Raw genomic sequence first — 108000 nt, forward strand, 5'->3', positions numbered from 1 at the left:
CATCACATTTTAACCCTTATTACGCGATTCGGATTCGGACATATACTAACCAGGTACTATTATTACCTCACTTTATATAAAGGTCATCAGGTCTTTTACACTTTAATGAAAATCTGAAAATTATCTAAGTACAATCAAACTGTAAATGCCGGTCTTAGAAAAGAAAAAGTCAAGACGAAAGTTACATTTGTTATGTGTTGGACGTATTGCAAAATGAGCGTCTCGAGCCAGGTACAACTTTGTTTAAATACCTCGTATTGACAGAATATGTAGCAGAGGAAAAGGGAATGACCAGTCAACCTGAAGTATACATGTTCTACGCATGAGAAAAGATCATTTGATATTAATACTATATATCACATTTAATCGATGGATGACACATAAAAGAAACAATAAATACTTAATATATTTTAGTAGTTAACTTTTAAGTTTCATCAGTTTTCGTTTGGCGGGAATTCTATGATGGGCAAAAGTATTTTACAATACAATATCAAGATGAGTTTTAATGACTGAGGATATAACTAATTCATGACTTTCTTTGAAATTTATATTTTCTGTCCTGGAATTATGGCAAGTGTTGCTGCTACTAGTGCAGCGATACGCTACATGTAAATTTTCTTGTGGAATAGTATGTTGATTAATTAATAAATCACTATGATAAGTAAGTGCAGGAGTTTTCATTTGCAATCGCATTATTAGGCTTGGTTAATCTGTGGCTGACTGGCGGGTGTTTGACAAAGTTTGAAATAACCAGTTTGACATAACGTATTTCTGGTTGTTGTCATCTTTGAGAGTGTTTGGATGTTTGTAGTCAGGGATATATATAGTCTTTGTATTTAGCACATCGGTTACTGTTCAAGTACGTTCTATAAAACATTGCGAGTTTTATCTTTCCTGTAGCTGAATAAATTTTCAATTAGCTTCATTAATTGTAGTTAAAAGTACTTAATACTTTTCACAAGAAGTATCCAATACGAATTAAGTACTTTTAATTTCATTTCGTCATGCTAACATGAAAATGTACTGAGTTACATATAGGATAAAATTCACCATGCAATGTAGAACGAAATACAATTTCTAGCATAATATCGGATAGCTCGACCTCGTGTGCACATGTTTTGTACGGTGTGTTATCATTGTTGGAGAGACCTTAAGTTGCTTTATGACATGAATAATTTCTTTATATATATATATATATATATATATATATATATATATATATATATATATATATATATATATATATATATATATATATATATATATATATATAATATTTATTTGCGCTCACATACATTTGCATCAAATAACAGATGTCATTATGGCTTATCGATTTATAGGTCAATGTAAGTATTTTCTTGTCTATGTTTAGTATTTGCCTTTGAAAAAGACTCATTAAAGAATCGAAAGCGCTCAGGCTAGTTAAATAATAGTTTCGCACTGTTCGTTGTCAGTTTATTGCATATATATATATATATATATATATATATATATATATATATATATATGAGTGTGTGTCTTCTTGCTTTTGATTTTATAACAACTCCGTCAGGCCCAGCAGAAGATAACAAGGGTTTCTTCTTTGTAAAAGAAGTTCCTAGCGCTTGGACAACATGACCGAGACGACCTGACGAATGAAAAAATTAAATGAAGGTTATCCACAGGAGGTCGAATTTTCTGTCGCAAGGATGATACATAAATGGGTAGTGGATAAGGTATGTTTTAGTCAAAAGAAATTACTTACAAGTCCCATAATCCCGAATCTATCAGTACGGCGACCTTGACATGATATTCTTTCTTTTGTTGCCTGCGGGATATATCTGTGGATGTAATGTAGTCTAAGTTTAATGTAGACTACGTCTATGTAATTGAGTTCTCAAAAGATTTCATGAGACATGCTATTTTCCTCTTTAATAATCGATCTTTTCAAAAGACATGTAATCCAGTAAAACAATGAATGTATATAATCTGATTAAATGGAATTTAAAATATTCATTCTGAGATATCCAATCATTTTCATATGTGACTTATCTGAATCTAACCATCTTTATATGTGTTATTATTGAATTATCTCTTTTGTTTCTTTTACTATGGCGGATCTCACCTGCTGACGTTCGGTTACGTAAAGCTGCTACATTTCGGGATGATAAAGTAGCGTCGGACAGAGGAATGTGATTTTCTGTGTATTTTCCATCAAAACGTCGGAGAAGAGCAATAAGTTCTTCTTCTACCTTTTTCTCAGTCACGTGTGCTGCATCTACAGGACAGATATAAGGAAAACAAAATCGACTAGGAATTTAAACGAAATATATAGAAATCTGGCTTGTAATCATATTAATATTGGTTGCAATTTCCTTCGATCCTGTTCTAATTTGAAGTCAATGGACAAGATGAATGTAATTAAACTGACACAATTATATGAACTGACAATTACGTCAATAATAGAGAACATAATTCACCAGATGAAGAATGGCCATATGTATATTATATGCTCATTTTTTCCCCCTTTAACTTTACATTGTCAGAATCATGCAGTTTTACCCGATACTGAACCCTCGCGCTAATACACATATAGCATTCACGTGCATAAAGGAACTACTTTCTATTGTAAACAAACAATAGACGCAGACGCCAGCACTTTTGATTTATTTTATTTGTCCGTGGATGAAGTAAACCAGTTGTTTGAGTCATTTGAAAGTAGAGATGTCAAAGTTGAAAATGTGGATGAATTCATAGAATCACAAAAGAAACTTTCAACAAAGCAGGCGACTGAACGTGATATCAGAAATGTGCAGCGATGGCTGTATGATAACAAACGTGAGATATGCTGCATTGAAAATGTCATTCCGGATCATTTAAACGCGTATTTAGCCGAGATGTTTATAACGATTCGCAAAGTCAATGGTTCTGAGTATGAGCCATGCTCTTTAGATTCCATAAGAAACAGCATAGAACGACATCGTAAGGCTTTAGGGTGTCCCGTCTCTCTTAGAGACCGTCAATTTCAGAAATCAACCGAAGCATTAAATTCTAAAAAAAAATGCAACTGAAGAAAGCTGGTTTTGGAAGAAAAACAAGAGCATCAGAGCTGATAAGCCACAATGACGAAGAAGCTTTATTTTCAGCCGGTGAAATGGGCTCTCTCACGCCAGCTGCATTGCAATTTTCCCTATTCTACTTTTTTGGAAAAATGTTTGGATTTAGAGGCCGAGACGAGCACAGAAAATTAAAGTTTGGAGATGTATCAGTTTTCACAGATTCAACCGGTACAAAATATCTTCAATATGCTGAGAGGGACAGCAAAACCTTTGACGGTACTGGGAAGGATGACTACAGAATAACAATACCTCGCATTGTTTCTACTGGAACAACTTCGGAGCGAGACCCAGTTTATCTTTACCTGCAATATTTGAAACTAAGGCCCTTGGAAATGATGGATGCCGACAGCCCCTTTTATTTAACACCAATTCCAATTCAGAAACTGACAGAAATTTCCCAGATATGGTAATTATATTTCTAAAGATTCAATTAATGCCCTTATTTAAAATAAAAATATAAATAAAGAAAATAATATTCGTAAAAACATTTCTGACAACAAAATGAATAAATGAAAATAAAATTATATCAAAGTAAACAAAAAATATGTGAAAAATATGGAATAAATTTTGTACTCTGTGAATACCAAACCTTGCGAAATATAAGAAAACAGATTTTTATGAACGTGTAAATTTAATAAATATAAAAAAAATATATTTTACTGGACAAAATATTACAAATTGCAGGTATTGTCCGAGACCAATGGGGGGTTAATCAACTGGGAACTCTGATGAAACGAGCCGCAGAAAGGGCAGAAATCCAGGGGAGAATTACCAACCATTCAGTAAGGAAGACTACTGTAACAACCATGTCACCATGTCGAAAGCTGGTGTCCCTCCAACAAAGATCATGCAAGTGACTGGGCATAAAAATATGTCATCTATAACTGGTAATAATAATGAGAATAAATCTACTTGCCTTTTTGCATCTTTATTCTCCTCAAAATGTATTTTGTGGTCTCTTTCTGGTAATAATAATTAAATTGTTTTCCAAATACTGATCCACATCGCGGAAATGTACTGTAATCTGTAGGCCTATAATCCAGACTACATTTTTGAAATCGAAATCACATTACAAAGTCGACTGTACTGCACTCCAAAACGAAAAGAATTTGTTGTTCTCTAAAAAACAATGTTGAATCCAGCATCTTATTGAGAATTTAGATTTAAAACCTTTCATATTTTTCCAGCTTACGATTCCAAATTATCCATGGCAGAACAGAAACAGCTGTGCAGCTTGTTGTCAACGCCAGTTCCTCAAGTCACATGTACCAGTCCATGGTGCGGAAAACACACAAAAGGAGATAATCAGAATTTAGCTGGATTGACAGAACAACTCAGTTCCTCCATTCCTGACCAGCTGGGAACTTTGTTCAATGGCGCAGTCATTCATAATATGACTTTAAATTTTAATTTCAGATAGAGCAAAATGGGATTTATTTTTCAAATGAGTGACTGAGCGCACGGTACCCTATGAAGTTAAAAGGTCGGTGGGCGGATCTATGTGCGCATGAATACTGTTATTGATTGAAGAATCTACGGTTGTGAATTTATTTTGTAATAAAGAATAAATCAAATACACTGTTTCTTGTAATGTATTGTATTATTAAGCCTTAGGTAGTTAAAAACAAATGAGCATATAATAAAAATGAGAATATAATAAAAAGTTTATTGCTTTTGTATGGGAAAATATGAACTCGTTTTTTCGGAAGGACATACTGCACTTCCAAGGTCGTGCAGTATTCCAGCCAAACAAAACTCGTTCATATTTTCCCATACAAATGCAGTCACCCATAAATATGTGTGTGTGTGTGTGTGTGTGTGTGTGTGTGTGTGTGTGTGTTTCTTCTACTGCAGTAAAATAATTAACTTTCGAAATCAAAACCCACGCATTCGCAGTACTGTTTTAACATTAACACGCATAGGATGTTTCTGCATATGTTATGCTCCAAAATGTAACAAAAATTATGCAAACCTTTCGTTTCGGCTAAAATATCTCTTTGGATAAGTGTTTCTTCCCTTAGAACATATTGCTTGCCAAGATGACCTGGAACTTCCAACAAGTTTCTTGACTTGATATCATTCTCCGCTGGTCGAAGATCGTACGTACTGTCTCCTATGCGTATATTCCCATTCTAAAACATACATTTGTTTGTATATATTCAAAAAGGTCAGTGGGATTGTGTTCTTAGTAGTTTTCGAACATGCAATTGTGTGTGTGTGTGTGTGTGTGTTTTATATAATGCGGTATTATCATATCTAGATACAGGGGTACGTACTACATACTGAAATTGAGAATATATTAATGGTTTATTTGTCTATAGTACAGTTTTCTACTCCATATTCAAGTTTATACTCTTTGTGCTCTCTGTTTATTCATCTGAATACCTAATGTAGTATATCAACCGGTATTTGAGAAAGAAAAAGCTCTTCGATACAAATGGATACGCTATAAGAGACAGAAGACAATAATACTTACATGGTGACTGAAATCCGATATATATGACTAACTGAGAAAGAGTATATTATTTAATTATGATGGCTAATGTATAAATTTAAATACCTTTTAAAGCTAGTACGTTGTGACATTACGTCTGCAGCAACGGTTTTCACGAAACATATACTGTAAAGGCCAGACTAGCTCTGGCGGGATTAATCACATTAACGTGGGACAGTTGTGCATGGAGCCGCTGGTCCTATAGATGGTGATGTAGTCATTGGTGACCAACACCAAATCTAAGGTGGTCTTAACCTTTAAAGGTATACACAGAGCGCGAGTGGGATAAATTTTAATACCGCACTTTTGCATCTTAATTAAACATCCGTATGTTGTTTTAATTAATGTGAATGATAGCAAAATGAGCCCCAAAGGAAAGAAAATTCGTGGAGTTTGATCCCACCTGTCATTCCGATGACTTCGATGATCTTTATCCCGTGGAACATTTACTTACGCACGATTGGGATGATATCTGTGAAGAATCACCGTTGTGTGATTCACTCCTGATGTCAAATGCTTATATCAAATTAGTTTTGGAGCTGTAATAGCTGGCGGAGCGGTATCATAGCCTACGAATGATTGATTCTTATTTAGCGGAAGGTACTAGGAAGTTAGATGTACAAACAAGGGAAGATACATTTTTAAAGGCTAGTGATATTAATACAGTTCAGCTGCATGCCATTCCTTACAATGCTTTGAATGAATGTGTGTTGATTACTAGAGATGCTATGAGTGCACTGCAGCACAGGAGCAAAAACATAATACATGCACGGATAATATCGACTGTGGTACAATTTCAGAGGAGTAGATATATAAATGTAGTTGGAACCTGGCATTTCCACTAGAAACTGTTTTGCACCACCTAAAGAACAGCTTCTATTCCTTCTGATGCAGCAGCCCCCATGAATGCAGAGGATTTGGACAAGGTGTATGACGAAACGTCTAGTCTTATAAACAAGTTTTTGAAAGAAACGCATGTGGCTGCCACAAATGATCTTCGCAAGATCATGATATTAAAAAGGACTTCATAAACATCGAAACGAAAGGGGAGTTGAGTCTGATGAGACTTTGCGTAAACAATGTAGCAATCGCATGCAAAATGAAGATCAACGACATCGGCTACAGGCTGAGTTGACCGCGATCGGGGAAACATTTGCCCATATCAGGGTGTCAAAGCCAAACTGTGGTAGATTGACTGCGGATTTTGGAAGTTCCCGATCTTTCTCTACTGAACACGCAGGTTTACTAGTTTCATGATCATGCGTATTGTCACTGCAAGAAGGATAACATCAATCGCACAAGCGCCATCCGCCCCATACGCCGTAGCAGCACCCGCCTTCGCATTTAGCCTGTTACTGGAGTGTTCAACGAACGGATGGAAAAACGTTTTGACATACTTGAACATATATTCTCTTCAGCAGCTTTGGCACTTGCTGGTGCTATAGGAGCATCGGGATGAGCACCATCGCAAGTGTCTGCCTGTATGATTACCGTACTGTAAAATGTGACCTCGGTTCTTGTTTTTCTCTCTGCACGAGCTTATGTCACCATCAAGTAATCCACCTTGTTTCTTGGTAGAGGGAAGTTGTCAACCGAACTATTTAAGCGTTTGACTTTCGGCAGTGTAGTGCATATCAATCGTCACATATATGTGTGTTTTGATTCTCAGTAGGCCAGTCGTCAAACGCAAACACTGTCCAGCTTGCATCTTGGGTTGCATGATGGGTAAAATCAATATAAGTGCAGCCCTACCACAACCTCATTAAGCTGTATGATTTCGTAACAGGCCATGTCTATCGCGAATATTACTTGCTGCACATGCTTATTTTCGCAGTCTTAGGTGTGAGTCCGGAACTGTATATCATTTTGAGACGATATTATTAAAATGTCTTTAGATCAGTTACAGTTGCAGACATCTTCGTCGATTTCACGAAACCAAATTGAAAGACCAGAATAAAAAGACTGCTTATGTTTGAACTTAGGAAGTAGAGTGTTGTTCTTATATCTTCATGCTACTGTGCATACAATTTGACTATCTCGCCTTGAAAATGGGATCTTCAGAAGTTAAGTTGGTAACGCTTTTGACAGGTAATCCATGAGTCATGAGTTCAATACCAGTCCATGCCTCGCAATTGGACTGCCTCAGTGCAACCTTGGGAAATGCATTCATTAATAATTTCCTTGACTTAATTGTGTTATACATTGTTGTTCAAAATAATCATCTGTTTGTAGTTTGTTCCCTTCATCCCTTGCAATCCTAAGAAACACTTACGCAAACAAACTTGTCTCCATTATTCCGATAAAATCTTTGCACCCAGTGCGACCACTATAATTGTTATTTACCAAGGGTATTCGAATACATCGACCAATAACGAACCCATTATTGCATTACAACCAAAGTTGTAACTGATGAGTTATCATGTTAAGAAATGCAGCCTCCATAGATAACTTTACATTTCGCTTAAAGGTTGTCTCCTAACATCAAGTAACCGCTTGTAAATAATATTATGGAAACGACGATCTTTCTCCAGTCACAGTTTGCTCATATACTTCTCGAGGCTCTAGCTGCAGATTTTGAAATGGAATCCATGTCTCTATGAATACTACTCCATCTATTTCACACGGCGTGTAGTCTCATATATTTAGCCGAAGCACACACGAAACACATGTCTCGACGTTAAAAGACATGATATAGAACTGAACCAAAATTAGATCATTTGCTGGAAGTCTAGCTGACCATGTGCCAGAATTTGATATTATGATACTAAGTGTGTGTGTGTGTTGTGATGTGATTTGGATTTTTAACGTAGCTTCAACAATATTTCAGTCATATCGCTACGATGTCTGCATTGTGGCAGTTTATAGTGATGTCTAGCACTGGGGCATCATGCCGCAGACATGTAGCATGATGTCCCACCCAGTCACATTATCCTGACACCGGGCCGACCAGTCCTAACACTAACCTCTTAATGCTGAGCGCCAAGCGAGGCAGCTGTTAGTACCGTTTTTGTAAGTATTTGGCATGACTCGGCCGGGGATCGAACCCACGACCTCCCGCATCCGAGGCGGACGCTCTAACCACTAGGCCACCGGAGCGGTCATGATACTAAGTGACCTCTGACTGCATCATATGAACGTTAAAACAATGCATCTTTGGGAATGTCACAAAAAGCAAAGTCATGCTGAAGGATAAAAGTCTAATAATTCATTCCAGGGAAAACCCTATAACTTATAATTGGAAGACACTGTAAAAATGTTCACTAGGAACTATCATTATAACCTTTACTGTGTGGGAGGCATTTTGAACTCACATCGGTCTGCTGCTTTAGATGAAAATGTTTATGTGGACATCGACAAAGTTGTTTTCATTTGTCTAGTTCGATGTTCGTCTCTGAAGCTACATGTGCTGTGCGCTTCAACGACACACATCATTTGTTTCGTTAGGTTAAGTACTACCAATAATGTCTCAGCATACTATTGATTCATACTGATTGACTGAATGTTATATATGACCAATATTTTTACAATACTAAGACTTCACAATCAAATGAATATATCTGAACAATGAGATATCAAAAACTCACACACTCGTGGTGTTGCTATAACTTACAAATATTTAAGCGCATCAGGAGCTTCAAATGGAGATCCAAGAAGGAATCGTTCTTTGAAATGTTATGTACACAGAGAAAAATAAATTTCCCTCATGTAAAACCAGGGTTTTAAAAGCAAATAATGACCTAATACATGAGAATAATGGTTACCAGCTTACAGGTCTGACATTACATTCTGTAGAGTAGATATTTGTAACTTTGGCCACAGGTGATAACACTTTCATTACGTTTAAATATATTAATATACTTACGATAACTCTGTCACAATGTTTATTTGATTTTGTGACACATCTGACCGTCATGAATGCACCGTGCTCCTTGTCCTGGTAGTAAGCTATCTCCTGTTTAAATAAATATGCTTAAAGTAAGATGCAAAGATACTAAAAGCCGGTAGGTATGCATTTTTTAAAGATGTGTATGTTTCGATAAGTATGTATGTGTATAAATACCTACTTCGCACGTAGTTTGCTATTTAAGAAGCTGTCTGCTTTGATACGATTCTACATAAATAATTCGACGGTAAAAGTGAATCTCTATGATCATGTATGCGGAAGGATGATTATATATGTGGAAGAATGATTATGCATGTGGAAGATATGTGGAAGAATGATTATGTATGCGGAAGAATGATTATGTATGGGGATGTATGATTATGTATGCGGAATATTGATTATGTTGTTGTTGTTGTTGTTGTTGGGTTTAACGCCATTTTTCAGCACACGATAGGCTATACATGGCGGCCAGTATTAACGGTGGAGGAAGAACCCGGGAAAACCTCGGAAAGAACCACCGACCCACGAGAAGCTACTGGCAAGCTTTCTCACGTACCCACGTTGGCTGAATCCGAGACTCGAACAGTGCAGACAGAGGTGAGATGGCAGTGATCGTAACGGAGAGCGCTAATGATTATATATGTGTAAGAATGAGTATGTATGTAGAAGAATGATTATGTATGTGGAGGAATGATTATGTATGTGGAGGAATGATTATGTATGTAGAAGAATGATTATGTATGTGTAAGAATGAGTATGTATGTAGAAGAATGATTATGTATGTGGAGGAATGATTATGTATGTGGAGGAATGATTATGTATGTGTAAGAATGATTATGTATGTGGAGGAATGATTATGTATGTGGAGGAATGATTATGTATGTGGAGGGAAGAATGATTATGTATGTGGAGGAATGATTATGTATGTGGAGGAATGATTATGTATGTGGAGGAATGATTATGGTTGTGGAAGAATGATTATGTATGTGGAGGAATGATTATGGTTGTGGAAGAATGATTATGTATGTGGAGGAATGATTATGGTTGTGGAAGAATGATTATGTATGTGGAGGAATGATTATGGTTGTGGAAGAATGATTATGTATGTGGAGGAATGATTATGGTTGTGGAAGAATGATTATGTATGTGGAGGAATGATTATGGTTGTGGAAGAATGATTATGTATGTGGAGGAATGATTATGGTTGTGGAAGAATGATTATGTATGTGGAGGAATGATTATGGTTGTAGAAGAATGATTATGTATGTGGAGGAATGATTATGGTTGTGGAAGAATGATTATGTATGTGGAGGAATGATTATGGTTGTGGAAGGAAGAATGATTATGTATGTGGAAGGAAGAATGATTATGTATGTGGAGGAATGATTATGGTTGTGGAAGAATGATTATGTATGTGGAAGAATGATTATGTATGTGGAGGAATGATTATGGTTGTGGAAGAATGATTATGTATGTGGAGGAATGATTATGGTTGTGGAAGAATGATTATGTATGTGGAAGGAAGAATGATTATGTATGTGGAGGAATGATTATGGTTGTGGAAGAATGATTATGTATGTGGAGGAATGATTATGGTTGTGGAAGAATGATTATATATGTGGAAGAATGATTATGTATGTGGAGGAATGATTATGGTTGTGGAAGAATGATTATGTATGTGGAGGAATGATTATGGTTGTGGAAGAATGATTATGTATGTGGAAGGAAGAATGATTATGTATGTGGAGGAATGATTATGGTTGTGGAAGAATGATTATGTATGTGGAGGAATGATTATGGTTGTGGAAGAATGATTATGGTTGTGGAAGGAAGAATGATTATGTATGTGGAGGAATGATTATGGTTGTGGAAGAATGATTATGTATGTGGAAGGAAGAATGATTATGTATGTGGAAGGAAGAATGATTATGTATGTGGAAGGAAGATTGAGTATGTATGTGGAAGAATGATTATGTATGTGGAAAATTATTTTATTATGTACAGGGTATTTAACAAATAGGTTGGTATACAAACATGTGAATTTGATCCTAAGCTGCTGTTGTAAGTATGTAGGTTTAAAGTTTGTTAATGGTTCAGTTGTGAGTATATGTTTTGAAAAATATTAGGACATGAAACAATCGATTATATATCTCAATTAGTAAGTGCTATACGTTTGACCTAATTTATACAAGCCTTGAGGGTAAACACCGATGACCAAGATTTTAGTGTCAGAATCAACCAGGCAAGAACACAAGAAAAGAAAACGAAAACCTATTTACTTTATGACTGCTACTTGATGTTTTACTGTCTGTATTTCCCCCGTTCCAGAGAAAGCAACAAAATATAATGAATAACGTGAGCAAGCATGTATAGAGCTACTTGTCAGTATTCATTTGAAATTACACTGGTGAGGTGGAAATTCACTGTAACGAAATAATCTAATTGATGACGGAAGGGAGCAAGCCAGAAATAAAATTTTGTGCCGTCAATATGGTTTCTGTTTACTGTGCAATAATATATTTTCGATTGAAGTATTGTCTTGATCTGAAGATAAAACTTTTTGAAGATTTTTTATAAGATGGTAATAGAATAAGTAAGTTGAAAGCATGTTTCTTCATATGAGTTATTTATATGTCTAACAAAAGAGTAATGAAAGCTAATTAAAGCTATTAACATTTGAATAAGATGACTTGGAAATGTATTTTTCTCGTTTACTGGCAAAGTGTCAGCATAAAGTAGAATGATATCAGAGTCTGCGCAATTGCAGCCGAAATATAAATAGGTTTCTGTGGATTTACAGTGTTGGTGCTCGAGTTCTAGTTACGCAACGAGGCTGAAGTGTGTGAATGAAAATGTGACCTGAATAACAAAATTGCTCCACCACTGTGATTCTTTACATGTTTTTTTCTAGCCTGCCATTTATACAGAATCATTGTAATATTTAATTTCTTTGCTTCTTGAATATATTGGACGTTGCATAATTTGTAATTAAGTTCCTTATATTTTTTGAGTTGCATCTTATTGTCAGGCCGTGAATGCCTAACGTGTCAATGGAAGCTCTATTGTAAAATGTTTATTTTGCATGATATTTATTGTCTTGCATTTCTTGTTTCCTCGTGGTTATATTTCTCCAGCTATTCTTTGATTTGAAAGTGGTTTTAACTTTGCCCTGACTAAGATGCATCTCAATATTTTGGGTCTAGTGAATGCTTCAACTATTTTGTAAGGAATGATCATTGTAAGCGGTGGACACAGCTCAATGCATGGCCAGATTGTTTAAATGATTCAAGCTAGTTTTAGCTATGGAACGTGGAAATGAAAAGTATTCGATCCACGTTGAGGCTTGTTTGTATTTTTTTTTTTGAGTATTTATCGATGTGTAAATTTTACCTAATCAAGCATAAAGTTAATAAAGTCCGAAGGTCTTAAATTTACAAATCCATAAACACCCAACCATGATCATTTAATCCTTATAATTCCAATTTACTTCTCTGCTGTCATCAGATCAGCAGATATCATCAACAAAACGTTCACTTTTATTTAGATCGAAGTTTCTTTCATTAACTTCTAAACTGCGACAGAATACATAACCCGATCATCACTAGCAAGAGTCGTCGATTCTTAATTCAGTAAAAGAGGGTAGAATATATAAAGGGTAGAGTGTCATAGCGGGTCATGCCAGTAATATATTGTTATGATCATTATTTAATACATAAAAATGCTTTATGCTGTTTACACCAGGCTATTCCTTTTTATTTCTAGAATTACGCTTGTGTATGGCACGTTTTGTTATAGCATTTTGTTGTTATTACTTTCTACTCATTTTGATCTTTCTAATGCAAAATCATGTCCATGTTTAGTGAGATCCCTTGCTTGACATATGACACTGACCTTTAATAACGGCTGATGGAACATATTGTCGAGGCGACATGCGATAATTTCTGAAGATTGGCTACTACTAAAGCCTGTCATATGCCTATTTCGGCAAAAGGGGTGACTTTTGGAGTGCAAGAAGGTCTGTGTAATTACATAGTTTTAACTTCTAATGGTCGATTTTAATCTGGGGTGTGCAAATTTTGATCACAAGTCACATGAGTGTGTGGGTGGGGGATTGTTGTTATTATTAGGGTGTAAGGCGTTGATATTAATAAAACATCCCATCAAATGACCTGGAAACATGGAACCAAAATAGTCCGCAGAATGTATAGATGTGTAAAAAAATTCCAGATCAGTATCACGTGACTGTTTACATCCAATCAAAACTTAGAAAACGCAATATATATATATATATATATATATATATATATATATATATATATATATATATATATATATATATATATATATATATGGAAACTGGCAAACCTTCACACTAAGACTTTAGTTCCTACCTCTGTAAACCTTAAAAAGTCCTAAATGTAATATCACAAGTCCGAATAATCGGGTACTGCAATATAAAATATTTCCAATAGTGTTCTGAATTAAGCTCAATCTATTGTGATGATGTGCCAATAGTCTGTAATTATTTTTTGATGTGTTAACAATCGTGATATACATCAACCAAATAATTCCGTATATCTTTAAGTAAATACAGCAATTTCAAAATCAGTAGTCCTAAAGGTTATTAGTATCTTAAATTTTTGCAGTGAATGATTAAAATAAATAAGCTGCCTCAAATAATAACTGAACACAACTAAAATAACTTATGCTTCATTAGATATTAAGCATGGAATAACTAATTCTCAGGTAATCTTATGTAAAAACTAAAACGCAATTTCACAATTGGAATGACGGCCCAATAATCATTTCGAAACCACTCTAACTTGTCAACAAAATTAAATACGTTACAAAGCCAGCCAATGAAACATTATTTCAACAGAATTACTTGTGGAGATAATCAAGACCTAAACTCAGTTCCTATCAATTTCGTCCGCAAGGTTTCTTCTACTTTCCACTGTCGAAAGGCCACAGTAACACTTTTGTTCCAAAGAAATAACCTTATCGCAAACCTTAAAAACACCATCGTGAAAATGTATTTGTTTAATATCATTTACTAACTTAACCTTACAATCTATATTCATAAATATTAATACATGTATTGAAATACACAAAAGGCAAAAGGTATTTGTCAGCAGATGTGGATGCATTAGAAAGTGTAAACAAGTGTAATCAAGTGTCGTTTTGTTAAAAACACCAGATTTGAAATTTTTCTTGACTTAAAGTATTAACTATAATTACCTGCATTAATTGAACAGGTACAAAGATTAATAAAACAAAATGATGTCTGTTGACCATTACAATAGGAGTCTTCATTGAGTCAGCAAAAGGAGACAAATGATTCCAAAGTCCAAATAAACAGAATATGGCGGCACATAAAATCTAATATTTGTTTAAGCATCAGCCGATTTAAGTTTTCACTAGATGGATTTGTCTCAGGAAAATTGCCAGAAGGTATATAAAGAGAAATTCCCGAAACATTTGAAAGCTCAGTTGCTTGCAGAAATATAAATGACTCTCGGAAAGACATTAAACATGGAAACAAGAAAACAAGATATGCTGATTTGAAAGACAGAATTTTCTGTCGATAATGACTAGGAACGACAATTTGTAGCTCACTGACCACTGGTCACCAGCGGGCACCTCGCATGGTCTCCATATTCTCATGCGTAACCCTATTTCATAAGGAAACTATGTGGGACTTACTCGGTTTCAGTTTCGCTAATATTCCTCTGAAACTAACAGGAGATATTATCATCCTTTTGATACAATGGATTATATGGTAGGTATCATCTGATAACGAAAGTAAACATAGTTGCCATTCCAAAGTCAAGTGGACAGAAAAGGACATTCTTATACTAGCCAAATAAGTTCAGTTTACTGTCATTAGTGACAGATGACGATAACACTTATCACAGGATCTTGTTTTCATTTCTGTAGACCGAAAATTAAAAGTGATATTTCTAAATCCTATGTCTTGTCACGCTTGTCACATTGTAGGAAAACCAAATCAGATAATACAAGAGATCTGAGTACAAGATTTGCTGTTGACGATAAATTAGTAATATAATGGTAGACTATGTAGGTCGCTTAACTACGATCATACCTTACAACCAATAAGTGTTGACCATACTGTGTGTGTTCATAAGACTTCCAGCTGCAGTGACTTTCATGCATATTTAAATTAACAATGTAAAAGCTTTGTTCAGTTCTATTTTACACATGGAGGACTTCCCACATCTGGCCACATCCTGATGAAGGTTTAAATTTTATATCTGACTTTTCCAATAAGTTCTGCATGAATTAAGCGGACAGCATCTCAAATGTTCTTCCTTTCACCGTGAAAGTCAAGGGGTCGTTTGCTCCTAGTAAATCATTTAAAAACTCGTTAAGATTTAGTCTTTTTGAATGTTATAATGGATCCACCGTCGGATGACCATTTCAGCTGTTAATCGAGAAAAGAGAAGCTTTTCCCAGCGAATATTGACTATGTCTCTAATTTCATATTTAATTTGTCAAAGCATCTTGACGTTGCAGTAGCTAATCTTCACAATACTGTATAAAATGAATTTATATTTCTGCCTGCTCTTACAGTTCTGATCATCTTGTCCATTCATCGAAATCATGTTCGGGCTACGTTGTAGAGTCCTATACGATTGAACAGAAATTACATGATTTCAATTACATCTATACACTGCTGAGGCTGACAAAAAAGAAGTTGCTTTGTGATATAAACATGCTTAGAAAGTGCTTTGATGGAAATATCCGGTTAATGATTCAATCAACTTAGTTTTACCTGCCTACACAGTGAAGATGTAAGCAATGGAACCAGGTTAAATCAATATATGACACCAGCGAATTTACAGGTACATTATTGACTGAGGTTTGTCGCATTTTGTTTAACAATGGGTAGGTACAAATCATCGTCATTACTTGTTACCATTATACACCATTTTGTCCTTTTGTAAATTCCTTTTTGTCTATACATTTAGCCAGTAGTCCCTACTCTGACATTTTCCATCCGTTTCTGGAATATAAAGTTATTCATTAGCTTGATGTAGTTGTTTAGATTCTTTGGTTACATTAGTGTCCAACTCATACTCAGTTTGATGTATAATTTTAGCAAATGTTGATGCTTAAGAAAGACTTCCCTGTGCAGGATAGCTAAACAAAACCATAATGATATTTATGAATTTCGGTCTATTTAAAATGTAACTATCTTTCAGTGTGGTCAGGAACTTTGAGACAAATGGTATTGTGCACTTGTAGTGAATTATCGGGCTCTCTCTGAATGGAGATGAATCGTTTTCAAAAGGTACATTATTTTTGTGTTGTATTGTTCTTTGAAGATACAAGTAAAATAATCGTGTAGAATGACATTTAAAACGTATGCTGCCAGCATTTTCATTATTAGGTATATGGAACACGTGTGTTTTAAAGTTTCTTATTTGTCTATCATTTTACCATCTGCTTTGTTTAAGTGTAAATGTAAGCACGTCGCTCAAACATAGAAGTCATATATATATATATATATATATATATATATATATATATATATATATATATATATATATATATATATATATTGGATTACTTAGGTGTCGTCTTATCAAATTCATTATCATCTGTAAAGGAATCGTTTTCATCTGCATACAATTCGTGATTTGCCTATCTTCACTGGTTGTAAAGGCTTTATCCATTACATTATGATCCTTATTTTAATTGCTATACCTCTTCAAACAACAGTTTAGTAAGAAGTCAGATCATCATGACTAGGTGTGTTTTAACAAAACCAAAATGTTCAATTTTCTGAAATATTGTTCTCCTTTAAGTGTAGCTCGATTCTACGAAAATATCGGTGTTTTTATTACTACCATCGTACAAGTTGTATCCATGTGCACCTCTTTTCAATGAATCTTGGTCTTCGTTAACCATGTGTTATTTCTTGACATATGAATATGTCAAATCTCTGTTTTAGATTGGAGCTTGAAATATCTTCTCACATGCTTCAAACTGAATATATCATGTAATGTTGTGATAAACATTGCCAAAAATAACTATACTTTCCATGCATACTTCACTTTTATCTTTTTCAACATCACGTATGGTTTCAATTGATATTTTTATTTAACTTTTTTAAGTTTCTAATTTGCATTAAGCTTTAAACTATTTTAATCCACAAAGTTTTGTCTTTGAATTACCTTTCAATTTTTGAATTTATTTTAAATATATAATTATTTTATTTATTATATTTGATAACTTAATCAGATTTTTAAAACATTTAAACAGTTTGCAAAGCGCCTACCTCATTCTTTATTGTTTGCTATTGTTCCTATTCCCTTCTTAATGATGACATTACTTACACCGGATTTTGTGACTCAAAAGTTCAGTTTAAAACGTCAGGAACATATTTGTTCGTACATTCACTACTTGCGTTATAGAAATGTTCATTTATGACCTCCAATGCCATTAAAAAAAAATTTCGTTAAGATTTTATGGACCAGTAAAAGTAAACGATTTTTCTGTAATACGTTGTAAGCTTACCTCCCTTTCCAGATCTTGCGATTTCGCCAGAGCGAATCGACCGTCTTTCAATCTTTGTGCAAAATAGAAGTCAGCATTAGGATTTATATCGTAGTTCCTTCTCAGATTTAGGGTCAATGTTTCTGAACCGCGCCTGAGATGAAATGACAACTCATTAAGGAGGTCCTTCTCACTGAGTGAACGTCTGTCGGCCTGGATTAGTGTAGTTACATCCTTCAGCCAAACAGTTTCCATGTTTGTGGATGATGCTAAAATGGATATAAGGAAATGTTTTAGAAACATTGTAACCAAACGTGTAAACACGTTTCTAAAATGATTTTATTAAGACCTTTATGATAACTACAAAAAAGAAGCGTTACAAAAATTCACTATTTTCGGTTACAAGAAACAAGACTATAACCTGCTCTCATTTATGGTCTTAATGCATCAAAGAGGTGTTAAATGAGGATAGATGCGTACATATACAACTAATAACCTAATAGCAAACATACATTCAAATGTCTCCTCAATGTGGCGTAAAATGTGGTATCGCCACTGTGGCAACATAGATTATCTCCATCTTGCTCCTTGCACTGGAACTTGTTCGTTGACCATAGATGCATGTTCACACATTTTTTGAAAACGTTTAACAAAGTACTATCAAAACCTATACAAGTAAACAGTTATAAATCAAAACAGCAAACAAACTAGTGGGGTTAAGTGTGTGAACTATTTTGCTAAACCCTCAGTTTCTTATATATGCTCATCGAGATTGTCAACTTTACGATGTTACGTAGCGGATACGGTTCAGTGTCGCTACACCTTTACCATTTTACGGTGCATATTAAATTGGCTTTATAAAGTTTAAAACTCTTTTAATATAAATAAATATTACATTCCTTTATTTGCGTCAGTAAAATAGTGTATGTCAACCGCTTTTAAAAGCAAAGGTTTTTTCTCTGCATTTTATCAGTAATGTAAATCATGCCATAATTGGTCACACATCCAAGGGTAAACTCACAGTAACAGCAATAAATAACCATGCAGTTTCACCACGCACATTAACGTGTTTTAGCACTGGATAAATGGTATAAATAATGAATAAATACACATGTATCTAAAGATATTTGTTTGATTTTGATGATTACTGCTGCTGGTGCAATTTCTACTACTGTTATTTTGCATGAACACTACGTTTTAAAGTGTATCTGGAATGTATTCATTCATACAAGTAGTAAGCATATTCAATAGAAAGACATAACAATATATATTATTACATATAATCTATTCATGTTGTATAGTATATTCATAATAATAATCCATATAATGGTCATTTAATTTATGACACTGAAATCGATAATGTTTTATGAATGAGTCTGCATTTTAGAGAAGAATCATGTTTACCTGTTGAATGGTTTTATACACAACCTCTTACACAATCCAGGCAAACATCAAAGTGATCCAACGTAGACATTGATACTGATAGAAAGGTCATACTGTCCTAGCTCCTGATTCGCCTGAACTGGAACTATTTACTTTTTTTACTGAACAGTATTTTGACATCACGGAGAATGATTAATTCAAAGCCAAGTATTTCCATTCTGGCTAGTGCGTGTGAATTTCATATACAAGTGAACTTTTGCATTAAATCGTTCATTCTTAATAGTTTTTCTAACCGTAGAAGAGTTAGTAATGGGACTGATCTAACTGTTTGCTATCATTTGGTGGAAGTACAGTGCAGTAGCATTTATTCAAAGACAACTGGATACATTAGCTGAACCAAACTGTTGTGCTCTAACATTTATTCAGATGCATTTTAATACAGTAGCTGAATATAATAGTCACAAAACATTAAAAGACACTTTGTATTTACAACAATGGATTGGATTTTACCGTAAATTGATTTACATTATGTCTGCCGAGAAAGTTATATATGCCCCACTCAAGGTTTAATCCTTTAGACGTGATCCTTGAACACTGACTAAATAAGCAATTGTAAATATTTTTACTACCGTGCTGAAAATCCGGATTATTGCTTCAAGCCTACTTTCCAAACTTTGTTTGCCACGAATTTTTGTATAAAATCTAGAGCTATTCTAAATTTGCGCCTTATGTACCTAAGTAAACATTTGGTCATCAGGTGTTCACATATTTGCATAGAGATAAATATAGCATTATGCAAGTCTCTAATTGACAGCAATGGGACGGATCAAGTCTGTCAAATAATATAGTTTTACGCTAAATGTTGTATAATATGAAGAAGTGAAATTCATACGTAATGTTGTATTCTAGATTATACTCCATCAGCATTTCAAGAAAGTCACGATCTTCATGCTAAATATAGAAGTAAAACGTGTGCTTAGTTACCTGACAACACAACGATACCAATTTTATAACAATGATGCGAATATATTATCTGTTCATCTAGGGCTTGCTGGATAATCAGAAAGCATATGCTTTCGTAAACCACCCACCACCCCGCCACCACGATATCCCATTTTTGTATTATAACTATCAAAAACCATCATCTTTATGGACATATTGTAATAATCTAGTACTGACCAAATCTATATCAAAAAGCCTTGGAATTCATTGGGTCGAATCGTCAACCATTCACAACTTTCCCATAATATGTTTTCCTCCTATGAAAGGTTAGCGTTCTTTGCCCAAATTTTGGAACGGATTAATAGGGTTTAATATTTGACGACAACGGTAATATATTTCCCTACTTAGCGAAAAATCACTGTCTGCAATAATGTACGGAATGGTCTACACAGTAAAGCAGTAGTGAGTTTAAAATGATGTTGTGCTAATAACAATTTGTTTGTCGTTTTGTTATTAATCACATCAGTCATTCCCAGTTCGTAAAGTAATTTATAAAAAAAATATGGCTGATCGAACGGGAACTGAAGTAAAACCGGGTCCAATTTGTATAATAGATAAACGCACCAAGGATGTAAAAAAGCCACAAGAGTAACAGCAGCAAACTATTGAACGGTTCCCAGGTCATCCTGTAGGTCAATAGTCCAAGAATAGACGCTGTAGTGTCGGCATCACACAAGCACAAGTCACAAATACCACCAACTGGAATATTTAACGAACGTATCCTTCAAGAAATTGGAATGGACCTTCCAACATTTTCAACTAATTTTCCAAACGATTGGATCAACCATGTAACCACTTACGACTATATGGTCACAAACTAAATAACATAAAGAAGCAAAACCAAAACGTCCTGTAAAACTTAGCAAACAATTTAATTATCAATGATATACGTGCAAATGTCATATACATTTACAGCGCTATGAAGTGAATCCAGAAATGATCCTTAAAAAGTTGTATTAAAGTCCAAAAGAATGAAAGGTTCTGCATAAATTTCATAATCGAAAATATACTGGTGCACCAAGAATCTCGCCGTTGTCAAAATGGCGTTGTCGTGAACATATCTGAATAATTCACAATAGTTCCAAAACAATATTATATTTCCAAATGCGCAATTTCAATCTCCACTAAACAATTAGAACATATATGTTTTTTCTCAATTGTCTAAACATAACATGAAACACATATGCACACTGATTTCAACATATAAATTAAAAATATCAAAAGGGAATGAATCTAAACTAACTCATCCAATACGAACTAACTTAATTCTTCTACGATACCACCTGTCCAACGGGGAAAATGGCCGAATCTTGTCAACATATTTAATAATAATTGTATTATTAGTAACTATCAACACATTCGTAAGAATCTGTTTATAGATCCTACTGTATTTTACGTTCTTTACTTCTTAAGATGGACACTATTTGCGTCTGCAAGATCGAACAATAGAAAATCACCACAATTTATCTTTAACAAATTACACAAATTAGACAAAATCATGTACGAGGAGTTAGAAAAATGCAAAACTAGATCTACATAATACCTCCCCTCATACTGTGATCTAACATTTATTCAAAGGAATTAGGTTATAATAGCTGAACAGAATTAGTGTGAAACATTCAATGCCACTTATGAGTTACACCTCTATTGGATTTACAGTAAATTAGCTAAAGTGCATTTGCATTTAAAACCATAGTGGTTCTTTTGTGGCGTTGATACATAAGGACATCACAGGTTTTAGTCGGAGGACTTATGGAACGTATTCGGATAACTTGCATCCACTGGAACTGATATACCTCAAAGGATGTTTCAGGAATTCATTAACTACTGTACGATTTTCAAAAATTCTTTCTCTTTGTATTCTTGGGGAAATATAGTTATATTTTCAATTATATAAACTTATTTTTCTCTCTTCATTGTGTTATAGTTTATGCCCGTGTCGAAACAACATAGTAAAGTTTGTTTCTTCCATATGTTTCAAACTTCCCCTTGATAAAATATCAGATTAGTACAACGTGAAGATACTATTCGCTAGAAAGAGTTGTCGTACATTACAACTTGCAAAATAAAAACTAGAACTTGCTGAACCTTTTAAATGGTAAGTCTGAATATTCTTAATATTTGGTAAAACTTGAAGGTATAAATAATTATAATAGAAGAGTGGGTATTGGTGTTAGCAAGTATGAGTCCACTACGGGATAATTTGTTTTTAATGGTGTGTATCAATGCGAGTATATGTGCGATTCTATCACTTCTTCTAATTCACTTTCATCGTGAACTCTGTTGCACACTGACCTTGGTAGTTATGGCCATCTCAAGATTTTACAAACGCAGGTAAACATTACCTCATCGTAGCATTACCTATACATCTTAGCTTGCCTAGAATCTCAATGCTATTTGCAAGTGTTCACACCATGCAAGCTCATAACACCAACATATCTTGAGTCTAAGGATAGTACGTGAGCAAAGTAACAACATTTAGTTACAAATAAGAAAGATGCATAGTGATGTCGTTACAGAAATTGCGTTTGTTACTATCCTATACATTAAGAATATATATATATATATATATATATATATATATATATATATATATATATATATTTGGTGTGCGTGCTTAGGGTCTATCGTACGATGCTTAGAAAGAAACACTGCGTGGTATGATCCATAAATTGATGTATACGTATGTATTGACAGTAACTAATAGCAGAAATAATCAGTAAATTTGTTGCGAAGATTCGGCCTTTTCCCATTTGAAGACTAAGTTAATTCCAATTGAAAGAGTCAGGTCACACGAATAGGTATTTTGAAATAGATTGATTAGTAAGAGCTGTCACTTGGGGTATATTGTGGCATGTAGCCGTAATAGACTCTTGAAGATTCGTACAAGGAGAGAATTGAGCAATAATATTTCATTTCTATTTTGGATTAATTACTCTTTTATATTTTATATGTTATATGTTGCAATCGGTCTGCAGATGCGTTTAATACCGTGTTTCGATTATTTCAGGTGAAAAACATTTGTTTGGATTATTCAGTGGAAATAGAAGGTGCTTATTGGACTATAACATTATCCTGGAACTATTGTGAATTATTCAAAGAAATTCTAGACCAAACCCATTTTGAAACGTAAAGATTCTTGGTGGACCAGTACATTTCCGGTTCTGAAGCTTATACGGAACTTTTCATTTTTTATACTTCAATATAACTTTTTTAGGATTATTTTGGTTTCACTTCGTAAATGTGTAAGTTCCTCTCACATTTTCATTTATAATTTTTGATAATTAAACTATTTGGTAAATTTATAAAACGTTTTCACTTTGCTTCTTTCTGTTACTTTGCTTATGATAATATAATCGTAACAACATATATACGTTATATATACATCGATATATTCACAGCCAAATGTACCATTACATATGTATTTGATATTCCTATGGGCATCATCAAATCGATGCGGACATCATCGATTAATCATGGTCCACATCAACTTGACAGGAAAAACCTTTAATTATATTTCCAATTCTAGAATTATCCTATTAAAACATATGAACCTTTTGCTCAGCTTCACTAGTGCATTAAAACACAATTTTAAGCATATAGACGCGGTATTCAGTTTTTATTGTAAAGCGTACAGTCGCAAGATTTTTTGAAGGATAAACTACCGCCAAAAAAAATACACGAAATGACGGAACGTACAGTGATATAAAGATAAAAATACGAAGAAGCGTTAGTAATATATTTTGTTGTATTAATAGATAGTTGCAGATTAGATGGTAAAAAAGAAGATAATTAAAGGAACGTCATGTCTCACCAGCCTAACTTTCAAAGTAATAAAATACCCTCATTACATTTCAGATTCCGTTCTCGTAAACTGTTGGTGAATAATTGCAGTCTGTAAACAGATGATTCTTTACAAATGCAAACCTGCAGAAAGGATATATATATATATATATATATATATATATATATATATATATATATATATATATATATATATATATATATATATATATATACGTACCTGACTGAATAAGTGCCAGGAGACCAACGGCAACTATGTACACACATTTAATCACTGGCATGATTATCAGACGACTACGGGAGTACCAATGTGTGTATCCACAAGCGTCTAACTAATATATAATAATCTCTGCGCGCGATATCTGAAGGTGAGAATTAAGCTGCTACTGCCACGTTTCAGCTTTGGTATCAAAGCCATTGGTCGAAACTTAAGTCAAACAGACAATAGCCACGTTGCAAACATAGCAGAGTTCTCGGGTTTTTTTATTTTTGGGGGGTTGGGGGTTCAGTATAGCAAAGTCTGTGAAAAGGGGAGCATAGAAGAACCGAAGTCCAGCATTATATACATTTCCTTAATAGGAAAACATATATGTGTATGAGTTTGTATGTGTGTGCGTACGTGCGTATGTATGTATGTATGTATTCATCAGTGCATGCACGTAACTATGCATGTATGTTTTTATGTATGTATGTATGCATGCATGCATGTATGCATGTAAGTATGTATGTATCTATGTGCGTGCGTGAGTGTGTGTGTGTGTGTTTGTGTGTCTGAAATTAAAGGACGATTCATTTGCCTCAATTTGTATTATTTCGGAGTGGAAAGTTATAAATATTTCAAGATAAGGTCTAATCCCTTAGATGTGATCCTTAAGCAATTAGAAAATAAGTAATTATAATATTACTAAGCTCCTGAAAATCCGAATTATTACTTCTGGTCCATTTACAATCTTTCCTTGCCACGAATTGTATTAAATCCAGGGCTGTTCTAAATTGGTGCCTAAGGCATCTAAGCAAACATATACTCATCAGGTGTTCAAATATTTGCATAGAGATAAATATAGAGTTATGCAAGTCTCAAACTGAATACAATGGCAAGGATCAAGTCCGTCGAATAATATAAGCTAAATGTTGTATAACATCAACTAATGTAATTAATATGTAAATGTTGCATTCTACATTATATTCCATCAGCATTACAAAAACGTCATGATCTTCATGCTAAATATAGAAGAAAAGCGACAATTTTATAACACAGATACGAATCTATTATCAGTTTCTCGACAGCATGCTGGATAAACAGAAAATATTTGCTTTTGTGAACCACCCACCAACCCAGCTCCCCGATATCCTAATTTTGTATTACGGTTCTCAACAACCATCATCTTTCTGGGCACATTATAATACATGGTACTGTCCAAATCTGTGTCAAAAAGCGTTCGATTTCAAAGGGATAAATCTGCAGCCATTAATCACAATCTTCGCATAATAGTTTTCCTTCAACGAAAAGCATAGCGTTCTTTGTACAAATTTCGGAAATAGCTAATACGGTTTAACATCGGATGACTACTGTAATATCTTTCCCTGCTTAGCCCCAAAAAAGTCACAGTCTGCAATAATGTACAGAATTGTCTACACAGTAAAAGTAGAAGTGAGTTTTAAGTAATTTTGTGAAAAATAAACATTTGTTCGTCGTTTGTTATAAATAAATTCAGTCATTTGTCTCTAAATGGCAAAACGCAATGTTTCCAAATTGTGTTCACAGTTCGGAAAATAATTTATACAGCTGGACGCTCGAAAAACAGTGAAAAGGCCAAAAGTGTTAACGAGACTCTTGTAAAAGAGATTGTATGGAACGACATGCACGTGAAATGTTTTCGAGACCAAAGTGGATTCGTGCGCACTGAAAATGTGAGAAGTGTGGGAAATAACACATGAGTAGATATCGATGTACCAAAATGCTAACTTTTCCACAGCGGTTTCACCTTTCCAACATCCACGCGGACTGTAGAATATTGTTGATAATCACCGATATTTTGTATCCATCTTTGTTTGAATCAGTATACCTTGCTTTTAATGGTTACTTCTCAAACCAGTCTTGGCTTTCATTCCGCCTTGGATGACCCATCATGAGATTCATTATCTAAGTGTATGAGTATTCGCATTCAAGTCACTATGTACCAGGTCCATTTTAAGCGTAACCATGGATGTGTTTTCCATCAGGGTATTTACATCATGGTGTCCCAAGTAGCTTTGTTAATGAAATCGCACACTAAATGAAACATGTTTTTTTTAGATAATAGTCTGTTTTGTCGACGGCATCTCAAAGAAACAAATTCGCAGATGCTTTCAGAAAAATCTAAGAGTTTTCCGTCATTGACTTTTCCGTTAAGGCAACATATAAACCATCCAAGCATGGTGATATATTTGTGCACTGATGTTGTTTTTATTGTAGGGTTTAACGCCATTTTTCAGCACAAGATAGGCTATACATGGCGGCCAGTATAACTGGTGGAGGAAGAACCCTGGAAAACCCCGGGAAGAACCACCGACCCACGAAAAGCTACTGGCAGGCTTTCTCACGTACCAACGTTAGCCGAGCCTGAGACTCGAACTCACGCAGACAGAGGTGAGATGGCAGTGATCCGTAAAGGTGAGCGCTTTAGACCACTCGGCCACTAAGGGCCCATTGTGCACTGATCATTAGTCCTTTTGTATCTGGAAAAACAGCTGTACTGAATATGATTGTACGCTATTTGAGATGTACGTGCGCCGTCGGCTGATGCTCAACCGTGTTATAATGTTTTAAAATATTTTCAAAAAGCACATGTTAAAGATACCACTGCATGCAATATTTAACGAACTTAGCCTTTAAGAAATTGGAATTGACCTTGTATATTTTCAGCTACTTTTCCAAACAACTGGACAAATTTTGTAAACGTAGGTTATAAGCTTCATCCCAATACTGCAACAGCTCGCAATTGGGCCACGTGGGTAAGGCAACAGGTGGAGAGTATTAGGAATTTAAATGTGAAATGGAGAAAAATATAAAAAAACACCAAGTTTGAAGTAAATTCACAGAGATAAAAGATCAGGAAGAATGTGCATCCCAAAGTGAAGAGTTATCTATGCCTCCACAGGCACAACTTGTATCACCTGCGGAACGAAGAGAAGAAGAATACACAGATAAAAGAAGGCGAATTGCACAACAACCTAGACCAGAATTCCTCACACTGGAAGAACTTAGAGGAAAGTAGTTAGAGCAACAACTAAAATATGGGGAAGGCTTTAATGGACTATGTGACCCTAGCGACCTCAAGGGTCGATTGGAAACACTTGTGGGATTCGTGCGCTACAAAGCATCTGAAGTCATTAACGAAACTAAATCCATTTGTCCACGGCTGCACACCAATAACATCACCGAGAGAATAAAATAACGTGCTTGCGAGCATGAATACATCAACGATGCATATTAAGACACAGTTCGGGGGCAATTTTGTTGCAAATCCAACCCAAATCGTTGCCTCGATGATCACAATCTCATGTACGTAACAAGAATTTAGTGTGACATTTGCTACACCTGTTACCGCTGGGTAATCATGCAAACGTTAGATAGCACTTTGCGTCGCTGCGAATTTATTACAGTGGGTCTAATATCCGATCACCATCCGCGAACTTAGGTTGGGGAACTATCCTATGGTCACCTTACAATCTTACATAATCTAGGGATAATAAATGTAGCATAGGAAAAAAATTTGACACATGCCGCGATCATGATTCGTTTTGCAAAGTACGCCTAAAACAAACTTCTCTGTGCGCAGATACATTGGGCCGCATTTCATCATGTGTAAAACACCGAAGGCATAGCTATCAGGTACATTATTTTATATACAGTCAGAAATGTTGATATTTTCATCATTTTACAAGAAAAATCCATTTTGAAATATAGTATCAGTCAGTCAGATGATCAGTGTACCTCCTTGCATATCTTACAACCTTGAACGTGCTGACTGTTTTGTCGATGGGGACGGAATGGGGTAACTGTACTTTTAACACATGATTGGCAATACCATGCTATGGAAGAAGAAGTTAAGTGCCTTTCCCAAGGACAAACGGATCCAGCCGATCCAGGTTGGCCTGAGTTGGTATCTATCCTGTGACCATTGGTTTACGAGTCCGACTTGATACCAACTGAGCTACTGCAGCTCCCTACATACTGACATACCAAGCAACCTACATGTCTCTCTGTCTCTCTGTCTCTCTCTCTCTGTCTCTCTCTCTCTCTCTCTCTCTCTCTCTCTATCTATATATATATATATATATATATATATATATATATATATATATATATATATATATATATACCTACTTGCCTACCAACTCTCCTCTGTTCTACTCTGCATTTAGTAAGGAACCCGATATGTACGAAAGATTGCCAGTAGGTCCTGTGTATCCTTGGTTCTTCCCTGGGTCTTCCCGGGTTCTTACTTTACCAAATATAATGACTTCAATGTATATTCTGCCATGTGCTACACAAAATGACGTTAAGCCCACATAATAAAACAAAGGCACAGCTGGATAGCTTACTAGTTGACTATCTGATTAACTAAATAACTAATTACACTAGAAAAGCATTGTAACTTTATTATATATAAAAACACCAGAGAGGACACGAGCGAAATTACATAAAACGGTTGTTCTTCAATTTCCCAGCATTGAAATCGTTCCAAATTAAAGATATTCCTCTTCATTCACTCTTGTAATTCATAGCAATTTGCAGCGTTGTTCTAAAAATGAACCTGCAGGAAATAATTTAAGAATGATATGTATTGCCCACAGTTTCAGTATTTCATCCATAAGCTTCATCCAATTCAACAAGAAAGGTAGGTCTACGTTATTACAATCTCAATTTAATTTAACGTGCGCGAACGTAAGAAAGCTGAAAAATGCTATAAGAAAGATGACAAAAACAAGAATTCAATGGAGTGTTAAAATAACATGACACTTCTACCTACATGTACGTTCAGCAAATGGTGAAGGCGCAGGTCTTCAAACTTTAGTAGATATATTTTAAAGCATTGAAATATTTGAGAAAAATAGAAAAGGAATCAAATCTATATAAACTGTATATCAGTCAAATGATCAGTATACTTCCTTGCAGACCTTACAACCTTGAACGTGCTGACTTTTTGTCTATGGGGACGCAATGGGGTAACTGTACTGCACAGTTACTGTAACTGTAACTGTACCCAGAGAAAAACCAAGGACACACGGGACCTACTGACAATCTTTTGTATATATCGGGGCCCTTACTAAAGGCAGAGTAGAATAAAAGAGAGTCGGTAGGCAATAGGAAATTGAAAAACTATATAATGACTGGAAGCCATTTTCGTGCCCCTGTGCTGGGGCCTCAGGGAAGGCAAATTACAAAATGAAATGCAATTACAGTGACATTAATGAATATTTTTTAAAGAAACTTTGCACATGCATTATAGGTGTAACAGCTTTGGGTTACATGCCCTTAATCATGGTCCTAAGAAGGCGGAGTTCTGAATTGGAGAAGAACATGTAATGAAACACATGAAGATTTGACAATACCCCGCCATGAGAGCATCTTCGCTAGCCAAGGTTCCGATAACCCTATCTACACCTTGGCGGATCAAAAAGATATATTGATGTTTTGTAATAGCGACATCTAATGGATTTCATGTATTGCCTCCCTTACTATGATATGCCAACTAGCCAAAAGCTTTGTGCATTGTACATCGGCTGAAAAACCGTTGAGGCAATTGTCATACTAGTCATCGAAAGTATGGCTATATACCAGACGGAAGCAATTACAGATGTATTTGAGTGACAGGTATTTGTGCAAACACTGACCGGCAGTGGAAAATTGTTTATTTATCAGTCCATTCGAGTTGTGTGCTCCCCTTGATTCGATCACGTAGGAATAGTGTTCAAATTTGAACAACTTAATTTTGATTGGATGTCGTGGCTTGCCGCCGCATCCAGTGAAATTCACAGACCCGAAGCACAAAAATTCGATGATACGCCAAGGTGTTGATAGAGTTATCGGAACTTTGGCTAGCGAAGATACCATGAGAGTAGCTCTGTTGTTTTATTATCTTTTGAAGACTTTAAATAGGGGAAAGGGGTCTTTCAAACTATTTAGCAAAATTTCCAAACAAGTGAAGTGGAACTTCCTCGCCATTACTCAGCATATCCGGATTTAGACCAACTTTCATCACATAAATTGTTGCTGATTCATTGATCACCCTGAAATTGATACTTGTTTGAAGAACTATATTACTCGAGAAAACACCGACTGATACACCACAGTTTTAGAAGAATTAAAAAACGTTTCTAATAATGGCATCCAACGTATATTCAAATGAATATTGCTTTCGTTCGTTGTTATTTAAATAATCGATTTTGCTCGGGGGCGGGGGGGAATCGAAAAAGGATATAACCAAAAAGGGATATTTATACATTTTAATCTGCTTGAGAATTTAGACTATAATGAGTTCTACTTACCTTTTATCATTTTTTAAAAATTATTTCAACTTTGAATGAATATCGCACAATACTCCATTGTATTGGTATTTTTCACACATTTTTGTTTATTCTTTATGCTCTTTGTTTAAATTCAAATCTAGTATTCTAATGATTTCAGCTATATGATGACATTTTAAAATAGCAGATTAATCAATTAAATTCGTAAATACATTAAAAATTCTAAATTTTGCTCTGGGTAATATGGTCCTCAGCAAAATGACATCTTTTTTCATATCCGTTCAAGCGGGATACTTTTGACAAACCTCATCTTGTTCTTAGCTTTATATAATGTTAAATTTATATAAAATTTGATGTTTTCGAAAATCTGAGTTCTCTGATGTGTTGCCATAGAGACCGAGCTGTGTTCCAACCCGCCGTGGCGTAATATAATCTCCTTCCCATGTAAAGTCATCAACTTTTTCAAGCAGTGTGTCTTCAACCATAATCTCAAGTAGATAAGGGGAGGTAACTCTAAATCGAACTTTTGAGTCCGCCTCAAGGTCTCTATGTGTAGGTTCTAGCAGACAACACTGGTAGGTTTGGGCGGCAGTATAGGAGATTGGAAAATTCTTCACCAAATTGTTCATATCAGTACACTTCAGAATGTATTTCACAAGACCAGGGTTCGCGTTAGTTGTGTCCCCCTCCCGTTTCCCGTACACCTTTAAGATATAGACCCCTGGGGACGGCGGCCGTACAAGAACTTTAAACTGATCTTCTCTGTCCTTGAAAACAGCGACATAAGCGTCCATGTTGATTTTGTCAGAGGTGTCCAGCGTGGCGGTAATAGCCACTAGAGGAATGATTGTTGTGTGAATGAGAATGTGGATTTCCTTTCTGAAGACGATGATTGGTTCCTTGTGGGACAGCTCGACTCCCCAATCCTTTGTGGCCGTCTCAGTCTAAAACATCAGACGAGTGGCTAAATCAATTTTGTATTAATGTTTCTACTATTTCAAATAATCATTAAAATTCATCGACAACCGCTTAACGTTGTGATAATTTATGCATTTCGATAAGGAAAGATGCATACTGAATAGAAAACAGTGCAAAATGTTCTTTAACTATTGCAAATCTATGTTAGCTAATAGTAAATCAAAAACAACTTTTAGCAATCTGATTAAAATCAGATATCCACTGTCCTACTTGAAGATGTGACAGCGACCATTTAGGGGTCATGTTATGGTGACCTATGCTAATCAGATGAATTCATGTCTTCGCGTTTGGGTGACTGAGCAGTATAGTTGAAGAGCATCAGTGTGTGCTTATCTATTTGATTCACTTTCATATTTCTGAAAGCTGAATTTCCATTGGCTAATTCAGGCGGTCGCTGTCAGATCTTCACCCAGGACAGTGGAGATCTGATTTTAATCAGATTGAACTTTTGGTACATATACATTTCAGGAGACAGCTTGATACCCCAATACCACAAACCTGAAAAAAACAATCGTTTTCCTAGAGGATGTGTATAGCTTTTAAACAAGAATATATATTCAGTGGAAAAAAGAAATCATTAAAAAAAATTAATGACTTGTAATCAATTTAACTATTCTCACCCTTTTGGAATAAATCGTTAATTCAGAAATGATCGTGTCATTGTGGCCATTTTAGGAATCTTTCATTATCTTATTTTGAAATTTCTTTTCAAGGTACTCTTTGGCGACTGATAGACTTTTGAAAAATATAATACACAAGGGTTATGCGAATCTTGCAGAGCAAATTTACCTTACCTTGACCGTTCGATTGTATTGCTCAAGCGAAATTGGCTTCTTTAAAAGTTGCCACATTTCAGTTGTTCTTGGGTCGTTTTTCAGGTACGGAAAATGATCGTTGATGAAATTTTCTGGATCTGTCAGAAACCAAAATTCTTCGTATTGTTTGTGAAACTGGCCTATGTCGTCTGTATAGCCGCTTCCCCATGCGGTGTCTACGAACCGCCAATCGTTGTTGACATAGACAGCGTTCCACGCATGCTCGGGGTCGTCTTCGCCAGAGAAGGGGTGCTCTGGGTCGTAGTCCTCTCCTTTAGCAAACCCCTTGAGCTTTTTCACGGGAACATTGGCTGATCTGTGAATTTAGGTTAATTTCATTTCGTTTATAGAGTTAAAAATTAACTTTTGCAGGTTGTAAGTAATAGGTATTAGATATACTGGTTCAGCAAAATAAATTATTCAACAAAATATTTAGGAACTACATGCCAGATCCCAGATCTCCTTATGACCAATAATTTAGCAAATATTGCATGGTACCACGAAACTAATCGTTTCCCCATAGACTATAGTGTTAACGTTTTCTTAAATAATTATAATTTCAGCACTGCTCTAGTAGGCAAATCATATACCGTCCAAAAGATCCATCCTTGAAGTCTCAAAAGCATTGTACCACGCACCAGTATAAGGAAAATAACTCCACAAGACTTGGACCGGTGTAACGAACTATCATTATGAATAAATAAGCATTCACTTTCGCATAGAGTATGACAAATCACACAAAAAACACAATATTAGGAAAAAATTACTAGATGTTGATTTTTAAGTCGTTAAGAGACTCATCTTTCTTCAAATAAAAACAAACAGCTGAAACTCTTACATAATAAACTGATCGCATATAGTCATATAATTCTCTTCTGATTATAATCTTACCTCCACAATAAGACGCACCAGCTTCTCGTAGCTAATTAGTCCTTTACAATTATCCCTTTCTCTAATTCCGTATAGCAAAGACATCACTCTCACCCTCCAATGTCACAAGCCTTTTAGCGGTGACTATGATTACCAGCCAATCGCAAAAAATCAAAGTGTTTAAAGAAATGAGAACCACCAAAACATCCAAGATAAATCGGTAGTAATCCAGTGTCTTCTTTGAGCTACATTGTTTTCGCGAAATATGAACAACTCGTCGAGGTCATTTTTGCATTTAATTTTACCAGAAGGATTGGTTTGTCAACAAGATGTAACAAATTAGAGGCATTAAGGTAGAATATATTGATTTAAGTTGGTTTTCTTTTCTGTGCGACTTTGCAATTTTTAAGCATTGGCCAAATGTTTAATCGGCTGAAATTTGAAACTAACTCAGAAAAGTCCCAAGTTTTCCAGATGTCCGTGATGAAATATGGTGGAACTGGACATGTGATCAAAGACAATAATTAAAACTTAATAGCGTATCTCCTGTCAACCAAAATCCTGTCTTCAAAAGTTTTAAATCAATCTCCATAACTTCAATAGTAATAATACTACACAGGATTGGGATCTCCCGCATTTCATGCACGATTTACACCAAACTGCATTAAGTTTTATTTGCATCTAAAAGTAGCCAAGAAATAAATCTAGAGGTTCAGAATTAAACAAATAAGAGATGTGCAGTTGGTTATGCGACCATACTCACCTGCACATTGCGGATAATAAGTTAGCATATCCTTCAGATGCGTTAGCAACCCGATGCCTCAAAACTGTCATGGGGTCATTTGGAGTCTCCTTCCGCCCATAGGCATAGTTCTTATCATAACTTGAAAAACAAAAACAAAATTATGTCAGTGTTAACGGCAATAAATCTGTAAATGCAAGAATCTCTCTCTCTCTCTCTCTCTCTCTCTCTCTCTCTCTCTCCCGAGTGTGTATCAATGTAAATACGTTAGTTGAGTACTAAGTATAAAAATGTCATAACTTGGTGGCGTCTTAATGACATATCAGCACATAAAAGACTATATGTTACCGAGGTTATTAATGTAAGACATGCTTCAAAAGTCGACTCGTGTTGGACTGGGCAGTATTACCCCATTATTATAAATGATAAACAGACAGACAGATTATTTCTTTTACATTTAAGAAAAACATTGACAGAAAAAGAGGTGTATCCATTGGATGTATGTTAGTCGGACTGCATACCTAATATGATTGGCGATCCATACATAAAAAGATCTGACTTTTTCCAGGTCCGAATGACAAGGCTGAATCAGGTACGCCACTAAGGCCTTGATAGATTGTGTCACTTCTTCCGGTGCCTGAAAATCAAATAAGAAAAGCAAATAAATAGCTTTTAAATTCCTCATTTAAATCCTCATTATCTGGTCTATTACACCTCAGAATTTAGAACTTAAACAGCCGCCTTTTAATTCCACCCTTCTCGGCGCTATCTATCTTTCATATCCCTAGAATAAAAGGTGCGTGAGTGTTTAGCATGTCGGATTCGTGACAAGAAAGGATCTGGTTCGAATCCTGAACGGATGTGGCCGGGTCGGCCTGATATCGTTTGTTTTTTAGCAAGGCATATTGCTCCAAACGCCTCGAAACGACGTCAGCTTTGTCATGTTGATGTGCCGTTAATCACTAATCATTCAATCCGTCTTTCATGATATATTTGAATTAATTTACATCCCAGCTATAAAACAACGACACGAAGAAAGGTGATACAAAAGACTGTAATATGTGTATTCAGGTTAGCACTTGATGTACCTACCCACTTATTAACGTATGATATGTAAATTAATTCAGTCATTGTGTACGTTTCTGCCTCACATGAAACCCATGTACACCAGTGATTCTTTCTTATGACATTTCAATAGTATCATGAGCATAAAGACAACCTATATATGGGTTTTTCGAGATGTAATCAGCCACAATTTGTTGTCTCTTTTACTTTTCATTTGATACGTGAATTACTCGGTCTTTTTCGCTATATTTAATATAATCGAATTTATTTATTATGCTCAAAGATCTACATAATTGCATTAGGTTCTTTCAAAGTATGATGATTTAGTGGAAGATAAATAGATTTCATTTCAGTCGAATCAGCGATCATGTCAAATTACCCGGATTTAAAACTGTCCTAGTGTTGCTAAATAGATTTTAATTATCCAAAGTACATGTAACCAAGCTGCGGAAAGACGGACAATGGAGAGCGGCTGCCATACTGAACTTTGTTTCAAACTCTTTGCTAAGGAGATCTTTCATTTGCACTGTGTTATTAATGGAAACAGCTACGATTTTACCATGGCGCAGATTAAAACCAACGAGTTCTTAATTTAACCCTACAGGATATGTATTCACTCAAGGATAATACATTCACAGCGGGATTGCCCGAGAACGATAACTGTTTAGTTTACGTAGATTACCTTAATATATGGCCAGATGGTTCATTTATTTAATTTATTTATTTATTTATTTATTTATTTACTTATTTATTTAGTTGTTTGTTTGTTTGTTTGTTTGTTTGTTGTTTGTTTATTTATTTATTTATTTATTACGCCAATTTCAGCACTTTATTTGGCTACATCATGCACAGGAAAATTTGGACTAGCCTGTGAATATATCGAATCTGCGACATTTTCGATTACGTGTCATACACCTTGCCATGTTAACTATCACCCCTCCCCCATTAAACAAGCAAGAAAATAATAATAATAATAATAATAATAATAATAATAATAATAATAATGATAATAATAATAATAATGATAATAGTAATAATAGTATTTTTGAGGAATTCATATGTGTGTTCTTTTTCATATTTATGACACTCAGTACTCAGAGACGTGCTTACTTATTGTTTTATATTTGCCAATACTTGTAAATAAAAAAAGAGAACCGAAAAAGCAAATCACTCTTAATTTGTAAGTGTGAAACTTGTCAGTGATCGATTTCCGACACTTACTAATTGAGAGAGCGAGAGACCGAGGCAGAGAGGAGGAAGAGGAGGATGGTGGGCATGAAGTAAGTAAATAAACGGACAGTAGACTAATGTCAAACACACGTATAGAAAAATAAACACGTACTAAGAGACCCTGAGACGAGAAAAGACATTGGGAGAAAGTTAAAGACACAATGCCATTATATACATACACAGACGCAGAAACAAGTTGCCATACAAGCAGACATGATAAATATACAAACAGACATTAATATACAAACATGTATATATATAGAAGGCGGAATTAAGCAGCAGATGTACAGAAAAGCACAGCGAAACAGAAAAAAAAAACTCATCCATTCAGCGTTACTAAACAGGCTCTCTCACATTGTTCAGTACACGTTCTTGTATGTACAGGACATAAAAGAGTATGTCTCAACAAAGGATAACCAAACATTTTAGTCATCTCTAATCACCCGCCCAATTTCTCTCCATGCCCTGCTCATGTGGCGAGTTTTGTTTCTAAATATGTATGCGTTTTCTATACCCATTTTCTTTTTTAGGGGTGGTGGGTTGTATTTATACTCATTCCCAATTCATACCATGAAGATGTCTGAAGCATATAGTCTTTTCTGTATCAGCTGCATAGAGAGTGTAACTGATCCTGGCTGCAGCCTTTCTTTATGTATATATTTATTGGATCAGCTGTGACGTCTATCTTTTGGAGCTTGGGCATAACTTACCCGCGCATTTAAAGAATTATTAGGACTTTTTGATTCTTTCCACGCCCGCTTAGCTTTAATTTCCAGCGCAAGCTCATATGCGTTTAGAAAGTTATTTCCTGTTTCAAAACTTCAACTCTTTAATTGAATTGTTTGCAATATACTAATATGGTTTGTATAAAGTCGTATGAAAGCAGACGATGTCCCCGTAGAAATTATGCCTGGTACATTAATTACTTATATGTCTAGAAACTATACATCTATCAAATATATAGACTACAGAAACACTGAATGAGAAAAATAAGGATTTATTCAAATCATTTTCATGATATAGTTGCAAATAAATAACTTAATGTAAACAAATTTATATTTTATCTTATTATTCTCACTGTATTTAATTATATGTCATACTAACCAACAGTCTCAACAACTTGCATTAAACAACAATAGTGATAACAAACAACTCAGTGGTAAAAGTCATAAATATTCATGGGAGTAACATTAAAATCCTGCTAACAAAAGAAAATCACAAATAAAATTATCATGCGAAATCAATGACCATTTCTTTGTAACAAGATGACTGATTCATTCAAAATTAATGAAATAGCTCAAGTTTTAGGGAAGCCAAGTACCGCACAATAAAAATAAATAGTTAATGATATAATATCTCTGAGCTTAGGTTTCTTTCGTACAGACATTTACTAAATATTAATATTACATAGATGAATTTATACTTCCAAATATGATGATAACACTCTTTACCACTTTTGGTATCAGATTTGCTCTATAATAATTGGATTAAGATGACCGAAAGTATAACGGTGGCTTGAAACTTATCCTATGCACAACACCACCTAAAACTCTACCCTAAAAACTGAGTGTTTCAAATAGGGATGTAGTACACAATACATATCTACTACAACTAAAATATTGCCATTCAAGGCAAGTATTGAATACTAAATTATATTATTCCAACTTTAATAAAAAAATTTACGGCAAAAGTACCAAACTCTTTGTACAGGACCAATACCAGTGAACAGTGGCCTACAACTGAGATTTGTGATTCGCGGGAAAATTATAACTATGTATGTATGTATGTATGTATGTATGTATGTATGTATGTATGTATGTATGTGTGTGGACGTACGTACGTATATGTGTGTGTGTGTGTGTGTGTGTGACTACATATATATGGGCATATGTGTATAATTATATGTGTGAATATATATGTACATGTAGAAAATGGTTACAACAAATGCTCTCTCTCTCTCTCTCTCTCTCTCACTTGATCGACCGATCGATCGATAGATCGAATAACCAATATTAAAATCTGTATTGGGTTTATAATTAGAATATAATACTATGTAATGGTGTTAACGATTATTTATGTAATGTAATGTGCAGCTATACAGAATTATGAGGTAATAAGTGGCGTGGTTCCCTGACCTTCTGATACATGCATCCGGAGAATATTAAACATGGAGAAAAACTATATAGAACAGACATAGGTCTAAACATAGTCTGATAATATCTATCTTCACATGAATTTGCCAGAGTAAATATTATATGTGTAATTATCAACATTGAAAAAATGTAAACAAACGGTGTGAAAATAAGTGCTGACTATTGTTTACAAGAGAATGGTACAGTTCAATAAATTAATACAACCCATGTATACATACATACATACATACATACATACATACATACATACATACATGCATGCATGCATCATACATACATAAATACATACATACATATGTATTATTATAAGCATATGGTATCATACCGAGCGAATCAATCTCTGCATGAGCATGGTTTGATTGTCCGTATCTTGCCCCATTTCCAGGTTCTCAAACAACATTCGTTGTCAACCGAAAGCTTTTTAAACATGCAACCACTACAAGTATTTTTTCTCTGATAAGCAAACACACAGCATAACTCTAACTTCACACGTGCACGGTTTTTCTTGCTTCAGATTTGTATGATTCACAAGTAAGCCTTTTTTAACCGTATATGAATACATCACAGCATGCAATGAAAAACATATCCCAAACACCCATTACAAAGAAATATTTATACCTCTATACAGGTATACCTAAAAATATCCAGAGGATCCGCTATATCAAGAAATCATTTTACAAAACAATACATGCTGTCATAAAGTCTCCCGAATAATGTATAGTATGTCACTTGTTCCTTGAAACAAGCTAAATTGTTCGGATTCATAAACATCCTCCCAACTCCGACTCCACGTAATCAACAAATAATTACAAAACTCTAACAACCTATAAACGGAGACGTAAATACAAATATCAAATGCCACATGAGAGGGAGAGAGTTGTTGTTGTTCTATGGTTTAACGCCATTTTTCAGCACAAGATAGGCTATACATGGCGGCCAGTATAACTGGTGGAGGAGGAACCCTGTAAAACCCAGGCAAGAACCACCGACCCACGAGAAGCTACTGACAGGATTTCCCACGTACCCACGCTAGCCGAGTCTGAGACTCGAACCCACGCAGACAGAGGTGAGATGGCAGTGATCCAGAACGGTGAGCGCTTTAGACTACTCGACCACTCGGGACCCCCAGAGGGAGAGAGAGTTACACAGATACATAAAGGCATGTACTTCATTTTCTTTGTATTTTATTTTTCTGCAAAGATAACTAGTACATATCATTAAATAACAGTTCAAGAAAGAATTTCTATTTCATAAAAATATGCATATTCGCTATCCAAGGTTCCGAAATGTTAACCCTCTCTCCACCTTGAGGGCGTACAGGTGTACTTGAGTGAAAGGAATTTGTACAAACACGGACCGACAGTGGAAACTTGCTTAGGTGTGAGTCTATTCAAGTTGTGTTCTCCCCTTGTCTCGATCGTGTAGGAACAGTGTTCAAATTGGAACAACTTACTTTTTGATTTGATGTGGTGGCTTGCAGCCACAGCCAATGAAATTCACAGACCTGAAGCACAGAAATATCTGCTCGATCAGCCAGTGTGTAGATGGTATCAGCATATCGGGAACATGGCTAGCGAAGATGAAAAGATGACACCAAATTGCTAATAAATAAAAAAAAATGTCTTGAAGTAAATTGACTAGAAACGATCCCACTAAATCTCACATCAGCCAGAGTTAGCAACGCAAATCTAAAATAGCCTTTCTTTTAAAAGTTGTTGAAATTCCAAATCATTTGACGCGCTGTCATCCTCCTCCTCATCATCGCTTGGTCTAACAGGCGCCTTCACTTTTCGGAATCGGTTGTAGCCTATGATTACCGTCCTCTTAGCTGATACTACTTTTAACTTACTCGCTGTAGCATATACCGTTTTCAGTTTGTTAATTGGTTTAGCAATCACTTTCCGACTGAATTTCTTTACAGTTTTCTTAACCATTGGCTGTTTCCTTTGGTCCGAATTCCTAGCATGACTTTCACCCTGTAACAAAAATTAAATTACACGAAGATTATGTGTTCTTTGTTGTATCGCTATGTCAGCAACACTATTTCTCTTTTCTAATATACCTAGCAACTGAGTGAGTGAGTGAAAGCTCTATCAGTTAATAAAACTGATGTAAAGTAAGTGCAACTGCTAATAGAAATCTTCATTACCTAATCAATTTTCAATTATTTATATTAAATTTGCCCTTCGATTGCTGCGGAAAACCAGCTGAAGATTTCCTTTACAGAGATGTATACTTATTGATATATAACAGTTTTCCTAATCGCTCAAAGAACTGAAGTGAAATTCGCAAATTTAAATAATACTACTAAGTACCTATCTAAAACATACCAACCTTTGGCAGAGAGACTTTATCAGAGTTGCGTTCGCGGAATATCTTCGCCGATAAATTACTTCTTCTTCCGCTGATGATTCGGACTCTCTCAGACCATGTGACCCTCCTCGCGTACCCATCGTAGTTAGGTCCTTTCGCATCTAATTTCTGTGTAAGGAAATTGTTCTCATGTCGGGGAGAAAAAAAAAAGAAGCGGTGAAGCATATGCGTGTAGGGTTAGGAAGCACGTATTTATTACTATGCATATACCCCTGACATATATACTTCACATTGCTGTATTGCCATGGAAATATATATTTACAATGGCACAAACGCAGAGATTTATTTTGCATTCAAATCTAAAATTATTTGAAAACTTCTTCGGTCTGTAGAAAATATACATGCAAGCACATATTAGTGAATCTCGCAGATTTGTTTCTCACATGCATTTGCATACAGATCTCACTCTCTAGCCATAAGAAACAACTTTGACACCCACTTAATCGCTGCATGAAGTTTGTGTCTATGCGACGAGCTACGAAACAACATAAAAGTTACCACGCCATCCCAACCCACCCACCCAACCCCACCCCACCTCACCCCAACCCCACCTCACCTCCATCTTAACAATCTTGGCACGGAATTATAACAGATAAAGGGAGTCATCAAAATTAATGACCCGGAAATAAAAGTTGTCCCCCTCGGTCTAAGACTCGATTCCAAATTTCGAAAACGGACCGGTTTAGTAATTGGACATAAATGTTAGGATTCTGACGTCTGATTGGTCAGTGATTGCACATGAGCGGGAAATTTTGTTCTAATTTCGAGCCTGGTTTTGTTTCTAAGCAGCAGATCTTTCTTTCATTCTCTTGCTCTTTATCTTTTCTGACCTCCATATATGCCCATCTACAGTATAATCTCGTCCGTCACATTTTGTTATTATCTGACATTACTGGCCGTGGCATATAACAATTCACACAGCAGCAAATTCATTCATGAACAGTCTTTAATGTAGTTACTATGAATTTAGTGCTGTGCGCAACTAGTGAACCCGATTATATGTCCTCACTTCTGTACACGGACAGCAAATTGAATCCCACTTGTATCGATTCGTTGCACCAAATCCGTCATAAATCGCTAAATACATTTCCGAATTGACCATCTGTCACTCTAGCAAACTATCCAGCGCATACATGCATAGTTTAGTCCACTAAACATGTCGATGTATTAGTGTTCTCCTCCATGGCCAGTAATGTAAGAAATTAAATTACAAATGACGGTTATGTTTGGTATTTTTGTTTTAAGGCACAGCAGCTCAGGTAGGTTATTTAGTGACGAAGTAATTATCGTAAAGTAATTATCATAAAATGCTTTACCCATAGACACATTACGGTATCCGACCCAAGCTGATTTTATAATAGAGTTTAAATCCGCACCCGATTGGTCGCGAATCCAGCACGCTCAACAACAGTGAGCCACCTCGGTTTCTGCCTCCATCAGTCTCCTTCAGGAGGACGCATCGGACCAATACACCCGCAAGACAATATGGTAGGTAGAGGGAGGGGAAATGCTGTTGGTCTACTTTATGACAGCCAAATACAATACATGGCAATTATTCAAGACAACCCAATTCTACAATTCATCAATTGCAATGTTTCCGGAAATTAGTAGTACTTTGGATAAAAATGCACTTACGAGTCGAGCGTGTTCATCAATGTCATGGAACATGAAGGGAGATTGAACTAACATCTTTTTGTTTTCTCCCGGTGGCTTTATGAGTGGTATGGTGTGATGTCGAAGTTTACCGAAAGCGCAGCAACCCACGAAGCAGCCACCCACCCCCGTGCTGTTCGTGTTGTCATTACTACTGACGTACACATCCACAGAAACGCCGCAACCCATGTTAGTCTCAGAAGTGTGCTGAGATTGGCGTGTGCGCTTTGATTACCTGAAATAGAAACTGCATGCGTATATGCATATACATAGGTAGGTTGGTAAATATGTATTTAGGTAGTAGGCCAGTAGGGAAGTAGGTAGGTATGCTGATAAAGGTAAGTTGATAGGAAAGTGAAACGAAGTTTCTTGCTTATTTACAGTCTTGTTTTATTCTGTCTCTGTTAGCATCTATCTATCTGTCTATCTATCTATCTATCTATCTATCTATCTCTGTCTTGTCTGTCTGTCTGGTTGTCTGTCTGTCAACCCACCTACCTAGCTAATTGTCTGTCTGATTGGCTGGCTGTTCCTCCGACCGTCCATTCATCGATCCATTCACCCACCCACCCATCCATCCATTCATCCATCCATCCATCCATCCATTCATCCATCCATTCATCCATCAATCCATCCATCTATCCATCTACCTACCTACCTATCTACCTACCTGTCTGGTTGGTTGGCTGTCCCTCCTTCCATCCATCCATCCACCCACCCACCCACCCATCCATCCATATATATATATATATATATATACATATATATATATATATATATATATATATATATATATATATATATATATATATATATATATATATATATATATATATATATATATATACTGTAGCTATATCACTGCTCATCTGGTGATATAAAAGAATGTCGTTTAAATGCAGTATGATATCTAGTCATTAATGAAGTCCGATTATTTACATATTCATGGTTGAATTTCTACGAACTCTTTAGTATATGTTTTACACCAAAGCTGGAAATCAGCGGAAGATCAGCACGTGGAGCGAAGGACTCATAATCCTAGATTCGATACCCGCCCAGCCCAGCCCTGGTCTGCTGCCTTAATGTACCCTTGGGAAAGTCGCTTAGTTCTAATTTATCGGCATGAAATAGCAAATAATGTATACCCTCCTCCGAGCCGAAAATAAAATAAAATAAAATAAAATAAATAAAAATATCCTCTCACGAAGGTATCATTTGCTCCTTGTCGGATAGTATAGCAAACAATACTTACACAAGGGGCTCTACCAGCATTTAGACATTGCTGTCATCATGATACAAGAATACATTTATAAGTTTTCATACTTGATATGTTATCCTGGACTATGTATTAATATTTTATTAAACGTGATTTATGAAATTAATATTTAAATTTAAGTAAAAGCAGAAAGTTTATACTTTCTCTTAAAACACATATCCTGTCCAAACTTAGACAAATACATTTTTATAAATCAAGCAAAATCATTTCCTAAAAATTCTGTTCAATTCCATATTCTTCGAACTGTACATTGAATAATTACGTGTGGGTCCTCGTTATCCTCTACTCATACTATTACATAATGAGTATCCTTCTTTACCCCCTCAATGATTTTATTCCACTGTATTCAGGTTGTAATTAGCTGAGCTATAGAATTGGTTCATTCGTGTCATATTTATCGTCCAATTCCTTTCCCTTCTGAACTTTATTAAAATATGTAATGAAATTCAAGCGATAGTAACAGTTTCAAAAACGACTTTACTTTTGTTGCTAGATTAAATTCATTCCTTTCTTTTCAGCAAATTAAATACAAATTCCATTCAGACTTTCATTCTGTCGTCAAGCGAATAGTATTAGACAATCATCTAACGGTTTTCTAAGATTGATAATTAATTCATTGTTTTAAAACACCTACCTCCAAAAGAAATCCATATTTCCAAAATTCATTTTCACTGATTGATTGTGGACGTGAAGAGCGTTCTCCTTGGTTTCGCTACACATGTAGAAGTCGCAATGCATGCTAGTTAACTTTTTGAAATACAAGAGGACGAGTGCATATCCGGATGGACAGTTTTCTATAGTCATTGATTTACTTAGTGCTGAAGTATATTAAAATAGTATTATGTTTTGAACTTCATTTGTTCCTGCCCAACATTTCTTTTGAATTAACTATAGCATGCTATAAAGTTTCAACCAAAGACGAAGATAGCGAGTCCGATTTTAGATCTATTGTTTTTGCCTATATTACGTATGACGGTACGGAGGTCGGTGTGTGGCGCAGATGAAAAATATGACTTACTCATAAGTAAGACACAAGATGTCTCAGACACAAGATATATTATATTATATTATATTGTATCATATTATATTATATTATGTTATATTATATTATATTATAGTATATTATATTATATTATATTATATTATATCACATCACATCACATCACATTATATTATATTATATTATATTATATTATATTATATTATATTATATTATATTATATTATATCACATCACATAACATTTTATTATATTATATTATATTATATTATATTATATTATGTTATATTATATTATATTATATTGTATTATATTATATTATATTATATTATAGTATAGTATATTAAATGGATAGATAGATAGATAGATAGATAGATAGATATAGTATATGACGTTATTAGAACGACGCAAAGGATAAAGTACAAGACATATGTATACATATATATATATATATATATATATATATATATATATATATATATATATATATATATAAAGAGAGAGAGAGAGAGAGAGACATACATACATACATACATACATACATACATACATACATACATAGTGTTAGGGTGTCCAAGCTCGAATTTATCGGTACACGTATGAAATGATAGGACCAGAGGATAATATGCTGTGCTCATGAAAATAATGTTTCGCACCAGTGAATCAGTCATCTGTCACGAAAATATTTTAAACTCTTACTCACAGCTCCGGTGGTCTAGTGGTTGGAGCGTCCGCCTCGGATGCGTTAGGTCTTGGCCGAGTTATACCAAAGATTTTAAATATCTGGTACTAACAGCTACCTCGCTAGGCGCTCAGTATTAAGAGTTTAGTGTTAGGACTGGTCAGCCTAGTGTCAGGATAATGTGACTGGGTGGGACATCATGATACATGTCTGCGGCATGATGTCCCAGTGGTAAACATCAATATAAACTGTCACACTGCAGACATCGTAGCGATATGACTGAAAAATGGTATAGCTACGTTAAAAACGTAAATCACACACTCATCCATAAACTCGTACTCACGATCGAATTTTTCGCATAAGTCCCTAATGTGCTACCATAGAGCACTGTCCATTTTAGGTAGAACGTGTTCATACACATAATTACCTTGGCAATTATTCGGAAAATTGGAAAACAATATGTATCGGTTTTGTGTGTACTATTCCATATATGACCATTCAATACTTGAAAACTGAGCCCATAGTTTGAATGATAAAATCTAATAATGCTATTGCAATTGTCTTCTTTTGTTGAGTTAAGCTAGTTTCGACCTGGACTTTGAAAAGTGGTTTTAAGCTGTGTTGGAAAGTATGTACTTGTAGCTGAGTGAAAAGACTGTAAATAGTTTTGCATAGACACCTTGCATTCATCTATTTTCATCCATTTTTCTAACTTTCTGGATTTTACAAGATTATATATTTAAAACAACATAAAGTAGTGAACTCGATGAGACTTGCTTTTGGGGGGACAGGAGGACTCCAGCTGGGGTGAGTAAAACAATTACTGCAGTGTGCGCTATTAGTCTAGTGATCATTACGCATGCAAATTTTATTTCGTGTTACTATATCATTCGCTGCTAAGAAACATGCGATATATAGCATGATTCAACTTTTTTACATAAGCAATAAAGATGTTGACCTCTGCGCTCTTTATGTGAAATTCTTTATGTTTCTAAACAATACATTGATACTGTAGGAGAGGATTGGCCGTATTTCTTAGCTGCAAAGTAGACTTTCATTTTATTCTCGATTTCTTCATGGTCATATAAATTGAAGCGAAGGGAACATGCATAGTCCTTCTTCCGTCTTTCCTTCCTTTTATATATATTCTTTCCTTTACAACTGTTTTCTCTTTAGTTTTTTTTAATTATGCAATACCCAATATACTAAACCCATGAGTGTGCTGATTATCTTTTATGAATAAGGACAATTCATTTATTTTTTTTATTTTCTTGCTAAATGTTCGAGAAAATTAATTATTATATAATTTTTCAAAGTATCTTGGCATGCTCATACTCATGGAGCACGTGTTATTGCAATTTAAATATGAAGACTGGTTATGGCCTACCCTTTGCATGTTTTGAATATATGGATATGCCCCCGTTTACACATCCATATTACCTTAATTACGCCACTAATATAGTTGTAGTAAGAAATAGTATCAATGCTAATTTTACATCCTAGGGTGAATTTTTATCATATAACATTAAGTTATGAACAGGAACTCTTAAGAGCGTTCACGCTTCGAGTTATTTTATTCTTTCTGAAATACTGTATTTTAAAAACTTAGGCTGCTAGATTCCGTGGAACGTGGTGCAAAAACGTAGTTGTTTCCCCTGAGTAGACCGCACGCTCAAGACAACGCGGAGCAGACTTTCGCCTCACATGAATAAATAACTTATATTCTATCTTTTAAAAATGTGCATATATTTCTTATGTGACATGCGTGTCACTTGGACAAATTATTGTATTGTATACTACTTTTTTCTCCGTTACCTTTACTTTGACAGAATCGTGTTGTATTTTACGCTACTGAACATATTGATATTGAACGCACGCGTGCCTAAAAATAATATAGTGTACTAGTAACTACTTTATAAACAAACCATGTACTCTCATGTAGTACACGCTTTAGGTTTTAGTTTTTTAAATTTGTGTGTCGATGAACTAAAGCAGGCTTTTAGTATATTTGAAAATAGAGATGATAAAATGAATAATGTGGATGAGTTTACTGAGTTACAAATAAAACATTCAAGCAAACAAATGAAAGAACGTGATGGTATTCGCAATATCCACAAAAATTGAGAGGCGCAGTATTGAAAATAACATTCTGATCATTTAAGCAGTTATTTAGGACAAATTTTCGTAACTTTTCGTAAAGGAATGGTTCAGAATCTGACAAGTGCTTTGTGGGGTATGTAAAAATAGCATAGAAACACATAATGAGGGCAAGGGCTATCGCATATATATCAGATTCGTACCATTTTATAAGTCAAAGTACTAAATTCGTGGGGGAAAATGCTCCTGAAGGTTTTGGTCGAAACGTAAGGGCCTCGGACCAAATAAGCCAAGATGTGTGTGTGCGTGTGTGTGTGTGTGTGTGTGTGTGTGTGTGATTTGGATTTTTAACGTAGCTATAACAATGTTTCAGTCATATCGCTACGATGTCTTAATGCTGAGCGACAAGAGAGGCAGCTGTTAGTACCATTTTTGTAAGTCTTTGGTGTGCCTCGGCTGGGGATCGAACCCCCGACCTCCCGCATCCCAGGCGGACGCTCTAACCACTAGGCCACCGGAGCGGTAAGCCAAGATGAAGAAGAATTATTATTTCCGCTGGCTGAATGGAATGTCACACATCCACTGCTTTACAATTTTCCGCGTTAATTTGATTGATGAAGTGTTTCGGATTTAAGCTAACGATAGATGCCATTCAGGTCATAACATAGCCGGGGTCCCAACAAAGAGCATGCAAGTGATAAGGCATAAACGTATCTTGTTTAGCTGGTAATAAGAACGGCAACAATATATTTATATTTTTGCATCTCGATTTGTACTTACTTAGTTCTGCAAATCCGAATTACATGAGCTATTTCGTGGGTTCTAAAACTTGATTACACAGTTCAAAATTATTCAGTAATTTCGACAACATTTCCAACCGCAGTAACATTCTCCTTACTGCTCTCAAAATGAAAAGAATGCGATATTCCATAGCGTCCTTTTGATTATTACAACTGAAAGAGTACATGTCATACAGTATTAATCTGAAGAAAAAAGAAACTCATTCATATTTTCGCATACAAATAAGTAACCTTTAAGTATCATTATCAGTGTCACCATGCCAGATCCGCGAACAAATCCTAAACTTTTACAGTTTGAGGTTAACCCCCCCCCCCCTCCGCAGTCTCACTAACAAGGAGGAAGAAAACGTTACCTATATAATATTTACGAACAACTAAAAGTATTGGTCTTATTTGAATCACATGCATGTAAACAACTGAGAGTGTTACCTTTTCAATTTGCGAGAAGTCTTATACAGGTAAGGTCTGTGGTAGAGAGTAATATCCTCTTAGTCAAACCAGGTCGTGTAGTGTGTAAGGATTGAGATACTCGAAGACAGCAGTGGCTGTGGGTTATCCCTTTGATCAAGGTTTCTTTCGTTCTTTACATACTTATCTATCCTGATTCAACATACTTTTCACGTTCCTTGAAAACCGTGTCACAACCCCACTCATCCCAAATCGAACATCTGCTCTAGGTAAAATTTGAACTGGTTGTCTTCCTTCTATTTTGGGCAGAACACTATGACCGATAACTTAACTCTTTGCAATCACCAATTCTTAAGTATGGTAAAATTTCTTTGAGTAATTACAATTGTTAGTTGAGCAAGGGTGTATGTTTTGCTTATTAAAAACGAACAAGGTCTTGTCCACCGTCATCAAGTTAGAACAAATTTAGATATTTCCTGGTATGTTGTACGTCAGTATATAAACTTCTTCTCCTTCTTCTTCCAATAATGTGCAGGGTTCCTACGTGAAGTGAACTATGTACTTGTGATGGGAGGTCCATGTGCAGCTAAAAACAGGTTAAAAACATTCCTGGTCTGAAGCTAAGCGATCCCCATACCAGCCCCTCTTCTAAAAGAATTAATGGAATTTACGTTCACTAGGGATGCTGGTAAGGAGTTCCACATGCGTTTTCCTGATGTAAAGAAGGAGTCTTTATATGCGTTGATTCTGGCGAAGGGGATGAGAAATCTGCATAAATGTCCTCTGGTGTTAGATCCTGTCTGTTGGATGTATGGTTCTGCTGGGATGTCAAGTAGCTGGTGTACAATCCGGTACATCATTACAGCTTTAGCTAATTGGCGTCTAGCTTGAAGCTCTTCCCATCCCAAATGTTGGAGCATGGTGGAAACGCTGCTGGTTATTCGATAATCCCAAGTAGTAAACCGTGCTGCCCTTCGTTGTACTGCTTCAAGTTTGGCCATATTTGCTTTGGTATATGGGTGCCAAACGGCCCACGCATAATCCAACTGTGGGCGCACAAGAGATTTATAACACGTAGCCTTTACTTCTTCGGGGCATGTAGACAGATTTCTACGAAGGAATTCTATGGTGTTGTTTGCCTTCTTTGTAACAGTCATTGTGTCTGTTCCATGATAAGGTGCTATTAATGGTGACCCCAGATATTTAGCATTGGATGTCATCGTCATTTTTTGGCCATGGATGGTATATATAGCTGGGACGATCCGTCTCTAGTTGATGATTCGGATGACCTCACATTTGTCAGGATTGAACTCCTTTTGCCAATCATGTTAACATCTTTGTAGTCGGTCTAGATCTGCTTGTAACTGCACTGCATCCTGGTCTGTGTCAATTACTCTGTATAGCAAGCTGTCTTCGGCAAAAATACTAACATTGGAATCGACTCCCAACGGCAAATCATTGATGTATATCAGGAACAACAGAGGGCCCATGCCCACTCCTTGGGGTACGCATGAATTGATGGGGGCTGATGAAGATGGCTGGCATTCTAGCACAACCTGTTGGTTTCTGCCAGCTAAAAAATGTTTATCCACTCAATGGTCTTGCCCCGGACACCATAGTGATGAAGCTTGGCTGCAAGGTGCTTTAGAGGGTCTTTATCCAATGCTTTGCTGTAGTCGAGCAGATATATACGGTGGTTCCATGCACCTACCATCTGAATCGAGGGTAAGCATTGGTTTCACTTCCTTTGGACCAAGCAAATTAAACGATCACAGTCATGGTTGCAAAACCACCAAATAGACAATCTCGGTTATTTCTGCTTAAAAAATACGCATTGGATATGATCTGAAGAATTGATATTTAAGTTACAAGTGAAAATACTTGATCAAGGATCAAAGTGTTCCTGACACAAATAAACCAAAACAGGACTCGGATGTGTCTGTGCTGGACATATGTACCTATCGGTAAACTTGAAAAATGAAACCACGGCTCTATTGAAATTGTCCTCAATAGCTCAGAGAATCATATGGAGGATTCACCTGACTTTGGGACTAAAGTACTATCATTATTTTCATTGCAAATGGACCGCTCCAGTGGCCTAAGTGGTTACAGCATCCGCCTCAGATGCGTAAAGTTGCGTGTTCGAACCCCGGCCGAGTCATATCAAAGACATAAAAATGGTACAAGCAGCTGCCTCGCATGGCGCTAAGTGTTAAGTGGTTAGTGTTAGAATAGGTCAGCCTGGTATCTGGATAATGTGACTGGGTGAGACATGATGCTACACGTCCACGGCATAATGCCCCAGTCCTAGACATCACTATAAACTGCCTCACTGCAGACATCGTAGCGATATGACTGAAAAAGTTTTAAAGCTACGTCAGAAATCCAAAAACTCACATAGCGACTGGTGTCTGCAAAGGCATTTATAAAATGCCTGACAAAATTGGTAGAAAATGTTCAATGGGCTACAATAAATCCATACCATTCGTGCTTCTATTAACGATATCATGCATTCAGATCATTCTCTATTAGTGAATGGTCTCGTAATGTTAGAACTGCCGCCAGGTTGTCTTATGGGTTCTTCTTGTGCATAGACTACATCATTCAAGATATGTCTTGTCACTTACTCATGCACCTAAGCATTCTATTTGGTCTTATAAATAGTCCTTCCTTGTCCAAAATAATCTTTTCATAATTATTTTGAAGAAAAATATGATAACTGACAATGTCGACGCAGACGACATCAGCATGGTAGTGTTCAAGTGACTACTCCACTGTGGTCATGCCAACTTCTAGATGCTCTTTTGGGGTGCTGAAATTTATATTACTAGAGCATTCCAATTTCACAGGAAAATCGTAATCCTACCGTTTGCGAAAACAAAGATACGAAATAATGGAAGTCTCTATGAAGAAAAGAAAAAGCTTTCTATATCCATGTATGTATTAATATATTCTTGCTTCCAGTACCAGGTAACATTCGCGATGTCATATGATACCAACTATATGTTAATTAGTTCCAACTTGATTGGAAGTTTAAAAAATAATTGTGTTTCCTATTTAGAGACTTGCAATAACATCCATAGATTCCTTTATTAATGTTCTATATCGATAGTTATTTATGATGGACGAATTTTGTACCACACGGTGAATATATCCGGTATTTACGTGGGAAAAGAAAATATTCACTATGTAGTGATTGTCGTTGTGACGAGAGTTCAGTGCATTTAGTAAATATCACAATGTAGTGATTGTCGTTGTTACGAGGGTGTACGTACTATGTAAATATCAGAGGGTTTCATTTATGTCCCAATGACAGATTTAAATAGCCTCCATAAATTGAGTTATTATTATTATTATTGATGATGATGACGATGATGATGATGATGCTCGCTGTTGTCATCGTCGTCTTTTTCATTCTTTTTTGTGAGTCTTTTTTGTTTATTTTTTTTTTTTTTTGGGGGGGGGTCAACAATCGCAGAATTTATATCACTGATACAATAGCCGAAATATAGCACAGACTTGTACCTAAAATGCTGGACTCGCGATGAAAGGACGAGGGCTCGAATCCCACAATAGGACCACTTTTTGTCGACTATGAGAATGCGTCCTTGGGGATGGCACTTTATAATCACTAAAATTGCTTTAGAACTAAAACCTACTCATGTTGTTGTGTAGTAAAACACCAATCAGAACCATGCCATGTGAGCGCATTGCTGGTTTTCAATTACATATTAGTGTAAAATTACATATGTGCAAGATATACATACTGCGTGCAACGTTTGTGCATGGTAAAGGGGTTAAAGCCAAAAGAAATCATATTATTGATCTCTTCTCTAAATGCCACTCAAGTAGTGCCTATTTGGCATTTAACAATTGGGAAAGGGGTAGTGTTTCTGTGTTTCGTAACAGAAACATTTCGACAGGAGATGAGCTTAAGCCATGAAAGGATAAAAAATTAATAACCTGTCTGATTCCAAAACAATAACGACATGGTAAAATGTTGATGATATTAATAGTTGTTACAATGTGTAAAAGACTATTAAAATAAATTTCTACAAGAAATCACAAAAATAGGACGATCCTTGTTCCAGTTGGGGTGGGAGGGTGAGTTAAAATAATTAAGATATTCCATGCTGGCAACATTTTTACATTTATTTGGAAGGGGTTATCTGGCTTATATTTTTGTGATAGTCCCTATCTTTAAATCTGTAGGATTTGACTTTTAATGGGCACCATATATCCAAGCCACACGTTCTTTCATTCATTAAAGAAATTTATTTCATCCTTGAAAAACAGAAATATCGTGGCACTTATTTCGAAGTATGTGCTATTAAATGGGGGGTGGGGTGGAGACAATCTCATCACCGTATAGCATAGCCTTGCGTCATGAGTTAAATGATATTTTATCAATAGGAAATTAAATACACAATATGAAACTAAAAGCGATTATGTTGTTGTCAACTATAGTATACAGATCGAAGTTTGTGCAATTAATTGTGGAAACAGTTCAATCCATTTACATGCCAATTAGTGCATCTCAAAATATTTAGTACTCTATATTTTATTCCACACCCCACACCCAACCACCACTACCAGTAGACTACTTCATTGGCTAAAAAATATTTAGTGCTCGGGCATCGATAAATATTAGACCCAAAATATTAGACCCAATTGGCACTCGAACAAAAATATCTTAATACAACTGTGAGTGTTAAACCTGTGTTAGTGAAACATTCAACGCGTGACTAATTTTGTCAATAGTTCAACGAGCTTAATAACTCAAATGAAAATATTGTCCTACATTTGGTACTCTTGACACCAATTTGTCAATAACGACCACCTGTTATGCATACCTGGGACAAGGTATGCAGGGATTCGTATGTGGTATATACATGTGCCAAATAACAATGACCCCAGCTTTCGACAGTGAAAGGACCTATTTTAATGACCAGAGTTTGCAAAAACTGCGGGTCATAGACGACCAAATGTCTTATTAGTTGAACTATATCAGAACTTAGATGCACCTTGGATTCACCTACGGTCTAAGCATTGGCATCCGATAGACTGCATCTTAGTCCGTAGGAATGACAGGCAGGATGTCCGTGTGACCAAGGCCATGTGTGGTGCTGTCTGCTGGACAGACCACAGGCTACTGATTTCCAAGATGAATCTAAGAATTCAAACTCCCAGACGTCTACAGGGAATTTAAGTCCCAAAACGACTCAATGTTTCCAGGCTGAAAGTCTGCAACACTGAGCAAGCTCTGTCTGAAGCTCTGACAAGCCAGTTAGAAACCACAGAATCTGATACCAACGACGTAGAGAAATGCTGGACGGCCTTCAATCATCTGGTGTACTCTACTGCATCTGAAACCCTTGGTGTCACTGCACAAAAATACCAAGAATGGATCGACTAGAACTGTGAAGAAATACAGTCCCTGCTGAGGAGAAGCATCGTCTCCATCGTGCATACAACATCGACCCCAAGTCCGCTGCAAAGAAAGATGCCTTCAGCAGAGTCCTCCAAGCGGTGCAGAAGAAACTGCGCGAGATGCAGGACACATGGTTGAGCCTAAAGGCCGATGGTATTCAGTCTTTTGCCGACAGACACGATGTGAAGAATTTCTATAATGCTCTTCGTGATGTTTATGGCACAGTAACATCAGGCACAGCCCTACTCTTGAGCTCTGATGGCAGCACTATCATAACCGAGAAGGAGAAGATACTGGATCCCTGGGCGGAACACTTTGAAGGTATCCTCAAAGACCCTCTTCCATCAACCATGAAGCGAACAACCGTCTACCCCAGGTGGAGATCAACGATAGATTGGCTGACCCTCCAACAGTGCTGGAAACTCATAAGGCCATTGAGCTCCTGTCTAATGGGAAAGCTCCTGGAGCAGACGCCATCCCAGCTGAGATCTACAAGTCTGTTGGGCCTGAGCTAGTGGAAAGACTAACAAAGATGTTCTGTGGGATGTGGAAGATGAAACGCATACCCCAGGAATTCAAAGATGCATCCATCAACCACATTTACAAACGCAAAGCCAGTCGCCAATCCGGCGACAACAATAGAGTAATCTAACTACTATATATCGCGGTCAAGGTCCTAGCCAGGCTAATGCTAAACAGACTCACAGAACACCTTGATCATGGCCTACTGTCAGAAAGTCAGTGTGGCTTCAGAAAGGAGAGAGGCACCATAGAAATGATGTTTGCTGCCAGGCAGATGCAAGAAAAGTGTCTTGAACAAAATGTCCAGCTATACAGCACCTTCGAGGACCTGACTAAGGCATTCGACACAGCCAGCCGGGAAGGCCTTTGTAAGATCATTGCCAAATTTGGATGTCCAGAAGTCTTCATTGAAATGGTGAGGCATGTTTCATGATGGCATGCATGCTAGAGTCCAGGACCATGGTAACTATTCCGAACCCTTTGCAGTTACGAATGGTGTGAAAAAAGGATGTGTCTTAGCCCCCACTCTCTTCAGCCTCATGTTTTCCGCAATGATGATGGATGCTTTCATGGACAGCGATGATGGAGCAGGTATCCGATAAGATCTGGATGGGAAGTTGCTCAACCTGAGGAGTCTTAAAGCCAAAACCAAAGTCCAAGTTGAGAACATTTGCGACCTCCTACTTGCAGGTGATTGTGTCCTCAACTGCAGCACGGAGGCAGGCATGCAACAGAGCATGGACCTTTTTTCTGCAGAGTGCACCAACTTCTGACTCACCATCTTTACCAGCAAGACCTAGGTTCTGCATCAGCCAGCTCCTGGAGAAGATTACGTGGAACCATCCATCACTGTCAATGACCAAAAGCTCAAAAATGTAGACAGGTTCATATACCTCGGCCGTACCCTCTTACAAGCAGTCCACATAGACGATGAGATCAACACCAGGATTGCCAAAGCAAGTGTAGCATTTAGCAGACTCCACTCAAATGTCTGGGATAGCAGAGGCATCATGCTTGCCACCATTCTCAAAGTTTACGTAGCGGTTGTTCTCCCCAATCTCCTCTTTGCTTGCGAGACATGAACTGTGTATAGCCGCCATGTTAAAACAAATGAACCACTTACATATGAGCGCCATGAGAAAACTACTGAAAATCAGATGGCAGGACACGGTACCGATCATAGAGGTGCTCACTAAGGCCGGCATGACAAGCATCCACACCATGCTGTGCAAGCACAACTCCGATGGGCTGGACACTTTGTCCGCATGCCGGTAGAACGCCTACCTAAGAAGGTCTTCTACTGAGAGCTACACCAAGGCAAAAGATTTCACGATGGTCAATAAAGAGGTACAAGGACACCCTCAAGGCTTCGCTGAAGAACCTAGGCATTGATCCTGACAGCTGGGAGAGTGTTGCTGTTAATCAATCTGCTTGACGCAGTCAAGTCAATGCTGGTGCGGCAGCCTTTGAGCAGAAAAGACTGGTGGACGCAGCTGAGAAACGTGATCTGCGCAAATCCAGGAACAGCAGTTCCGCAACTCTCGGTCAGCAACCTGTACATCCCTGTCCCCACTGCAACAGGCTCTTCCGGGCCCGGATCGGACTGATCAGCCATCTCCAGACCCACCCCCAGTGAATCGATGACATTAAATGGTCCTCATCGACACCGATGGACGAATATCATCATCATCATCATCTTGTCCATCATTCTCATTACATATCATTTGTTATTTATACGAACATGTTTTGGACTATGTAGATGTCATATGAGACGTTTGGACTGATGTCCACTCAGATGTATTAGGAAAACTAATTAGAAGCAGGACGAAGTGTGTGTGTGTGTGTGTGTGTGTGTGTGTGTGTGTGTGTGTGTGTGTGTGTGTCTGTGTGTGTGACTTAGATTTTTAGCGTAGTTTTCAGTCATAACACTATGATGCTGGCGGTTTATAGTGATGTCTAGTACTGGGGCATCATACGGCAGACATATTGTATCATGTCCCACCCAGTCGCATTATCGTTACATTCCTAAGTCTCACCTCTTAATGCTGAGCTCCAAGCGAGGCAGCTACTAGTACCATTTTTACAAGTATTTAGTATGATTCTGCCGGGGTTCGTACCAGCAACCTCCTGCATCCGAGTCGGAAACTATAACCACCTAGGCCACTGGAGTGGTATAGAAAGAATTGTTGCTTGAAGTCAAAATAGTCGTTTTCTATGTAAAATATGTCTTTCGCAAAAATATATTTGCAGTTATATAATATATATTTCTAACTTTAATTTCCTTTTTTTTTCATTTTATTAACTGGTGCATTAAACCATGTTATACTACAAGAACAACTATGCCTGATTGCCCCATTCATTTTCAATAGCTGTATTGCATTATTTATTTGTACAAAGGTCTACATAGCTTAGGTTTGTTCATAGGAAATTTGAAATTAATAAAACTGGGGGGATATCTTTTACCTTTTAGTCCTGTGGTTTTGGTGTACATGACGTGTGGGCATCCCGAGGATTTTGTTGTTATAACAACTACTTGAATGTTAGTAGGGATCGGTTGTTATAACAATTATTATGAATGTCAGTGGGGATCAGTTGCAATAACAGCTATTATGAATGTATGTAGGGATCGGTTGTTATAACAATTATTATGAATGTTAGTAGGGATCAGTTGCAATAACAGCTATTATGAATGTATGTAGGGATTAATTTTATAACTAATGTTATCAAAAAGTCAGTGGGTTCAGTTGTTATAACAGAAAATTTCAAGACAATTTGCCAATGTTTGTGTTGCTTTAAAAATTGTTTTGAAGACCAGGGACTGCGTTTTATAAATATTTGTCGAAACTTACCGGTTTCTTTTCTTCTCATAATCATTTCAGCACCACTGGCTCAGGTTAGTTTCTTACAAATTCTGGCGTCCACTGGCCTAGAGTTTGTCATAAAATTGTGAAATCCTGTGAAAATTTCTACTACCAGTGGACAAGGGTTGGGATATAGTTATAACAGTTATTGTGAAGTTCAGTGGGCTAGGTTTCCTAGTAAAGTTTTGAGGGATCAGTGGCCCGGATTTTTTTCTCACAAATTAAATTGTCGTAGTAAACGTCATTTTTAGCAGTCTTCTTATGGCACGTTATAGCCACTACAAATTGGTTTATTTAGCTATTTTTCTTGTTTCTATTTTTAAACTTAAATGGCAATATATCTTCTTCAATAATTGCTCTTTACGCAAATGAAATCTCATTTTCATGTTTCCCATATTCTTCAGCAGTACTTATTTTTCATTAGTTCTTGGAAATCTTTATATTAGCATTGCAGATCTGTTAACACTTTAAAATCTACAATTAAAAACTAGTTGCGTTTTAGAATAGTAGTGAATAGGGATAGTATAGGGTCTATGGGACTTACCATTAAAAACACCCCTGGGACAATATAGGGTCTATGTAAATTTAACATGGAGAAAAACCCGGGGACTGTATAGGGTCTATGTAAATTTAACATGGACAAAAACCCCTGGGGCTGTATAGGGTCTATGGGAATTAACATGGACAAAAACCCTGGGACTGTATAGGGTCTATGTAAATTTAACATGGGAATATAGTTTGGGCCTGTTGAGCGTCAAGGGGAATTAACATGGGAATATAGTTTGGGCCTGTGTAGCGACAAGGTAAATTAACATGGGAATATAGGGTGGGCCTGTTTAGCGACAAGGGAAATTGAACATGGTGGGACTGTCTAGGGACAATGGGGAATTTGTATAGGGCCTGTCTAGGGACAATGATGGTAGAGGGCCAAACACAACAGAGACAGAGACAGACATACACTAGTACAAGCCTGATATTTATATATAAAGCATTACCAAGACCTGAAATCTTGCTGGGGTGTTAAAAAATTTGCATAATTGTAATGATGCTATAAATAGCTATAATCAAGGAAATGCTCAACGACAAAATGGATGTGACTAAAAGTAACGCTAAAATGACGAAATTGTCCCAGAATTTAAAGGAAAATAAACATATCCCCGAAATTTAAGTTACAATGGTTTAGACTAAAATGGATAAAATTAGTAACTACTTACAATATCAACTTGTGTGACGATCGTGGATAAACACCCATGTATCTATTTATAGCTATAATCAGCTGAAATTCCTATGAAATCTCACTATCTATTTATAGCTACAACTTGTGGGTTATTCCTTTGGAAAACCCCACTATCGTTTTATAGCCTCAGCTTGAGAGACGTTCCTGTTTATGAACTCTAGTATATACGTATAGCTACAACCTGTGGAAAACCCCAAGTCCATATTTATAGTCTCAAAATTTTCAGCGTCAGTGACGTCACTGTACTGGAAACTAGGGGATAAATGGCAAAAGTGTTGCAAGTGGCTGACCTGAATACCCGCTACTGTAGCTAGGCAGAATGTATTTGATAGGAATAAAGGAAGTTTTATAGGGACAAACAGAGACCAATACACATACACACACACACACTCACACACACTCACACACACACACACACACACGCACGCACACCACAGAGGGAAGATGAAAAAACAAACTCAAAATATACTATTCACACAGGGAAGAGGAACAAAACAGCAAAATATACTATCTAGACGATCTTACACTAACACACACACACACACACAGACACACACAGATCGAAGAATAAAACCAAAATTAAAATATACTATCCATACAAACGTACGCTAACGCGTAAAAACCCCAAATCTACTATCCACACAAACGTACGCGAACGCATACAAACCCCAAATATAATATCAACACAAACGTACGCGAACGCATACAAACCCAAAATATACTATCCACACAAACTTACGCGAACGCATACAAACCCAAAATATACAATCATACAAACGTACGCGAACGCATACAAATCCCAAATATACTATCCACACAAACGTACGCGAACGCATACAAACCACAAACATACTATCCATACAACGTTGCTAACGCGTACAAACCCCAAATATACTATCCATACAAACGCACGCGAACACATACAAACCCCAAATATACTACCCATGAAAACGTACGCGAACACATAAAAACCCCAAATATACTGTCCCTACAAACGTACGCGAACACATATAAACCCCAAATATACTATCCACACAACGTCGCTAACGCGTACAAGCCCCAAATATACTATTCACACAACGTCGCTAACGCATACAAACCCAAAATATACTATCCACACGGAAGGAAGGGAAAACCAACCCCAAATATACTATCAATACAAACGTACGCTAACGAATACAAACCCCAAATATACTATCCACACAAACGTACACGAACGCATACAAACCCCAAATATACTATACACACAACGTCGCTGACGCGTACAAACCTCAAATATAATATCCACACAAACGTACGCGAACGCATAAAAACCCCAAATATACCATCCATATAAACGTACGCGAACGCATACAAACCCCAAATATACTATCCATCCAAACGTACGCGACCGCATACAAACCCCAAATATACTATCCACACAAACGCACGCGAACGCATACAAACCCCAAATATACTATCCATACAAGCGTACGCGAACGCATACAAATCCCAAATATACTATCCACACAAACGTACGCGAACGCATACAAACCCCAAACATACCATCCATACAACGTTGCTAACGCGTACAAACCCCAAATATCCTATCCGCACAAACGTACGAGAACGCATAAAAACTCCAAATATACTATCCACACTACGTCGCTAACGCATACAAACCACAAAATATACTATCCACACGGAAGGGAGGGAAAATCAACCCCAAATATACTATCCGTACAAACGTACGCGAACGCGTACAAACCCCAAATATACTATCCCTACAAACGTACGCGAACGCATACAAACCCCAAATATACTATCCATACAAACGTACGCGAAACGCATACAAACCACAAATATACTAACCATGCAAACGTACGCGAACGCATACAAATCCCAAATATACTGTCCATACAAACGTACGCGAATCCATACAAACCCCAAATATACTATCCACAATACGTCTCTAACGCATACAAACCCCAAAAGATACTATCCACACGGAAGGGAGGGAAAACGAACCCCAAATATACTATCCATACAAACGTACGCTAACGCATACAAACCCCAAATATACTATATATGCAAATGTACGCGAACGCATACAAACCCCAAATATACTTTGCACACAACGTCGCTAACGCGTACAAACCCCAAATATACTATCCACACAAACGTACGCGAACGCATACAAACCCCAAATATACTATCCATATAAACGTACGCGAACGCATACAAACCCCAAATATACTATCCATACAAACGTACGCGAACGCATAGAAACCCGAAATATACTATGCACACAACGTCGCTAGCACATAAAACCCCCAAATGTACTATCCACACAGCGTCGCTAACGCATACAAACCCAAGATATACTATCCACACGGAAGGGAGGGAAAACAAACCCCAAATATACTATCCACACGGAAGGGAGGGAAAACAAAACCAAATATACTATCCATACAAACGTACGCGAACGCATACAAACCCCAAATATACTATCCACACAACGTCGCTAACGCGTACAAACCCCAAATATACTATCCACACAACGTCGCTAACGCATAGAAACCCCAAATATACTATCCACACAACGTCGCTAACGCGTACAATCCCCAAATAAACTATCCACACTCGGGAGGAAGAAGAAAAAAGAACGAAATATACGATCTTCACAGCGTACGCGAACACACATGCATACACACACAAACACACACAGACACAGACACACACACACACACACACACAGAGGGAAGGGGAAAAAACAAACCCCAAATATACTATCAACACAGAAGGGAGATAATACAAACTCCAAATATACTATCTACACAGGGAAGAGGAAGAATACAAATCCCATACCTACTATCCACACGCAGGTGAGATGTAAAAAATAAACCCCATATCTACAATCCACGCAGAGGGAAGAAGAAATAAATAACCCAATATACACTATCCTCAAAGAGGGAAGAGGAAAAATCCATAATATACTAACCACACAGAGGGAAGAAGAAAACCATTATACACTATCCACACGAGTGAAGAAATAACCCTTTATGTATACTATCAACAGAGTGAAGAAAATAACCCATTATATTCCATCAACACAGAATGAAGAAGAACAAGGTTTTTGAAAGCACCTAAGCCCTCACCTGCAATGACCAACTCTGCCAAACACCTACACCCCACCCCCACCCCAACACTACAAAACCCATTTAACCCGTTATTTTATGGCATCAGTGTGTGATTTAGGAAACATCAAGACACAAAATGATGGATGAATAGACTGACTATTGTTTACCGACTTGCATGCCTAAAGAGCGTGCGTGAAGGAAAACATCCTTCCATTTCAATTCTAACTAAAACATGATCCAAAGGGATAGAGATATGTGAAAGAGCACAATTTCATAAAGTGTGAGTAAAAACAAAACACGCCATCCTTATTATACAATGTCAAGACCAAGAGACACTTACGTTTTCTTTCTGGTCTATTCTCTTTTAGAAGGTAGTATGAAATTTCACATCAGGGCCAATGCATCGGCTCACATTGTCAATTTTTTCCATTTCCATGTCTTCAATGGCACAAGTTCTTCCTCATCTTCAATTTCTTCTTCTTCTGAATCCGTCTTCGCTTTTTCGTCTTGTTTCTGTTTCTTCTCTTTTCTCGTAGGTCACTCTGAATCCCAGTGTCCTTTCTCCCGACAACGATATTAGGTATCTTGACTTTTGTCTCTCTTTCTTAGACGAAGCAGGTATTCTGGAGACAAATACCAATTTACCTTTGCAGATATAGCAAACTTCATTAGCACTTATACACTTTCGTATGACTCTCATCAAATCAACGACCAAAAGAGTAAGTTTTGTTGCCACTTTCGCCTGTGAATTATGCTTTCGTATGACTTTTAGCAAATATTTGACCAGCAGGTCGATCTGTGCTGACTCTTCCATCTTCTTGATCGTTTGAGAGTGGAATGAATACTCTGACGCTAAGACACTCTCCCTAAATACAGGGACTTTCTGCGTATGAAACCTAGTCAAATGTGATTTTGCAATAAGATGAAATGATTTCATTGAAAAAGTAAAAGGCAATGACGTGCCGTGTCGCCTCACACAAGACCTGAAGTGTTAGTTCAAATCCGTGTCAGCGATTTCGAAGACGACATAACTGAGCTTTAATCAATGCTCTCCATTTATGCCACAAAACCACGAGTCCTGATTCACGCCAAAAGAAATTTCTTTCGGTCCATAAAAAATAGTATCACATCTGAGAAACGCAAAAACGAACTTCCAGAAAACTGAGAACGACGGCTTAAACCTACAACGTGAAATGTATGAGTTCAAGTAGTGAGCAAAACTTAGTCAAATTAAATTTTTATAGTCAAGACGAAACGATCTCTTTTCGAAGAAGAAAACAGACACCAAGCGACAACGGCGATCCGTGTCACACAACACTTTTCAAAATATATATTATCAGAGGTTTGTTCTAGCGATTTGCACGGTTAAATTAAATGTTGATGTATTTTGCAATAAGACGGACACAATTTCCATGGGATCGCCCATGGAACCATTGTTCGTGCATTAGTTTAATTTTTTAAAATATTTTTTTATATAAGTCGCCTATGGGATAGACCCAGTAAAGCATGGCCATTCTCGTCACTGTGTGAATAGCTACTCAAGTCAATTCGAAGTGAACGCGGTAAGAAAATAAGTATAGCCAATGAAATGGCTTACAACGGGTGATGCATTGTTTTGTTCTAGGACTGTGTGGCATAATAATCCCTACGCTCTTGCGTTGTTACCATTACAGTGCAGACAGACTGAAATGTGAACTTACAAGCCCTCTTTGTGTATTGTACCATTTCTTCTTACCACATCAAAATACTGAGCGTCACAGTATTGGTTCGCGTTTTCAAGCTGACCATTTTTTTATATCTCACTTAAACATTTTAACATAAACACTCACACTCACATCGGTAGAGTCAGAACAGACGTGTTACAGTATTGAGGGGCATGTTATCTTTTTTCCTTCACTCTAATAAATTTGGGGTTTATATAATGTAAAGAATCGAAAGTACAGTGAACCTCAAGGATGATGACCCAGTCTGTATGTCTATTGATGCGTGTATGAACTTAAGAAGAAATATGACCTCTAAAACACAAAGAGTTACGGCAAGCATGATTAGAATGAACACAACGATGTTTTCCTTCACGCCCGTGTAATTTAGAGTTTCAATCCTCTTTCAAGACAAACTTGGTCTCTTTTTGTAGGGCTTGAAATAAAAAAAACTGAAAAATCTTAAGCACTTTGCTTTAAATCTTCTATCAAAAAGAAATGCATCAAAAAATTAAAGATTAACGATAACTAACCAATGAAACCGAATTTAACAAAGGCAATGACATGTGAAGAAATGTCTCTCACTTTGGAAAGGTAGGCGAATGTAATCTGTCATGCACCATCAACTTGAAAAAAATTATAAACAGAGAGAAATCTGAATTCAAAATTCAGTTGTTTTTCTTTCAAAATTGTTTCGTTTCTTTTTTCTTTTCTGGAACAAATCTAAGCACTAATATAGAATGGAAAAGGGAAAATGCACATAAAAGCTTTGATATTTCTGAAAAAATGAGGGATATTCCTAACGTTCATAACCACCTATATATGTTTGGACTTGTCTGTGACTTATTCACAAAACAAGATGCACATATTTCTGGTCAAGCTGCAAGTGTGTGCGTGTTTTGGAAAATTTTAAAAATTGGATATACAATTTTCTCGTGACACTTATAAAGTGAAGAGTCTGTGCAAGTGTCAAAAGCCAAAGTCATATAAGTTTTGTATTTTGTACGGCTTGTAAAGATTTCCACTTTAGAAAATGTGAAGTATCACAATTTATTATCACAAACAGAAGTGGAACATAGGGGCTTGCAAGAAAAAAAATAACCCAGACAGTTGGTGTCATCAAGAGTGCTAGAGACGGTACCCGAACTTGCTTGCTTACTTGAATTAAAGTGATTTTCGTTCCAAAGGAGCAAGTATCACTGGTTTAATTACTCCTGGGGAAGGAAAGAGAGCCTCATCCCCCAGGCTTTTATGTACTCACAGACTACTTTTAAATTTAGCCACTCAGGTGTAGGACTAACTAGTCCTTAAGAACCTGACTGAAAGGCTTTAAACATGAGTGGGAATTGTCTCACCACACACTCATTTTTCTTAGTTGGTTTGAAATGCCTCAGGCGTCAACCCAAGCAGTATGTAAAGCCCGCTACGATTGGTCGGCAGCGATGACGTCACATTAGGACACATGGGCGTGGGGCAGGTGGAAATCGTTCCACATTCTGCCACGTGTACGATGTCCGAGCGTGGTAAAGGAGGAAAAAGGTGCTCAGCAAGCCAGCCATGGATGTTAAGTACTCAACAAAACGCCAGCCCGTACTTATTTCAAATCAAGTCCCGTTTTTGCTAATGGACAATAAAAAGTACCAATAATGTGTTAACCACATGTGCAATTAGTTCAAATCTAACGATTCTGTTGAATTTCCTACTTCCTAACGTATCTATCTAATATTAGTACTTAGTGTACATAAAAATAGCCATACTGGTCTTATTTAAATTAATATGTCTAAGCGACATATACAAGTTTTGTCACTGTTAGGTTTAACAAGTTAAGTTTCTTGTGGTGTTCCAATGGGTCAAGTTTGTTTCGAGAATAGTTTAGTCAAGGAGGGATACCAAGCCAAATATGGTTCCCTATTTAATAAAAGGCAATCTTTTGGAGCCCTAAAAATGGCTGGTTTTTTTTCTGCTAGAAGGTACCACGTCTCTCTTTCGCCCTCACGATCTTTCCCGCACTCCTAGTCTCATGATTCTTGATATCAAGAAATGCGTACCCATGATGGGCGACACTGTAAGCAGCGGCTTCTACCAGTTGACTGACGGGGTATCCAGTGTAGGCTTGTCTGTAGAATTGGGCGGGGGGGGGGGGGGAGAACTCTGACCCCAAATCCCCATTGAGAAGGTTTTGGTTTAAAGGTGTCTAGAGATTTGTAGGCAACGTATTGTATGGCTCTTATACACTGCCTTGCTTTGTTGACGTCATACAATGCTTGATGTAGCCCCATTTCGGTGTACTTCTCAACGAGGGTCAGCGTCCCCCTCCTCCTCCTCAACCGCCTCTATTTCCTCTTCTGGTTCTGATACTAATTCTTCAGTTGAGGTATATAGTTTCAAATCCGCTCCTATGGTGTCTGTCGCTGTTACTGTTGTTGTGGTTGTTATTTCAGCTGGGACTGCCTGTAGAATCGGAGTGAGAGAAGAACGTAGTGCCTCCGATAATTGAGTCTGAGTTTGCCATACCGTTTGTCTAACATAATTGGCCCTTTGTTCTGCCACCACTCTTTCCGGGGTGGGTTGCTTGTTAGGTATAGTCGACTGTTGACTAGATGTTATTTGTGGTCTCCAGGTGGGTGGAGTGCTAACTGGCTGGGTCTGCATTTCTTGCTCCCGCTGCTGTTGCGTATATTTCTTCCCTCGACACCGAGTTCTGGGTCTAATTATTTTAATTTCGTTGTACATATCATAGGCAATAGAATGTTATTTCTTTTCAAGAGTATGGGGTAGCCCTGAAAACCAGGCGATTTATATAAAAAATATTTTAAAAAATTAAACTAATGCACGAACAATCGTACCATGGGCGATCCCATGGAAATTGTGTCCGTCTTATTGCAAAATACATCAACATTTAATTTAACCGTGCAAATCGCTAGAACAAACCTCTGATAATATATATTTTGAAAAGTGTTGTGTGACACGGATCGCCGTTGTCGCTTGGTGTCTGCTTTCTTCTTCGAAAAGAGATCGTTTCGTCTTGACTATAAAAATTTAATTTGACTAAGTTTTGCTCACTACTTGAACTCATACATTTCACGTTGTAGGTTTAAGCCGTCGTTCTCAGTTTTCTGGAAGTTCGTTTTTGCATTTCTCAGATGTGATACTATTTTTTATGGACCGAAAGAAATTTCTTTTGGCGTGAATCAGGACTCGTGGTTTTGTGGCATAAATGGAGAGCATTGATTAAAGCTCAGTTATGTCGTCTTCGAAATCGCTGGCACGGATTTGAACTAACACTTCAGGTCTTGTGTGAGGCGACACGGCACGTCATTGCCTTTTACTTTTTCAATGAAATCATTTCGTCTTATTGCAAAATCACATTTGACTAGGTTTCATACGCAGAAGGTCCCTGTATTTAGGGAGAGTGTCTTAGCGTCAGAGTATTCATTCCACTCTCAAACGATCAAGACCAGAAAGAAAACGTAAGTGTCTCTTGGTCTTGACATTGTATAATAAGGATGGCGTGTTTTGTTTTTACTCACACTTTATGAAATTGTGCTCTTTCACATATCTCTATCCCTTTGGATCATGTTTTAGTTAGAATTGAAATGGAAGGATGTTTTCCTTCACGCACGCTCTTTAGGCATGCAAGTCGGTAAACAATAGTCAGTCTATTCATCCATCATTTTGTGTCTTGATGTTTCCTAAATCACACACTGATGCCATAAAATAACGGGTTAAATGGGTTTTGTAGTGTTGGGGTGGGGGTGGGGTGTAGGTGTTTGGCAGAGTTGGTCATTGCAGGTGAGGGCTTGGTGCTTTCAAAAAACTTGTTCTTCTTCACTCTGTGTTGATGGAATATAATGGGTTATTTTCTTCACTCTCTGTTGATAGTATATATAAAGGGTTATTTCTTCACTCGTGTGGATAGTGCATAATGCTTTTCTTCTTCCCTCTGTGTGGTTAGTATATTATGGCTTTTTCCTCTTCCCTCTTTGAGAATAGTGTATATTGGGTTATTTATTTCTTCTTCCCTCTGCGTGGATTGTAGATATGGGGTTTATTTTTTACATCTCACCTGCGTGTGGATAGTAGGTATGGGATTTATATTCTTCCTCTTCCCTGTGTAGATAGTATATTTGGGGTTTGTATTATCTCCCTTCTGTGTTGATAGTATATTTGGGGTTTGTTTTTTCCTCTTCCCTGTGTGTGTGTGTGTGTGTGTGTGTGTGTCTGTGTGTGTGTGTGTGTGTGTCTTTGTGTGTGTGTGTGTGTATGCATGTGTGTTCGCGTACGCTGTGAAGATCGTATATTTGGTTCTTTTTTTCTTCTTCCTCCCGAGTGTGGATGGTATATTTGGGGTTTGTACGCGTTAGCGACGTTGTGTGGATAGTATATTTTGGGTTTTTATGAGTTAGCGACGTTGTGTGGATAGTATATTTGGGATTTGTATGCGTTCGCGTACGCTTGTATGGATAGTATATTTGGTTTTGTTTTCCCTCCCTTTCGTGTGGATAGTATATTTGGGGTTTGTTTTCCCTCTCTTCCGTGCGGATAGTATATCTTGGGTTTGTTTGCGTTAGCGACGTTGTGTGGATAGTACTTGTGGGGGTTTTATGTGCTAGCGACGTTGTGTGCATAGTATATTTCGGGTTTCTATGCCTTCGCGTACGTTTGTATGGATAGTATATTTAGGGTTTGTATGCGTTCGCGTACGTTTGTGTGGATAGTATCTTTGGGGTTTGTATGCGTTCGCGTACGTTGTATGGATAGTATATTTGGGGTTTGTATGCGTTCGCGTACGTTTGTGTGGATAGTATATTTGGGGTTTGTATGCGTTCGCGTACGTTTGTGTGGATATTATATTTGGGGTTTGTATGCGTTCGCGTACGCTTGTATGGATAATATATTTGGGATTTGTATGCGTTCGCGTACGTTTGTGTGGATAGTATATTTGGGGTTTGTACGCGTTAGCGACGATGTGTGGATAGTATGTTTGGGGTTTGTATGCGTTCGCGTACGTTTGCATGGATAGTATATTTGGGGTTTGTATGCGTTCGCGTACGTTTGCATGGATAGTATATTTGGGGTTTGTACGCGTTCGCGTACGTTTGTGTGGATAGTATATTTGAGGTTTGTGCGCGTCAGCGACGTTGTGTGTATGGTATATTTAGGTTTGTATGCGTTCGCGTACGTTTGTATGGATAGTATATTTGGGGTTTGTACGCGTTAGCGACGTTGTGTAGATAGTATGTTTGGGGTTTGTATGCGTTCGCGTACGTTTGCATGGATAGTATATTTGGGGTTTGTATGCGTTCGCGTACGTTTATATCGATAGTATATTTGGGGTTTGTACGCGTTCGCGTACGTTTGTGTGGATAGTATATTTGAGGTTTGTGCGCGTCAGCGATGTTGTGTGTATAGTATATTTGGGTTTGTATGCGTTCGCGTACGTTTGTATGGATAGTATATTTGGGGTTTGTATGCATTAGCGTACGTTTGTATTGATAGTATATTTGGGGTTTGTTTTCCCTCTCTTCCGTGTGGATAGTATATTTTGGGTTTGTATGCGTTAGCAACGTAGTGTAGATAGTATATTTGGGGTTTGTACGCGTTAGCGACGTTGAGTGGATAGTGTATTTGGGGTTTGTATGCGTTCGCGTACGTTTGTATGGACAGTATATTTGGGGTTTGTATGCGTTCGCGTACGTTTGCATGGATAGTATATTTGGGATTTGTATGCCTTCGCGTATGTTTGTATGGATTGTACATTTGTGGTTTGTATGCGTTTGCGTACGTTTGTGTGGATGGTATATTTGGTGTTTGCACGCGTTAGCGACATTGTGTGGATAGTATATTTGGGGTTTCTATGCGTTCGCGTACGTTTGTGTGGATAGTATATTTGGGGTTTGTATGCGTTCGCGTACGTTTGTATGGATAGTATATTTGGGGTTTGTACGCATTAGCGACGTTGTGTGGATAGTATATTTGGGATTTGTATGCGTTCGCGTACGTTTGTGTGGATAGTATATTTGGGGTTTGTATGCGTTCGCGTACGTTTGCATGGATAGTATATTTGGGGTTTGTATGCGTTCGCGTACGTTTGCATGGATAGTATATTTGGGGTTTGTATGCGATCGCGTACGTTTATATGGATAGTATATTTGGGGTTTGTTCGCGTTAGCGACGTTGTGTGTATAGTATATTTGGGGTTTGTATGCGTTCGCTTACGTTTGTGTTGATATTATATTTGGGGTTTGTATGCGTTAGCGTACGTTTGTATGGATAGTATATTTGGGGTTTGTTTTCCCTCCCTTCCGTGTGGATAGTATATTTTGGGTTTGTATGCGTTAGCGACGTTGTGTGGATAGTATATTTCGGGTTTGTGCGCGTTAGCGACGTTGTGTGGATAGTATATTTGTGGTTTATATGCGTACGCGTACGTTTGCATGGATAGTATATTTGGGGTTTGTATGCGTTCGCTAACGTTTGTATGGATAGTATTTTTGGGGTTTGTATGCGTTCGCGTACGTTTGTGTGTATAGTATATTTGGGGTTTGTACGCGTTCGCGTACGTTTGTATGGATAGTATATTTGGGGTTTGTATGCGTTCGCGTACGTTTGTGTGGATAGTATATTTGGGGTTTTTACGCGTTAGCGTACGTTTGTATGGATAGTATATTTTAATTTTGGTTTTATTCTTCGATCTCTGTGTGTGTGTGTGTGTGTGTTGGTGTGTGCGTGTGTGTGTGTGTGTGTTAGTGTAAGGTCGTCTGGATAGTATATTTGTTGTTTTTTTCCTCTTCCCTGTGTGAATAGTATATTTTTGGTTTGTTTTTTCATCTTCCCTCTGTGGTGTGCGTGTGTGTGTGTGTGTGTGTTTGTGTGTGTGTGTGTGTGTGTGTGTATTGGTCTCTGTTTGTCCCTATAAAACTTCCTTTATCCCTATCAAATACATTCTACCTACCTACAGTAGCGCGTATTCAGGTCAGCCACTTGCAACACTGTTGCCATTTATCCCCTAGTTTCCAGTACAGTGACGTCACTGACGCTGAAAATTTTGAGACTATAAATATGGACTTGGGTTTTTCCACAGGTTGTAGCTATACGTATGTACTAGAGTTCATAAACAGGAACGTCACTCAAGCTGAGGCTATAAAAAGATAGTGGGGTTTTCCAAAGGAATAACCCACAAGTTGTAGCTATAAATAGATAGTGAGATTTCATAGGAATTTCAGCTGATTATAGCTATATATAGATACATGGGTGTTTATCCACGATCGTCACCCAAGTTGATATTGTAAGTAGTTACTAATTTTATCCATTTTAGTCTAAACCATTGTAACTTAAATTTCGGGGATATGTTTATTTTCCTTTAAATTCTGGGACAATTTCGTCATTTTAGCGTTACTTTTAGTCACATCCATTTTGTCGTTGAGCATTTCCTTGATTATAGCTATTTATAGCATCATTACAATTATGCAAATTTTTTAACACCCCAGCAATATTTCAGGTCTTGGTAATGCTTTATATATAAATATCAGGCTTGTACTAGTGTATGTCTGTCTCTGTCTCTGTTGTGTTTGGCCCTCTACCATCAATGTCCCTAGACAGGCCTTATACAAATTCCCCATTGTCCCTAGACAGTCCCACCATGTTGAGTTTCCTTTGTCGCTAAACAGGCCCACACTATATTCCCATGTTAATTTCCCTTGTCGCTATACAGGCCCAAACTATATTCCCATGTTAATTCCCCTTGACGCTCAACAGGCCCAAACTATATTCCCATAGACCCTATACAGTCCCAGGGTTTTTGTCCATGTTAATTCCCATAGACCCTATACAGTCCCAGGGGTTTTGTCCATGTTAAATTTACATAGACCCTATACAGTCCCAGGGTTTTTGTCCATGTTAATTCCCATAGACCCTATATTGTCCCAGGGTATTTCTCCATGTTAAATTTACATAGACCCTATATTGTCCCAGGGTTGTTTTTAATGGTAAGTCCCATAGACCCTATACTATCCTTATTCACTACTTAGAATAATCGTTTCAAAACATTGCATTTTCTTCCAAAACATTTTCTTCATCTACCTGTTTAAAGTTTCAAACAGGCATTGGCCGGCACATGGGCCATTCATATTCATTTCTGGTGTCTACTTACATTAATATATGTTATTGATCTTGGTGCATCGTATTTCCATTACTTAGGACGTCAGGACTATATACGAGGTTTGGTTATTCGTAATTTCGTTATAATACTAATGATTTTCCGTAGCATATATAATAGGAATTATACTCTTTCCTCGTGTGATTCTAGACTCAGTTGTTAAAAAACATGTCAGGGACCCTGGGTATTCTACTGGTCTAACGCGCAAGCCTTTGAAGATCATTCACACATCTCACATCTGTCTGCGTTATTTCGAGTCTGGGCTGAGCAAAAGTGTATGGCACGCCATACCGTTCAAAATGGATGAACCGGAACAATCGTAGGGTGAGCTGGAGAAGGCGAACTGGAGAGATCATAAGTTGAGCTGAAGTAATCGTAACGTGAGCTGGAGTAATCGTGGGGTGAACTTGGGGAGATCTTAGGGTGAACTGAAGTAATTGTAGGGTGAAATGAAGTAATCATAGTGTGAGCTGAAGTAATCGTATGATGAGCCTGAAGAGATCGTAGGGTGAGCTGAAGTCATCGTCAGTTGAGCGGGAGTAATCGTAGGGTGAGCTTGGGGAGATTGTAGGGTGAACTGAAACAATCGAAGGATGAGCTGAAGTAATTGTTGGGTGAGACGAAGTAATTGTAGGATGAGATGAAGTAATCGTAGGGCGAGCTTGGAGATATCGTAGGATGAACTGAAGTAATCGTAGGCTGAACGGGAGTAATCGTTGGGTGAGCTTGGGGAGATCGTTGGGTGAACTGAAGTATTCGTGGGATGAGCTGAAGTAATCGTAGGATGAGCTGGAGTAATACAGTGAGCTGAATCAGTCACCTGGAAATATAAGAAAGTTACCCAACATGTATTATTGTTAATACAAATAAAATGGCCCATATTGTTGTTTATTTGCAAGGTTTTGCCCTACAGAAAGTATTTATATGAGGGGTTGTTGTTGTTGGTGTGTTTTGTTAACAACTGTAGAGTTTAATTCTAAGTTCAAAACTAACGAAAACTAATTATCACTAATGTTAAAGTTTGGCAGGCAAGTACTTGATGAAGAAAATGTAACAAATAAAAAATTACTTGATTTTCTTCATCTACACCGTCTTTTGTGGTACGAAAATGAAATAAAGCTATTTTGATGGCTCCATCATACATGCCAATGTATGCCTTTTTATTTCCTGCTTTATTTGTGAAAAAACCTGAATGTAATACAATGAGACTTTTGTTCCGCCCTTCCCTTTTCCATACTCCGTGTGAACATCATTCATTCTGCCGGTGGGTCGGCCTCACTTTCGCTTCTGCACAAACACTCTCCTTAATAACTAGATTTTCAAAAAAGGTGCGCCACTTAAAATTTATAAGATTTGGAAGAAGTGGCTTTATTTTGCATTTTATAGTGGGATTATATCATATGATAATCCCAATAATCAATTTCATTTCTGCATGATAACGATATTATTCTCCTTCACTTTTATTTGAATGAGGTCGCACATTAAAAGTTCAACAGTTCGCATCATCATTTAAGGCATTATTAGACCGTTGGTTGTATGGTTTAACTGCTGATGTTTCCAAGCAATAATTATTTATTCGTACTAGATTTTACCTAAGTTTGGCATCCCGATGAATATTGGTGAACTAGAAAGTGAGTTTGACTTTCAGCGTTCAAAAGCTGCAGTTCAGTCAGAAAACAGCTGGAACAATTATTTGACCTAATTCATCAGAATCATATGATAAGGTTTCTTGTATTTGCTCCAAGCCTAAGCTGAAGTTGCCAAGGTCATAAATATCGTCGGGGGCTTACAAATATCCGCTGTGGCGAACGATTTCCTGCCGTTCTTAATCCTTGATAATTCAACTGTCCAATAAAATCGCAAACTGTTGTGCGAATTCTGGGTAAAAAGACAGCGTGTAACGCAAAAATATGTTTCTCGTTATTGAGTATATCACGTTGTGCTCCTACATGAAATTGAACAGATCACTGTAAAACCTAGAGACGACTTTGTTATGTTCTCCCCACATTCTTCTACAGGCTGATTATGAACACTGCGACCAGCAATAGCTTTCTCTGTTGCCTCCACGTCTCATTACCATATATCAAACAATTTATATGTTCTCTCTACCCCTATTGTTTCGCAGGCGATGCGGCAGACCATACGTATTTGCAGCATTCTTAATTTTTTTTTAATGAAGTCTGTGCCTTGTTATCTGTAGCTACATGAATACTTGTAATCAGTCGGCTGTAGCCATCCACTGTTCCGTGAAAAATGATGCGCCGGTGTACTAGCTTGTGTATGGTATCGACATGCCATAGATGACTTGGCCCTTTGACATTATATACTCTCCTTTTGATACAGTTACTCCTTTCAGGGCTCTTCTCACTGGGTCAATTCTTTGAATACTTTCTCGCAAACGCCATGCCTGTATATGTATGTCATGTGCACGAAGGCTCCCTTTGAAATACGATTCGCCAACATTAGGCGTACTATGCAATATATCACGAATTTGACTGTCACGGTCATGGTCATTTTTGTCCGAAAATGTATTCGGCATATTCAGTTCTGTCCTTTTATTTTAAAGTTGAGATACTAAATGACCAACATGAATTAAGTCTGTCCCATGTCCTGCCAGTTTCACGTAATGATTGTATTTGATCAAAGGGAACACTAGAAAGTGGGCAATCAGGTCGAGTTCTCTTTTCAAAAGGGCATACATATGAAAACGATTGTTTCTGTGAAATATCTAGCAGAAATGCCAGACCTGAAAGTAATCCGCGGGTGGAATAGTCAAGTTCCTGCAAAATTTGCAACACTTTTCTTCTTGCAACAAGATGCATACAATTTCTCTGACAGCTAATAACTCGATGTAGTCCTACCGTTTTCTAATCTGGTATTCGATTTCTAAAAATTCTTGTGTCAAATAAAATCTATTAATATTTTGCAGATCGAGGTCTATCAAGAAGTCATCAGTTTCATTTCTCTCCATAATTATTCATTGAGGGAAACAGGTTCTTTCAAATCAAACACACATCACGATGATTGCAGAACAGCAAGTCACAAAGGTGGATTACTCAAAAATCCACACGCATCGTTTCCTAGGAAATTGTAATGATTTATTTGTAATTATTGAATATCAGTTAGTCAGCGTTTCTTGGCCTTAGTTCCTCATAAACACTTTCTGCAAATGATTGTAAATGTTTTTAAGATCTTATTTATACAGTCTGACCCCATGTAAAATATAGGCCCATACTCATCGTGACGAGACTTAAGTCAAGTACAAATTCAGATGGGATGTGTTTTGCAGTTTATATTGCTCATTTGGGGCGGGTATGTTGACAACTCATAGACCCGTCCCAGCATGTCTTGCTGGTTAGGACTTATGAGTGACACCGTGTGTTCTAATATGTGTTATTTTATTATCGTGTGATTCCCTGTTCTCCCTTAAGTTGTTTAATTGTTTAATTAAAAATAATAAAGTTAAGCTATATAATTTAGTCAGGTTTGTTCTTGGCTCTGTCCTGTCAAATATAGTATAGTTACATTAACTTAACCCCAAAGCTCAGTTTGAAACTGTACTCCCGTCCCTCTCTTAGGCAAAAAAGTGGGCCTGGTTTCCATATTTATCCCCTGCCTAGAACCTAGGATTGTACTCCATTCTCTTTTGACACTTAGTCTGATAGCCGATCTCCTATATCCCTAGTTTGTGATTAAAAGTTTGGCCTTTCCATTTGTGTCCTGACGATCAGCAACCTTAATATTCACTGGCTCATAGTTACTTTTGTAAGATCATAATATAAGACAAAGTGAAAAGCATTAATAATTTTTGCAGTTGTTAAATGTAACAACTGAACCCTCTTCTGGCAGTATGTGTACCGTGTTAGTTGTTTGATACACTCTTTCATGATCTTTTAATTTTAATTCTGAGACGTTTTTTTAAAAAAAAAAAACTTTTTTTTAAAGAAAAAAGGTAATTGTCATCTTTTGGTTTATTTATTTGGGATGAAACCAATTTTATCACATCCTTTATCGATGTCATCTTTAAAAATGTTTAACGATCAAATTGTTTGTCTCTTTTTATTTCCGTTACTGTAATTTATTTGGCTTTATTATCTGATTTTGGTATCTTCTCCATTCTTAACCGCTGAGGCTTCATTTTACATTTTGTAATGAGGTATTGAAATATGTCAGTGGGAGAAGAGTGATGCAGCCATAATGGTGATACCACTTTAAGCGCCACAGCGATGATATATCTTCTGTAATACGTTCTTTTCCCATTTAAGAAATATATCTGTTCTTATATAGTTTATTCAAATGTGTGTTTGTATATATATATATATATATATATATATATATATATATATATATATATATATATATATATATATATATATGTAGTGCTTAATTTTTGTCCGTAATGGAGGGTTGGAGGTTTTGCCTACCTGATATTTGGCACGCTGGTAAGAAGTATACAAGATCGGGGTATTTGGTAAAGAATTATTCAACCATGTTTCTTATCAGTCTTTTGGAATTTATGCATGGCACGTCTGTAGGTGTGTTCAGATATAATTTAAGAAGAATTATTTATTTAAATTATTCATTTTAATTACAAATTGCTCATTGACTTTTTGTACTGAAATGCAACTATGTGATTACTGAGAACTCATTCATTCTTGACAGTCTTTTGTTGAATCACATTAATATGATTCCAGGTTTGAATTCTCTATAAATTCCAGTGAATCTCTCAATCCAAGAATATTATCAGAGCACTTTTTTCTTCAAGAGAAAATAATAACTTGAATTCAATAAATTAAATAAAAATATTCAGACAAACTGGACACAACATATAATACAACCTTAAATTACTATATCTTAAAGCACAACTGAAAAGAAAAAAAAAATCCGCTCATTAACAATATTATATAGATCACCTATTGACCTCAGGTCATAATTAGCATATTTTAAAACAAACTATTACCTAATTGAAATAACCTTCTAGAATGATCCTGATGTTTACAAAATATGACCTGGATTATGTAAAATGCACTAAAGAAATTCCAAAATCTAGACCTAGACCCAAATAAACCTATTTACTTCTTTTAATAATAATACCGATTTTAATCTCATACACAAAGAGTATAATTTAGCCACGTATTAGTTGTTCACACAGAATAAAATTTAAAATAGTCAATTCTGGTCAAGCAGAAATTAACTAAGTTTTGGACAAGGTCAAGTCCAACATGCAATGTGACATTACAATAATGAAACTAAAGAAATTAAAAGAAGACTAACAAAGCAAAGCAAATATACATAACTATATATATATATATATATATATATATATATATATATATATATATATATATATATATATATATATATATATATATATATATATATATATATACACACACACATACATACATACATACATTCATTAAAAAGAACATTGCATTAACGTGTTGGTATAAAGCAAATTCATATATCATAATACTGGTATATCAAATTGTGATCCGACCATAGGGCAATAATACGAATATATAAACATTCTTTCAACTGCCGATCAATGATGAATTTCCACTCATTAATAGTTAAAGACGTAGGAAATTAACCATACAAAATATTACTGGTTCTCGTTTTCTATGAATTTAACATGGTACATAATTTCATCGCAATCCCTTCTTTCTTTCCGTTCCCCTCTTCTCTATCGTGCATAAGTGGCAACATATGTATAAATATGGAGAGAGAGAGAGAGAGAGAGAGAGAGAGAGAGAGAAAGAAAAAACAATTTTTGGTTGGATGCAAACCTTAAAACTGAACTTGTACCAAGTAACTTACAAGAATATGGTTCGTCCTAACTGTATGTTTATACTTGACTTGGGATCTATCTACAGTCTTCATAATATCATTTATATATATATATATATATATATATATATATATATATATATATATATATATATATATATATATATATATATAGCTGCAATAGCCTGTCGACACAGTAAGTTAAATTTGCAGGTTACGAGGCACACACTCTGTAACGTATTTAGTGCGTTGTTGTTGTTGTTGTTGTTCCTTAAACCTATAATAATGTTCTAAAAATCTATTATTATTAATTAAATATGAAAATGTCCAAACGACACCTCCCATCTCTCTCTCTCTCTCTCTCTCTCTCTCTGGACCATCGGAACAAGATACGGGCGACAATCCATGTAAATACGAGCGTTGGGGATTTTCGCTTATAGATTATGACGATGTCTCTGAACCTATGAATGATGGTAAAGTTAACTCAAACCGTCCAAGGAAAAGGAGATAGAGAGATATATATATATGGTCAGTAGTAATGTTGATTAAAGCAGAATAATAACTTTAATCTACTGAAATATAATAAAGTGTTTAAATTAACTCGTCATTTCGTCATTTCGCTTAGTTTCTATTCCACTCTAAGTTTCATACGCCAGTTCGTGATTGCCTCAGCATTCAGTGTTTACAAGAAGCTCATGTGTTCCTAGTGCTCTACTTTCTCCAATAAAAGAATCTTTTATGTTTATATTATAAGTGTTTCTTATATTAATTTAATCAAGGTGAATAAAAATAAAAACTTTAAAAGAAAACAATCAACTTATCAACCAGCAAATGTGATTGTGGACAACAAGAAAAGGCATAGAACTAAGTTTTGTAGCGGACACACTCGCAGGAATATGAGGAGTTTATTCACTCGGCCAATACACATTTGCCCGGAACATATCTTAACATCGTTCAAAGGGCAAATATGTGTATTTATATTTGTAAAAAAAGATATCACTAACAAGTTAATCTAGGCACAGTATATTCATAATGAATTTAAAATAAAATCGGAGGGTATGTTTTGGCTTGGGAGGTGATGAAGACCCAATGGTTCTGCTGTTATTGCAACTATTTTTGAATGTCACTGGGGGTTCTGTTGAAGACAAGTGATTGGAAGTCTTCTCTTTTAAAAAATGTGGCGATTATTGGTCTTTTTCGTTCTTCTGAAAAAGCGTAAGGTCGGTGGACCATAAGGTTTTAATTCATAAACGTTTTTCATGTGCAGAGGCCAATGTGTTTCTAATAAAAATATCGCGACAATTTGTCCAGTTTCTCATAAAATTTTGAAGGCCGGTGGCATTGTATTTATTTTCTTATATTATTTTTAGAACTATTCTGGCGATCACTTTCAAATAATTTTGTTTTTCTCATAATAATAAGTTAGGAGACAAGTGGGCCAGAGTTTTGTTGCTGTAAAACGTATTTAGAAGACCAGCTGCATACGTTTCATAGTCTACATTTGAGGATGTCTGGCTCGATTTTGTATCATACAACTTTAAGAACAGTCTATGGTTTTGAGCAAAATGTAGGGGCCATTCGTCTAGGAAACCTGTATATGTGTCGTTATTATAACTATTTTATAGACCAGTGTACCATTTTTAAAGTAAACGTTAGAGGACGAGTGGCCTAGGGTGAGTGTCAGAAATTGTGGATGAAGGTCAAGAGTTAAGGGAGAAAGGTCAGGCTATATAAGGTCACTGGCCCTGTACTGATATATATTCCTACTTCTTGCCCCAACAATACCACGAACAGTTCGTCGAAAATCTGTTTGCAGTGACAATAATTGTGAAAGTGCTGCCTAAGGAGGTCATATCATGTTTCCTTTGACACGACGAAATCAAGATAGTTGTTTTCACTACCGGACAAACATGCGACTCTGCTTTTGTTTATTCATATGCATTGTCTCCTGCCCATCCCATTGTGTATACTATAAGGCTTGGATCGATATGTTTAATATTATGCATTGTCTCCAGCCCACCCCATTGTGAATACTATAAGTCTTGGATCGATATGTTCTGAAGATAGTATATACATTTAAACTCTTCTTCCTTCGAAATTAGAAGAGATCTAGACAATTTAAGTTGAAATAGAATTGTGACCCACCAAAAAATGTATGTCTATTGCAATGGAAAGTCAAAGATTATTATTTTAATAATAATAATAATAATAATAATAATAACAACAACAACAACAAGAACAAATGTTTCAAACTATATGCTAATAGTTAAATGCAAAGACAAATCACTATGTCCCCAATAGGTCACTTTTCTATACATTTTTGTGTGATCTATATAGGCACTAGCATAACTCCTGGTTTAATTCTTCAAGTTGCCACCTAAATTTCCACTAGTCAATCTATCTATCTATCTATATATCTATCTATCTATCTATCTATCTATCTATCTATCTATCTATCTATCTATCTATCACTATATCACTCTTCATAACTATCTGTATATATATATATATATATATATATATATATATATATATATATATATATATATATATATATATATATATATATATATATATATATATATATATATATATATATATATAACTACTTTTGCACAACGACGCTGTCTTCTTCTACAGTTAAATTATCACAATGATTTTTCAAACAATTTCGTTTTAACAAAATGTAATAATGAGCGATGATTGTCTTTTTCGGGTTGTTAGTGTTGTTATTACATTGGTGATAATGCAGAAAGAATCTAATATTATCTTATTCAGCGAGCTAATCATTAATAAACTTATCATATATACGCCAGTTATTTATATATATATATATATATATATATATATATATATATATATATATATATATATATATGTATATATATGCAATATATATATGCATGTATATATATATATATATATATATATATATATACATACATACATACATACATACATACATACATACATACATACATACATATACATGTGTGTGTGTGTCAATTAATTTTGTCACTCAACAGTGTTTTAATGTGTTTTACTTTAAATGGATTCTTTATTAGCTATGGCTGACATTATCAGTTTGACCTGATAACGATTCCAGTCAATCTTAAACGTTCTTTATCTCTCTGACCTTTCACTAGTATGTCTTGAGCCCCGTTAATGTTGGGATTGAGACCGAAGTTTCCCATCTTAGATTTCATTCACACAATGGCAAAATCTTCCAGGCATGCAATAACGCTCCTCAGATACGAATCACAGATATACCTATAAAAAGATATTGGTGTCAAGGAATGTGAAAATACATTTCAATGCAAAAATAACGTTTCAAAATCAGCTTGCGAGTGATTGTGTTGCCAGTGAAATATACTTTTTAAGGAGTAAACGTGTTTGACATTGCATAAAGATAAACTGTTTTATATATTATGTAGAGAGAAGATTCATTTTTTTAAATCAGAGATTTAAACCAGAGTATATGACTGTCTTGGTTTGACAGAGCCAGAAACGTTCTAAAGCGGACTGGTACATATGAACGATCTTCTTCTCGTCCCCTGAACATAGCGATGTCATATGCGAGGCTAAAAGAGTATATTAAGGTAAGCACGGTTCTATCGCGGACATCGTTATGATCGTTATCTCTTGGTGCTGGTAAGGCCAGATTAAAATGCGTATGAGATAAATAAATACAAATTTTATAAAGTTACATTAGAAACTAATTTAAATTCCATTCCTCTGCCGCGAAACAAGTGATACAATTTTGTTTCCTTGACACTTAGTCTGTGTACATAATTCCCACAACCCTTCATGCTTCCATAGTATATCAGGAAAACATTTAATAATCCTAAACAAAATACCATAAAAAGATTATCTTAATTGACAGCATTTAAAAAGGTGTAAAGTATCGTGAATCCTTTTAGAACTTTAATATTCATTTCTAATTACTAAAATATACTTTTAAAAATGGTATCTGGAAAGTGATGGTTGCAAGCAGTATGTGAAAAACATATAAGAAGTTAGTTATTGATATTGTAGATTGGCATCATAAAAGTTAGATATTTGTAAATGAATCGAAATGAATAAAGAAGAAAACATATAGTCAATTTGTGGTGAATCCTGGCTAACTGGGACTAATACAACAAAACCATGTACTGTGTGTTCTTTACTTTTCATTTTCAAACCGAATCGCAATTATTTTCTAATATTTTTGTATACATCATTATTCTGAAAGTTGGCGCATCTACTCTTTCAGTTATTTTAGAATTTCCATTCAGCATGGGGTGTGTCTTCAGCAAATCAGCCGTAGCACCGAAGGAAACTCAAGCTTCAACAGCAACAAAATCGCAAGCCCTCACCAGAACTACATTGGTCAGACCATCTAGTCACGCAACAATTGGTACCATTACGGACGATTTCCTTTCGGTAGAGGCGACATCGAGATCTGTGCGCGCATTCGACAACGATAGCATTAGAACATTAAGCGCCTCCACGAGAAAGAATGATACAAAATCTGAGGCTGGAAAAGTTTCCATCACTAACGTTAACATACGTCCACGTTCTGAAGTAAAATCCCTTGGAGCCAACTCTGAATCGAGATCTGTGCTCGCACTCGACAACGACAGCATTAGAACATTGGGCGCCTCCACGAGAAAGACTGATACAAAATCCGAGGCTGGCAAAGTCTCGACCACTAATATCAATAAACGCCCACGTTCTGAAGTAAAATCCGTTGGAGCCAACTCTGATCTTACGATTGAGGAAGTAGATAGCGATCTTGAGGACACTTATCAAACATTAAGGTACGTTCATAACAGGAAAAGACCGCATTCTGAATATTGGCATTTAATGCGTAAAAAGACTTTTGTGATCACAAATGGACATCGGGTACATCCTTCTTCGGATAAACTGCAATTCATGCCCTCTGTTGACACCAATAATAGAAATGCATGACACATGACTCTCAATTGATTACAGATGCCTTACATAGCTTGAAATTGTTTGTTAAATTTTTTACAGATCTCGTCGAAACTCAGGAATTCGGCGTATAAAGTTTCATTTCATACGGATCTATATTGTCCTCTTAGTGAACAGCTTCTTCTCGGTCATTAATTTCAATGGCAGAAAGTGTTCAAAGAAAACGAAACAATGCTGTTCTTGTTGGGGCAAGGCACGGCTATATACATTTTAATAAATAGTATATGCGTTGTTAAATGTTTTCGTTACAATACTGATATTATATAATAGAGGAAAAAAGTACAATTTGTGAAATTTATTTAAAAGCCAGTCATATTTTTAATGGAATTGTTTGTAATCCGACCTTTATATGGAAGGTGTGGGGTGGGTGGGTGGGTGGGTGGATGTCTGCTGTGAATTCCTATGCATATGGAATTCCAAAGCTGCCAATTTTAGTATCGCGCTAGATTGGGGAAAAAGTTGTCGTATAAATTTTCGCACAAAACATTTCAAAGTTTGGTATGGAAATATCAACGAGAGTTGCCTGCATAGAAGGATCACTTTGCTTTTAACGTTAAGTATAACAGAAAATACCATTATTGTTTAACGCTAGCATAAAAGTACGGTTTTGATTGTTATGCATTCTTCTTAAACGGATCGGCATCTATGAGAATATTTCATTTTATAAACGGAATACATCTTTTTCAGCTCTGTATATGAATCGGCACTTAGCCCTCTTCACTTGTATTATATATATATATATATATATATATATATATATATATATATATATATATATATATATATATATATATATATATATATATATATATATATATATATATAAGGAAAAACATTTCAATAGACTGAGTTTGCAAAAGAACTATCATGCATGTAAAATTATGAAGAAGAAAGAGAAAAGACAAAATAAAATTCACAACCAAATGCACTACATTTATATATCTATAAAAGATTATAATAATAAAAGATTATAACAAATTAAAACAAGATCAAGTTTTAATATGAAAACGCGGAGTCCCATGGATTTATAGTGGCTGACCAGCTTATGATCTATTGTAGAAGTAGCTTTTGTGTTTTGTTCAACATCTAACTTAAATCCATCGCATTGTCCGGATATTGGACGGCAAACATTTTGCATGTCATGAGACAGATAACATTTTCGTTAGGACATTCCAATGAATGCTGTATGTTGAAGATTACTTTTATTAAGTAAATCTTTGAGAAATATTTGCAGACGATACAGCATTTGTCTTTCCAATTGTAATCCCCATGTTTGGGAGGCGTGACCCGAGCTAATTTGGGGTCGTCACAGGTTATATCTTCAACGTTCAATGGCCTACCGAACGCAATCATCAGGGTATCAAAGAACATACGCTTCAAATGGGTCTGAATATCGAATTAGATACAAATGTCTTCGTATGATCTGTTGTAGTTTTGAGATGACGTGGTGGTATGCTACCATTTGTATTGGCTTATTTGGTTTTGTACCTTAGGAAAGTGCTTATGTCGTATACTTCAGTTTTAGCAATGGATCTGGCCTCATTGTATACCATCCTTCTAAGTTATATCTGAGTATGGTCCTCTTTTCAACACACTTTTGGTTCGGAGTAAATGAGCTTAATTCGAATGCGAAGACAGTGTGCAAGGTTATATGTTATGTCGCTTTCTATCATACCATCATGAAGGTTGGATTTGCCGTCCAAGCAAAAATTTGACCTGCTTCACTACCTTGATCTGAATTTAATATTTTAGGCAGACAGCTTTGGCGAACTAAAAGATTTGTATAATTTATCTTTGGTGTCAGCTGCTTTTGTTTAATGTCAACAGTGAAACTACACGAATATAGGGGTCTATGAGGCGCGTCAATGAATTCTTTTCTAGACTACCCACTACTATTCTAGTGCCATTTTTGTGTCAATTTTAGTTCATTTAGCTCATGGAAAATGATACTTTTTGGAGGGCAATGATTGGGTTGATTACCCCATGCTACCTTGCAAGCATGAATGCGATGAATGCGGAATTCCACATTACATGCAGAATGTTCGCATAAAAAGGGCATGCATGCATTGTAGTTAGTGTCACCTGCCAAGGAATAGGTTTATTACTGGCTATTAATCTTTATTAACAAGACAGTATGTATGCATGTATGCATGTGGGTGTGTCGGTGTGTGGTGTGGGTGGGTGTGCGTAAAGCTTTACGATACTTCCGCACAATAGTGAATATATGGTGTTAACTAAAGGATAAGGTCTTTAACAAATAAATATAAACGCGAAGTATAACAAGATAAAATGTAAAACGTAACAACGTTTTCTACTTTATTTTATTTTCCTCGAATGATTAATTTGAATCATGTGATCACGCCCTGCTTTTCAAACAAGTCAAACAATCAATAATAAAACGATTTCCATGAGAGAAGCAGACTCGGTCAAACATAAATAGTATATATATATATATATATATATATATATATATATATATATATATATATATATATATATATATATATATATATATATATATATATATATATATATATATACTAGTGACTATGTAAATCAGACCAAGTTAGCTTTGCAGAATTACGCATTAAATATTTCCAAAGCAGGACGGGAAATTAAATCAGATACTGGGAAACTAAATAATATGAAACTGCAATAAAAAGAGTTAATGTCTAATTCTCTCATGAAATATGGAAAAATGCAGGATTCCAATTCCTTGCAAACTACCTGATATTTAATTGCTTGGCGCCATTCCAGAATTATTTCTGGGTCAAATCGATTCTAATTTAGTAGATAAAACGTTTATCAAAATATCGTGCAAGTGCCGTCTGATAAAAACGTCATTCATACTGTATATTCAGAAGAATGGAATGAAAGCACACACAATATCAAAACAAAGATCCATTCCTAACCTTCGATATAAAAAAAGAAATCAGTTTTAGTATTTGGTATATCATATGACGTCAACATAAAAAGGACGTCTACCAGTATCTATCATGCAAGTTTCGTGATGTAGAGGAATTGTTTTGTACGGTGTTTGTTTAAATTGCTTTTTCAAATTAATTTTTAAACGTGGTATCATGCACTGAATTAAGTACACAGGATTAATATTAATTTAAAACTGGGGCATTACTATTTTTATTGTAACCAATATTCTTTCAAAGAAAGAAAGGAAAGAAGAAACGACAAGAAAGAAAGAATGAAAAAGAAAATATAATGATGTCGTGTACATCTCTGTTATTGTCGACATATATAATTTCTACGATTTCTAAGCATAATCAGTGAAAATCCAGCAAATAGTGCGCGCTCGGGCGTTATAATGCCCTCTGTCCGTCGTTAATGTATAAAATGATGCCTGTTTACTACCAGAACAGCAGACATACAGACATACTGAATGAATGAATGAATGAAAGAAAGAAAATACACTGTAATTTGTCAAGTCAATGTAATTATCCTATAACAAAGGTCATATATACTTTCAGTTCATTGAAGATTAAGGAATATCAGCATAATAAATGTTACTAATACCTTAGTGAATGATGCAATAATGCATGGTTTGTATTTAGAGACTGCGCTAGGGTCAGAGGAGCCCAGGGCAATGTTCTCTAGTGACGCATATACTTTGCTACAGAAAACAGTTTTTAAATCAGTTGCCAACCTCCTGTCCCCCACCTACTAAATATAAATTGTGTGAAGAATTGCCTCCGTTTAATTAAGCTGAAATAGACAAAGTTTCAGCTGAATAGAAAAGTCAATAAGGCATCCCTTCGCCGGCCACCAAGACTGGGTGGGGTCGGTGAGGTGGGGTGGGTGTGGTCAAGCAGTATTCCTCTTTAGATAGATAGATAGATAGGTAGGTAGGTAGGTAGGTAGACGGGTAAGTAGGTTGATAGATTAATATATATCTACGTAGGTAGATGCATAGCTTGATTCAGGTACGAGATAAACAAATAGATATATGCGTCCGCATTTCAAAACATGAAGGCATTGGCAGGCATATTATACAAAGAACATACGTTTCTCGCGTTATACATGGATAAAGTGAAATATTACATTTCGGTTCAAGTCACTATTGTGGAAACATCTATCGTCGTCATAGAGGTAATTTGTTTTTGCATTGTTTGTCCTTATTGTAAGACAGGTACGCTTCGGTAAACGTCCTTTATTCGGTTATAATTTGACATGAGGGAACCGTTGACCGCGATAATTTAATAATCTGCTAAAGAACCATTCGTGAAAAGTGTGTACCATGGAACATATGTGTTTAACACAAGGTAAAATAAATATCTTTCATATGTGTTAAACCTATAACCATTCAAAGCAAAAAGATTATTTGTATCAAATCCGCTGCAGATATATTTTTCACATGAATTCATTGGCATACACGTTGAAATGATAAATGAATTAAAATAACAGATTCATTTGCAATATATATGTAGCTTTCTTATATTCAGCAATACGATTACAAAACAAAACAAACAAAAACAACCAGAAACAAACATTTTCAATGAACATCACTCTTCAAAGACGCTTTTTAAATGAAAATTATCTTTGTTTTCTTTGTAGTTGAACTCTTAAGACAGAATCAACTGGAGAGAGAGAGAGAGATTTTTTTGTATTATTTCAATACAGAGGGTAAACTTACACCTAAAATTGGCTAACTGTCGAGATGTGCCCTTGTTTGCACCACCCCCACCCCCACCCCCGAAAAAATCACTCAAACCTTTTATCCTTTTTATCCTAAATAGTCTTTTGTAAAACTGATATTAACGTTTTGCTTACGTAACAGGAGCACCCACTGTATCAGAGAACCAGTCCAAAAATCCAGTAGATTGCTTGCACCATCTAGCGAATTAAAAAATAGTTGGTGAATAGTGTGTATGTGTGTGTGTGTGTGTGTGTGCATTTTATATTTTTAACATAGGTTTAACTATATTTCAGCCATATCGCTACGATGTCTGCAATGTGGCAGTTTGTAGTGATGTCTAGCACTGGGACATTATGCCGCAGATATGAAGCATGAGGTTCCACCCAGTCACATTACCCTGACACCAGGCCGACCACTCCTAACACTAACCTCTTAATGATGAACGCAAAGCGAGGCAACTGCCAGTACCATTTTTATAAGTCTCTGGTATGACTCGGCCGGGATTCGAGCTCGCGACCTCCCGCATCAGAAGCAGCTCTAACCACTTAGGCCACCGGAGCGGTAGATTGGCAAATACCTTATTACAGCGTGGTACATGCGGACATTTTAAACATCATAAAGATCCTTTATATTACGTAGTTATAAGTATGTCGACGTTTTCAGCACGTTGTTACTACAAACTGCAAAATAAATATTTATGACGTAAGTCGACATTTTTTGAATTTTTAAGAGTTTGCGCACAAACTGCAAAACGACCTTTCGGAGAAGAAAACTTTCAGCACAACATCCCCACCCCACCCATCCATAGCGTAAAAATATGTTAGACAAAATTAGTAATCCATTGTGTTCGTCATACATTTGCAATTTTTTAAGTTTCAGAATCGTCTGTAATTGATTTCATTAGCAATAAAGTCTCATTACGTTAGAAAAAGTCACATAATTTGAAAATATTTCACCATTGTTTCCTAAATGATTGTTCTTTATCTTATAAAAATCCCATTTATATCTTATTTGCAGCGGTCTGTAGTAGTTATTCAAATCATATTTATGTCTTATTTGCAGCGGTCTGTAGTAGTTATTCAAATCCTATTTATGTCTTATTTGCAGCGGTCTGTAGTAGTTATTCAAATCATATTTATGTCTTATTTGCAGCGGTCTGTAGTAGTTATTCAAATCCTATTTATGTCTTATTTGCAGCGGTCTGTAGTAGTTATTCAAATCATATTCTCCAGAATTGGATATCAGAAGTAAGATTTAGTTTTAGAATTTTGTCTTTATCTCTTACTTTTCTTCAGAAGATTAAACTTTAACTTTGTTCTGATTTTCTTTTTGTTTCCCTCATCAGTTTAATCTATATATGTTTATTTCCAAATGAGGCCAACCTTCTTCAAACTGTAATCAAAACATTAAAAGTACACATGATTTTAACAAAAACATCAACATCATGGTCGAATAAGTATTTCGCTAATCTGTGAAGGAAGTCAGCGATAAGTTAAAATAGAAATCTATCCCGTACACTGCACCGTTCTTTCTCTTTGGAAGGGAAAATATTGATCAGAATTGCACAATCCGAAATCGTTTTCTTCACCCTCCATTTTCAGTATTGTGTGCTTGCAATTAACACTACATGTGTCTATATCCTGAATAGTTTTCTAAGGTTTCTAAATATTTGTGGATTATGCTAGAAAAGAAAATGTATTCAACATTGTTTATTTATATTGTCTTTATTAATCCTAATTACTATTTTCACTTATTCAATAAATACAACACACCTAAATTTTTCTACATTTAATGCTTGCCAGTTGTACCTCAAACAGTATGCCCGCGTGTCCCCTCAAATGAATTGGTCCCAGTTCGTTACAGAGCTAAGGAAACACACACGGAATAATTTCCGTTTTAAACGGAAATTGTCGAGCAGTTAGAATAACAGGTCAAAAAATTGCCTGTAAGAAAGTGAGATGGGGGTGGGTATTAACAAAGTTAATAGCCATAAAACTGGAAAATGGTCGTATATAGCAATTTGAAAACGAAGCTAATCTTATATTCCGATCTTTCCATTTGCTCAGTGTGTAATATATAAATACTGTGCGAGCATACTTTTATATATAAAAGTTTCTACCCAAATTTTCATTAAAAATACCTAATAAAAACCAACCTTTTACCCGAGTATGGAGATAAAACTTTGAGTCTGGACTGAGTTTCCACTATCAACTCATCAGAAATGAGCTATAATAAGTAACGATATTATAGATTGGTCGAATGAAAATCTCATCCTCAGGGTTTTATAATTCCCATGCTAAACGCATTTCGTTTGAAATATAAGCAGAACGATCAGCGTAGATCATGGTTTTCCAGTGCATTATGGGACGGTAGCGATGGACATAAGCCATTCGGAGTTAGTTGCATGCTGCACAACAAGATACAGTATACAATATATTTCTTGGCTAATGCTATAGGTTTTGATAGGAGTTCTTTAAAGTAGCTGGGTTTTTTAACATAATATGCTTATATTGAAATTTATAATTATGATATTCCTCTCTTCTTAGAAAATCTAGGGCTGGTGGTGGAATACATCTATGGTTATTGCTAAAGTAAATCTCGATATGATACTGTGAGAATTGGCTTCAACTTCTTTTCTTTTCGAAGTTTGCTGTCTTTTGCACTGGATGCATATTGGTGCCGATGAACAGCCCCTCTTTCCTAAATAACCTTTTTTAAGTACTGTGAATCGGATTTATTTTAGCTACAGTATACCTATTTTCGGTACAGTCGCAATTAAACATCTGTGAACATTTAATTAAAACAAATTATTACAATGAAATAGTACTATTGAGTCGGCATCAGCGAAAATTTCAAACACTGTTAAAATTCCATAAATTTGGAATCGCAAAAGTGTCGAACTACGAACGTAGCCCGCTGGAATATAGCTGATCTGATCTGCCCAATATGCACAGTAAATTTAATAGATATTATTGGTTTTGGAATGTATTACATTAAGACTTTTCAAGACAGAAGAAAAACTGTAGTCAGACCTGCAACGTTTCTCCAAAATTGTAAAGGTGTTCACTGTATACTATAATCGAAACGAATCGAAACGATTCGAAAGTCAGTCTTTCCGCGGATCCACGTAGTGAACCATCTACAATATGCATACCATACCTCACTCATTATTGCAACTGTGTCATTTTCTGTACGCTTTTTACCTTTCATTTTGACAGGATTCCGATTGTAAGACATATCTTAAATGGATATATCTAAGAATCGAATTGTAGCACAACCGAGGAAGGATATATATATATATATATATATATATATATATATATATATATATATATATATATATATATATATATATATATATATATATATATATATAGTCAATAACATAATATAGGTTGTTATAATTATCGAGTCTTTCTCCATTAAAATACAAATCCTGTTGAGGTCTATTCCCTCTGTCCTCATAGTTGTTTTATGCACAGTGTTTAATAAAGAAATGCTAAATGTACACTAGGAAATGCCCGCCATTATGAATGAGTGTGTGCTCGAAAATACGCGAACTCACTGAAAAGTGATTTGATAGTTTCAGACCATGAAACTTCATTTAAATTCTTGGACACATTCAAAATTATAACACCAAGAATAAATCGTTAAAAAGATATAAAAATTTTGCACATTCAACGAAAAACGGAAAGGTCACGACTCCAATAAGCAGAGTTCCTCTGGGCCTCACATCTTTTTGACAAAACTGTATAATGGCTTAGAGAGCTGGAGACTGCGTATTAATTAAATCGGGAGATTTTATGTATTAAAGACATGGGCGTCCGCAGAAATTTTTCGGGGGTGGGGGAGACAAACATGTAGTGATCAGCTATTAAGTTTTACCGATGTAAGCTTAAGCATGTTTAGAGATTAAATCCCCCCATGCCCCTATATGCGGGTGCCCATGATTGAAGGCACATACAACGTCTACTACCGACCATTTAATATGCCGAGTAGTTTCGATCGCTTAAACTTTAATGCCACTGAAACACATTGGAACGTTATGTTTAAGGTAGTATTAAAGTTTCGAGGATGAACCAAAGAATCCACATTTTACCGATTCCGTTACGAAGCGCTCTCCGGTCTTCTTGGCCAGTGGAAAGATAGTATCAGGTAGAGTCAGAGGAAACTAGCATTAGGATTCGAAGTTAAGAAGTCTTGTTTTAGGTATGCTATTTTATCGGAGGAAGGATGCTGATATTTATGGAATTAAAATGTGAGTAACAAATAAATATATGCAATCTGAATACTTTTTGATGAAATAAACTGTATTTACACCAAAGTAATGAGTTTAATAACCTCCCGCAAAATTTAAAAAATCATGCCTAATTTAAGAGGCATTACTTTGAATCATGGTTTATCTAATTGTACATTTTCGTCCATTTTTTTCTAGACCTCTGAAAAATTGGAATCAGAATATGAAGCGGCCTCCGCAAAGCACTCCCAATACCCCCGAACCCCATGATCCTGGCCCAGACGAGGCGGTCGTTGCTGTCGTCCATCCGTTTGATAAACCAGAAGGAACAGAAATTGAACAAATTTATGTCCCCAGAGATATTTATGTCAATGAACTTGCAAGGGAAAACAGGAAGCGGAAACGAGAACAGAGAAAGGAGAGGAAGAAAAGACATTACGATGACACACCGCGTGTTCCTAAGCCAGGCGATCCGTTTGCAACGGATGCGGACTTACAACGAGCTGGAATTCACGGATCAGTTACCACAGCTTCCGTTAGGCCCTGGTCTGAGACAAGCACTCGGTCACACACAACGGTTGATTCCGGAGAGTCACGACCCGGCACTACTTCGACACGGGTCACTTTTGCATCGGAAGCTACGACAATATCCAATCGTTCCGAAGATCAGGAAAATCTGGAAAAGACTCGGTACTCCTCGCACTTTCGTGGTCATCATCAGAGCAAGGCAAGTTTGCGAGACGTGACAATTTCTGCTGCTTCTACACCGTCATGGAACAGAAGATACGACCCGTACGGTTTTGAAACTACTAAAGATATAATGGACGATATAAATATAAAGTATAATGTTTTAAAAAATATAGAATCAAACTATTCTAATGATAGATATATGTATACACCTCATGAACGCCGCCCCATTTCGGATACGCGTTTAAACAGACGGTTAAATATTGGAGGTAAGCCGCCATTGCCGCCTGGGGCAATTGACAAGTTCAAGCCCCTTATAAGTAATATTCGGTCACAAAGCTATTCTAGACATTTGAATTCAGATATTGGGTTGTAATACTGAATTTCATCTTTTCTAATTCTTCATCGTGGTATAAACATACGAAATAGTTTTAAATAATTCTTTCTTTTTCTTTAAGTATTTACCTTTTTAGGCTTGGAACACATGATATTTTTACAGAAATAAGTGGCCAACTGAACAAAAATGATTAACTCGTGATCTCCAGTTAAAGCTCGTGATATTGATTTCCCTTAGTTGCTAAGCTGTGGTCTCGACATACCTATCACAAGGTCTCAACCTTAAGTTTGTATTCGTGATCTTGAGATACTATCAAATAACTCATGATCTGATCTTTACTCAGTTACGTCGTGATCTCGGATTAGCAAACTCTCTCTCTCTCTCTCTCTCTCTCTCTCTCTCTCTCTCTCTATATATATATATATATATATATATATATATATATATATATATATATATATATATATATATATACACGTGTGAGTGGATGTAAAACCCATCCCCTTCGGTTTTGTGAACTGTCATATCGTCGTTATGAGGTGTTGTTTTAGCACAGATGATCAAGATGACTCGTCCGATAAATCAGACCCCAGATCTGTGTTGATACTGTTTGACCATTTGTGGGTCTGATGGCAGCTATTCATAAAACTGAGGTAAGGGTAAGGATTGCAGACAAATCTGTCCGCACAATATCAGTTTACATTTTAGACACATACCGATATTTCTCGTGTCTCTTGATCTTTCGTCGGTTGAATGGTCCTTTGGCGATATGTACACGAGACTTTCAGATCCAGTTCTATGTTTGGCGACCTGTCAGTATCATCCGCCACCTTAAATACTTCGGATATCAACAGCTGATTGTCCCTGTGTCCAATTTGATTGGTAATTTAGTCTCAATAATGTTCTCGCTTTTATGCTAATAATTGCTTCTGTTATTTTGAAAATAAAAATAAAAGAATACTTCAAAATAAACATACACATTTCGAAAGAAATGAAGTGAAAAAGAACAGGAAGGTGAATTAATAAGAAGCAACACCCTCAACCACCCAGTCAAGGAAATGTTGTATATTCACGATTTGATTGCCCTTAATGATGGGATGTGAAATGTGTAGATATTTCATTTGAACTTGAAATTGAATCAATGAATGACGATGAGTAGAGGCTTAAATAAATGATGCATCTGGGTCTTCGAAACGATTGAATGAGGTCTGACTCTGTCTCTGTGTCTGTGTGTGTGTGTGTGTGTGCGCACGCGCGCGCGTCCTTTATATTCAGAATGGTTCTTCTCATTGTATCATGGACGTACCATAATGATTGAAAAATCATGTGATTTATATTACTTCATGCTATGTACCATTATGTTTACAGAATCATGTGATTTATTTTACTTCATGGTATGTACCATAATGATTGAAAAATCATGTGACTTGTATTAGTTCTTGGTATGTACCATTATATTTACAGAATCATGTGATTTATATTACTTCATGGAATGTACACCCAGAGTTGTAACCTAAGATGAGTATTCAGAAATGTACATATAAGAATCTTTACATACAACGATAGAATATAGATTATAAGTATTTGTTGGATATTGCGGATTAGCAAATACAATCACAACATGGAGTATAACTGGAGTCGTGGAATAGTTTTAAGAAAATATAAAAGAATAAGCTTTATCCCAATAACGTAGAGTCTTCCGTTTTTTCAGTATCGCCTTTTCTCTCTCTCTCTCTCTCTCTCTCTCTCTCTCTCTCTCTCTCACAGTAATTTGACATTATATTGGAATCTGACAACCAACTGCAACATGAAGTGTCAGAATTATCTTAAAATAAGAAGTTAATGTTAATTAATTTTATAGCAAGAGCTGCTTGCGGCGAATGGAGAATTTAATGAGTCAGCAAGTTGTACAAACCAGAGATGGATTAAGGCGACGGCACTTAAGATAGAGAGGCCTTTATAGATCTACAAATACACTCTGAAAGCAGTCTTTAAATTGTCACAACATGTAATTTTATCCACCCCTTAATCCGACTTTTATGCAAACGCCATATAAATATAAACTTGAATCTGATAGTAGTGTATTACAAAGCGCACAAAGAATTTGCATTATTCAGCGACACTGCTAAGCAGCGTTTCTAAGTGCTACGACACAGCGTAACATTTTTTAAACATTTTGTTTAAAATTAAAAACGATAACAAGAAAAAGAGACCAGGATGGTGTTACGACAGTCAGGCTGAGCGTTAATATATCAGTACATTGGTGAAAATTTATAATTTCAACTGCTTGTATGTACCTTACATTTCTAAATGGAAATCCACTGGGTTTGTGCATATAGCTGAGTGATCAATTGCATTTGGTCAGCGAGTGAGCTCTGGTGCCTACTTTCAGCCTTGCCTTGCCTTGCAAATGAACGCGAGGCCGGTTGGTTATATCAACGATGACTGAGCTATGCGATAGTTGCTGTTACTCGCGGCATCGGTTTGATTCCTGCTTGGAACGAAATTATCTCTCTAACCATTGTGATGATCTTTGTGTTGTTATAACATTTTTTACATACAAGTGTGTATCTAAACATATACCACTGGATTCAGAGATTAGCATTTTCTTTTATGTTTGATCTAAAGGTTGAAAAGTTAATATCACAATTTACCGAGTTAAGATCGCGAATTAAAGAAATCGAGATCATGATATATAAGTTCGAGATAATGAATTACCTTGTCCAGGTCACACACTTGCTAAGTCGAAGTAACTCGTGATCTCGAGATGCGAACAGGTAAAGACGAACTACGTTGATATCACGAAACAATAAATTATAATTATCTCACACTGAAAATTTCCAGAATATCAGAGTAAAAGCTTAAAATATTTTGAATATATTCGCCTTTAATTTATACTAATTTATAGTCGATGATTTCAAAACACCGTTAGCTTCCTTTGTGGTAGTTTTTCACTTTCATTCCACCGCAAATGTTTAGTTTCAGTAATAAGCCCTGTATTTAGAACATATTGATCCTACACAAATAAATTCGGATATCATAATATGAACTTCTTAAGACTTTTCGTGTGTTAAGTACGTTGTATGAAAAACATTATTTTCAATCTTTCACCGCTCAGACTGAGTACAATTCAATTTAATCATTTGTTATAATAATGCTCATTCTGGACATAAGCAAATATAACATTATTTTGCATAACTTTGTAAAATTTCGAATTCTTTGCGGCTGAGGTAGATTTTTGAACATCAGTTTGAGAGTACGATCAGAGCTTATTCATCTAATTCGTAACTAATTACACAGGCAGACATACATAATGAAGACAGTTCTCTATTTATTAGTTTAAGTAAAGACAACGTTACGTTTCCAACATACACTTGTCAATTCTGGGTGGATCAATATCCAAAATCTAATTTAATATAGAATGAAGCGATTTAATTTGTTTACTGAATTAGATCAAATTTCAAGCAGTCTTTCTTAAATCATCGAGTGGGAAAAAGATCAACTGCGCAGCAGTGGCAAAAAAACAATAACGAACAAGACGGTCAGACCAGGCTCACTTAGCTAAAAATTAATAACAATATTTGCTCACCATTGCATAAGGTAGAGAGAAAAAAATAAATAAAAAAATAAATAAATAAATAATAATAATAATAATAATAATAATAATAAAAGAAGAAGAGAAGAAGAAGAAGAAAAGAAGAAAAAGAAGAATAATGCAGATAAGGCGTTGTTTTTGTTGCAGTTGTAGTTATTGCTGCTGTCGTTACTCTTGCTGCATTATCGACTTCATTGTTCTTACTGATCATGATGTCATCCTATTACTGATGCTTTTAGTTGCATTTTTCCGTGAAAATCTCTAACGCATACATATTACATATTTTTAATGTCTCATTGAAATTGTTGAATGCATTATGCTAATATTTTGTTACAGTACGGTATATTCAGTGTAATTGGACAGTGTCAGATTAAACCCTGTGGAGGCCCTAAGGCCATTAGGCAGTCGAAATCTTGTCCCCCCCCCCCCCATGAAAAATATCTCCCAATACGTTTTATCAATATTATTTTTTGATCCGTTATCACGGGGCCCCGAGGCCAGTACCTATTCTGCCTATTTGGTAATCCAGCATTGATTTTGGATAATCAACTCTAAATTGATCTATGCACAACATGTTTGTATCATATAAAGTCATTATCTCTAAACAGTATTTAACCATGTCGTTGCATTTTCTTGTCATACAGTACTAACCATGTGTGTGCATCTTATTGTCATACAGTATTTACCATGTCTATGCATCTTCTTGTCATACGGTATTAACCATATATATGCATCTTCTTGTAATACAGTATTAGCCATGTCTATGCATCTTCTTGTCATACAGTATTAGCCATGTCTATGCATCTTCTTGTCATACAGTATTAGCCATGTCTATGCATCTTCTTGTCATACAGTATTAACCATATCTATGCATCTTCTTGTCATACGGTATTAGCCATGTCTATGCATCTTCTTGTCATACAGTATACCATATCTATGCATCTTCTTGTCATACGGTATTAACCATATCTATGCATCTTCTTGTAATACAGTATTAGCCATGTCTATGCATCTTCTTATCATACAGTATTAGCCATGTCTATGCATCTTCTTGTCATACAGTATTAGCCATGTCTATGCATCTTCTTGTCATACAGTATTAGCCATGTCTATGCATCTTCTTGTCAAACAGTATTAACCATATCTATGCATCTTCTTGTCATACATTATTAACCATGTCTATGCATCTTCTTGTCATACAGTATTAGCCATGTCTATGCATCTTCTTGTCATACAGTATTAACCATATCTATGCATCTTCTTGTCATACGGTATTAGCCATGTCTATGCATCTTCTTGTCATACAGTATTAACCATATCTATGCATCTTCTTGTCATACGGTATTAGCCATGTCTATGCATCTTCTTGTCATACAGCATACCATATCTATGCATCTTCTTGTCATACGGTATTAACCATATCTATGCATCTTCTTGTCATACAGTATTAGCCATGTCTATGCATTTTCTTGTCATACAGTATTAACCATATCTATGCATCTTCTTGTCATACAGTATTAACCATATCTATCTTCTTGCCCCGTTTCTGTCATTGCATTTACTGTATCCTCACTACTGACATATCCAGGCCTACACTATAAATTATGTTAATCACCATCATGCCAGAAACATTATACCATGTATTCCATAAATATATCTACTTTATTCTATTCCTGAATTGTTTGTCTTAATCCATGTGTCCAATGCGTGCTCTCTCCCGGGCATAGATGACCATTCTCAAAAAGTAGTGACGTTCAAAAAGTGATGCACCCCTTCCACTCCGCCCACTAAAAAGCGGACGAAGAATCAATACTATATGATGCTGGTAAATGATAACTATAAATAATCTAGCAAATTAAATGCACTTCAAATTCATATACTGTATTAACTTTCCATTTGTCAACACTACGTTTTAAAGAGGTTGGGGATCCCTAAATCGTGTGGTCTTGAAATGAAAATGTTCTCGATGAATTTCAGTACTGTTTAAGTTTGCAGTGTTCTTCTCTCTCTCCTTCTGTCTGTATGCATCCATTTAAAGCATGTATGTATGTATGTATGTATGTATGTATGTATGTATGCATGGGCGGGGGCGAGTATGGGCATGCGTGGGTATGTATGTAAATATGCATACTAGTATATGTATGTAATAACCTTTGATACCTTTACAGCTTATCGACTTTGATTGTACAGGTTTACGGGTTTATAACAAAACTACTCTCGACGACACAGGTAGCTATGCAAGGTGGCCTTTGTGACGAAAGACACCAGAAAATATCAGCGACATTCCAGGCACTTTTTCTCGTGTCATCACACGTGTATAACAGTATAGAAGCATTACAGAGTTTGCCAAAAAGCATACAGAAATAAAAGAACTTGATTAAAAATGTGCTAATAATGTATATATGTAAATTTAGCTCCCTCCACACGGGGTATATGCTTTGGTACCAAATCCAAACTGCTGTCCATGACCTTGGAGAAAGGAATTGCTGACATGCAGTAAAGGTGTACAGGGGTATTTTATTTTACCGGTACATGTGCAAATGCCAATGCCAAAGTTAGGGGTAACACAACAGCTTGGTGGAGGTGGGCTAACGAGAAAAAGATATTTGCAAATCAGTATCAATTTTCTAATCACATTCTTTTTATATTTATCTTCTCTTGCAGTCAATTCATTTTGCTCTGTAGTTTGAATTACATTAAAATGCACTTTTTGTCATGTGTATCTTACTCTTGTATTTGCTTAGTCACCTTAAAAATACTGCTTCGGGTGAACATCTCTGTACCACTAACTTGCAGAGGATTTTAAATCCTGGTGATGGATCTATACCAGGTATGTCAAAACTAAATGAAGAAATTTTTTTTATGATCTTTTTCTTGACCCTTAGTTAGGCATGATTTTCTTAGGCAGTTTATTAGGTGTAACATAGCATTCTTGTGTACCCTATAACAGTCAGTTGAAGGAAAAAAATGCTAAATTAATATCTTGGCTTCTGTCTTCAATGAAATACAATCATTATTATTATTGAAATACAATCATTATTATTATTATTGATATTATTACTGAAATACTATTCTTCTTATTATGATTATATTATCAGCATTATTAAAATACATTATAATAATTATTATTATAATTATTATTATTATTTTTCAAATAAGTTATTATTAATATTACTATTGTTGAAATACAATATTATTAATATTAAAATACAATTAATATTATCATTATTATTTTTATTATTATTATTATTATTATTGTTATTATTATTATTATTATTATTATTATTATTGAAATACATTTATTATTATTATTATTATTATTATTATTATTATTATTATTATTATTATTATTATATTACATTTTCAATTCAATCTCTTAAATAATGATGGCAATAAATCTACCTAGTACAAAATACTTGTCATTAAAAATCAAAACAAAAAAATACAATAAAAGCAATCCAAGTAATCGTTGGATTGAAAGGAGACCGAGTTGTTAAGAAATGTCTAGATTTATATATGGGAAACATTGAGAGTCTGCATCAGTCACAAGATAAAAATGGCTATGGCATGACTGTTACTTACTGCAGTCATTTTTTTTGTAACTAGCATGGCCAAAAGCTAACAATAAATTTAGATAACATTTTCTCATGTACAACTTAAAAATATAACTGTGCAGAGAACAAAAATATTTATTGTGCAAAAAGAGTTTCCATGTGCCTACTGGTACAGACCTATAGTAAGTATTCAAAACAATAAAAAATATAATTGAGAATTTTTAACATTGTGTAAACTGTCAAACCAATTTCTCTAAGAGCAAATACCATCACATTTTTTATCAGGAGAAAAACTAAACTGATTTAAAAGAAGTTTGAAATTAAGAGATGCAAGACATTTTGTGTAACATAATATCCTAATTTAAGTATAGGCTGAAAACAGCGTGTTCAACAAGTACCGTATATACTCATATAGAAGCCGAATAATTTAGGAAAAACTAAAGGCCTGGAAGGTGGGGGGGGGGGGCAGCTTATGCGTGAAACAATGTCTAAACTTGACAGTTTTTAGGTCTTTCTGTTGACAACTGTAATGGCTGTAATCTTGGGACACGAAACAATAATTTTTTCTGTGTCCTAAGACATAGGCATATTAAAAAACGTAACTTTCCGTGACCTGACAATTATTAAACTGTTACTAAGTACACTATGATTGATTTTGTTATTATTTTCCATGTGCATATTTTCTGATTTCTCCAACACAATGTTAAATAAAGGTAAATACAGACTTCATAATTTGTGGGCCGGTTTTGTTTACCAGGGAGACCATGCTGAACTATAATGTACAGTACTTACACAGTGCAAAGCATGCATAGCGTCACTTAAATCCTTATTTATTCCCAAACATATTAGATGCAGATTTTGCTTTATTCATTGTTTTGACCAAATTGCATTCTTCCTGATAACATTTCAGCTAGTACTTAATAGCTGTTTCATTTATGTTAAATCACGCGCTCACAAGTTACTCATTTTCAATGATATAAGTGATTCTATAAAATTGAGGTAATATTTTTAAAAAGGTATGCATGTTTAATTGTACAAGGCACATAACCATCATAATTTACATGTTCATAAAGAGTGGCAATAATAAAGGCTAAAATTCTCATACAGATCAACTAAGCTCAACATCAATCAATTTTAGTTTTGTGTTTTAGCTGAACAAACTTCATAACTTTCCACAAAATGGAAAGCTTGATGTTTTGGCATATCCTATGTTGATAGTCGATGAATTTGTCTTTCATTTTGCGACAGCAGTACAGGCCAGCTAATCATTAAAACCCTGAAACTGGCTTGTGATAAGAGGGAGTTTTGACCGGTAACTATACCAGTACATTGATATGTAATGGCCTTTTATTCCATAATATTAGCACGATTACCATACTTTTGTAAAACGGGATGTAAGGCATACCTATGAACTTTTCAAAAGCCCAGTAGGAAGACTAATAAAAAAAATAGAGATTGGGACCTAAAATCAGGAGGTTTTTTGTGGCATTTTTAAAGCCTTGTTTTCACTAAATATTGATCGATCTTCTTGGTCGAATTTGCTTGAAATTCATAAAAAGACTCATCGTTTCTCCCTGTGATGTGCCCTATTTTCATATTCTGGCCAGCTGTGGTCAAACTGCACAATAGCTAAAGATTAGTCGTAAATAAACAAGCAAGAAAGCCAGCGCGACTAATTAAAAGTTAATCCTTAGCAGCAGGGGGGGGGCGAATCGGACATTTTGTCCAATCGTTATTTTGCTTAATTATTACTTTCTGCACTCAACGATCTAGTGTCGTCAGGGCCTGGTAAAAAAAAAACGACGACGTCGTTGGGGATCGTCCAATCGTCATTTGGTTTCATTAACACCTTCTGCGCGTCGATCCCCAGCGTCGTCAGCGTCCGGTAAGCACATCGACGACCGCGTCGATGTCATCGCCCCCCCTGCTGCTAAGTGGTTATTTACAATGAAAATTATTTACAACTAACCGAATATTTGGTCAAGTCCGATACGATATCGTGTCCGAGGATCATGTAAATTTATCGTTACGAATCCATGTGGGGTCGACTGAGCATGACTAAAAAAGTTTCGAAAACCATTAAAGTCCATGTCACCGCCGCACCATGTCTGCCAAATATTTCGTAGCGTGTGTGTATCAACGCCGTTGAATACAGCAAGAATATTACAGTTGTCTCTGATTACTTTTGGAATCTGAGTATACCGTTGAGTGACATATATCACGTCAGTGTTTTTATGCATGCCTCTGGAAAATATCCTAGCTGGGTTTTTTTGATTGTCTAACATAACATCATCGTACACGACTAGATTGTTAACGTCGCCATCAATATCATCAATACCTGGTGCATCATTGATATCTGTAATAAACTCAATAACATTTTTTTTAGCGATCGCTGATGCATTCTCGTTGAAATCTTTCAACACCTCGTAGCATCGTTGATCATCTACGCTAGGAGCAACCAAATACAACTTATCCCACTTCATCCATCTCATTATTAAATTGAGTAACAATTGCGTCTTGCCGGATCCAGATGGTCCGATGATAATCATCCGGATCGAGTTTGGTAACGCTGCAACATGCTTAACTGGTTCTCTTGTTTTAGTCGCCGAAAAATCAATTATATTCATATCTCTATACATAAATTATGGATCTATATTGTGTGAAGTGTAGAGTACGTACTGGCACAAATGATATGACAACCGCTACAACAAGAAATAACAGATCGGCCCTTACTGGTAAGTGTGCACAATGCGGTACAAAGAAATTTAGATTTATTTCTATTAAACCCGGGGATGTTTTAAAAAAAAGCGAGGAGGTGATATTGCAGCCAGGTTATCAAAACTCCCCGGAACACCGTGGGCAAAGTATCCAGGAGAAAAGCACCTCCCAGGATATAGCTACTGCGGCCCCGGAACACGATTAGATATCAGACTCGATGATCAAAATCAGCCAAAACCCGGTGAGTATCCAATAAACGCTATCGATAAGGCGTGTCATGCTCATGATGTTGCTTACAAAAGTAGCGATCTTCAACAGCGTCATATCGCTGACGTAAAATTAATTCACGCGTTAAATGCTATTCCTGATAAATCCGTCAAAGAAAAATTGGCCTCATGGTTGGTAAAATCGGCTATGAAAGGTAAATTAATGATGGGCGCTGGTAATTAATAACAACATGGAATCCATCTATTATTCTCCGAGAGAATACTGGAAGGGGAAGGCCGCAATTGGTAAGCTTGCAAGCGCTGCAAAGGTAACAAAGGCCACTGCGGTTAATTGGTTATCCAAACAGGCTATATGGCAAATTTATCTACCACCGCCTAAACAAATCAACTTCTCGCGCTTTGATGTCAGCGTACCTAATGAAGTTCATCAAGCTGACATATTATTTCTGCCGCATGACAACGGTTACAAATACGCGCTAACCGTAGTTGATGTTGCGAGTCGATACAAACAAGCGGAGCCGTTAAAAACAAAGTCAGCAACTGAAGTAGCCGCTGCGTTTGAAAGAATTTATCAAAGAGGTTCTCTGCGCTGGCCAAATCTATTACAAGTTGATCCCGGTAGTGAATTTCGCGGCGCTGTTTTATCAACGCTGAAACATCATAGCGTCGCGGTACGACGAGGTCATACTGCGCTACATCGTGATCAGGCAATTGTTGAACGATTCAATCGGACTCTCGCTGAACGGTTATTTGGATATCAATACGCGAAGGAATTCATCCAGGAAAAACGACCTCGTGAATGGGTTAAAAGGTTGCCAGGCGTAATTGCAGCGTTAAATAACGAGATTACCCGAGTAATCAACATGAAGCCCAGCGACGCGATTAAATACGAGTATATACCCGGAAAATCAAAAATAAATAGCGTTTCCAAGCCGATTCTCGGCAATGTCACCGTGAGATATCTGTATGAACCAGGAGAGCTTGAAGGCGGTAAAAAAAGGGCTACCGATCCTATTTGGAGTGTTACCACACATAACATATCAACGATAACACGATCAACTGGTAGACCACCGATCTACAGACTGGATTCAACTGCTCCTCAGCGCGGATTTACACGCGAGCAACTACAAGTGATACCTGACGATACTCAATTACCCCCGCGTGGTCTTAACTAGCGCCGTTGCGTCTATTGCACTCAAGACAAGTCAACCTCACATTGTTTTTGACATGACCGAGACTGTTATCGATCCTGTCCACGGTAAATTGGCGAGCGTCTTTATCCGAATAACGCCAACTCATTATACAATTGCAACTCGCGCAGTGATTATTCTGTTGTTGTCGTAACGCAATTATTAATTCGGCATCAATATCAAAATGCCGCTGTTTCTTTTTATCCTGTTGGCGGTAACCCGAGAGTTTTCTATCAATGACGCTTGCATCGATGGTGACTTTGTCGCCGGCTTCGTCGGTGGCTTCGTCAATAACAATTCTTCGAAGCTGATTTATTCTCCGTACTCGGGACACTGCAAGATAGACTAGATTCGACCATTCGATGCGATTATCAACCATCCAAACAATGGTGTCCGTGATAGTTAGTCCCTGCGAGGAATGTATTGTTGTTGCGTATCCTAGCGTCCACGGGGATTTATCAGCACGTAGCGCGTCCTCGACGACGCTGATATCAACGAGCACGATATCATTCAGCACGAGAATTTGTTTTTCTGTCCCTGACGCTGTCGGGGCCGGGATTTCAACTTCAATGTTTTGCCGCCGTGTGTCCGCGGGTCTATAACATAACGGCACTGGGCGCGTTGGAAACTTTTCCTTATGCAACGTAAACAACCTCCGCTGAAGTGTGTCCCTGACTATCTTTCTACTCGCTACAATTAAATCGTTTGGTCTCCATGTTTCCCAGAATTCATTTAACGGCGTTTCCGGAATCACCTCGCGGATTATTTCACACTGAATTCTATCCGGCTGTAATCTGATTAATTTTTTAACCTCGCGCAGTTGTTCATCAAGTGCTCGGTAATCAGTATCGGTTTCTTCATAATAGTCCACAAAACCCTTTAACCAATCATGTGGGCCCTCGCCGACAAATGGTGGTGGTTGGCCATGGTCGCCACACATGATCACCGCTGTATTCGCGCGCAGCAACCACTCAAGAAACATTTGTAAAGTATCTAACGAAACAGTACATATCTCATCCCAGATGATAACCTCAGGAATAAATTTTTCACCCATTCGATCAGGAGTCCACTCACCGCCGCTGTATCGAAAAAAGCTGTGATAAGTAACGGCGTCAACATTTCGTTGTTTTATCTCTCGCGCTAGTCTATGGGTCGGTGTAAGCACGATTATACTTGCCCGCGTTCGAAATAATTCAATTGCCCGAGTCGTCTTTCCTGACCCGCCACAGCCGCTTAAATAAACTGTTTTGTGTCTACAAATTGGATCAGAACACGATGGTGCATTAGACCATTCTGACAATTTATCACCGCGTAAGTAGTTGTTCTCAACGGTGACATCTGCTGACGGGGAATAATCGCGTCGTATTTCATTTTTAATTCTCCATGTACCCCAACTCTCGTCCGGACTAGTAAACCCGGCTACGTTTTCCTTATACGCTACGTCAACATAAAACGAATCAACGGCTACTCTAACCGCGGTGTCGGGAAATTTATTTATCATCGAGAATAAATTTATGCAAGCATAACCCAGCATAGACGCCCTCAAATGCGGGTATGCCGGGCTGTCTCCGTCGCTGTAGGTAACAACTGTACCCAACCTTGTTCCATTGGACAAGAAAGCTGTTTTGCAGTTCACGTATCTATTTTTTGCCACTGCGTCCTTGATTACGAAATCATATTCTGCGTCATCTATAATCAGCCGTGAGCAATATCGTTTGTAGTCGTGGTTTTTTCCACCTTGTGTGAACTTACCAATTATTCTTCTACCGAGATCTTTTGCCTCGCGGTTTCGTTGGTTGAATATCCTCCTGGACCATTCGATGATATATTCCTCGTCGGCATCAACGTGTTTTCTGGACTCGTCAATTATGCTATCTAGACGCTCCGGTTCTGGTAACCAGACTTCAGTCTGTGCCCGGTATGATATAATCGCGTCACTGACAATCAACGAAACTAGCATGCTACAATCAATCATATACCGTAGCAGCGCTATTGGCAACCACTTCTTTTCAGCCATGTGTCTACCGATCCAAATATAGCAACAGTGATGGAGTCCTGCCGCGAATTCAAATGATACTATGCGAGCGAATCCGGTTAAATCAAAATCAGGCAGTGGTCCATTAATAGCAACACGAGTCATTTCATGACTGGGGTGTCCAAATCGTATAAAGTACTCAGCGGCGGATCCATACCCGAGAAAACTCGCTGGATAACAGGCAACCATATCAACCGAGATCATAGCGTCGCGGCTGTATTCAGTGTTCCATAGTCCACCGTGATAGTATTCCAAACAACTGGATTGTACATCCGGCAGAAATTCCTTGCGCGTTGGTCTCCACGCATTTTTCCTTGCTGCAACATGAGCTACAACCGATGGAATCGTAAAACAATTTGTTAGCAGTTGTTCATCATGCTCTTCAAATTCCATGGCGGTTTTTTTCATCCTGTTGTGAAATGCTTCAGTACGATATAATTCGCCGTTTGGTCTTACAAACTGATCAAAGGTATCCGCATCGTTTTCAGCGCTGCGAAGTAACCACACTGATACAGGGTCGTTTTTACACAAGTAGGCAATAGCATCAAATAGTTTCCTCTCCGCGAGAAAACCATCCTTGGAGAATTGTTCTCCCAGGAATTCTTCGGGTATATACTTTACTGTTCTATCCCGTGGAAATATTGTGATCGCGGGCGTCCATGCGTGTTCGTTATGATCAATAATTTTGATTGGGGCTCCCTTCGATTTATACTTCGATTCGTATAATACTTCACCGGTTATCGTTGTAACGGTTATTGGAAATCTCAGCGATGTTTCTAATCTCGCTATGTCGCTGATGGTTGCTCCACGCTCTTTTACGGTTAGTTCCCACTGGTTGATTTTGCTACGTCGTAAATCAGTCAATTTGTTTCCTCGACATGCATTTGTAAAATGCTCTATTATTCGTTCTGCTACACAATTTATCCCCGTTGACTGTTTCATCGGTTTCAGTTTTCCGATATCAGGTTTCTTATTTAACGGGTATATTCCATAAACAACTGCTGTTTCAGGATACGCTCGTTCATAGTATGGTCTGTCAATTCCGGTTAACAACCCCGGCTTGGAGTCGCGGCTGACAGTGACTGTTTTCTTGTCGCTGAGAACTGGTTCAAATTTATCACGTATGATCCAATCGCCTGATTCCACCCGGACAATGAATTTTACTCTGAAGAAATACCTTTTACCGTCAAGTTGTGATATTATCGTTGCTGCGCGGTTGTCGTTCATGGTAGCATCAACAACACCATCAATTCGAAATGTTGACCAACTATGAGATGCACCATCACGTTTGAATTCATTGATACAATCGCGTATTTTACTCAACAGGGTTTTATCGTTTATTAACGCTTTTGGTGTGTCCTTGAGGACTCTATCGAGATTAAACCTAATATTTTTCCAGGGCTTAATTACTGCTAATCTCTCAAACTCATCCATATAATTAAAACAAGTATTTAAATAAAAGAATATAGTATAATGAATAAATGCAAATGGTTGATGATTGGGTCGATAACCCCGTGCAATAAATCATGTAGAGGTGAATCCTGCGGGTATCATTTACAAAGCGTTCGTAATGGTTCTCTTGGCCCCCTCCCGTGCTTGGTTTGTCACGTTGGTGTAAGAGGAAAATCGCAGTTGTGTATTAATTGTGGCGGAAAGCGATACAGGGAACTAAAACGCTATTATGACAAACGAATTAAAAACGCCGTCATTGACCCCACCGCTGACTCCGTAATCAAAACCCCCCAAGACTATGTTGAAAGATTTATAATTAAACCAAATAATAAATTAGACAAGTAGTATTATTATATAAATGGACCAAGAATTTCAGCCGCATCCCCTGCTCGTCAATTACGAGGCATCTCGCGACGGTATTGTTAGAAACCGCAGACTGAAGAAGCCGGTTGGATGGAAAAACAATCACGGGTATTTAATGTTTACTGCTGGAGGGAAAAAATATCTCTGTCACAGAATCATCTATGAATGTTTCCACGGATTGATCAAAGATAGTCTCGTTATTGATCACATTGATTCTAATTATCAAAATAACAGACTGTGTAATCTGCAAGCTATCTCTCAGAGTGAAAATATTAAAAAAGGCCAGACTGGTAAGTACTCAAAAGCAGCAAGGGGCGTCAAATCATT

General features: G+C 36.4%; 2 protein-coding genes and 1 non-coding gene across 4 annotated transcripts; 1 reads left to right on the forward strand and 2 right to left on the reverse strand.

Annotated features, from left to right (window-relative positions):
- Positions 1-30661: 30661 nt before the first annotated feature.
- On the reverse strand, positions 30662-44583 carry LOC149799997 (kyphoscoliosis peptidase-like). Its single transcript, XM_089957161.1, has 6 exons — positions 44487-44583; positions 42559-42811; positions 34624-34739; positions 34124-34243; positions 32470-32806; positions 30662-31641 (listed from the first exon to the last, which is right to left on the reverse strand). Exons 2-6 carry the CDS (start codon positions 42763-42765, stop codon positions 31021-31023), a joined length of 1401 nt encoding a protein of 466 aa, XP_089813287.1. The 5' UTR covers positions 42766-42811; positions 44487-44583; the 3' UTR covers positions 30662-31020.
- A 1603-nt stretch (positions 44584-46186) lies between these two features.
- On the forward strand, positions 46187-92641 carry LOC149799998 (uncharacterized). 2 transcript variants are annotated; one of them, XM_089957163.1, is made up of 3 exons: positions 81036-81255; positions 81909-82455; positions 91714-92641. In XM_089957163.1, the coding sequence occupies exons 2-3, from the start codon at positions 81932-81934 to the stop codon at positions 92576-92578; spliced, it is 1389 nt and encodes a 462-aa protein (XP_089813289.1). In that variant the 5' UTR covers positions 81036-81255; positions 81909-81931; the 3' UTR covers positions 92579-92641. The 2 variants fall into 2 exon arrangements, with proteins under 2 accessions (XP_089813290.1, XP_089813289.1); XM_089957164.1 differs by lacking the exons at positions 81036-81255; positions 81909-82455 and adding an exon at positions 46187-46340.
- Trnap-ggg (transfer RNA proline (anticodon GGG)) lies at positions 48079-48151 on the reverse strand. The gene has a single exon. It is a non-coding gene; the product is annotated as a tRNA-Pro (tRNA).
- Positions 92642-108000: the final 15359 nt, after the last annotated feature.

This window comes from Sinohyriopsis cumingii, chromosome 5 (genome assembly GCF_028554795.1).
Source record: "Sinohyriopsis cumingii isolate HCF-2022 chromosome 5, ASM2855479v2, whole genome shotgun sequence".
Taxonomy (NCBI): domain Eukaryota; kingdom Metazoa; phylum Mollusca; class Bivalvia; order Unionida; family Unionidae; genus Sinohyriopsis; species Sinohyriopsis cumingii.

Bases quoted from the DNA above. Each gene is read 5' to 3' on its own strand.
- LOC149799997 (XM_089957161.1), bottom strand. From the start codon at position 42,765: ATGGGTTGCGGCGTTTCTGTGGATGTGTACGTCAGTAGTAATGACAAC. The intron at 32,807-34,123 runs GTGAGTATGGTC...CTAAATTCACAG, and splicing joins TTATTATCCGCAATGTGCAG to ATCAGCCAATGTTCCCGTGA. The intron at 31,642-32,469 runs GTAAGGTAAATT...CTGATGTTTTAG, and splicing joins AATACAATCGAACGGTCAAG to ACTGAGACGGCCACAAAGGA.
- LOC149799998 (XM_089957163.1), top strand. From the start codon at position 81,932: ATGGGGTGTGTCTTCAGCAAATCAGCCGTAGCACCGAAGGAAACTCAA. The intron at 82,456-91,713 runs GTACGTTCATAA...ATTTTTTTCTAG, and splicing joins GACACTTATCAAACATTAAG to ACCTCTGAAAAATTGGAATC.